Raw genomic sequence first — 144,179 nt, forward strand, 5'->3', positions numbered from 1 at the left:
GGTGGTGAATCAACTTCAACAACAGAAATATCAAAATGAGGTAAAAGACTTACAACGTTGATGTGCACATTGTTTCCCTTCTTGGAGCTTGAGCAGTAATGGGTCGGGTTGACTGTAGTATCGCTCGGGAGTTGACATGCGCTCTTTTGCAACTTTGCCATATCTGCTGCGAGCTGACCAATCTGCTTTGACATTGCCTCTGCTGACTTATCATGTAACTCAAACTGTTTCTTTGTCTCAGCCTTATGATTTGTCATAAACTTCATCAATGCATCCAACTTTGAGTGCACCGACTCATCCGCATTTCCCGAGGACCCCCTCTGCTGGTCCTGATTACCCGATGAATTTCCACCCCGGTTACCGTCTCTGTTATACCCCCGATTCTGATCATACGAACCTTGCTGCTGCTGATAACCGCCCTGGCGGTAATTACCCTGCGACCTGTTCTGGCTCGATCCCTGAAAGTTCGGGTTCAACTGTGTAGACGCGTTCCCGTAACGAAAATTCGGGTGATTCCTCAAGGCCGGGTGATAGGTGTTTGAATTCAACCCTTGAGCCTTGGAATCCCCGTAAGCATAATTAACTTCTTCGGGCTCATCTTCCACGTCATCATCAAACTCGGGGCAATTTTCTGTCTTATGCCCGAGTTCTCTACAATCTTCACAAACCGGGAATTTCACTCCAACTTTCCCAACTTCTTTCTTCTTTCCCTTTTTGTACCCAGCCAGCTCACGTTCTAACACAGCAATTCTTTCAGACTCACTCGTGACTGACTTTACTGACCTGGAAGAAGTACCATGTCTTCGTCTTTCAGCTGCTGTTTCTGCCTTTGAATCGTCACACATAAACTCCAAAAAATCCCAATCATCCTCTTCGGGTTGATTCAGCAGCTGACCATTACACGAGGCTTTCAGATATTTTAGGTCCTCGTAAGTCAACCAATCCACAAAACACTTCACCAATTCCCACAATTCAATCTGGTGGTGTGGGCATTTTCTGATCATCTCCTTAAACCTGGTGAATGCTTCGTAAAATAATTCGCCTGATAACTGTGAAAAATGGCGAATTTCCATTCGAGCCTCACTCGTCTTTGACTGCGAATAGTACTCGTTTAGAAACACTTGCTGCATCTCGGCCCAGTTCCCAATACTGTGCATCGGTAGCGAGTTAAACCAGTGCTTAGCTTTATCTTTTAACGAAAACTGGAATAAACGCAACCGAACCTCATCTTGATCATAAGTACTATCACCAATCAACCCGCAAATAGCCGAAAAATCGGACAAATGAGAATACGGGTCCTCGGAAGCCATCCTGTGAAAATGTGGTACGATGCTAATGTAAGATGGCCGGGACTTAAAAGTCTGTTGTCCCGGGACTCGTACCTGTGGGACCAACAGGGATGCTCCATCTGAGATAGCCGGTCTTAACCGATTGTTAACACCCTGAACGGGGGCCTCAAAGTTCCTTCTTAGCCCCCCGGGGTTCACCAAACCGCCCCGGTTAACCTGAATACGACAAACTCTTTCAGGCCTTTCCACCCGATTCACTCTGTTTTGACCCAAACCATTTCTGTTAACCGCTTCAACCCGTCTTCGATTCAATGGCTCTTCCACCTCTTCATCCCAATTCTGATTTCCCTCATTTTCCATCTCAAAACCCTCATTCTCGGGCTCAACTGACCGATTCCTTCTAACCCACCGGTTTACCTCGTTTTTAACCTCAAAACCCTCGTTTCCATTGTTATCTTCCCCCTCTTCTTCATCATCTGTCGGAATACTAGGAATAACATCATCCAGGTTCAGCCGAACTCTGCGGTTAGGGGTGTTGTGTGGAACTGCTAGTTCAGTCTGATCAAGGTTTCGGTTTTGGTTTTGGTTTCGGTTTCGGTTTCGGTTTCGGTTTCGGGTTCTGGAAGCTTGAGCTGAGTTGTTTTGGTTATTGAAGTTCGGTGGTGGAGGTATGTTATCTGGGTGAAACTCGTTATTTTGTGGAAGTGGGTCTTGGTTTTGGTTTTCGTTTTGGTTCTGGTTTTCATTCTGGTTCAGGTTTTGGTTCTAGTTCTGATCTTCCATCTCTAAATTTCTGTTATGCATTCGGTTCTGCCGAGCTACTCTCTTGATTTCGGGCTCGAAAATTAACGGTAACTATCTGCCCGAGTGGCGTGTACGCATAAACCTGTTATTTGCACAAACAACACACCTCGCGTAAAATAGAAAAATTAAATTTTAACTAAAAACTAAAAACGAAAATTAAGAATAAAATTAAAATTAAACACAAAAATCAAATAACACGAAAAACACTAAGCGCACTAACTCCCCGGCAACGGCGCCATTTTTGATGACCGTCGTTTGAGTCAATCTAAAACCTAATTATTCTAAATAGTTAGAGCAAGTAGGGTATCGTATCACAAGGAGTATGTGGTCAATGCAATTCGTGTACAGATTTAATATTATGAAGTAACTAGTGTTTAGTGCTGATCACACAAGCAATTTAAGTGAATTTAGAGAACTAAGCAAACAAACAAGTAAACGATTTTTAATCAATTAACAAAGAAAATCACACCCGGGACTTCAAGTAGGTAACTTACAGTAATCTCATGCAACCTAGCAGATTAATCATTAACGGTTAACTACAGACAGCTCAACTAGACAAAACCTTAGGCAACAATAATTGCTTTACACACGGCACTGGTTATCAAACAGTCCCTGCCAGTGTGACTCAGTTAAGGGCAATTATATGCTTTGTCGTATTCAACCTAATCAAACAACACTATGATCAATTATTATAGCAACTGGTAACTAATTGTTCAGATCAACGTAAACCTAAACCGATTGAACACACATAAATACTAAACATCAATTAGATTAACCATAAACAGTTATACATAAATGTTCTTAGTCACATGAGGAAACTGAAATTGTTACAAACTTTACATCCCAGGTATGATTCGGAGAAGACTAGCCGAGCATCGTCATCAATAGATCTTCAATTATGATGTGGAAGGCCATTAGGATTGATCAAGAGATGATTGATAGCCCTGGAATTCACCCAAAATCGCCTAATAGCTGCTGCTGGTCGTCCCTCTTGATTAGGGTTCAGAAATTAGAAGATATAGGTCAAAATCCGTTTTTTTACGTTTTTTAAGACCATCGCGTATCGCGATGGCCATAGACCCTACCCGTCGAGAAAACCTCATATTTGGATTCCTCTCGTCGAGAAACCCAAATTCATATATTATGGCTCCCGCAACTCATTTTCTAGCTCAGGATATGCTCATTTTACTTCAAGGTCGCATTTTGTCAACCCATCTTGTTCAGTTTTAGCATCGGCTTATGATTTCTCATCCATACTCTTCCCGAATCCTTGTAACTCTTCCCAAGACATCAAATCATGCTTCGGTCTTCCCGAGATATCATTCCATGCTCGTACAGGTCTCCCATTTAGCATCTTTAACGATCAATTACCTGAAATAAAAAGCACGTATGAAGTTCCAAAGTTCTGACAATATATTCAATAAAACTACATAATTAATACACTAATATATATATAAAATACCCGACCATCATCCATAGTGATTTCAATTTTCTTGGGAAAAGACGTAAACGTGTGTTGTATAACAGTACACGATCGCCGACTTGGAATTTCTTGTTTCCTTTTAAATGGGCGTCGTGCAAGCGTTTAGTCTTTTCTTTGTAAGACCAGGAATTTTCATAGGCTAATGTTCTCAGTTCTTCGAGTTCGTGAATTTGATCTTCCTGGTTTATGCCGGCGGACGTTAGATCGAAGTTCACTACTCTGAGATCCCAGTAGGCTTTGTGTTTTAATTCTACTGGTCAATGACATGCTTTCCCATAAACGAGTTTGAAGGGTGTCGTTCCTATGGGGGTTGTGTAGGCTGTCCTAAGGGCCCACAAAGCGTCATCTAACTTTTTTGCCCAATTTTTGCGATTCATCCCTATGGTTCTTTCTAAGATCCTTTTAATTCCTCGATTTGAGACCTCTACCTGCCCACTAGTCTGAGGGTGATATGGTGTTGCCAGTCGGTGGTGAACTCCATATCATGCTAAGACTTTGTCCATTAAAGAATTACAGAAGTGAGTACCTCTGTCACTAATTAGGGCTTTTGGAGAGCCGAATCGTGAAAATAAATTTTTCAGAAATCGTACAACTACTCGAGCATCATTAGTGGGAAGAGCTTGTGCCACTACCCATTTAGATACGTAGTCGACTGCTACAAGGATGTATTTATTTCCGAATGAGTTAGGAAATTGGCCAATGAAATCTATTCCCCATACATCAAAGACTTCACAAATTTGAATGCCTTTCTGAGCCATCTCATTTTTGGCTGAGATGTTTCCGGCTCTCTAACAAGCATCACGTACTTGGATCAAAGCATGCGTATCTTTGTATATGGTGGGCCAGAAGAATCCTGCATCAAATACGTTTCTGACCGTCGCGGTGGTACCGTGGTGTCCACCAGTTGGTCCTTCATGGCAGTGTTTGAGAATATCTAAGGCTTCCTTTCCTACTACACACCTACGAACAACCTGATCGGAACCTATCCTAAACAAGTACGGATCTTCCCAGAAGTAGAACTTAAGGTCGGAGAAGAATTTCTTCCGTTGTTGATAAGTAAGTCCTTTTCTTTGGATTCTACAACCTAGGTAGGTTGCAATGTCGGCATACCAAGGACTTTCGTCTTTCTCCTCTATGACCGCTTGGATGCGCATGAGAATTTCATGTGGGAAATTATCATTGATAATTTTCTTGTGAAGTTCTTCTGAAGCTGGGCATTCTAAGCGTGAAAGGTGGTCTGCGGCTACATTCTATGCTCCTTTCTCGTCTTTTACTTCGATGCCAAATTCCTGGGGTAGTAAGATCCATAGGATAAGTCTGGGTTTGACATCTTGCTTATTGAAGAGGTAATGTATTGCGGCGTGGTCGGTGTAAATTATGGTTTTGGAAAGAATGAGGTATGATCTAAATTTTTCAAAGGCAAAAACTACTGCTAGTAACTCTTTTTCTGTTGTGGTGTAATTCTCTTGTGCATCATTAAGAGTTTTACTGGCATAGTAAATTGGGTGAAAGTGTTTTTCCTTGCGTTGTCCGAGTACGGCTCCAACTACAAAGTCACTTGCATCGCACATGATTTCGAATGGAAGGGTCTAGTTGGGTGTAGTCATGATTGGTGCGTTGACAAGTTTATCTTTTAATATGTTGAATGATTCAACACATTCTTTAGAGAAGACGAATGGTACGTCTTTCTCCAGAAGTTTGGTCATAGGCCTAGCAATTTTGGAAAAATCTTTTATGAAACGTCGGTAGAATCCTGCGTGACCTAGAAAACTTCTGATAGCTTTTACTGAGGTTGGGTGTGGAAGTTTAGAGATAGTTTCTATTTTTTCTTTATCGACCTCTAATCCCTTTTGAGAAATCTTGTGGCCGAGAACGATGCCTTCTTTAACCATAAAGTGACATTTCTCCCAGTTGAGCACTAGATTTACTTCCTTACACCTGGTTAACATTTGTCTAGGTTTTTTAAACAGTGATCAAAAAAGTCTACAAAGACTGAGAAGTCGTCCATGAATACTTTTATAGAGTGTTCGCTCATTTCGTGAAAGATGGCCACCATGCATCGCTGGAAGGTGGCTGGAGCATTACATAGTCCAAATGACATTCTTCGGTAGGAGAAGGTTCCGTATGGACATGAAAAAGTGGTTTTATCCTGATCTTTAGGAGCAATGAGAAATTGGAAATATCCGGAAAATCCGTAAAGAAAACAGTAGAACATTTTTCCAGATAATCGTTCAAGCATTTGATCGATGAAAGGAAGTGAAAAATGATCTTTTCTTGTGCCGTCATTAAGTTTCCAGTGTAACAACTCGAAGTTTTATATTATTATTTTATTAACCGTTACCCGACATGCCTTTGTGTTCAGAAAATTTTATTAATACATACCGCCTTTATCGAGTAATCATTTTATTTCATTAATTGTTTATTATACATATATCTAATATTAATATATATATATATAAACAAACTTTCATTTATATGCATTTTGAATCCCAAACCAAACTTTAACACGATATTGTATCCATTTCCAAACTACAGGGGCTAAATAGCAAATATGTAAAATTCTTATTATAATATTTTATCCAAACCCGTTTATCTTACCCATATCGCAACCCGGATACCCAAACCTTTTGCTTGAAACAAAATTCTAATTCTAATATAGGAATCAAGTTGTGATTTATGATCTTCTTACCTTAATAAACGATGCCGACACTCGTAATTATGCTAAACGATCTGATTGTACGAATTTCTATTTTAAATGCACCGTCTTATACCCCACTTGTGTATAGTTATGTAAACATAATCAAAATACAATTAAACATACGTACACCTGCATTTCAATCTCGTGAATCAAACCCTCCAGTTCAATTGAAGTGTAACAGCGTTCTGATATCGTGTTCTGCTCGTCGTTTTGGCCGTCACTTTAATCTGCCGTTCACCATCAATCCATCATAATATGAGGTAATTAAATCATGTAATCAGTTCGCGCTAACATGCTTATCAAAAGCCCTAACATTAAATAAACTATAACATCACAAATTTAACGATTTAGATAATTAGGGTTAATATTAGTTTGAGGGTTAATAAACTGTGGTTTATAAATTATTGTTTTCAGATATTAAACAAGTGTCATGTTAGCTCAACTGATAGTTTTGGTGTCTGTTTAATAGGGTGTCGGCCAGGGAAGCTAGTTCGAGTCCCGGCCAGCCCCTTTTGCCTTTTATTTTCTTTTTGTTTATTTGTTTATTGTTTTAAATATATTAAAGATGTTTATAGAGTATTATAATTAATATTTAATATAAAATAAACATTATCTAGTTAAATCGACATCATAAAGTTAATGTTTCGTGTCAACTAATTTTGTTACAAGATTTTAGTATATATATATTATAATTAAATACTAATAATAGGATGAACGTTACTTTACTAAAATCCGAACATCTTATCGAATTTTCTCGTCATTTATCGTTTTTACAAATTTCCTATATATATATATATATTATGTATTTGTAATATTCTTTTATAAACGAAGATATATTATAAAACGTATTAAATGTGTTAAACGAATTAACTATATTTTTCCTTTGGGTTTCGTTAAAGATTCTAAAATACAAATCTTTTTATAATTAATTATTTAAACGTTTATTACTATAATATATTGCAACTCGTAATTATGTAAACTAATTATTCGTAAATTAGAATATATAGTAAGGAAACGATTCTTGTAATTAAATGATAACTAATAATATTGTCTTCGCAATAACAAATAATCCGTAGAGGTCAATCTTTCAATCAATAACGTTTAATCAAAACCATAATTCAAATAACTTCGGCACTTTAATTCATTATACGTGTTGTCTCATTATTAATTAATTCATATTACTTATATTTAACTAGGAATCCTTGTCGGTGTATCCCGAAGGGTCCATCATTTTCACATCATCATTTTCGTTTCGTTCATCCGATCATGTGAGTAATCACTCCCCCTTTTTACTTATTTTAAATCTTTTGGGGACATATGCGTATCGTATCATATTTACGTATTTTCTAGTATTCAATCCGCAACTGTTTAAACCTTGTGTGTATACCAGTTTATGCCTAACTTGCTATTTGCTTACTTGCTTTATTTGAACCGCATTCAGAGAGGTCCAACATATTCACAGTCTAGTATGATCAAACGATCGTCGTAGTAGCCGGCGTCCAACGCATTGACAATGGTTTCACTGACACCTCATTTTTGGTAACCAATGCCCATTCATATGGCAACGGTTTAGCCCTTTCTTTATGGTTGATTTTTTGTGTATGTGCTATGGTTTAACTGTTTATTCTCACGGGAACAGTTTGCATCTTTCTTTATATATTATATATATTATTACTGTTGTGTCTTAAACTGGTGTTTTACTCACTCAACATGTGTTGTTGACAAAGATATATTTTATACGCATTTGCAGGAAATTAGCTTGGTTGTTTAGCAAGATGAAGATCACGTAGAAATGCTTTTAGGATACAAACTTAATTAATCATTGTTGTAATTTCGTTATACTTGATGTACTTAACTGTAATTGTTTTATTTACATAAAATAAATATATATTATCATTTATCAATTTGCATGATAGTAACCTTGTGAGCTGTGACAATCAATTAACGCCCCGACATTTCCGCCGTAGGTTAGGGTGTGACAGATTGGTATCGGAGCCGAAGGTTTAAGATAGGTCGTTAGTGGTGCCTTAGTAACATGCTTAGGAGCCCCACACGTGCTTATTTGTTTACCTGATGTGTTATATTTGATTGTTTATAGCTTGCGTAAGTACCTGCTAGACAAAGTACTTATTTAATTTCTTAGTTTAATGCTTATTTTATTGTCATGCACACACAACTCCGAGCAAATGTGTCACTATCAAAATATTTTTATAATTTCGAGACTATGTCTTACTCTCAAAATAATTTTATAACTCTAAGGCAACGCCTCATTCCCAAGATATATATTTACATTCAAATTTTTGTTGTTTGTTTTCATTGACGGGAAATTCTTTTTAGGATTTCCTAAGTTTTGTTTTTACCTTTTAAGCGTTTAACATCTTAACGGTTACATCTTTCAATTTCGTTTTATTGTTATTATTTTATTACTCTTTAAATGTCTAGTCGGGTGAAAAATCTATGGGACGCCATGGGCATGCCAACTATTCATTTCACAATTATTATATTTTACGATATTTGGTTGGAGAATTATCACGCGTGGTGATACACGAGATACTTCAACTACTCATACATACATTTGCCTTTCGTTATTTAGTTTGGTCGGTTAAAATGGCACGCAACACTCATGGGCCAACAAAATACCATGGACAAGCTCATGGGAAACCCAATACATCGAGAAACTTACGTTAGTTATTATTTGTTTATGTATTTTATTTTATTTGAAACAAGTTACGATGTGACTCAATTGCTTAATTATTCATTTACATGGAACCAAGACTTATTGATTCAATTCATTCACATACTCACAAATATTTTCATTCTCATGATGTAGCACAAATCATTCACTCACTGGGAATCTGTTATCACAAGTCCATCTAAATAATTTACTATTTAATTATCTAATCGGTTATCTCGTACTCATATTATCACATTCACAAATTATCAAGAGCAATTGATAACTATTTTCTCATACACATATTATAACATCATCAAACTACCAAATATGATAAAAGTATTATTAAATACCTTAATATTTAAACAATATCCCTCATGTTCACGATTATCATGTTACCAATTAACGAACTTATCACAAGTAACTCAATACCCCCAATAACTATTAATTACATCTCAGTTATCACCCTCAAATTTAAAGTATTAACATTTTAATTTGTTATGCTTCGATAAAATCTCATATCAAATCACTTCATTGATTATATCATCTACTTAACAAATTATCGTATAGATTATCTCATTTAAATTCTGACTTATCCTTAAGTCAAGATTAACGCTAGCACAACTTATGTCGAATTTCATTTTATTTTTCTTAATAACTAATAAGATATTTACACAACTTATTATTTATACTCATTTGAACTCAATTTACATAATTATAAAATGATTTCTACATCAAACAATATAGATCATATATTCTCTACACCCGCTTTATAACCATAAGTACTGTCAAAGAGATAGCTCCTACAATCTCTAGGGCATAAATTCTAACTCAAAACACTAATACAATCCATTTAATCCTGTTCAGTAATTTCTTTCAGAGAAATTTCGATTCATTTACCCTTACTCACCCTCAAAACAACGATAATAGCAAGCGCAAGCTTAATAATCGAGTTTAGGTTACTAAGTAAACCAATTATCAATCTCAACGAAATCATAGTGTCCCAAACAAGAAACCTTACACCAAAATACGCTCGTTACGTCTTATTCGCGACTTTCGTCATCCGACTCAATCCTTGTGTCATTCTTACACTTACTATAATCGTTATGGTTATCCCGTTAACACTTGCCGTACACTGCCTACGACACAAGACATCCCACAACGTTCTATGTCCTCGACATAGCTTTATACACCTGCTACACGTGCTTTCTACCATTATGGAGACCCTAATCACCTACGCAACGCATTGCTCTGTACTCATTCACACCGATATTAAATTATTCCGGCACCGTACCATACTACCCATGCTCATTTAGCTTAAACCTACAACCCCTATGCCTCTCAGGCTTTCTTCATGTAGCAAGGTCGTTCTCGCTTATTAGATTCTAAAACCGCAATACTTAATTTCATCAAGCCTACCTTAGTCAAACCTCGTTTTAACAAACCTATTCGAGGGGCCTCAAATCATTCAATCCCAATTATTTAAGCTTTTCATATACTCAATTAACAAAGGTGTTTTGAATCAAACCAATCGTAGTTAAGTTTTCACTCAGAAGATTTTTATCGTCATCATCATTTTCGTCTAAACGTATTTTGTATTCAATTATACCTTAAATGATTATTTGTCTAAGTTAGTTATTTTGGAACAAACCCAACTTGGAAAATCCATCATTTTAAGTATCTTTTTTTGCATACAATGAAAATTTTCTTATCTTCCCAAAGATCAATATCGTTGGTTGTCGTACTTATCTAGTTTTTATTTAATCAAAAAACCTTAGGAGTTGATTCGTTAACATTACGTCATTTAATCAAAATATTTAGATTCTCATAAACTGAAATAATTCTTCAATACTAAAAGACAAAATTTCGACAGTCAGTTATTAGTCGATCATATTATTTAAATTGTCTCTTCTCCTTTATTTTGTTATTTCAAATTATTGAAAGCGTGTCAATTTCTACCGTCAACCTCGATTATTAATATTTTTGGTACATCATATATTTATTGATCTCATGTTACACAATTTATCTTTCAACTTATAAATTTTCGTCGTTGAAATATAACTGTTGTAGTTTTGTTATTAATTGAATTCTTCATCATTTAACTAAAATTATCTCCCCCCATGGAAATTTTCTCTCTCAATATTTAATTTAATTTTCATTATTAAAAGGAATTTTTCATTAAATTTCCATGACCACTCATTTTAGTTATTGACATTTTCATGATTTTTGTTGAAAACATGCGGTGGTTCGTGGGGATCACAACAACCCATTTTCACTTTTGTTAGATTTCGTTATTTAGTTGAAGTCGCACGGTGGTTCGTGGATATTTCAACTCTTTACTTAAATTTTAATACATTATGAGAATTTAAAATATTTTGATGATTTCTTTAGTTGTTATTGGAATAGTCATTGTGGTTCATGCATATCCAGCTCCGCGTTTTCTTCTATTTAATTTTATTATTTATCAACTCATCTCTATTTTCCATTATTATATTAATATTCGTTATTTATTTAATCTTTCATAATAAACTATGAGTATTGAAACTTCTTTATTTTAATTTAAACGATTCTATGGAGATAGGAAAATCCCTTGTAATCTGGGGATATTATAATGACCCACTTTATACAATATCTATTTTTAAAGATTTAATTGGAATAGGACTATCTCGGTGATTTGTGAATAGCTGCTTCCCAATTTCATCTATTTACAGTTTGTTTGTATACATAAATTTTTGCATTAATATCTTTGCATACTCAATTACTACTATCAGTACTTTAATATTTGAATTTACCTTATCTGAAATACACAATTGCGATATTTCAATGTTGTATTGAGTTCTCTTAAATTTCATGAGTTTCTCATTTTAAGTAAACTAAATCCCTCAAAATCTTTGTTTAATCTTGTTAAATTTGTACTCTCGATCTTATGAATTCCACCTCGAATGTTGCAATATCTATAAATTTCATAGGTTATTATTCGTTTACAAGTATCAATTAATTCCTTCATCAACTTTTGTTGATGTTATCCTTGCAATCATAGAGTTTTGGTTTGTTGTCTTATTTGGTAACTTCACGTAAATTTATTAGTTGGCCCGTATCCCCACCCTCTTTCTTCACAATCGATCTTGTCGACGCATCATCTATCCCAACTTCAATGTTTCCGTTTCTCTTAACTTTTAAGTTATTTTCGAATATTCACTAATTAATCAAACTTGAAAGCTCACCTAAATTGCGTTATTAGAATATTTTATATAATCTGCTGATTTTACACTTATAATAAATCAACTTCGAATAGTCTTATAATATGTTAACACTTTCCTCATATTTATAATAAATTAATAACTTTTCTCACAAAAAACTCATGTCTTTCAAATATTTTGTAAATCACACGATGAGACGAGTTAAGTGGACCATCCGACGACCTAAGTAATTATGGAGGTCTACATAATTATCGAAGTCCTCGCATGGAAATCATAATGCGTGCAGTTGTGTGTCATAATTTAGAACCGAAAGTAGTTGAGATAATGGTACAAATATGAAGATGATAAGTACATGGTGGATACGCCTCCGGTACATCCTATATATGAGTACCCTTATCGGATTTTCATTTGGTGCGTTGTTTTGACTTCCGTGTTATGATAATTTTTTTTGTTTTATTCTTATTTTAAAATTTTTAGTTTCCTCAACATTTAATAATTTGTCATAGTATCCTTTAATTTCGGGACGAAATTTCCTAAAGTAGGGGAGACTGTAACAACTCGAAGTTTTATATTATTATTTTATTAACCGTTACCCGACATGCCTTTGTATTCGGAAAATTTTATTAATCATACCGCGTTTATCGAGTAATCATTTTATATCATTAATTGTTTCTTATATATATCTAATATTAAAATATATATATATATAAACAAATTTTCATTTATATGCATTTTGAACCTCAAACCAAACTTTAACACGATAATGTATCCATTTCCAAACTACAGGGGCTAAATAGCAAATATGTAAAATTCTTATTATAATATTTTATCCAAACCCGTTTATCCGACCCATATCGCAACCCGGATACCCAAACCTTTTGCTTGAACCAAAATTCTCGTTCTAATATAGGAATCAAGTTGTGATTTATGATCTTCTTACCTTAATAAACGATGCCGACACTCGTAATTATGCTAAACGATCTGATTGATACGAATTTCTGTTTTAAATGCACCATCTTATACCCAACTTGTGTATAGTTATGTAAACATAATCAAAATACAATTAAACATACGCACACCTGCATTTCAATCTCGCGAATCAAACCCTCCAGTTCAATTGAAGTGTAACAGCGTTCTGGTATCGTAATCTGCTCGTCGTTTTGGTCGTCGCTTTAATCTGCCGTTCACCATCAATCCATCATAATATGAAGTAATTGAATCATGCAATCAGTTCGCGCTAACATGCTTATCAAAAGCCCTAACATTAATTAACCTATAACATCATAGATTTAACAATTTAGTTAATTAGGGTTAATATTAGTTTGGGGGTTAATAATCAGTGGTTTATAAATTATTGTTTTCAGATATTAAACAAGTGTCCGGTTAGCTCAACTGGTAGTTTTGGTGTCTGTTTAATAGGGTGCTGGCCAGGGACGCAAGTTCGAGTCCCGGCCAGCCCCTTTTGCCTTTTATTTTATTTTTGTTTATTTGTTTATTGTTTTAAATATATTAAAGATGTTTATAGAGTATTATAATTAATATTTAATATAAAATAAACATTATCTAGTTAAATAGACATCATAAAGTTAACGTTTCGTATCTACTAATTTTGTTACAAGATTTTAGTATATATATGTATGTGTATATATATATATATATATATATATATATATATATATATATATATATATAGAGCAAGGTTAAAATAAGAAGTAAAACTATCCTAAGAAGTGTAAGAAGTGTTTTTGACCCTTAAAAAAATAAAACACACCGAACAATAAACACACCAAACAAAAAACACACTAACAATATCCACCATCAATGATCACATCCAACGCCCGATATTACTTCTCACACTTCTTACAAATAACTCACTTCTTATTCTAACCCCTCCCTATATATATATATATATATATATATATATTATAATTATATACTAATAATAGGATGAACGTTACTTTACTAAAATCTGAACATCTTATCTACTTTTCTCGTCATTTATCGTTTTTACAAATTTCCTATATATATTAAGTATTTGTAATATTCTTTTATAAACGAAGATATAATAAAACGTATTAAACGTGTTAGACGAATTAACTATATTTTTCCTTTTGGTTTCGTTTAAGATTCTAAAAGTAGGTATACAAGGCCGAGTACTTTTTACAAGGTCTGTCGTCGAGGGGAGTTTCTTTAACTCCGTCTAGTTACTAAGAATCGATCAAAGGTGGTCAACATCGGCCATAATCACATCTAGTTAGTCAACTTAGCCCGATTTTGACTTAAAAAATAAAACACAATTCATATTTCTGTAACCTTTAATAAAGAATATCACTTACTTAACTAATGATTAGCCAATTTTAGAATAATTTTGTGTTAAAAAACAAAATAATATTGATATTCATTTATTTTGTTATAAATTTAGTAAACTTATGATATTTGACATATATATGATATCCAAAAGTTAATTTTCTTTATATTTACCATTTCAGAGTACTCTCCGAGTACTCCCCGAGTACTCCGAGTACTCCCAACTCCCGAGTTGGTCGCCTAGGGTTCGCCTAGAGACTTTTGCAACCTTGGTCTCGGTTCAACTTTTCTTCTTAAAAGTGTAAAGGGTCCGGTAGAATATTTGGTAAAAAGGTCGGGTCTTGCCCTTTGAACAATCCTAATCCGTTCTATTTGACTTAAGCCAAATTACTTGGATTGACGTATGCTCAAAGTAAATAAGGATGAGGCCACACAATAATAACATAACATTTAGTCGTATAACCCAGACAATAAAGAGCATTTAATCATAAAACACATGATAATCGAATTGTGGTTGAGGAATTTGTTTAATAAACATGAGGTTGATATAATATACGCATATTACTCTCAAAATTAAAATACGAAAACGGGGTGTGTAAACTCTTTTAGGATTAAACGCACATATATACCGAACATAAACACGAAAGCAATAAACAAACACGAGGATTTAACGTGGTTCAATATAAACTTACATACGCCCATGGGTGGCAACTAGATATTCCTTATTAAGTGAAAAATAGTTACAAGTACGTACCGTGGTATAAACAGACTAATCTAGGGTTTGTGAATTATCAACCAAGAAATCTCAATTGGGTTGGGCTTGGCCCCAACCGGCCATGCTCGTCTACTCTTTAACTTCATTTAATAAACCAGACCACACAAGGCCTATGAACCCAACAATCTCCCACTCGGAGGCCTTGAGCACTCTTGTCTGCACTCCTGATTGTACTTATGTAATCCGAACGTTAAACATATTCTAGTTGCTACCACCTTCTCATCAATTAACCCGAAGGCCCGTTGAAGCTCCCCAGAGCTCCAGCACGTCAGTTAGGGCTAAACCTGCTTTTGATGCATTCAATGTCCCTGTCGACTCCCACTGTAACGAACTACCGGATCCCGAGATAACCTGGGAACAAACACTCTCTTTATTCAGCAAGCAATCCACTAGAGATACCTTTACAGCTGGAATACTAGATTTATTAATCCACTATCGACCTAGAACAGTAACTGAAACACGACCTGTGCTCCCATTATCACGATGCCCTCTGACTGATTTAACCTTCTTAGCTCGTTCATCCTGAATATTAACTTTGGATTTAGGTTTGTTACTTGCAAAACAAACCTTCTTCTGCCTACGACATTCTGTGAACATGATTTTGTTTTTCATCGGTACTAGATTAACTCCTTCCGGTGATACATCGACCACTTATAACAATCCCCTTTTCTTTCCACAAGCCGACATGAGATATCCTTTAACTACATTCCACTACCCATTCCCGAACATAGCATCGTGCCCCTGGTCAGCCAACTGCCAACTGAAATAAAATGTTTCTTCAAACTTGGAATATCCCTCACGTCTTTAAAAGTCTAAAAAGTACCTGCTGAAGTTATCAAATCAACATCTTACATGCATGTACCCTCAAGAATACCATCGTTCGCAAGTCGAACCTTTACAAAATCCCCAAACTTAAGATTCATCATCATTTCACTATAGTAAGTGGCATGAAACGATGCACCGGAATCCATCACCCAAGAATCAATGTTACTCTCAACACTACAAACTAAAGCCTCATAACGACGGACCCCGTTTTTTGGGTCATTTTCTGTAACGCTCACCTCTTTCTTACCATTCAAACTCTAATTCCTGATTTGTCCCTTCTCTTTACATTTCTAGCATTCAATATTTTTATGAGTCTTAGATTGATGCCTCTTCTTCCTCACACTGCCTCGCTAGTATCCCCTACCTTTACCTTCTGTGACCAAGATATTTCCTAATGATTAGCCTAAACCTCTGTGTCCTGAAACTTCTCCCAGAATCAGGTCCCGAATCCCATCATAAGTAAATTTTGTAGACGAACTACAAACCGCAGTCACTGTTTGTGACCAACTGTCTAGCAAAGAGGATAATAACAATAGGCGTTGAACTTCATAATCAAAATTAATTCCAACTGACACTAAACGGGAGAATTTCGAATTAGATTATTAATATGCGTTGTAAGTGACCCACCCTTTTTCATTCTAGTTGTCACTAGGTCTCTGATAAGATAGACCTTATTCGGTGTCGAAGGTTTCTCATACATGTTAGATAGTGCCTCCATCATACCACGCGCTGTGGTTTCCTTCATGATGTTAAACACCACAACTTCTAACAATGACAAAGTAATACAAGCCATAACATTCTTGTCTAACTTCTTCTAGTCTACTCAAGACAACTTATCTGGTTTTTAATCCTTAAGCAATACATCCAAGTCTTTCTGACAAAGTAACGCTTCAATTTGTGTATCATCCTAAATATTTTAATGTTGAATAAAGAAGTCATGTTCAATTATCGTGTGTTAATATTTAATTATTATTAAATAAAGAAAGAAATATGGACTTAGATTAATTAAGATGGAGTAATTGGTGAGATGGGCCTTAGGTCCATGGGCTTTAAGGGATATAAATACCCCCCTTAAACCATCCTACAATCCTAATCCTCATTCTATCTTTCCATATTTGCCTACACACTCAAAAACACACACACACCGCCACACACTACGACCGAGAGAGAGACGAGCGAGATCCAAGACCAAGTGAACGTTAGTTGTGTTAGATCTTTATTATTCGAGTTTTACACAAGATTTAGAGTTCCTAATCAAGCTAACCAAGACCAAACGAACACGTAAAGGTATGTTCTTGATCTTAAAGTTTACATTTTTATAAACGGTTAATCTCGAAACTTAAACCTAGAGTAGATCTGGTATAAACGAGTATTAAAGTAGCAAACTTGATGTTAAAATGAACTCAACGAACCTGCGGATATGAACGACTTGTTAAAGAAAACCCTAGATCTAGTGTTAAGCGTTTTAAGCCTAAAGTGTCACACCCCAACCTACGGCGGAAATGTCGGGGCGTGGACTGATTGTCACAGCTCGTAAGGTTACTATCATGCAAATATTTAAAATTCAAATATCTATTTATTTAATTCAAATAACACCATTATTCATTACAAAAAGAAATCCAAGTAAACAAAACATCAAATAATTCAAATGAACATTTAAAGTCTCAAAATAAACTCTTCTAGCATAAGTCCTTAAACAAATATACTAAGTCCACACTTCACATCAAACGGTAACCTGCATATGCGTGAAAATAATATAGTTTGTCAACACGAGGTTGAGTGAGCAACACACCAGTTCAGTAATACATATATAATAAAATACGTAGCTGCAACGAGTCAAATGAGATTAACAAATCACCCAATGAGCAAATAAAGTGAGATGTCGAAAAGCACAAGGATATAACGACTAGCGTATGATCATACTATTTCTGAGATTATGCTAGATCTCTCCGAATGCGGTTCACATTGAGCACATAAACATATAATAAGTATGGCATGAGATTAGTTAACACATAGACAACGATTGCAGTTTTGTGTATAGATAAAGTGTGAAAATATACTAAGTTACGCATAGGTGCCCAAAACAGTATGAAAACGAGTAAAAAGGGGGAATGTGGTACTCACCTCAAAGATGAATGAGGATGACTAAGATGATGAGAAATAGGAACAAGGATCACGTGCGAACGTTAACGCCTAAGGGAGTTAAGGATGTGATTAAAATAAGGATCTTAATTACGACGCTAGTTAATACGATAACCAATATTATAATTATTTAGGGATTTAATATTTAAACTATTACTTTGATTTAAGAAAATATAAAATACAATTTTTAGTTTTTATAAATAAAGTGACTTGATTTATATATATATATATATATATATATATATATTATTAAAATGTTAGTTTTTGAGTATCTTTATATATACATATATATTAAATGAAAACGTGTCCTAGAGAAATATATGAACGAAAACGAATATTAAAAGGTTGGTTTTCAGTTAAACACTTTGTTTAATCATTATTATTATTAAAATGAATATATTGATTAAAAATATTTAAAAGACCATTTTCCAAAAATAATGTGGTGTGGGAGGGTCGAACTCGTGACCTCCACCCCTAAACCTTCACATATTACCCAACAGACCATATGGTGACGTGCACCATGAAACCCGTTTGATTAAGTATAACCAGAAACTGGTTTGGCCCCCTTTTAGCCAAGAACCCTAGATTTTCAATTACCCCAAAACATCAACAATTGATTATAACAGATTTAGGGTTAATGATCCCCATGTAAACGCGATCTAAACCATACCTATAATTATTATAAACGAAGAACAGAAGAGGATGAACGAGGGAGAACAGAGCCGGCCCAGAAGATGCGATGAACGAGACATTAACGAGTCAAATGAATTCAATTAAATAGAGGGTTAGTGTCGGCGAGTAAACAAGGAATGATTGTATAAAATTAATTGAAATAATATTAACGATTTCGTGTTCATCAATGATTTAGGGTTGACGGTTTGGTTAAACAAGGAAAAATGAATCTGTTTGATGTTATTTTCTTAAATTGATTGTCAGTCAATGCCGTGTTTGTTATGGAATAATGATTCTCGGATCACATTGGTGTTTACAACTTGATTTACTATCCAAAATTGATGATTATTAGAGTAGGGTTCAAGAAACATGAATGTGGACCGGGTTTGGTAATGGATATCCATTTCATAATATGGATTATAACAGAATTTACAAACAGAACCTTCAAGTTTGGAGATGGACACATAATGGTTGGAAGTTTATGTTTCGGGTTAAAAGCGTCAAAATTAAATAGTTTAAATATAATAATAATTTATAACTCGATAAATGCGGATATTATTAATGATAAAGCCCGGACCCAAAAGTGGGTTGGGTAACGGCTACAAATGAGAAAGTGGGAAAAAAACCGAAATGTTACAGTATCCCCTACTTTAGGGAATTTCGTCCTGAAATTAGAGAATCCGCAACAACGAAAAGATGAGGATACTTGAGTTTCATCTGGTCATCACGCTCCCATGTAAACTCGGCGCCTTGCTTAGAATTCCAACGAACTTTAACCAATGGAATGCGGCTTCGCTTAGTAACTTTATCCATATGATCCATAATTTCAACGGGTTGCTCAACGAAATGCATTGTCTCATCGATACTAACTTCATCGAGAGGGATGTGGAGATTACCCTCGGCAAGACACTTTTTGAGATTAGAATCATGAAACACCGGGTGAATATTAGAGAGTTCAACAGGAAGTTTGAGATGATACGCAACAAGACCAACTCTATCAGTAATCTCAAAAGGACCAACAAAACGAGGAGCTAGTTTTCCCTTCTTTCCAAAACGAACAACTCCCTTCCAAGTGGAAGCTTTGAGTAAAACAAAATCACCAACACTAAACTCAAGGGGTTTAAGTCTCTTATCAGCATAACTCTTCTGATGACTACGAGCAGCAAGGAGATTTTGACGGATTTGAGCAATACGATCAGTCGTTTCTTGGACTAGTTCAGGACCAGTGATTTGAGATTCACCAACTTAGTTCCAACAGATCGGATATCGACATTTACGACCATAGAGCGCTTTAAAAGGTGCCATACCAATACTAGAGTGAAAACTATTATTATAAGAGAACTCGATAAGTGGTAGATGAATATCCCAATTTCTTCCAAAATCGAGGACACAATAACGGAGCATATCCTCTAAAGTTTGAATCATTCGCTTGGATTGACCGTCAGATTGCGAGTGATAAGCAGTACTAAGATCCAATCGAGCACCCAAATCAGATTGAAGCGACTTCCAAAAACGAGAAGTGAAACGACCATCACGATAAGATATAATGGATAACGGGGTTCCATGATGACAAACAATCTTCTAAACGTAGATACGCGCCAATTGATCAACAAAATATGTGTCTTTGATGGGAATGAAATGAGCAGACTTGGTCAGGCGATCAACAATTACCCAAATACTATCATGTTGCTTGCGGGTAGAAGGAAGCTTAGTGATAAAATCCGTAGTAATACCTTCCCATTTCCACTCGGGGACGGGAGGTTGCTTGAGTAAACCAAAAGGTCGATGATGCTCGGCTTTCACTTTGGAACAAGTGAGGCATTTAGAAACATACAAAGCGATATCTTTCTTCATACCAGGCCACCAATAGACATAACGAAGGTCGGCATACATCTTATCCGCACCGGGATGTATGGAATATCGTGACTTGTGAGCTTCGTTCATAATAAATGTGCGAAGATCATCACGATTGGGGATGCATAGGCGGTTCAGAAAGTAAAGAAGACCATTGGGTTTAGTTTCAAGTTGGGTTTCGGCACCACACGACATCTCGTCATACATATTGCCTTCGGTGAAGGATTCGTGTTGAGCATCAAGAACACGCTTTTCGAGATCATTTTGAACAAGAACACAAGTAAGAAGTATCGATTTGAATGGATTCTTACGACTGAGAGCATCGGCCACGACATTCGCCTTTCCAGGATGATAGCGAATTTCGCATTCGTAGTCGCTAAGCAACTCGGCCCATTGACGTTGTCTCATATTGAGTTCTTTTTGGTCAAAAATGTGTTGGAGACTCTTGTGATCGGTAAACACCACACACTTCGTACCATTGAGGTAATGTCTCCAAATCTTCAAGGCAAATACGACATCACCAAGTTCGAGATCATGGGTCGTATAATTTTTCTCGTGAGCCTTGAGTTGTGTCGATGCGTAAGCGATAACCTTGCCTCGTTATATGAGAACGCAACCAAGACCTTGGTTAGAAGCGTCACAAAAAATGATAAAATATTCATTTCCTTTCAGAAGAGCAAGGATAGGAGCATTGCATGCATGTCCTTAAGAGTTTCAAAGGCTTCTTCTTTCTTTGACCCCCACACAAAGTTTTACCGTTGTGTGTTAAAGGGGTGAGGGACAATGCGATCTTGAAAACTTTATGAATGAAATGACGGTAATAACCCGCCAAACCGAGAAAAGAACGAACTTCGGTGGGAGTCGTAGGCGGCTTCCAATTCTTAACAGCTTCGATCTTTGCAGGATCAACATGAATACCCTTTTCGTTAACAATGTGGCCTAAAAACTGAACTTCTTTCAACCAAAACTCGCACTTAGAAAACTTGGCATACAATTTCTCCTTTCGAAGCCGATCAAGAATGGTATGGAGATGATTCTTGTGGTCGCTCTTGGATTTCGAATAGATCAAAATATCATCGATGAAAACAATAACGAACTTGTCCAAGTAAGGTTTACAAACACGGTTCACGAGGTCCATAAACACCGCGGGTGCGTTTGTCATCCCAAAAGGCATAATACAAAACTCGTAATGACCGTAACAAGTTCGAAAGGCGGTCTTGTGAATGTCATCATCACTAACTCGGAGTTGATGATAACCCGAACGGAGATCGATCTTCGATAAGCATGTGGCTCCTTGAAGTTGTTCGAAAAGATCGTCGATTCGAGGGAGCGGATAACGATTCTTGACGGTAAGCTTGTTAAGTTCACGATAGTCAATGCACATGCGGAATGAAACATCTTTCTTCTTGACAAATAGCACAGGTGCGCCCCATGAAGAAGAGCTCGGGCAGATGAAACCCTTGTCCGAAAGTTCTTGGAGTTGGCTCGAGAGTTCTTGCATTTCGGAAGGTGCAAGACGATAAGGGGCTTTTGCTACGGGGTTAGCTCCGGGTATAAGATCAATTCGAAATTCGACTTGACGAACCGGAGGAAGACCAGTGACATCATCGGAAAAACATCGGGAAAATCACGAACGACCGGGATATCGGATAACTTCTTCTCTTTCCGCTCTTTCTCTACCACGAGTGCTAGGAAGGCGACACATTTCTTGAGCAAATAACGTTGAGCTTGAGAGCACGACATGAGATTAATCTTAGACGTTGGAGTATCACCGAAGACCTTAAGAGTACGACCGTTTTTGAGAGGTATACGAACGAACTTTTTGAAACAAACAACTTCCGCATGATTAATAGTTAACCAATCCATCCCTACAATTACATCGAAACTACCCATTTGCATCGGAATGAGGTCAATTAGAAACTCAACTTTGTTAAGGACTATGACGCAATCCCTGACTACCGAGTCGATCATAATAGAATTCCCGTCGGCTACTTCTACGGTAAAAGGTCTAGACAACTTATCCCGAGGCTTATCAATAATATATGCAAAATCCATTGATATAAAACTCTTATCGGCACCCGTATGAAACAAAACCGAAGCATGATGATTATCAATGAGAAACGTACCATTCACCACATCGCTAGAACTCTGAGCTTGATTCACATTCATCATAAATGCATGACCATTAGACCCTTGAGGGATTTAAACAACTTGGTTCAAAGGAGGAGCTTGAATAACAGGAGCTTGAGTTGATGCCGATTGAGGAGCCATGAGCTGAGGCACAGAAGGTGCATGGGTTTGAGGTGCAGAGGCTTGAGGTTGGTAGGTTTGCATTTGGTAGGCTTGAGCAGTGTAGTACGGTGCATGGTATACTTGGGCTTGCGGTGGATGGGTAACATAAGGAGGTGCCGTCATAACATGGGCTTGGTTAGCATGGGTGAGTAATGGGCAGGCATTACGAAAATGATTACGGTCCCCGTAGTGGTAGCAAGCTCGGGTATTAAGAACACCGGGCTGAGTAGGGTTAGCAGCAGGTCTAGCAGTAGGGGGTGCATACCGGGTTTGGACAACTTGGGAACCAGGCGGTGCACGACAAGTATTGGCAAGGTGGCCGTAACGGTTACATTGAGTGCACAACCGGCAACGGGATTGGACCGGGTGATGGCGATTACACCTGGCACAAAGGGATGTGGGTCAAAGTAAGCTTTCTTGTTTGGGGCATTAGGGTCATTTGGGTCTTGGTTGTTGGATTGGTTGACGGAGTAGTTTTGATGGTTAGGCTTACGTTTTCGGTAGTTCTTGTTGAAGCGGTTATTGTTGTTGGAGGGTTTGGCCTTAGCTTTGGCATCGGTATAGGAGTCGGTCTTTGTCTTGTCGGGTGTGGGCTTGGAATCCTTGCGAGACAAGGCTCCATCCCGAACGTGACTATCAGTGAGGGAGGAAGCTAGGTCCATTGCCTCACCGATGGTTAATTGGTTACGAATCATTACGGCATCACGGAAAGCAAGCGGGAGACTACGAATGTATTTCTAAATTCCGCGAGTTTCGGGAGTTACCAGATAAGGCACAATACGGCTTAGTTTGCGAAATAGGCAAGACTAAGTGGAGTTATCGCCACCGATTTGCTTAAGATCCCAAAACTCCGCTTCCAACCTCTGTAGTTCATGTTCTGGGCAAAATTCCTTTTTCATTGCCTCCTTCAGTTCCTCCCAAGGCATAGCCAAGACCAAATCCGACCCTTGGTCGTTTCTTAGGGCATTCCACCATACAACAGCTCGATCCATAAAGCAGCTTGAAGCAAATTTGGTCCGTTTGACATCGGGGCATTCACAGTGGATATATATGTTCTCCATTTCTTCAAACCATTGGAGCAAGGTGGTGGCATTTTACTCACCACAGAAGGATGGAGGTTTGGTGCTCAAGAAGTTACGGAAATCATAGTTGTTGGGTGTGGCCGAAGTGGCTGAACCATTAGAATTGAGGCTTTGGATCTAGGTGACAATTGCAGGCATAGCAGCAGCAAACTCTTTCGTGATTCTAGCAGCCAGGCGGCGGTCGCGTGAGCCAGATGAACGTTGATGACGATGGTGATTTTTGAGTGACGACTTTCTACGGGAAAATAAAAGTAGAGGTTTATGAGTTGGGGGATCATATGTGTAAATATTTACGGGGAAACGAAGTTAGTTGAAAACATTAAGTTTTTGTTAGGTTAGTTTCACAAATGTGACACCCCGCATTTTTAGGTTAACTCTGTTAACTAAACCCAGTTAAATCCTGCTGACTGTGTCAGTAAACTCCGTTAGTTCTGTTAACTAAGTTAATGAGCTCTTATACATGTAGTGTCATGTATGCACACATTGAGTTAGTCGTGTCGTTGGTGACCTAAGTGAGAGTAACTAGTTATTGATAACTAGAATAATAAACTTGTCACACACGCTATATGATATAATAAATTTGTCACGCATGATATGTTACATGTATTATATGTGATAGATGTAATTGTGTTACATGCTTAGGATGGTACATGATTAGTTATTGCATACCCATATGTTGTAAGAGATTGAACAATTAAATAACATAACATATAATATATTACATGGTAAGTAATAAAAGAGAAGTGCACAACATATGGTGACTAGGAAATGATTATAATAAAATGTAACATGTCACAAATTAAATTAAATAAAGTTATATAATTTTTAATCAAATTGATGATGACTTAATGAGGGTGTAAATGAATGTGTAAAGAGGATTAAATAACAATGAATATTAAACTTTTCTTTTTCTCTCCTTGGGCGTCCAATTCACACACATATACACACATTTTATTTTCTCAAAATCTCTCTAAAAAATCATAAACAATTTGGTGAATTTGGAAGAAAGAATATTGGATTTTTGAATCAAGCAATAGGTGAATATATTTTAGTATACATTATTGTGTATATTTTGATTTTTGATTCATGAAACCTAGCATCCAAATAATCGGATTTGTGAAAAAATGAATCAAGGATGATCAAGGTTGATTGTTAAAAGAAATTTTGTGTCTTATTATAAAAGAAAGGATGGAAACCTTTTTGTAACTAAATATTATTTTATAAATCAGTAAAATAATGAAAGACATGAGATTTGATTGTATAAAAATGTTCCTTTATGATTAAAGATCATAAGGATATAAGAATCATGATTTTTGTGACTTTTCGTTTGAATCTGCTTGTTGACAGATTCTGTGTTTTAGATTATAGATTGAATAACTTGATTATACGTTGTTGTTTCTGATTAATTTTTCATTCAATGAATAAGTACTCTGAATCTAGTTTTCAAAAAGTCAAGAATCGTAATTTTTGGACATGGTTTGACGAGTTTTTATTAATTTACAAAATCGGGGTGCAATCCTGATTGAATGATAGATTTTCTAAGCTGTGTTATAAATTGCATAACTTGATATTAAAAATTGATATGGGTTTGATTCCACTTCTGGAATGTTATAAATTGAAGTAGGAATCTAATCCAATTGGTCTTGCATCAATTGGACAAAGATAGAATTTTGGCAAATATTTGTGTACTGTTGTGTTAAAATAGAGACTGATATTAGGATGTTGTAGAATGTGAATATTCTGTATGTTTTGATGAATTGGAAAATTATAATAAAAATATATGTTATACCTAATACTTGTAAGAATATGTGTGAATTATTTGGTAATTTAATAACATGGTTTGGTTGGTTGGAAAAATCGGTTTTGATGATTGAAAACTTGTTAAGGATGATCAACATATTGGTTAGTAAACATAATTGTAGTTTGTAATATAGTGATTATGATAAATTGGATTTTAACTTTATGGGTCAACTTAGAACTATTTGACTAAGTGGTTAGTCTTACTTGTGAAATGTTGAAAATGATAGAAGTTAAACTTAGTCACAGGATTTGATGAAAAGTGGCTAAGTGCACATTACTTGATTATTGTTATATTGTGACTAGGAACATCATGTAATCATTCAAAGTCTATAATATTGGTCAAAAGTCATCAACGGGCCGTCGGTCAACATTTTGGTCAAAGGTCAACATTTTGGTCAGCGGTCAACAAAACTCAACTTTTAGTCTTCGGTCATCGAGACTTGGACTTTCTAGTCAACAGTCAACAACTTGGACCTTCTGGTCAAAAGTCAAACGAAAAGTCAAACTTTGGTCAAAGTCAACAAAAAGTCAAACTTTGGTCAAACTTCAAATAAACAAGGGAATTGTTTGGATACCAAGGGTTCTATGAATCGCTTAGCAAATACTTATAGTGCTTGTATGATTTAGGCACTAGAACAACCTTGACTGAAGCAGTTGACTTTCAATTTGAACCGCATTCGAGATGAGTTTCACTACCCCACTTTTTACTTACTCCTTTTGGGGGAAAAGCATGCAACATACACACTTTTTGGATAATTGTAGACTTTAATACCTCATGTGTACATAGTGCACTTAAACTGAAGTCCATCATGCACATTGGACCGTTAACAATTTTACAATGGCTCGGTAATGAAAGGTAGTACTACTAGGTTTGACGAACCCCCTCGGGGCTCTCGGTTGAGAGAGTCGTCGAGCGTTTCGTTTACTAGGAACACAATATGCACTAGTCTTATATTAGACTCCGTGGGTGGCAAACAAACGAACAAGTCAGCCTCGGTCACAATGGAACTCACACTAATGTAACATGATTGCTAGCGTAATTAACTAGCAGTATTACTAATGCATACATTATCCATGCTTTATTGCTTACAACGCTTACTTACTAAATGGTTTGTTTAACAAACTTGTTTTCAAACTCAAACCTGTGAACTCACCAACCGTTGTGTTGACCCGTTTTAGCATGTCTTTCTCAGGTGTTTAAGGTGCACGTGCGAAGTTGAAATGAGTCTAGGATGCATGGATCCCACTAAGCATCAAATTATGTAGGGAGTCTTTAATGAAATGTTATGTCTGGGCGTCTTGACATGCACTCTGGTTTTTAAGTGTTTTTTCATAAATTGTACGCTTCCGCAAATGTAACAACTTTATTGTTAATGTACTTACCTCATTTATGATGAGCTATAAAATTAAAATATTTTCTATTATAAATTGGTTGTTCGTTATGACACATGGCTTGATCCTGGTATGTCACGCGTCTCACGGTAAAACCCCGTTAGTCGAAAATTGAGGGTGTGACAGATTGGTATCAGAGCCATTGGTTATAGTGAACTAGGCTTGTTTTCAAAACCCAGTCTATAATCGTTTTCAAAGCTTTGTGTTAGTTTTAATACTTACAAACCCAGACACACATTTCATTCATGCATGCACTGCATATTTGTACGCGGCGCATTCGCACCGCATTGATTTTACACTTAGCTTCTACACTCATTTATGACAAGCATATTAATCATGCCTTTGCATACATATTTATTCTGTATTTGGGGTACGTAGTATGTTAGTACATAACCACTTAACTCTACAATGCCATGCGGGTATGTCGATATCATCCACAACATTATCCTCGGATAAGGAGCACGCCACTCTTGTTGCCACATCGGAACCTTCACCCATTCTCACATCATTGGAGCTGAGAAAATACCGTCTTGAATATAGCAACGCCCTCGTCTAGAATGATGAGTCATCTCAGGCCCTTGCACGGGCAATGCCAAACGAGTATAACCTCTTCAAGAGTTGGGTATGTCAGAAGTGAGTCTCTTATCTATCTACCATCTTGAGTATTCTAAACTTGCTAGCCATACTCCACTCCAAACTCCAAACTTTAGTCTCGGGTGAGACACACCTTTTTGAGGTAAACCCTTGAAGGCATTTTTATAGAAATTCATCGGCATTGAGATGCTGTAATTTTCATTCCTGAGCCGCGCGCTCATTTCATTAGTCGATACTGCTGGAAGAGTAGATTGACTGCGCAACTAAAAACATCTTCCTTATGGTACACTTAAAGCCTATTATGACTTAGAGAGAAAAAAAATGCTTACTTCACTTTATTTCTAGCTTATGTCTAAGTCATACTTCGATTGCATGTTTGCTTCACGAACATGTATTCTTCTGCCATTTGTAAAGCTGAACTCTTAGTGTGTTCGACTTGAGTGAATACTTGGATAATCTATTCCCAACTAAAGTTTTGGGTGAAACTCTGTACTAATCTATGTACGATCAATAAAAAGTCTTTTTGCTCACCTTTTCATGATTAGTATCATTCTGTACTCGGAAATCCAAACTAAGGGACAACTTGACGCATGGTGGGAGGAATTGGGCTGATCATGTAAACCAAATTATTATTTTGGGTGCACACTTAATAATAATTTATGGTGCATGTGAATCCTGACGAATCATATAGTGTGGTCATAGTCCATGAATCTCAAACCTAAGTTTCCACCATTGCTGGAAGCTCTCATAACTCGTCCAACACTAGTAGAAATTGTATAATATGTTCTATAACTGGTAGAATCGACTAGCCGATTGAAGATGGATCCTCATAAAATTTGATGTTTTAGTTACCAATATGCAAGTTATTTTGGCAAGCTTAAGATATCTTTTCCAAACTTTGTTATGAAAATAATCTGAATTGAAAACCTCTCTAGTGTTTCGTGGAAAGACCTCTAACCCTAGTGTATATGCGAAGTTTTAAGAACCTCTTGTAAACCAACACCATGTTTGTGCGACCTAGCTAAAAGTTCATGTTGATATACTTACCCTGACCAATTGTTAACTTCCATTTTAGCTTGAATTTTTTTTCCGACCATGACAAACTCTATAATAAGACCATCCCATAAGATAATCCCATCAAACCTCCACTAGAATGCGATGAATTGGAATACCTTATGCACAGATGGAACCGTAACCCTATAACAAAACTCTTTGAGAAATATCTTCTTTAGCACCCCTCTTTGGCTAACATTCTCAAAAACAATTTTAATCACTCGCCTCATCTTGACCCCGTGAACTAACTACTAGTATAGTCCTACCTCAACTCTCATGGAAATCGGTAATTTAGTTATGTAACCTTTCATAAAGCGTTGAATCTTTCTCTCGACCCATAGCTCTGAAGACACTTCCCTTGGGGAATTCCATATGCAACTTTTCCTCGAAAGTTTTGGCCCCAGAACAACGATTCTTAATCATCAAAAGTAAAGCCTTGATCGTATGTGAAGGCTGATGGTGTAACTCATCTTATGTGCCTATAGTAACAACGAATAGGTTTTTGATACAAACCTCCAGCACTGACTCGCCCTAGTTTGAGTCAAACCCCGAATAGCCTAAGTATTATTGAATTCCCTCGTGAAGGAAACTAAATTGATTTCTTCCCATTTGACTTCAATACAAGCTCGAACCCGCTAATGCCATCAATTTGCACGAACATAACGAAGTGATAAATACCAAACCTAAACTTCAATAGAACAACGAGTATGACATTGACAAGGCATATGGTTAAACTTTTCTTCTAGTAAACAAACAACAACGTGATGGACATACTATCCAATAGACAATCAACCTTTGATAATGACTTAGTCTGTGACAAACCTTAATTTGAATGAAACCCGAATAACCGTGTCCTCATTATGACTTCAATTTTCTAAGCAAAAGCGGATTTTTTTATTCTCGGAGTACCTTATACCGCCCGACTAAGGACTAGATAGTTAACGTGAATAAGTCATGTCAGTTGGCGTAAGACCGTTCATCATCAAAACCCTGCTCAGATTTGTAACTCACGAGGAACGACGAGTAACCATCAATCAAAGTATTCATATAGATTCATATTGGTATATCTCATATGGAAAGCATATACTCATCTTTTCTTGTCTAAAGTGGAGAAGAGAAATTTACCTGTTACACTTGACATCAGGAAGAAACAGTTTGGTTAGGATTGGTAATGAGAACCACCGAAGATGTGCTATTAGTGTGGTGAGTTAGCTGCGGTACACCCTATATATAAACGCTAATGGTATGTGGATGTTGGGGACATCACTAACCGACTTTCCTACCTTGAGCATAGTTATAATCGCCTTAACCAGAATCGGTGTTCTCACCAAAGTGGTGGAGACAAGAGCTACCTTACGACCTAGAAACGATCCGCTCACATTAGGAGAGATATTTTCTAAATATGCCTTGTTCGATGTTGGACTTGAACCACAATGCCCGCTAGAGCGGAAGGCAGGGGAAATCGTGTCATTGTGACTGATGATTAGTATTCCTACATAAGATACATTAGATGCCCAACCTACCTAATGACTAAACCTGCTGACTGAGCTAGTTGATGGCGTCTTTTCTTTCGATACATGGAACTAATTAAGGCCGGTCTCAATTAAAGAACCCATTGGATATGCATTCTGCATTTGGTTAAACGTAGTAACGTTGAACCACGTCTCTCATTCTCAGTGATAACGACAAACTCTTAGGCTAAAACCATATCATGCCCTTGAGGCCAGACAAATACAAACATAAGAAGACGTCTGACTTGTTTCAAACAATCAGAAAACCTCATTGAAGATGGGAGATAATTTCCATGATATCCATTATTAATTTATCCTGAACTCCTATCGGATGCAACCCCATTTAGGGTAATCATAATTCATTTGATTGAAAACACACAATCCTCTGTAATCATGGGTATTAACAATAAAGTGGAATGAAACAAACCTTTGACAATTCCTTTCAATTTCAAATATGGCAAGTCTTTGATATTTACCGAATATTCAAAACGATAACTAATTTGGGACTTCATTCAGTTAAAATGATTTTAACACCGACTTGTTTGGTTTAAATGACATTTTATTCCTTCCGGAAGGTTAACTCCACTGTTTAGGAGTGGAAGAGCTCGTCCAGTTTTTGAACCTTGATAAAGCATCAATTATCAACGAATGCATTTGACACTTACCTTGGATGTTTTTCCACTTCGATCACTTAAAGTAACTCCTTTGGTATCTCCAAATCACGTGATCTTAGAAGTGGAGAAATTTTGACTTTAACTAAATTACTTTGATAGGAATTATGGTTCAAGCAGTTTCATCAACACTTTGTTTCTAGACACCTGTCCTTCGTGTCCACGCCATCAACCTCAAAATTTATGTTGAACACAATCTTCTCATGAAACTTTACTACCTTAACTATGTTGAGTAACGATCCAATCCGATAAACCATACCTCCCTGATTAAAAGAGCGCTAGCTTCCATAGTTTAAGCATAAGCCATAGGACTTCTAAATCATAGTTCAATTGGGCAAGTAGTATATTTTTCTAATGGTTCCTCGTGTGGAATAGAGGAAACTCAACCTTGGCTAATCAGCGTAATAGTGATCCGAATCTTATGAAAATCTTTGGGATGTTGTAACCTGTTACAAGCGTCCTCATTATTGAGTTCCATGAATTCAGAATACCATATTAACCAAAATAAGAAACAAGACGTATTAGTATTCTTCGCTCGATAGTCTGACTTGATCGGTAAATGAAACTCTTATATATAAATTCATCTTTATGAACCACCATCTCTTTGAGCTATAGAAGCGTTATTCGCTAAATCCTTAACATTTGTATCACTTTCGCAATGGTAGCTGTACCTATTACTAAACTTATCTAGAAATGAGATTGAACTATTGAGACTCAACTCCTTTACTACTTTTGAAATTTTGCCATTTCTTTACAAATGGATGTTTATATCAAAATGGTTTCCCTAAACTCTGAAAAAAATTCGTAGTTAAACGCATCAACTTTTACAAACATCGATCGGATATTCGTATGACAAACCTATCAGTTTATTGTATCTTAATATCTCTAATCAAGCGAATACTTGAATATCATTTGGTTCCCAATAACATTAAAAATCGTTAATCTTAGCACTTCCTATTTACTTATACTATCAAGCGTTCAGGCGCTTCCCCTATCAAGAAACTATGGTTATAGAATCCGTAAAACATAATTAAAATTTCGAGTACGAAATTTCTTTCAACAAGGGGATGATGTGACAAATGGAAAATTTTGCTTAAATACGAGTAACACTGCCCAAATATTAGTGGCACAAACATATAGACTGAAAGTCTACTGACGTACTGAATGTATAGTGAACAAACATATAGACTGAAAGTCTACTGACGTACTGAATGTATAGTGAACAAACATATAGACTGAAAGTCTACTGACGTACTGAATGTATAGTGAACAAACATATAGACTGAAAGTCTACTGACGTATTGAATGTAGAGTGAATAAACATATAGACAAGAAGTCTACTGAATTTACTAAGACCAAACACATAGACGAAAATCGACTAGTGTACTTAGTAGCATATCAATTTTCGGGGCGAAAATTCTTTCAACAAGGGGATGATGTGACACCCGGCATTTTTAGGTTAACTCTGTTAACTTAACCCAGTTAAATCTTGCTGACTGTGTCAGTATACTCCGTTAGTTCAGTAAACTAAGTTAATGAGCTCTTATACATGTAGTGTCATGTATGCACACATTGAGTTAGTCGTGTCGTTGGTGACCTAAGTGAGAGTAACTAGTTATTGATAACTAGAATAATAAACTTGTCACACATGCTATATGATATAATAAATTTGTCACGCATGATATGTTACATGTATTATATGTGATAGATGTAATTGTGTTACATGCTTAGGATGGTACATGATTAGTTATTGCATACCCATATGTTGTAAGAGATTGAACAATTAAATAACATAACATATAATATATTACATGGTAAGTAACAAAAGAGAAGTGCACAACATATGGTGACTAGGAAATGGTTATAATAAAATGTAACATGTCACAAATTAAATTATATAAAGTTATATAATGTTTAATCAAATTGATGATGACTTAATGAGGGTGTAAATGAATGTGTAATGAGGATTAAATAACAATGAAGATTAAACTTTTCTTTTTCTCTCCTTGGCCGTCCAATTCACACACATATACACACATTTTATTTTCACAAAATCTCTCAAAAATCATAAACAATTTGGTGAATTTGGAAGAAAGAATATTGGATTTTTGAATCAAGAAATAGGTAAGTATATTTTAGTATACATTCTTGTGTATATTTTGATTTTTGATTCATGAAACCTAGTATCCAAATAATCAGATTTGTGAAAAAATGAATCAAGGATGATGAAGGTTGATTGTTAAAAGAAATTTAATGTCTTATTAGGTATTATAAAAGAAAGGATGGAAACCTTTTTGTAACTAAATATTATTTTATAAATCAGTAAAATAATGAAAGACATGAGATCTGATTGTATAAAAATGTTCCTTGATAATTAAAGATCATAAGGATATAAGAATCACGATTTTTGTGACTTTTCGTTTGAATCTGCTTGTTGACAGATTCTGTGTTTTAGATTGTAGATTGAATAACTTGATTATAAGTTGGTGTTTCTGATTAATTTTTTATTCTATGATTAAGTACTCTGAATCTAGTTTTCAAAAAGTTAAGAATCGTAATTTTTGGACTTGGTTTGACGAGTTTTTATTAATTTACAAAATCGGGGAGCAATCCTGATTGAATGATAGATTTTCTGAGCTGTGTTATAAATTGCATAACTTGATATTAAAAATAGATATGGGTGTAATTCCACTTCTGAAATGTTATAAATTGAAGTAGAAATCTAACCCAATTGGTCTTGCATCAATTGGACAAAGATAGAATTTTGGCAAATATTTGTGTACTGTTGTGTTAAAATAGAGACTGAAATTAGGATGTTGTAGAATGTGAATATTCTGTAGGTTTTGGTGAATTGAAAATTATAATAAAATTATATGTTATATCTAATACTTGTAAGAATATGTGTGAATTATTTGGTAATTTAATAACATGGTTTGGTTGGTTGGAAAAATCAGTTTTGATGAATGAAAACTTGTTAAGGATGATCAAAATATTGGTTAGTAAAAATAATTGTAGTTTGTAATACAATGATTGTGATAAATTGGATTTTGACTTCATGGGTCAACTTAGAACTATTTGACTAAGTGGTTAGTCTTACTTGTGAAGTGTTGAAAATGGTAGAAGTTAGACTTAGTCATAGGATTGGATGAAAAGTGGCTAAGTGCACATTACTTGATTATTGTTATATTGTGACTAGGAACATCATGTAATCATTCAAAGTCTATAATATTGGTCAAAAGTCATCAACGGGCCGTCGGTCAACATTTTGGTCAAAGGTCAACATTTTGGTCAGCGGTCAACAAAACTCAACTTTTAGTCTTCGGTCATCGAGACTTGGACTTTCTAGTCAACGGTCAACAACTTGGACCTTCTGGTCAAAAGTCAAACTTTGGTCAAAGTCAACAAAAGTCAAACTTTGGTCAAACTTCAAATAAACAAGGGAATTGTTTGGATACTAAGGGTTCTATGAATCGCTTAGCAAATACTTATAGTGCTTGTATGATTTAGGCACTAGAACAACCTTGACTTAAGCAGTTGACTTTCAATTTGAACCGCATTCGAGGTGAGTTTCACTACCCCACTTTTTACTTACTCCTTTTAGGGGGAAAGCATGCAACATACAAACTTTTTGGATAATTGTAGACTTTTAATACCTCATGTGTACATAGTGCACTTAAACTGAAGTCCCCCATGCACATTGGACCGTTAACAATTTTACATTGGCTCGGTAATGAAAGGTAGTACTACTGGGTTTGACGAACCCCCTCGGGGCTCTCGGTTGAGGGAGTCTCCGGGCGTTTCATTTACTAGGAACGCAATATGCACTAGTCTTATATTAGACTCCGTGGGTGGCAAACAAACGAACAAGTCAGCCTCGGTCACAATGGAACTCACACTAATGTAACATAATTGCTAGCGTAATTAACTAGCGGTATTACTAATGCATACATTATCTATGCTTTATTGCTTACAACGCTTACTTACTAAATGGTTTGTTTAACAAACTTGTTTTCAAACTCAAACCTGTGAACTCACCAACCGTTGTGTTGACCCGTTTTAGCATGTCTTTCTCAGGTGTTTAAGGTGCACGTGCGAAGTTGAAATGAGTCTAGGATGCATGGATCCCACTAAGCATCAAATTATGTAGGGAGTCTTTAATGAAATGTTATGTCTGGGCGTCTTGACATGCACTCTGGTTTTTAAGTGTTTTTCATAAATTGTACGCTTCCGCAAATGTAACAACTTTATTGTTAATGTACTTACCTCATTTATGATGAGCAATAAAGTTTAAATATTTTCTATTATAAATTTAATGTTCGTTATGACACACGGCTAGATCCTGGTATGTCACGCGCCTCACGGTAAAACCCCGTTAGTCAAAAATTGAGGGTGTGACAACAAAAATATAACAAAATGCATCTAGGGACGTTGGCCTCCCATGAGCTTTCCATGGCAATTTGAATGGCCCAACAATAATTAACGAACAAACATTTGAGTTGGACAGCCCATGAGCGTTACGTGGCAATTTGGTTGTCCCAACTAATTAACGAATTATAAATGCAATATAGTTTTTCGGCTCGATAAGCGTCTTTAACCGACGAAACTAAATAACGAACTATCGAAACAAAATATGGGTAGTCGGAGTATCCGACAAAAATACGAAACAAGTAAACAGATGGATAGTCGGGATTCCCGATTAATTACTTGAAATAACATAAAACTATAATCGGAAGGTTACCGAATTTAAGCCACGAATCACCATGAAATCGGTTTAAAAAATGTATATAGGAATGCAAGCAAAAGTGTGGTTACGGTTGACAACTTAGGGTGTCGGTCATATGGCATTCATGGGTCTCGCTCGGGCCCATAGGGTTGAGTACTATGGTCAGGTTATCACCCAGGTAAGGATTTGCGTCTTACCTTTGGTTATTGGAACCGTTTTGCCAGTGCCCAACTCACAATTTCTCTCCCCTTTTCTTGTGATAGGGACATGCCATATAACCTAGCCCTAAGGAGAACGAGTGAAAACAACAGGTGGGAATTCTTGAGGAATTTCCGCAAATAAAAAGCAATCTAATATTGATTTTAAATAAAATTTTAAGTTTTGAGGCATAGCCTCAGAGCAGTGCGTGTGTGCATGGTAATAATATAATAAGGAAAATTATTAACTAAGGGAAAGCAGTAACAATCAACTAGAACACGTAAGGCAAGCAAATAAGCACGTATAGGGCTCCTAAACAAGTGTCTAAGGCAATCTCTAACGACCTATCTTAAACCTGGTTCTGATACCAATCTGTCACACCCCAACCTACAGCGGAAATGCCGGGGCGTGGACTGATTGTCACAGCTCGTAAGGTTACTATCATGCAAATAATTAAAATTCAAATATCTGTTTATTTAATTCAAATAACACCATTATTCATTACAAAAAGAAATCCAAGTAAACAAAACATCAAATAATTCAAATGAACATTTAAAGTTTCAAAATAAACTCTTCTAGCATAAGTCCTTAAACAAATCTTCTAAGTCCACACTTCACATCAAACGGTAACCTGCATATGCGTGAATATATATATATCTATTAAAATGTTAGCTTTTGAGTATCTTTAAATATACATATATATATTAAATGAAAACGTGTCCTAGAGAAATATTTGAACAAAAACGAATATTAAAAGGTCGGTTTTTAGTTAAACACTTTGTTTAATCATTATAACTATTATTAAAATGAATTTATTGATTAAAAAGATTTAAAAGACCATTTTCCAAAAATAATGGGGTGTGGGAGGGTCGAACCCATGACCTCCACCCCCATACCTTCACGTATTACCTAGCAGACCAGATGGTGACGTGCACCATGAAACCCGTTTGATTAAGTATAACTAGAAACTGGTTCGGGCCCCTTTTAGCCAAGAACCCTAGATTTTCAATTACCCCAAAACGTCAACAATTGATTATAACAGATTTAGGGTTAATGATCCCCATGTAAAAGCGATCTAAACCATACCTTTAATTACTATAAATGTAGAACAGAAGAGGATGAATGAGGGAGAACAGAGCCGGCCAAGAAGATGCGATGAACGAACCATACCTTTACCGTTGACGAGCGGAATGCGGATGAATTTATCGAAAAAACGACTTCGGCACGGTGTAAGGATAACCAATCCATTCCTACTATGACATCGAAACCTCCCATTTGCATCGAGATGAGATCGATGGAGAATTTATGATTGGAAAGAATGAGAGAACAATTGCGGACGACGGAATTGATGGTAATAGAATTGCCATTGGCGACATCAACGGAGAACGGTCGGGAAAGCTTAGTCCGAGGCATAGCAAGTTTCGACTCAAATTTCAAAGTGATAAAACTTCTATCGGTACCAGTATCAAATAAAATAGAAGCCAAATGATAGTTCACCAAAAACATACCGTTCACGACATCGTTTGCCACTTGAGCTTGATTTCACTCATCATGAAAGCTTGCCCTTGATTGCCATGGTTGACTTGAGGTGCTTTTTGTGGAGGTGGAGGTGGTGCTTGGTTGGGTTGGATGAGTGGTACATTGATTTGGGGAAGTTGGGGTTGGTAGTTTTGGACTTGGTAGGCTTGGGTTCGGTAGTAAGGTATGGTCATGGTTTGGTTAGCAAAAGTGAACGTGTTTATCCTTACTCACGTTCAAGTAATAAACTTGAAAAGTTGGTAATTTGAAAATTTGCCGGAACGACGGGTTTAACGTATGAAGCCTAAACAAAAGAAAGTCTTGGATTTAGAAAGGTTGTCTTGAAGATCTTTAAATAAAATAATTGTTGCAAAAAGTAAACAAATAAATTTCAAGGTTTAAAATGTAACTATTTAAGAATTTATAATAATAACCCTTTAAAAATGTAAGTTTGCTCGAAACCGGGTTAAAGTATCTAACCTTAATATTTACTTAACCTATGTTAAGTAATAAGGTGAGAAAAATGCTAAATGCAAGTTCTTTTGGGACAAAGATACTAAAACGGGTCTTTAGCGAGTGTTCGGGTTGTTGGTTCGGGTCTTGATAATTGGTCAAACCCAAAGTCAACTTTTCAAAATAATGAATGTTATGAGATAACTCAATTAAACTTTATATGACTTAACCAAGTATGTATATCTATTGTTTTAGAACTAACAACGTACGTTAAGAGAGTGTTCGGTTTTGTCGGTCCAAACTATGTTATGAGATCAAGTTGGATCCAACAATTCCAAGTACTTAAGAAAATAATAAAAATCAGTTTATAAACTATATTTAAAGAAATATACAAGTCTTGATAGTTAATCACACACTTGTGTGTCTTAAGCGAGTAAAAATCGGATTGGTTCGTTTTCCATCTCACAATATGTTCCTTGATGGTTTCCACATGCCCAAATATCATAGATCTTCTATAATAATTTATAAATGAAAAATATTTAAGTTTTACAACTAAAAAGTTTACAACAAGTCTTTTAAGCAAAAGTTTCGGTTTGGTCAGATTTCCATCTCCCAACGAGTTCATAGATGCATTCCACATGCTTAATATCAAAGAACTTGTAAAAATGATTTTTGAAACTCAAATCTAACATTAAACATGTTTAAACAATTGTTTCAACAAAACTAGTAAGCAAAAGTTCGGTTCACGGTTTGGACAATTTGGTTAAACCGAAATTAGTCTCTACAAACCTCCACCATGGAACTTCATAAACATGACAAACAAACTAAAATAGCATAAGTTAAAAAATATTAATATGTGCAACAAGTTATATATGTGTATATATATCAAGGACCACAAAAGTCCTACATGAAGCCTTGCCTTACGAAGTCCGAAGCTTAACCAACCGGAGTCGGTGAAGCAACTACCAAAGGTAACAAGGGGTGTGTATTATATATATATATATATGTTGTACCACCATATTGAAGTATTAGTAAGACTAAATAAGTAAATTAGAATGAAAGATGAAGCTTGGTTTGACATTTGGAAGTCAAACCTTCAAGAACTCATAAATAAAACAACCTTGGATCTATGGAGAAATAAGAGAGTTTTTGGAGATGTAGCAAGTGTGAAAATGAAGGAGATGGGTGTGCATATATAGGGTAAGGGTCAAAGACTTTTTTACAAGGTTTCTTTTATGTTTACATGAAATTAGGTCGGTTAAACAAACAAGCAAAGCACAAAACAACAAACAAAACATAAAAAAATATGCACAGACTTTGCTAGGCGCCGCGCAAGCTCCCCTTGGCTCTCTGGTCGCGCGGAGCGGCGTGCCTTGGGGGGGGGGGGCTGGCCCAACCCGTCTAGCGCGGTTCGTTTCGCGTCCGAAAGTTCGTTTTTGATGTAATTTGCTCGTTTTAAGTCCGTTTTTGAATCCGTAAAAGAGGTTTTTCAAATTGAACAAATGGGAATGTTTTGGTAACATAAAAATCCAATATTTTATATATCATAAGTTTCGGTTTACAAAACGGTTTGGTTTACAACATAAAACAAATACAAAACGAATACAATTGAACCCGATTTTGGCGAATGTCACAACCCCAGTCATAATAATATTGAAATACAAAAGTGTGATGGAATGTTGAATTTTTCAATATGATTCCCTGCTCAAACACACAAAATTTTGTGTGTAAATAGTTCGATTTTTCTTAATTGTTGTTAATCCAATAATATTTTACAGTTCTGAGTTATTTTCGACTCTGGATGAATGGTTTGCTATATTTTGGGATGAAATTTTGAGAATTTCAAACTGAGTTATTATTTCGAAAAATATTTACAAATGGCTAACTTGTAAATCAAGGTCATTAAGTTGTACTTGATCTTTTCAAAAATATTTAAAGAAGAGAGTTTTTGTGTCAATAATTTGGACTTGATCGAACTCGAAAGTATGAATTTTATGTTTTATATGTTTAACTAGGAAAATTCCCGGCGCATTGCGCCGGGTTGATGTTATTGACAGTCGTACTCGTATAACTTATCAAAATATAACAAAATACATGTTGTGGTTACGAACCGATGACACTTCGAGTGGTATCTGGTTACGACCCATAAAATAAAGCAAACCATAAATTCTTCCACTCTTAAATATACTACAATTGCACATGAAGGGTATGTTTGGTATGACGTAATGGAATGAATGAGGGAATGGAATGGACAAAGGAATGAAATGGATCATTACCATTTCATTATCATGTTTGGCATCATGTAGGAATGCAATGATCATCCCTTTATTATTATTATTATTATTATTATTATTATTATTATTATTATTATTATTATTATTATTATTAATACTATTATTAGTAATAATATAAATATTAATATTAACTCATATTTTAGGATCTGTGCATTTCAGCGAGATCATCAAACCGAATAAAAACAATCGTAAAATGTTGAATCGCACATGCATGTTGTGAAGCGTTGACTCGTCAAATAATAATAGATATTGATAATACAATAATAACTGTAAGATAATAATAGGTTATATTTTATTATACAAACCAATAAGATAATATAATCTTAATCATAATATAATAATAATAATATGTTAATTATATTATCAATATTAATAATAATAGTTATAATAATAATAATACAAATATTATATAATAATAATAATATATTATTATTATTATTATTATTATTATTATTATTATTATTATTATTATGGATTCCATTTCATGAACGAATGAAAAAAAAATACCTATTACTAAAAGAATGAAAATTTTATATTTGGAAGGAATTTCATTCACTATGGAATGGTTCTTTCCATTACCACAAGACAACCAAACATGATTTTTATCATTCCATTGTAATGACTCATTTCATTCCCTCTTTCATTCTCTTATACCAAACGCTACCAAATTCTTCGATTGGTATCTGGTGAACAAAAAAAACATGCCGTTGCAGTTGCGAACTGATACCAAATCGTTGATTATGGAATCGAGGGATAAAACAAAGTTATAAAAAAACACCACACATTGCATTTGCAAACTAACGCGAACTCAGTCGGAATCGACGTTGTCGAGACCAAATCATACATAAAAAACCATGTGTTGTGTTGGTGAACCGACACGGGTTTGGTTGGTATCAGGTTTCGACTACAAAAGTAAAGTAGTAAGTTAATTCATCCACACTCAAAATACAACAAATTAGCATATTCACATAAAAAGACCATGACGAAACCAATTAATATAGGCGGGTTGTGGCCTTGACCTGACGCGGATTCGTCTAGAATCAATGGACTAAAATAACTCACGGGAAAAAAAAGTTGGGTTGCGACCGCGAGCTGACGCGAATTTGACCGGAATCATTTGACGATATCAACGATAAAAAGCCCGCATTTTCCAGTAGCGAACCGACACGAAATTGTAAATGTAAAACAAACTAAAAGCAAATAAGAAGTTTGACGACCAATCACCTAATTACGTCACCAAACTTCTTATTTATTATATATAATAATACTACATATCCGACGTATATGTATTATACATATCGGTGTATATGTGATTTGTTACATATAGGACGTATATGTATAATACATATACTGCCCATATATCTTATTAAGACATATACGGCAGATAAGTCTATGGTATAAATATCAATGACTTATACGTTTGACTCATTATATCCGTTTGTTTTATCATATCCGATCATATTCATATACGTGTATACTCTGAACATATTATATTGTCTAGTAGAGTGACTATAAACATAAGTATTGAGGGTTGCCGATAGGTGAGTAGTTGTTGCACTAAAGGCCTGTAATATTATACTATGCAGTTCTTATTATATACTCTACACATTGAACTCCTACACAAAAACAAAGTTTTGATCGGAAAATTTGATTGAAACAATTAATCAATTAAAATTGGTTATAATGCAATTCCAGGTATGTTATTGTGTATTATAGGATATCAGATGCATTATAAAGTATATTTTTCCTCGTCTTTGATGTTAAATGTGTTTCGAAAAGTCTTTAAATGGTTTAAAATTGAACTGTTTGTTTGATCATTTTGAAAGTATTGAGTGACGAGAAAAGATGAAATTTGATTTTGACTGTCAATATTCATTTTGATTAGTCAAAAGATTTTTAAAAAAGTCAAAATTAAGGTTTGGGAAAAGTCAAAATTAATGATTTTGTGAAAAAGTTTTGCTTATTATTTCATTGTCATATCATATATTCATTGTTTATTTTGGTTTTTGTAGATGATGATTGATTCTAAGGATGAAGATGTGTCGAATGGCGATGAAGATGTTAAAGAGGTTTCAAGGATTTACAACGAAAGGACGAAAATGATTGTCACAAGATTCTATTTCATATCTAATATCCTAATGATGGTGGATTAGTTCTCATAATATAATGTGTCCGAGTTTATGATATATAATCAGAATCTAAGATGGTGTTCTTTTGAAAATTTTGTTCACATCAATATAATAGATTCGACCAAGGTCAACAGAATGAATCTTCGGATGCCAGGGGTGATGTGAAGCAGCCATGGGTAATTTGATAGAGCCAAATTTTTTGCCAAGAGTTTTTATAAATGTGGCAAGAGTATTTGAGATGACAGAATGAAGATTATCAAGATCTAGCATCATCCAGGGAGAGTTTGTTAGTGCATAATGTGTAATGCTAGGATCATGTATTTTGTAATTTGTAATAGGCTTAAATGTAATATGAGCGTATATGTTGATATCCAACGTATAAGTACTTATACGGCGGATATGTCATCTCCGTCGGATAAGTTTTATCCGCTAGATAGGCATGTCTATAAATATGAGACATATCCGTTCATTCTTAAAGTGAATAAATAATTGAACAAATTAAATAAACAAATTTAATATCTAAATACACTTATAATAATAATATCTACATAAATAATTAAATATACAAATAAATCTAATGCATTTTAAATGCAATTGTTATATTTTCGTTTAAATAATAATACATACACACACACATAACGAGTTTGTAAAGGCACGAGGAAAACATGAATTAAAAGTGTCGAGTTTTAATAAAAAAAGATAAGGTTTATTATTAGTATATACTTATAGGGAGGAGTTATTCTAAAAAGATGAGAGTGTCTAAAAAGTGTAGGAAGAAATTTGGAGCGTTGGATCTTAGCAATCAACGGTTAAGATGGAAAGATTACATAATTGAGGGTGTGTGTTTTATTTTAAAGGCATATAAAAATGTGTTAAATGGTATAATCGTCTCATGTGTTATATTATATATGGAAATATTAATTAAAGCTTTAATTATGATATTTTCATCCAAATTTAAAACATAATACCAAGAACATCAATGAGTTATATCATGAACACAAATAATTAACACAGTAACATGAAATACACACTATACATGAACCTTGCTGAATTACCAGAAAAACACACTAGAACATCAATAACACATAACGTAAAACCTTGATGAATTACAGTGTGTTATAAAACATAACACCAAATTTTAGTCCAAATTTACAAAAAAACACCAAGAACATCAAGAATAAAAACACACTATATTATATCAATGATTATCAAATTTTAATCTAAAATTTTAAAAAAACACCAAGAACATCATAATATATTTATAATGTGTTTTAAACACACCACCAAATTTTTATCGAAATTTAAAACACAACACCAGAAACATCAAAAACAAAAACACACTATGCTGAGCATGATGAACAAAAACACAATAAACATTATACTAAAACATCAACTATAAACACTAAAAACACCATCACAATAAGGTAGAACACATCAATCCATTAAATTAATATTACAAAAAGCCTTTCACAAAAATAATCCGTCAAAAAGAAAATCGAGATCTATACACAATTTATCTTCATGCTAACCCTACTATAAATCCTAAAGTCAAAATCCCAGGTGGGGGTTTTACTCAATATCGATTCATCACCGTCACTAAAAAACCTATCACGGCATCGCCATCATCATCGTCGCCGGACGCCGCCTTCTCGCCACCGCGATTCTCGACGATCCGGTCAACCAATTGTTTACCATTATAAACATGGACACCAGAATCCTTGGCGGAAGAACCTGTCGAAAAGTAAAACAATTCTAATATGGAATTAAGTTTTGGAGCCTTGGAATACCCTTAACCCTTAATTGGACAAAATAATATAGAATTTGAGATATGGAGATTAACATATAGTTGTTGATTTGATTAAGTCGTAAGGTTTTTTTTTTTTAGAGAAATTGGGACACAGAAGTATTATAATAAATATTAATTCTAATTTCCAAAAATAATAAAAACCTATGGACAATCCTACCCTTATGTGTTATGTTTGATCCAAGGGACTATATCATTTCCTACACTTCTTAGGAAATATTGTCTTCTTATTATAACCTTCCTCTATACTTATAATACATACATACACACACACACACATACGAAAACTTGTAACAGGATTAATTGACAGGAAACGTAAACTCTAAGATGTCGGTTTAATAAAATAATATTTAATTTATATTTAATACTAATTAAAATATTTATAAACCATTATCACAAAAAGAATAACAAACCCGCGTCCAGGGGGATCGAACCCGCGCCCCTGCCGGTCCATGGATTTGAACACACAAACCCACTGAGCTAGGGGGTCAGTTGGTAAATCAATGAGAATAATAACTTAAATCCATCAATTGATAAAGCCTTCAACTTATGAACCCTAAAATCCTAAACCGATTAATCACGTTTACGTTTTTAAATTAACCTTAGGGCTATTTTAATTGAATCAAAAATGAACCTGCTACACAGTTTAATTACCAGAATTATTGAGAAATTGATGAAGAACGACGAACAATCCATCTGTGGCCAAACGCGACATAGAACATAAATTGCAGGTTTGAAATAATGGAATTCACTAAGGGCTATTGATCGCAGGGTCACGTAGGAGGCGCAGACCCAGTAATTGAATTATAATGGGCTCTAGATCGTATCTCCATAAATTGTTTGTAAGGCCCCGTTACCGGTGCATCACTTTTGGCGTTGGATTTACTCATAAACATAGTTCTAAATATCATATTTAATTAAAACTTTAGCGGAATAATAATAAGAGTCAACCATTCATTACAAACATCCATAACTTGTCCTTTAAAACATAACAAAAATTTATAACATTTAAAACATCATGACAAATCTTCAGATGCTAGCCTCTTCAATCCTGCCATGTGTCCATCTCAAACCAGCTGTCTCAATCTGTTAACCTACGTGCATACTAAAAGTCAGCTACGTTGAGTGAGTTCTACTTAATCACATAACTTACTTTACATACACATATATGTGCCCGAAGGTACGCATTACATACATAACCTATTCATCATTCGTCCATACACATTCATAGCTAGCCTTACACTATAAAGGGCATTTCACCATACATACCTCGGATATTATTAGGGTCCGGTACCCTCCATCCTCGGATATTATTAAGGTCCGGTCTCCCTTCATCCTCAGATATTATTAAGGTCCGGTACCCTCCATTCTCGGATATATATTAGGGTCCGGTCACCCTTTCTTCCATGCCTCCATACCATACTTTTCTATATACATAATTGTAAGTTTCATACGTACATACATCATTCATTCTTCGTCTACAACATATATATTACCGGACAATACATGCAATATCCGAAGACCGTTCACGTACCGACAAGAGATCATTCATGAAATTCAAATAATACATATATGGCATACACTTATCACTTAGGATAAGTGTATTAACTAATCACATCGAGTATGCACACAGCCCCGAAAACATAACAAGGAATGGGGCTAAAAACTCACCTGAACACGGTTACGTTCACCGTTAATTGTTATTCCTTTCCTTAGTTGTGCGCGACTAACTGTATAACAATTACACGTATCAATTTAACTATCACTACCCATATCGCGTTTCTAGTTTAATTATACCCTCAATGAACGGGGGTCCAGGGGCAGCGCCCCTGGCAGCGGGGTTCTAGGGGCGGCAGCCCCTAGCAGGGTCCAAGGGGCAGAGCCCTTGGCTGGGGTCGAGCTTTAAATCATTATTTAATTTCCATTAATGGTCTTAACACATTTTTCATTAGAATTTTAAATCATTATTTAATTTGCTAACTTAAAAGATAAAGGGATTTTTTGTAATTAAATCAACCTTTTTCTAAGTCCAGGGACTGTTCTGTCATTTATCAAACTTCTAGTTCGTTACTTGGTTCTTAACAAACTGGGTATCATAATGAACTAGTTCTTGCAATGAGTTGGGCCTTATGACGAATTGGTCCTTCTAACGAATTGGACCTTATAACGAAATGGTCCTTTGACGAATTGAACCTTATAGCGAATGACCCCTCTGTAATGAACTGGACCTTCTAGTTCGTTATCTCCTTTTAAAGAATGACCATAACGAATTGGGGTTAATTCGTTATCTTTTCCTTGACGAATTAGGATACGAACTAAGGCTAGTTCGTTAAGCTTCCGTTAACAAATCAGCTGACGAATTGCCTCTAGTTCGTTAACTCTCCGTTAACGAATTAGGGTTAGGTCAGAGAATGCCGGAAACATTCTCTAACATACTAACCTCGTACCCGCCGCCTTTCCGGCGCCGTCACCGCCGGAAAACCGGGCAGTGGCCGGAAAAACGGGTTTCAGCACCATTTTCACCGTTTTTCATCCCGTTTGATCCAGATCTGAGCTTGGGTGATCTCTAGGCTCATCTTTTGCTCGTTTAATACCCGATTCCACCCGGATCTCGTGACTTTAACAGTTTAAAGGTTTCGGCTCGTCGTTTCGTGACTAAATCTAACGAGTTTGAGCTCATAAAATATCATACTATCATTACCTTGGATCGGGATCGGTTTTCTTCCTTGGTTCAGCTAGAGAAAAGAGAGAAACTACAGAGAAAGCTTAAGTGTGTGTTTTGGGTGGTGTATGGAATATGTGTAAATGAATGGATTGTTTGGTAATTTAGGTTTATATAATTATGGATCATGGGATTAAGCCCATGGTCTTTCCTTCTTTCCTTCCTAGACCAAGTCCATAACCCATACCCATTTAACCCAACGCTAGCCCGACTCATAATAACTCATGTTCTCATTTTATTAACCGAAACTAGAAAACGGGATGTTACATTGTTAAAGACGGTTTTCATATAATCTAAACTCATATACTTTTGATTATGATTTCCAAAATAATAGTGTCTCTATAGTTCGTTTTTCATTTGCAAACTCATATCCTACTAGAGACACCACCGCAAATTAAAAACACCCACCCAATCCGCCACGGATCAACAGTTTTTGTCTTATTATGTCAAAAGTTTTTTTCTTATTATGTATGTACCCTATCCTCTACTGATAGGGCTATCTTCCACAGATCTCATACACGTCAACCTCGGACTATCAAATCAGTCAACCCTCGTACCCGATCCGCCACGGATTTGGCAATCCGCCCCGGATTAAGTCAATAATTGAATTTGAAAGCTTCCGTCTCCCTTTCTCTATATATTATGCATGTCTCATGTATCCACTTTAAAAACAAGTATCTAACTAAATATTTGTTAAAATATACACAGAAAATGTCGGTGTATGATATTTTGTTTGGTGACGGGAACAACGAACAGTCGGGCTACCCATATAACGATCAGCCGTAGCAGTCGGGCTTGCTAGATTTGAATGAACTTTCAGACTCGAACCATGAGCCGGGCTATGCAAATATCGAGTAGTACGACTTACCAAATCCTAACAGGGTTATTTAGTATATTTAAATAGTACAATAGCGCGCTAGTTATTTTTCAAATATTATACGTTGCCATTATATTTTATCAGGGGTATATCATATACGGTAGTCACCCTTCCTGGCCGGAGGATAATAGGACATCTCCGTATACATACGATGCCAGACCCGAACAGCCTTATGGTCAATCTTCACAACAGTTACATGTAGACAGTCCATATTACGGAACCCAAAATTTGTACAAGTTACCTTTAGAAGAGAAACCATACATGTCACGACCAGTCACGAGCAATGTCATTGATGGCATTCAAGAGGCTCACAGCAAAGGAGACGATGACGATGACGATGTTGATGATGATGATGGTGATCGTTACATACGCGAGACGACGTTTTAATATGTATCTAATAATGTATGACCTATGTTTTTTTAAACTTATTATTATTGTTTCTAAACACGTTACTAAATATTACTTTATTTACATTGCTTGATATCAGTATTTTAATTCTCTTGATGAGTTGGTGGATTGAGTTAAGAAGACAAGACGGGAGCATGGTTGTGTTATCTATGTACAACGTTCAAGGAACAAAAGTGTTGAACTTGTATGCAATCGAGGAGGGGAACCAAAAGTCAAGGCCAGGGTGAGGCATACCAGGAGTATTAAAAGGGGTTGTCCATCTAAACTTGTCGGGTGGTACAACGCGACAGGTGATTGTTGGAAGCTAGAGGTTGTCAACAAGACGCACAACCACAGTCCCGTTGTGTTTGAGGAGTGTCAGGTCCCCGATTTCAGCTGGATCTTACTAAAATCATGTCATAACTCACACAGATAAATGTGTCGACAAGGGAGTTAATGACGGGTTGCTATATTTAGAAAGATTACTGTTTATTAAAAGGGGAATCAATAATAAATACGGTAGTTGTTATCAACAATCAAAGGTGACTAACAGACACATGATTCACTCAAAAGATTTCCATTCATACAAAGTTAATCATACAAAAGGATAATCGATTTAGGGTTTCTTGAAGGAAAGTTATGTCCGTACTATTCTAAGACAGCCGTCAGACTCAAAATAATCTCTCTTAATTAATGAGTCTGTCTGCCTTAAGAGGCGTTCCCTAAATTATTCCTTTTATAGGCCTGACACCTCCTTTACAGCTGTCATTCCTTCTAGAACCCCTAAATGCTAAAACATATGCAAATTACATATTTAGAATTATTCTAAGTGTAAAACAAGTCTTCCGGGTAGGCTTTGCAACAATATTCATTTTCCGAGTAGGTTGTGTGCTCTGCCATCCTTCAGATCTTGGTAACATAGAAGTGTGCTCAGAATCAGTTTCTGGGTAGACTTTACTTGAAGAGTATATTACCAAGTAAAATACTTACCGGGTAGACTTCAATCTTCTTGACTTTGCCAGAGTTTTCCCGACAAACCCTTACGAACAACCTTGCTCTTCAATGGTCCCTTCAACTCTTTGCTAGAGTTTGAAGGGGTAATGAAGTCCAAATACAGCATGAGCTCTATGGGAGAAATGAACTTCTTTCTTGGACTGCAAGTTCAACAGAAAGCTGAAGGGATTTTCATTTACCAAATACAGCATGAGCTCTATGTACAGGACATCTTGAATAAGTTCAATTGTCATGAGTACAAAACTGCTTCAACTCTAATCAACACTAAAGAAAAGATGATTGCTGATGAAAAGGGGGAGCCTGTAGATGAACATGAATATAGAGCCAAAATTGGGTCCCTGATGTACCTTACTGCAACAAGACCAGACATTATGTTTGATGTATGTGTTTGTGCAAGATTCCAATCAAATCCAAAAGTCTCCCATATGAATGTTGTGAAGAGAATTTTTAGATCTTCAAAGGGAAGACCAGACTTGGGAATTTGGTATCCAAAGAATAAATCTTTTGATATGATTGCCTACACAGACAGTGATTATGATGGCTGTAACATGAGTAGAAACTCAACCTCAGGAGGATGTCAATTTATGGGTGAAAGGCTAGTGCCATGGCAATGCAAAAAGAAGACTACTGTCTCAATATCCACTGCAGAAGCTGAATACATTGCTGCATCTGCATGCTATGCACAAGTTCTATGGATTCAAAATCAGATGCTGGACTATGGTTTGAATTTTCTGAACACCCCTATTCTTATTGACAATATTGCTGCATATTTTACTATTAAGAATCCAGTTCAACATTCTAAGACTAAGCACATTGAAATCAGACATCACTTTATAAGAGATTGTAGTGAAAAATGTTTGATTGAAATGCAAAGAGTTGATACAAGTGATAATTTGGCAGACCTGTTCACCAAACCACTTGATAGAACCAACTTTCTTCTGAAAGCCCTGGGAATGATCAACTCTGATGAGATCTGATTAAGGATGTGTGCCTAGTTGTGTACCTCTCTGTGCTAACTGATTATATTTTGTTAGAGGTTACACATAATGAATGCTTAGTGAATATGCTTGATTATGTTACTTGATATGTTAACTGCTATGTGCTTTAACTTATTATGATTTGAGTAAGACATGATTGATTTGATTGATATGTGTGCATGTCTATCAGTTGATGTGCATTTGTGATGTTAAGATTAAGTAAATCAATCAAGAACACTTAATCTTAACATCAGAAATGCACATCAACTGATAGATATGCACACATATCAATCAAATCAATCATGTCTTACTCAAATCATAATCAGTTAAAGCACATAGCAGTTAACATATCAAGTAACATAATCAAGCATATTCACTAAGCATTCATTATGCGTAACCTCTAACATTATGTGTAGCTTCTTAATTGCTTGAATATGTGCTTTATCTGATCTTCTGATGTTATTAAGATAGGATAGACCTTGAATGCTAGTAATGTCTACTCATCTTGATGATATTATGATTGATTAAGATTTGATTATGTTTCAACTGTTTATGTCAAAATGAGTCTCATGTCAAAATTAAATGATAAAATGAATTTTCCAAGTAATTTTGCATAAACACTTTATTTTGGTCAAAACATGAGCAAGTTGATTAATGGTGCAGAGATATGATAAGATTATTCAGTTCAAGCTTTAAAGAAGCTTAAAAAGAAGGATTTTTAAAGAAAAGTCTCGAGTAGTTGTTTTTGCTGAAAATCATGTCATTTGCCCAGTTGGAAGGACATACAATTGTGCATGTTTGGTCCTAAAAAATATCTACAGATTCAAAGGATAGACATTAACCTGAAAACGGAATGCATTTGGGGCAATTATGACTTGTTTCTTATTCCTTCACTTAAAACTATGTCAATAGCTCTGACTTTGAAAGGACATATATTCACATGTATGTTTGGTCCTGTTGACCACTTGTGGTCAACCAGGATAGCCATTTACCTGTCAACAAAGAGAAATTGGGGTGATTGAATATTAAACTGAATTTAATATGGAAAATGATAGTACATTGACTACTTAGCCAATAATATGGATTTAATAGGCTAAAAGGGCACTTAGTACAGTCTTTAACATGTATGGTTGCTTTCTAATGTTGTGTAAACTCTAAGGTGATATAAACAAAATGAATATGCTAATCTATATGTGGAGATACATAGTGTCTTTGCATGTCTCAAGATAAATATCTCAAAATGATAGGCAGAAAAGTGATTACGCAGCCATACACAAGCCTGTTGTTATTTGGTCAACCAAAAATGAAACATCTTCAAATATGATAAAGAACATGCTTAAAAAAATTTGAGAAAATATCAAAAACAAGGGGAAGAATGAATAAATCAACCAAAAGTTGATAAGTGTTTTAAATATTTTATCAAACAAGAGGGTTACAACAAGAACTACAAAGATGTTGACAAAATTTGTCTCATCTTGAATGAAAGGCATGTTATTTAATAGTGAGTCCAACGTTCAACCTCTATATATGTTTGAATATATACAAAAAGTTCTGTCATAGAAAAACAATTTTTGACCAAATACAGGAGGTTGGAGTCAAATTGGGGTGATCTGGGGAAAGCCAAATAAGCTTTGAGAAGAGATATGAGGCATCATAGAACAGGGTTAACCATTATTGAATTATGCTCTAATTGAACCTTAATCATATCACCAACGAAATGATAATCATATTAAGTTTATACCTACTGTTAACCTGTCTATACTGTCATAATAAAGCTGACCATGAAGTATTGAGAAAGCTTAGTCAATATGATCCCATTCTTGAGATCTTTTCAGAAAATGGAAGAAACTTATTTGAAGAGAAATACAACTGAAATTTGATCTCTAAATGCACCATTTGCTCTTAAACTGTGATCTTTAAAGAAAAATTTGTTTTGGCAAGTGGTTTAAGTCAAAAAGTGTTGCATTTTGCCTTAAACAGGTTGAATATGTAAGTTCGGGTAAGGTTTGATACTTTCTAACCTTTCCGGGCACAAAACAGTTGAATATGGTTGAATATGTATTTTCGGTTAAGGTTTGATGTTTTATAACCTTTCCGGGCTAGTCATTCTGGGCTAAGTTTATGATTTTCGGGCATGCTTTGAAGTGTTTACACTTTTCGGGTAAGGTACACTATTGTACTAGTTTCCCGAGCAAGCTTGAAGTCTTGAGATGAGTATGTGTTATAGCTAGCTTCTAACAAGAAGTTCTTGTTCCGGGCAAGCTTTGCATTTTATATGCTGATTATTATTCCAAGCAAACTCTGTGAACTTAGTTTAGTACACCAAGTAAGCTTTGTGATTTGTGTGAATATGTTTTCTTTGAAATTACAAGTGTTTCCGGGCAAACCTTGTTTTACGGGCACACTTTATATTTCTGGTACACTTTTGTTCCCTCAATATACTTTGTAATTTCAAAACTTAATTTTCCAAGTACACTGTCTGCTAGAAGTCCTTTTCCGGGCACACTTTGTACTCAAGGAAGATTATTCAGGTTTACTTTGCATAAGAAGGTTGTTCAGGCACATTAAACATTGTGAAGGTTGCTCAGGCACAATATGCTTCCAAGTATGCTTGAATTGAATGTGTTTTATTCAGATAAGTTTGATGCTAGATTAAACTTTTTAATTTAAATTTAAGAAATTTATACGGGTATCTTAATTGATTCCTAGCAAGGATGTTTATTTGATATTTAATACTTGATTATTTTTCTTGTGATTAAGTTCTCAATAAATCTGGTATTTCGGGTAGGCTTTCTTCATAATGTCTTGACTTTAAAATACTTAGTTTGACCTAGCAAGGCTTGTAAGTAGAAGGTACTGGGCAAACCTTGTAAATTTAAATAAAAATGTTACCAAGCAAGGTTTGATATTTTTATCGGGTAAGCTTTGTGTAAGTGGAAGTATACCGAGTAGACTTTGAAAAGATTTACTTTTTCGAGTAAGGTTTGCTAAACCTAAATGATAAAGAGTTGAATGTTTTACAAATATTTTTAAAATATCAAGTGAATAATGTTACTGTTTGACAGCTAATAACTCACAAAATAATAAAAAAGCATTGAAAACCCACTTTCAAAAGGTATATAAGAGGGAGTTAGAAATATTATTCAACATTACATTTCCCTCTCTCTCCTTCCACTGCAACTGCTTACTCACAAAGAAACCCAAACCGACTTATCGCATTCGATTATTCCTAACCCTAACTTTTATCAGCCCTCTAATTCTGACTCGGTAAGCAATACTAATGTGTTTTCCGATCACGATTAGACTATAATGGGCTATGATTCTGTATTTGATTACTAATACTCTGTTTTTGTGTTTAGGTTATAAACTTGTCGAAGAACAGGTTCTTGATGATTTTTCTTTTTTTCTTCTTCATTTTTGTAACCTGAAATTACTTAAAGTAGTGAACTTTATGACTAATTTCACTTTGAATATGTTTGATTGTGTTGTTCAGATATGGCAGAAGAAGAAGAAGTTCAACCTAAATATGCCTTTGAAAAGAAACACAACATGTGTGCACTGCTAGATCCAATGTGAGCTTTGCTTTCACAGAATGCCCAATCATCTACAGAAATCATTCACTAGATTTCTGGCGATCTGCAAGACTTGTTGATAACATAAATGGGAGAAGAATTGAAGCAACTGTTGCAAGCCATGAAATACATGTGACAGAGAGAATGATAAGAAGATGCTTTCATTTAAATGATGATGATCATAACCCAATAAACTTCAATACAGCTCACCTGATGAGGATATTTGAACAGACGATGGGTTATTAGAGAACTTTACATGATGGGCAATTCCAAAAGGGAATGTTCCCTATGCTATATAGATTCTTAATTCACCATGTGATACAGGGGTTTGCTCCAAGAAAAGGATCATGGACTCTGATGAGTCGTGATTTAGCAAATGCCACTATTGGAATTATATATGATCTGCCTTTCAATTTTTCAAAGATGATCTTTGAAGGATTGGTAGCAAACTTGAAGAAGGCAGAGGTGGAAAGATTCCTGCATTACCCTAGATTCCTACAGATAATCTTTAACAGGGAATTACAAGATCTGCCCACAATTGGCATTATCTACTGCAGAATCCAGACACTTATAGAAGAATTAGAAATCCGGGTGTTGCCAATAGATTTAATTCAAACATTCCGTTTGAGATTTTACCATGGTTGTTGAACCATGATTTGGAGATTATGTCTGTTCCTGAGCTGAGCTCAGGGGAGGAAGAGGAGGTTGATGAGTTGGAGGATGAAGATGATGATAATGATGATGGAGATGAAGGAGGGGCTGGAGGAGCCATGATTGTTGATGCACTGAATCAGGGGGAGAACCAACATATTCCAACACCACCACAATCACCATTACCCATTGATCAACCCATTATACCATCACCACCACAAACTCCACCACATCAAACCACTCAATCCCCACCCCAAACCTTAACCATGAGCCAGCCTGAAACATCAACTCATATATCTCCAACACCACAAACAGCACCAACCTCTAGCCCAATTCACTCAGATCCATTTATTCCAAGCCCACCTCATACACAATCACCACCACAATCCATATTTCAAACACAAACCACAACTCAATAACAACCTGATTATGAACCTTTCTCTACATCACCACCTACAACACCACCCACTAACACAGACTTATTCCAACGAAATTTGAAATTGTTAAAAGAGAATGCTGAATTGAAAAAGAGGAATGAGGAGGTCACCATGGAGAATGTTATGTTGATAGATAAGTTGGCTCATGCTGAATTGAAAATTCAAGCCCTGGAGTAGGAGGTTGAGAAGACCTCAGCTGCCCCAAAACAGGGGGAGAATGAAAATGTGCCAACTGAATCTAGGGTGAATGATGAACCTGAGAAGGTAAAAGGTGTAGAGACTGTAGATGGTTTGAAATTGATTCTGAATGCATATGATTATGGAGAGGAGGATAGTGAGGAAAGGAGATTTGAGGATGTTGATTATGAAGCAGATTCTTCTGATAAAGGAGAACAAAATTATGATGTGAATGATGAAGTTATGAATGTGGTATGGAGTGAGGATGATGAAGAAATGAGAAATGAAGAAGAGACTGGAAATGATATTGAAAAGTTAAATGATGAAGATACTGGTGTATTGACTGATGTTGTAGATGAAGAAGTGAATGATGAAATGAATGAGGAAGATGCTGCTACTGAGGAGCTAATACTTACTGAATCTGAACAACATGAAAGCTCCAAGACTGTAGAGTATGATGAGGAGATGGATGAGTTAGAGAGAGATATTGATAATTTCCCTCCAAAAAATGAAGAAGAGTTGAAGAAACGACTGGACAAGGGAAAGGCAAAGATCACTGAAGAAGAGCCTATTAAGGCTTATCCTGAGAAAGACATTCTATTCAAAGATGATGATGAAGCTGCTACTGCTTCTAGGAGAGAACATGAAAAAATTATGAGGGAAACAAGGGACAGAGAAATACTAGCCGAAACCATGGATCCCTTAGAGGTGGCAGAGCAGGAAGCCTTGATCAATCAGACCAATATTGCTAAAGTGATTAATGAAGAAGTGGCTGATCAAGATGTGATTGAAACCCTGATTATGATGAACAGAGTTGAGGTTGTAGACAACTCATTAGCTATGGTGGTGAGCATGTTTCAACCTCAACATCAACCTGAAAAAGAATCCCAACAGGAACCTGAAAAGAATCCTGAAAAGGAAAATGAAGAATCAATTGAAGATATGTTGGCTAAAGCCTCAAGAATATATGAAAATGTAGGAAGATTTGAAAAGACATATTCCAGAAAGAGGAAAGCTTCTGATTAAGGCATGAGGGAGGATCAGAAAACAAAGAAAGGGAAATGGGATGAAATGAATAAATGCTATGTAGAGACTCCTGATGATGAAGATAGTCCCATAAGGGCAGTTACGTTACACACCTTGAAATCAGGTGAAAAGCTGGCTGGTGTTCCTGATGTTCCTATTGTCAATGATCCAAACCCAGAACATCCAACCTCTGATGAGCCCAAAATAGACGCAGTAAATGACTTAACTGAGGAGGAGGATGAGTCTGATGAATCTGATAAAAATGATGACAGCAATGGAAAGGTGTTGAAGCTGCCAGTGTTGTGTCCCCTCAAGTCACAATGACTGAGGAACAAACAGCAAACATTGAGTTGAGTATGAGGGAAGCCAAAAGGAAACATCCATTGGTTGTGAAGCTGAGAAGTTATGGAATAAGTTTTGAAGTTTTGGCTGATCTGGATAATGATCAGTTGCAAAAGAGACTTGACAAAGAGAGAGATGAAATGAAGAAAAAGTTGGAACAAAAGAATAGAGATAGCCAAAAATATAGAGAATATCTAAGAAAGCATGGCTATTCAGAGAAGGACATGACACACTTAAAGTTTGACAAGCTTCAAGATCTCTAAAATAGTGAAAGAGAGAAAGTTAAAGAAAAATATGTCAAAGAAAATGAAGAGATTGAAAAGATTGAAACCTTGAAAAAGAAGTATGGAGATATATGTGGATACCTATTGGAAAGAGGGATGAAGCCTGATGTAGTAGAAAGGTTGTCAAGAGAATCTGTGCAGGATCAATACAACAGGTTGAAAAGAAAAGAAAAACTTAAAAGGACACAATCTGAACCATCTGATGAACCTCAAGCAAAGAAAAGAAGAATTCAAACTTTAAGAGAGAAATTGAAAGAACAAGTCAGATCACTTGAAACCCCAACCCCACAAGAAATCAATCCTGAACCTGAAGATGAACCTATTATTCCTTGGGAGAATGAAGAGATGATCAATATTTTGAGAGGCATAATGATAAATCAGAGGGGAATGGATGAAGCCTCTTTTGATTCCTTGGAAAAGCTAAACTTGAAAGAACTCTTCTATATTCAAAAGGCTGATTGGGAAAAAGCTCTAAGGGAGGGAGAGAACCCTAGAAGCTTTGTGGATGGAAGGTTCGTACCTGCTGGATTATCAAACAATCTTGGATTAGAAAAAATGATGCACATTCTTAATGAACAAGCAGGACAAGACCTTGTTGAACTTGCTAACCTTCCACCTGAAATGGTAGAGGCAATCTACATCAACACCTTCAACTTAAGGCCTGGAAAACCCAAGAAGTCTATTCCATTCAGGCCACCAACTTCAAGAGGACATCCACAAGGTGGAAGAGGTGAATCAAGTAGGTCTGTACCACAAAGAACAACAAGACCACAATCAGATGTGGATCTTCCAAGAGAACTTTACTATGATTCTGTATCTGAATGTCTGAGAGTAATTATGGAAAGCAGACAACTGAGAGACATAGTTGTGAGAGGTGACTTTTATGAATACACTCAAGAAAAACTGGAAAGAATGGCCACACTCAATCTATATGACTATAGAAATAGAAACAAGATGGCTGGAAGACAAATGAATGATTTGTCAAAATTTCTGAAAGATGAAGCTGACAAGGGATTCCCATTCCTAAAGGAAAAGAGAAGCTGCAGAACAATCCAACTTCAAAGATCAAGGAGGACAGAAAAGTTGAAAAAATGGACTGTGCTGAAAGGAACTACAAGATGAATGTCAGAGACAGGAATCCATTGTCAAACATGAACACATGCATAAGTTTTAAAAGAAGAATGACACGCCCCAACTACACAATCCAAAGAAATGGTATCATAACTGAAGTTGAATACAAAGAAGAAGTGGACCATTATGTGCTAAGAAACTCAGAGGGAAGAGCACTAGGATAATCAAGAAGGATGAAGACTTGACTTACCTGCATGATGAAGATCTGATGGATATAAAGGATTTGGTCATACCCGAAAGTCATACTCACTACCAAATCCTTGATATCTTTAGGCTGAGAGCTGCGTCAGTGATAGTCAACAGAAGACAAGCCGCACACAATGCAAGGAAGAGACAAGATTCCTAGATTAAGCTTTGTTATGTAATGTCTTCGGACAGAATTCTGATTATGTAACTTGATTACGTTTTGTTGAATATGTAATTTGACTTTAATTTGATGTGTATTTTGACTAAGTGTAAGTAACTATAGGAATGATTTGGGTCAGCTGAGGTGTTCCAATCTAGGGGGAGAGTGTTGAGTCAAAGATTTGACCTAAGAGAGATATATGGAAGATTGGAATCTTCTCAACCACCTAAGAATTCGCTAAGTATGGATCCGAGCACACCTTAGACCTCCGAGCAAGCTTTTACTTAGCCGGGTACGATATTTTGTCTATCGGGCAAGGTTATCTTCTAGAAGTCTTCTTTAGTGGAAATCCGAGCAAGGTTTGCAAATTAGTATACTATCGGGGCAAGGTTAACTAGTTTATGCAATTCCGAGCAAGGATCACTTTATCAAGCAAGTCTGTTCTTCATAGCCAAGTATAGTTCACTCCCGAGCAAGCGCTTGGCTAACCAAACTCATGAAGCCAAGTGACTGGAAGACCGGGCAAGGTATTCATTAATAATATTGGTCCAAGTAGGCTTGATGTTTTAATGGAATATCTCTAAGTAACATCGGGCAAGGTTCAACTTAAGCAAGGAACAGTGCTACCGAGCACACTTTGCTAATAAGCTTTTCTCTAGCAAAGAGTTGAAGGGACCATTGAAGAACAAGGTTGCTCGTAAGGGTTTGTCGGGCAAATTATGGAAAAGTCAAGAAGATTGAAGTCTACCCGGTAAGTATTTTACTTGGTAAAATACTCTTCAAGTAAAGTCTACTCAGAAACTGATTCCGAGCACACTTCTATGTTACCAAGATCTGAAGGATGGCAGAGCACACAACCTACTCGGAAAATGAATATTGTTGCAAAGCCTACCCGGGAGACTTGTGTTACACTTAGAATAATTCTGAATATGTAATTTGAATATGTTTTAGCATTTAGGGTTTCTAGAAGGAATGACAGCTGTAAAGGAGGTGTCAGGCCTATAAAAGGAATAATTTATGGCACGCCTCCTAAGGCAGACAGACTCATTAATTTAGAGAGAATATTTGAGTGTGATGGTTGTCTTAGAATAGTACGGATATAACTTTCCTATCAAGAAACCCTAAATCGATTATCCTTTTGTATGATTAACTTTGTATGAATGGAAATCTTTTGAGTGAATCTTGTGTGTGTTAGTTACCTTTGATTATTGATAGCAACTACCCTGTTTATTATTGATTCCGCCGTTAATAAACAGTAATATTTTTAAATTTAGCAACCCGTCATTAACTCCCTTGTCGACACATTTATCTGTGTGAGTTATGACATGATTTGAGTAACATCCAGCTGAAATCGGGGAACTGACAAGTGGTATCAGAGCTTGTTGCTTCTAAATCAACCAAAAGTGTATAAGTGTTCTATATAAGATATTATTAGGGTCTGGTCCCTCTTTCTTCATCTTCGTACACACCGCCTTTACATACCCATAACATACATACTTTCTTTAATCATTCATACATACTCATATATTGTACATATATCTATCATACACATTCAACTATCATAAACATACCTCCCTTGTTAGCATGTGCAATATCCGAAGATCGTTCACATACCGACAAGCTTTCATTCACATTTAAGATATACAAATATAACATATAAACCATATAAGGCATACACTTACCAGTTAAGGTAAGTTTATTAACTATCACATCGAGTATGCACACAGCCCCGAAAACATAACAAGGAAATGGGGCTAGAAACTCACCTGGATCCTGTTGCGCTCGCCGTTTATCGTAATTGCTTTCTTTAACTGAGCTCGGCTAACTGTTAAATATATATTTGTTAATTAACCATCTTACTATTTAAGTTGGTATTTTAGTTTACTAAAAGGTCTTCCGAAGTTGGGCCTGTTTACTTTAGTTCATGACAGTGGGTTAACTTATCCTATATTAGATATGGGCTTAACGTTTATGGGTTTAGTTAATTCAGGCCCAACTGTCCACTTATTGGGCCCAACAGATAACTAGGACGATCGAGAACTCTGGTTCTTGACCGAGAACCCTCTTGGCCGAGAACTTGGTCACCGAAAACTCTTGGTGACTGTATGTTGGACCGAGAACCATACTGTTGACCAAGAATTCTCCCATTCGACCGAAATCTCAGGTCTGATGATCCCAGTTGATAGTTTTCTTACCCACAAATCATTTTTAGGCTCAATTTCGATTAACGACTCACAACTGCACCTTTAATCACCTAAAACTCAACCTCTTAAACCGTTTTACACTCATTATCACTCCATTGACAGATCCTAACCCATTTTAGCATAAAGCTTGAACCTTTAACCATAAAAATGCCCATTAAGCTAGATATAGGGTTCTCTTGACGAACCGTATATAACCTTGAATTCTTTTCATCCATTTTGATCATCAAGTTATCAACTTTATGTTCTATCTAGACCCGATCTAGTTTATGTTCAATTTTCAAGGCTAATCGTTCATAAAAATGTAATCTTTAAGCATAAAGTACATACCTTTATATGGTTATTAGGTCACGGCTAACTTGTTATGAGTTATTGATCTTGTATCTAGCTTGAATCCCAAAGATCTATCAATAAAAGGTTTGATTTTTGATCTCGGTTCCTTGCTCTAGCTTGCGGCCGAAAATGGAAGGTTGTGTGTGTGTTATGGAGGTGTTGGGAGAATAAGATGGATAAGATGGATGGAAATGGAATTATTTAGGGTTTAAGGGGTATTTATACTCCCTTAAGCCCATGGACCTAAGGCCCAACTTTCCTTTTTAGTCCATGATTAATCCATCTAATTAGCCTACTTCTATTTCCCTCTTTTATTATTTTATTTATTAATTCAAGTAAACTTTTCCGTTAAGAATAATATAAATTGTTATTATTTGAAAATTCGGGATGTTACAAGTCTTCCCTCCTTAAAGAGGTTTCGTCCCCGAAACCTAACTATTACATAAACAGGTTAGGGTAAAACTTGCGCATCTCATCCTCAGCTTCCCAAGTAGCAATCGATCCCTTACGATGCTTCCAAATTACTTTTACCAAGGGTATAACCTTGTGACGAAGTTGCTTCTCCTTACGATCGACTATCTTTATCGGTTTCTCAATGTAGTTCAACTGTTCATCGACCTCAATGTCCATCAATGGCACGTGCGACGTGTCATCGGCTAGACATTTCCTCAAGTGAGAAACATGGAAGGTGAATGAATTCCTTCCAAATCATTAGGTAAATCCAGCTTGTAGGCCACCTCACCAACGTGATCTATAATCCTAAACGGTCCAATATACCTCGGACTCAACTTTCCTCTCTTTCTAAAATGAATAATTCCCTTCCAAGGCGAGACCTTGAGCATCACATTGTCACCAACGTTAAACTCAATCGGTCGTCGCCGCTTGTCAGCATACGACTTCTGTCTGTCTTGAGCGGCTTTCATTATTGCTTTGATCTGATCAAACTTTGATGAGGTTTCTTGCACAACTTCTAAACTCCCCATTTCTTTCTGGCCAATCTCTCCCCAACATACGGGAGTTCTGCATCGTCTACCATAAAGCATTTCAAATGGTGGCATACCAATACTTGAATGGTAACTGTAGTTATAGGAGAACTCTGCTAGATACAGATGATCGTCCCAACTTCCACCAAAGTCTAAAACACAAGCATGTAGCATATCCTCAAGGGTCTAGATCGTCCTTTCAGACTGCCCATCGGTTTGAGGATGATATGCCATACTGATGTTCAATCTTGTTCCCATAGCTTCATGGAATTTCTTCCAGAACCTCGAAGTGAATCTAGTATCTCTATCGGACACCATCGACAGTGGCACTCCATGCTTAGATACAACCTCTTTGATGAACAAACTTGCTAACGTTTCTGACGAGATGGCCTCTCGTATAGGCAGAAAGTGAGACTTTTGGTCAAACGGTCCACTATCACCCAAATGGTATCATGATGCTTAGCTGTACGAGGTAGCTTAGTTATGAAATCCATGGTGATGCGTTCCCATTTCCATTCAGGTATCTCTAGCGGTTGCATCTTCCCATAAGGCTTCTGATGTTCGGCTTTAACTTGTAAACAAGTTCAGCACTTACTGACATAATCTACTGCATCATTCTTCATTCCTGGCCACCAGTAGTCGCTCTTCAAATCTTGGTACATCTTCGTAGCTCCTGCATGAATAGAATACCTTGACTTATGAGCTTCATCTAAGATTCGACCTCTGAGATCTCCATGGCGTGGGATCCACATACGGTCAAACCTAGTCTTAACACCATGAGTGTTTTCCATTAGCTCATATTGTTGGTCGTAAACTCTTTCTTTCTTTACTAACTTCTCGTCTACTAACACCTCTGAATGCACTTTGATGATTTCTTCAAACAGGCTTGAATTCATAATAAGCTGGTACGACTTCACTGTTGCAAGGACTTCCTCATTCTTACGACTTAGCGTGTCGGCGACCACATTAGCTTTACCGGGATAGTACTTAATGTCGCAGTCGTAATCCTTAATCAACTCCAACCACCTCCTCTGTCTCATGTTCAATTCCTTCTTTTTGAAGAAGTACTTTAGACTCTTATGATCGGTATAAATGGTACACTTAGTACCATACAGATAATGTATCCATATCTTAAGATCAAGTACTACAGCTGCTAGCTCCAAATCATGCGTCGGGTAGGTACTCTCATGAACTTTCAACTGTCTAGACGCATAGGCTATCACTATCCCTCGTTGCATCAACATGCAACCTAACCCACGATGCGAAGCATCAGTACAAACAACCAAATCCTCGTTACCATCGGGTAAGGCAAGGATTGGAGCTTGCGTGAGTCTCCTCTTTAGCTCCTGAAAAGCTTCTTCTTGAAACTTACCCCAACTGAATACTATCGACTTTCGGGTCATACCGATTAACGGTGCGGCTATCTTGGAGAAACCTTCGATGAATCTCCTATAGTAGCCAGCTAACCCTAAAAAGCTTTGTATATCAGTCGGATTCTGCGGAGTCTTCCAATTCATTATCGCTTCAATCTTAGCTGGGTCCACGGTAATCCCTTCAGGATTAATATCCATATCTTAAGATCAAGCACTACAGCTGCTAGCTCCAAATCATGCGTCGGGTAGGTACTCTCATGAACTTTCAACTGTCTAGACGCATAGGCTATCACTATCCCTCGTTGCATCAACATGCAACCTAACCCACGATGCGAAGCATCAGTACAAACAACCAAATCCTCGTTACCATCGGGTAAGGCAAGGATTGGAGCTTGCGTGAGTCTCCTCTTTAGCTCCTGAAAAGCTTCTTCTTGAAACTTACCCCAACTGAATACTATCGACTTTCGGGTCATACCGATTAACGGTGCGGCTATCTTGGAGAAACCTTCGATGAATCTCCTATAGTAGCCAGCTAACCCTAAAAAGCTTTGTATATCAGTCGGATTCTGCGGAGTCTTCCAATTCATTATCGCTTCAATCTTAGCTGGGTCCACGGTAATCCCTTCAGGATTAATCACGTGACCTAGAAATTGCACTTCTCGCAACCAGAACGCGCATTTCGAAAACATAGCATACAACTTCTCTTTCTTCAGAGTCTCCAATACCTCTCTCAAATGCTCAGCATGATCAGACTCGCTCCTTGAATAAATCAATATATCGTCGATGAAGACAATGACTGACTTATCCAATATTGGTCGACACACCCTATTCATCATGTTCATAAATGCTGCAGGAGCATTTGTTAGACCGAATGACATTACGAGGAACTCGTAGTGTCCATACCCGCGTCTATAATGTTGTCTTAGGGATGTCTGCCTCTTTCACTTTCAGCTGATGATAGCCTGATCTGAGATCTATCCGGGAGAACCAACTTGAACCTTGCAATTGGTCGAACAGATCATCGATCCTTGGTAATGGATACCTATTCTTCACCGTAAGCTTATTCAACTCGTGGTAGTCTATGCACATTCTCATACTTCCATCCTTCTTCTTCACAAATAAAACCGGTGCACCCCACGGGGAAACACTTGGTCTAATAAATCCCTTATCGAGGAGTTCTTGCAGTTGGGACATCAATTCTTTCATCTCCGATGGTGCTAGACGGTAAGGCACTTTCGCGACGGGCTGGGCTCCTGGTACTAAATCTATCTGGAATTCTATCTCTCGCTCCGGTGGCAACCCCGGAAGATCCTCTGGGAATACTTCTGGGTAGTTGTGCACAATAGGAACATATTTCATTTCTTTCGTCTCGACCGTAGCGTTGACTACATACGCCAAGAAGGCGCCGCACCCTCGCCTTAGCAAACCCTCGGCTTTTATCATCGAAATGACATTAAGCCCAGAACTTTCCTTATCACCATAAACCGTCACCGCACTACCATCCAAAGATTTTAACCTTATTACCCGACTCTTAAATTCTATCTGAGCTTCGTACTCAGACAACCAATCCATTCCCAAAACTACATCAAACCCTACTAAGGTCATAATATACAAGGTAACAGGGAACTCGTGTCCCTCTAACTCTATCTTACAGTTTTTAACCATTCTCATTATTTTAACCGAAGCGTCACTAGCGGTCTCCACTATAAAAGTTTCAGAAACTCGGCAACATTTCATTTTAGCTAATTTACTAAACGGTGTAGCTACGAAACTTTTATTCACACCCGAATCAAATAATACTGAAGCAGAAATACCATTTACTAAAAACGTACCAGTCACAACATCCGGAATCTGTTTGGCATGTTCCTGGGTCAGCATGTAGGCTCTAGTCCTTGGCCTAGTTTGGTCGGCATCTTTCTTTCCACTACCTCCAGCTCCACTATCAGTGCACTCCCTTGCCATATGACCCGTCTTACCACACTTGTAGCATGAGGGTCTTATCACACTCGGACGGCGCTAGATGGTAAGGTGCTTTCGCGACGGGTTGGGCTCCTGGTACTAAATCTGAGAATACTTCTGGGTAGTCGCACACGATAGGAACATCTTTCATTTCTTTTGTCTCAGCCGTAGCGTTGACAACATACGTCAGGTAGACATCGCACCCTCGTCTTAACAAACCCTCGTCTTTTATCATCGAAATGACATTAAGCCCAGAACTTTCCTTATCACCATAAACCGTCACCACACTACCATCCAGGGACTTTAACCTTATTATCCTACTCTTACACACTATCTGAGCTTCGTACTCAGACAGCCAATCCATTCCCAAAACTACATCGAACCCTCCTAAGGTCATAACATGCAAAGTCACAGGGAACTCGTGTCCCTCTAACTCCACCTTAGCGTTCTTAACCATTTTCATTATTTTAAACGAAGTGTCACTAGCGGTTTCTACTATAAAATTTTCAGACACTCGACAAATTTTCATTTTAGCTAATTTAGTAAATGTCGTGGCTACGAAACTTTTGTTCGCACCTGAATCAATCAATACTGAAGCGGATATACCGTTTACTAGAAACGTACCTGTGACAACATCTAGAATCTGTTTAGCTTGTTCCTGAGTCAGCATGTAGGCTCTAGTCCTTGGCCTTGCTTGATCGGAATCCTTCTTCCCACTACCTCCAGCTTCACCCTCGGTGCATTCTCTAGCAAAGTGGCCCGTCTTACCGCACTTATAACATGCGGACTTGGTGGTACAATCTGGGGCATAATGTCCCACTTTTCCACACTTATAACGGGCATTCGACCCTAGCCTGCACTCTCCTCCATGAGTCTTACCACACTTATGACACACGTCAGATCCTTTACCACACTTGCACTCACCACCGTGCATTTTACCACATGTCTTGCACGGTCTCGTCTCCCACTCTTTCTGCTTCTTTTCCTTGGAGTTCCACAACTGAGTACCGGGTCGTTTAACGGGAGCGACCCATTTCTTTTCTTTCTTTTTATCCACCACAACTCGTCCGTAGCCAGGTCCTCATAAACCATCTCTGCGAGTTCGACAACAGAGTCAAAGGTAACAGGTTTATTTGCCCTGACTAGTAGGCGGACTGTGGCGATCCCCTTACGTAGAATTTGATTCTCTTAGCCTCAGTGTTGCCCATCTCGGGCACCAACCTAGACATTCGGTTGAACTCAGTGGTGTACTCACGATGTGTCATCGTCCCAGCTTTCAAGTTTAGGAACTTCATCTCCACCCTTTCAACCTTCGCGTCAGCATAGAATTTCTTCATAACCAGTTCCTTCCGATCCTCCCACCTCATAGCCTTGATTTCCTCTCGACTCCTTCTCTGCTCAATCGATTCCCACCAATACTTCACCTCATCTTCAAACGATTGGGTGGCATAACCGACAGATTGGTCAGGACGACACTCGCTGATTCGGATAATTTTATCCATGGCGGTTATCAATTGAAGAGTAGCGATTGCATCACCCAAACCAGTCAGCTTTGGCGGGTCACATCCTTTAAAGGACTTATAATTGCACCCGCCTCGGCCTCTTTTCCTTTTATCAACCTTCACAGATCAAACTTCGCTTGAGTCACCATTCACTTCTTCATCATCCTTCTTACTCTTTTCCCCAGACTTCTCAGTAGACTTATCAGGATTTATGTTCTTCACAGCAGCTGCTACAGCTTGAACAATAGCTGCTTGAATTGCAGGATCCAGTTGAAACCCTTCGTTGTTGTTCGGGTCTCTTCTAGCTACGCTCCCTTCATCTCCGGTGTTGGAAGCGGTCTCAACCGAAGGTTGTTGGGTAATGCGAGGCCTGCCACGACGTCTAGTGGGGCCTTCAGTCCTCGCAATTACTCCATCCCCTACATTGCCTCCCATTCCAGCCATCGTATTCTAAAAGGAGAAACACAAACGTCATCACTCAAGGAACTATTTAGTACAAGGATAGTAAGGCTAACAGGTAATAACAGTGGCCAGCTATGATTAGCTGATCATGTTACTTTTCGTGTCCTATATACTTCCATTTATGAGTCTATTTGTGTTGTTCTACTTTAAACAGTTAGTCAATCAAATCAATCAATTAATCCTATCCCTATCATTCACATATCCTTTATTTAGCAATTAAGCTAACATTAACATGCATATTTAACCATACACTTTACCTTTACTGAGCTTGCTTGAGTGACACATGGCTATCTTGAACTGGCATCTTCCTTCTTTTCTTACTTAAATCCCATTCTCTGTTCGAGTCTAAGCATATAGGATGCTTAAATCTCTCGAACTTTGCTCTGATACCAACTTGTAAGGCCCCGTTACCGGTAACCCTACTTTGGTGTTGGATTTACTCATAAACGCAGTTCTAAATATCAGAGTTAATTAAAACTTCACGAGGAATATAAACTCCAACCATAAAACATTACATAACTTTTAATTCTTGTCTTAGCAAACATTCGTAGTCATTTAAAAACAAAACATAGTCTTTAAAACATCATAACATTTCCTTGAGACGCCAGTGTCTTCAATTCGATGCCATAATACAACACATACACTTACCTGCAATTATGCATCCGAAGATACATAATAATTACTTTACTAATTTACTTTCATTACGTAAGTCATACATACGTTCGTACTTTATTACTTTCATACTATATAAATTACTGTCCTTATCTATCTCAGATATTATTAGGGTCTGGTCCCTCTTTCCTTTGTCTATCTCAGATATTATTAGGGTCTGATCCCTTTCTTGTCTATCTCAGATATTATTAGTGTCTGGTCCCTTTTTACTTCTCTATCTCAGATATTATTAGGTTCTGGTCCCTTCTATCTCAGATATTATTAGGGTCTGGTCCCTCTTTCTTCATCTTCGTACATACCGTCTTTACATACCCATAACATACATTCTTTAATCATTCATACATACTCATATATTGTACATATATCTATCATACAAATTCATCTATCATAAATATACATCCCTTGTTAGCATGTGAAATATCCGAAGATCGTTCACATACCGACAAGCTTTCATTCAAATATAAGATATGCATACAAAACATATAAACCATATAAGGCATACACTTACCAGTTAAGGTAAGTGTATTAACTATCACATCGAGTATACACACAGCCCCGAAAACATAACAAGGAAATGGGGCTAGAAACTCAGCTGGATCCTGTTGCGCTCGCCGTTTATCGTAATTCCTTTCTTTAACTGAGCTCGGCTAACTGTTAAATATATATTGTTCATTAACCGTCTCTACTAATTAAGTTAGTATTTTAGTTTACTAAAGGGCTTCTGAAGTTGGGCCTGTTTACTTTAGTTCATGACAGTGGGTTAACTTATCCTATATTAGATATGGGCTTAACGTTTATGGGTTTAGTTAATCAGGCTCAACAGTCCACTTCTTGGGCCCAACAGAGAACTAGGACGAACGAGAACTCTGGTTCTTGACCGAGAACCCTCTTGGCTGAGAACCCTCTTGGCCGAGAACTTGGTCACCGAAAACTCTTGGTGACTGTATGTTGGACCGAGAACCATACTGTTGACCAAGAATTCTCCCATTCGACCGAAATCTCAGGTCTGATGATCCCAGTTCATAGTTTTCTTACCCACAAATCATTTTTAGGCTCAATCTCGATTAACGACTCACAACTGCACCTTTAATCACCTAAAACTCAACCTCCTAAACCGTTTTACGCTCATTATCACTCCATTGACATATCCTAACCCATTTTAGCATATAGCTTGAACCTTTAACCATAAAAATGCCCATTAAGCTAGATCTAGGGTTCTCTTGACGAACCGTATATAACCTTGAAATCTTTTCATCTGTATTAATCATCAAGTTATCAACTTTATGTTCTATCTAGACCCGATCTAGTTTATGTTCAATTTTCATGGCTAATCGTTCATAAATATGTAATCATTAAGCGTAAAGTACATACCTTTATATGGTTAATAGGTCGCGGCTAGCTTGTTATGAGTTATTGATCTTGTATCTAGCTTGAATCCCAAAGATCTATCAATAAAAGGTTTGATTTTTTATCTCGGTTCCTTGCTCTAGCTTGCGGCCGAAAATGGAAGGTTGTGTGTGTGTTATGGAGGTGTAGGGAGAAAAATGTGGATAAGATGGATGCAAATCGAAAGATTTACGGTTTAAGGGGTATTTATACTCCCTTAAGCCCATAGACCTAAGGCCCAACTTTCCTTTTTAGTCCATGATTAATCAATCTAATTAGCCTACTTCTATTTCCCTCTTTTATTATTTTATTTATTAATCCAAGTAAACTTTTCCATTAAAAATAATATAAAATGTTATTATTTGAAAATTCGGGATGTTACAGTTGATGACCAAGAGAAAATTGGTGACACCCCCATGCAGGTACTTTTTGTAAGAATATTATTATTTTGTAAAACTCATTTTAATATATATTATTTTGTAAGACTATTTTTAATATATATTATTTGGTTTCATCATAAATAAAATATGCTAGAAGAGTGCCTGCGCGATGCAGTGGGGAATTGGAAACACTTACTTTGATAATCATGTAACAAATTTTTAGGTGTTCATTATTTCGTTTGAAACTGTGAGACCGTTCACCGGTTTGGTTTCACGGTTGAAACTGGAGATGGCCGTACATATTGAAATATTAATTATATACTTATTTAGTATTAGATATAATATATATTAGACTTAGTTAAAATATAGTTAACAAAAGTTTTATTTAATAGGGGCAAACTTGTCTATTACAACTTTAATTTAGCCAAATTTACAGTGATTTTTTTATGATCTTTGTTCTTGTTATGATTCCGCATTCTATTTATTCTAATAAGGTTTATTATTTATGTGACCAAAGTTATCTTTGTTCATAGTATGATTCTCTTAATAACGTATTAGTTGATGCTTAGTTTGAAGTGAAGATATATGCAGATTAATAATTCTTATTTTAAATTTTAAACTCAATATTTTTTATCGAAGTACAAACTATATCGGAACCTAATCATTGGCAATGGTTCGGTTTAGTTTGGTTTTAATTAGAAACAGTTTAGTTTCAGTTTTTGACGACAAAAAAACGTGTAAAGTTGGCTCATGATTTAATTTAAAACCATCAAAAGCAAACCGCAAATACTTTTGCATAAATTTTTTTACTTCAAAAACTCTAGCAATATGATACTCAAATCAAAGATAATAAAATTCTTGTTTTGATGATGTTATTTATTTTAAAAATATTAACGTACAAAAAAGTTATGACTGTTTAAAAATCGTGGGGGTTGTTGGGTTAAAAGTGAAAATAAAATAATATATAAGTAAAAGACTAAGGACCAATGTTGTAATTTAAAGGGATGAAACTTATAACTATTTTGAAGAAATTGCAAATGCACGTGAGATTAAATGTCACAATGACATTTTTGACCCTAGTTGATGTTGTACCTTATGCATTAAGTGTTGTAAATTACTTTAAAAAAAACGTCATAATTTGCCCATCATTGGTATATTATATATAGTATAGATTATTCTGTAATATTTTTTGAATTAATTATTTTTTATTATATTATTTTATTTTTAATTATGATATTTAAAAAGAATATTTGTAATATTTAGTAATTTTTTGTTAAACCCAACGTAGGTACTTGAAAACTTTCTTCAAACACATGGGTTTACCTTTAACACATGGGAGAATCCTTCCACCAACAAGACGGAGAATGTTTTCTTCTGTCATGAGAAGTCGCATACCATGTGGCGTGCGTTCCCAAATTTTTTGTGGATTGACCCGACGTACAACACCAACATGTACAAGTGTCCATTTGTTCAGTTTGTTGGTGTGACGCCGACATCAAAGTCTTTCTTTATTGCGCACGCGGTTATCTTTAGGGAACAAGAATGTAACATCACATGGGCCCTGGAACGACTTAAAGACATGCTCAGCGATTGTAGGGAGCCGCGTGTGATCCTGAATGACAAGGACGAAGCCTTGATGAAATCCTGTTAAATAGTCTTCCCAGAAGTTACCAAAAACCTTTGTAGGTGGCACATCACACAGAACATAAAGAAAAAACATAAGAGTCTTTTTCAGGCAGATATCTTTGAATCCTTCTCTTACTGGTGGAAAGTACTGTACGAGTTGCCAACAAAAAGTATGTACGACTACAACTGCGGTCAAATGGAAGCAACGTTAGCTGGACACGGCAGACACGGTAAGTCTTTGTCCCATATATACACATGATTTTAGATTCTAGTTGTACATTGCCTAAATTGTTTTTTTATTTGTTTCTAGAGGCTTGGTATTATATTCACGTCAATGGGAAGGATACGCCAATGAAGCGGCACACGAATGGAAGTCTGTATACGAAGATCGTATAAAATAGTATATGCGAATAAGGGAAACTTGGCGAGTGCAAACTGAAGAGTCAATTTATTTAGGATGACGTGTATGTTGTAGTTTGAGAAATTATTAATAAAATGTTTGTATTATTATGAATAAAATAATAAAATATATATTAAAAATAATCTAAAACAAATCAACAAATTTTTAATGAAAAGATAAAATATATATTAAAAATAATATAAAGAATCAACAATTTTTTTTATATATTCTTAAGAATGAAAAGATAAAATATATATTAAAATAATCTAAACCAATCAACATTTTTTTAGATAAGAAAACATATATATTAAAAATAATCTAAAAAATCAACAATTTTTTTATATGCAGAATGTAAAAAAAATAATAAAACAATAGAATATTTATTAAAAATATTATAAAGTATTATAATATATGCATGTTGATTTGAATTATGGATCACATCCGTGGCGGATCGAGCGATCCATGGCGGATTCTGCTGCAGATCGGGTCCGTGGCGGATCGCCCTATCCGCCACATATGTGATCCATAATTCATTATGTTAAATACAGACGGGTTGCGTTGTTACATCTCATCCCTCAAAAAACGCTCAACCTTTCACTCAAAACATCACTAATAATTCATATGTGATCCATAATTCATTATGTTAAACACCACCGCCGGAAAATAATGACGACGAGGTCCAAAAATAGCATCTACACAACCATAATAATTTCGTTCAAAAATAGTGGTGGCTGTGTAAATGCTATTTTGGAGTCCGTTATTATTACAAAATAAAACCATATGTTGGCTGTGTAGATACTATTTTGAACTTATGTGCTACCAGTGCAGCTGCCGTGAGCTGGCGAAACACTTTAGTAGTCCGCCTTCATAAATCCCAACAGTCTCGTTCAAGTGATTACGGGTAGGGGTGTCCAAAATACCCGAACCCGATTAACCCGACCCGACCCGAACCCGAATAAGCTAATTCGGGTCGGGTTAATAGGGTCAAAAAGTATTAATCGGGTTATTCGGGTTAACCCGAATAACCCGAATTGTTAATAGGGTCGGGTTTCGGGTTCATTTTTGGAAAAAAGTCGGGTTTCGGGTTAACCCGAATAACCCAATTAGTGGTGACACTTAACTTAAATACAATGATGAAAAGATGAAATAAGCACTATTAAGGCAATATTGAAAGCTTTATAAAGAAGTTAATTATTCTGGTTGTTCATGAATGTTCGATGGAAAGTTTATTTATGTTGTGCTCATTGAACACATGTTTCACTCGTTCAACTATGTTCGTGAACGTTCATTTATGATCGTTCATTTAAGTTTGTTTACGTTCATTCGTTTTCGTTTACATATTAATAGAAAATTATTAAACGTTATTTGCATTTAGAAATTATATCACCCTAATATGTTTTATATTTGTTTGTTTTTTTTTATTTAAATGCGTTCATTTATGTTCGTTTATGTATGTTTGTGTTTGTTAATGTATGTACATATGTGTCATTCATGTTCGTTTATCTTTGTTTAAATATTTTTGTTTATGTTCGTGAATTGTTCGTTTAGATTTTAAATAAACGAACATGTTTAGTTTTTAACTAACGAACATGAACACAAATATTTTTTCGATTAAGTGTTCATGTTCGTTAAAAGTTAAATGAGCGAACACGGACATGCATTTGTTCATGTCCATTTGGTTCGTCTATAGTCCAATGTATGTAATTATAATATAATTACTTGTAAAAGTAATTAAAAAGTGAGTGGAATAAGAAATTTTGCAAATTACAAGTTACAAACACAAAAAATAGCTTAAAATTATAAAGTAACATGGTTAACCCGACTAACTCGACCCGACTAACTCGAAACCCGAATAACCCGAACCCGACTAACCCAAACCTTAATATGTCGGGTTGCGGGGATCAACACTGATCAGCCACATGTTTAGATATTTTTTAAGGAAAACCCAACTAATCCGACCCGATTAACCCGAAACCCGATCGGGTTGACCCGATTAACACCCCTAATTTTGGGGATCAACACTGGTCAGCCACATATATAAAATAATAAAGTCACGTATCAACCTACATGGGGTTGTCCAGTATCAACAAAGATAGCACCGATGCACCCATATGGGGTTCATCGAGCAATCTATGGTTTTTGATGAATTCGGTGTCACCCCAAGTTGTCGCCTTATTGTTGTTAACAGATCAATGACTCCATGATATCAGCAAGGGCTGACACAGCTAACGGAGAAGATATGCGGGCATAATGGTACCTGTATAGGGTACATTATTTAAAGTTATCTGGTGTATCCTATCGGATTTACATTCAGGTGACTGGAGTGCTTCGACCAAAATTGGTATGCTCACTTCCCGGTGGCTGGAGCGTTGCGGCAAAGATTTGCTGTGTAGATGCTATTTTTGGAGTGGTTATCCAGAAGAACTGCTAAAAGCCCGAAGATGATTAGGAAATAGTCGCTGTACAGATGCTTTTTTATGTAATTATTCAAATTTGTAATTTATTATTGGTTTAATATAAAATTTGTGTACTCACAATATATATAAATTATTATTAGGGTACTCACAATATATAAAAACTATATAATATTATTATAAATATTACGAATTAATGGTTATATTTTGTATAAATATTACTACAATATATAAAAATTATTATTGTGGTACTCACGATATATAAAAACTATATAATATTATTATAAATATTACGAATTAATGGTTACATTTTGTATAAATATTACTCACATTATATTAAAGTTATTATTAGGGTACTCACAATATATAAAAGTAATATAATATTATTATAAATATTACGAATTAATGGTTATATTTTGTATAAATATTACTCACAATATTTAAAAATTATATAATATTATTATAAACGGTAATCCGTGGCGGATCGGTCGATCCCTGGCGGATCGATCGTCACATAAATACTATCTTCGTGTCTTCGATGCTTCCAAGTGCTAATCTTGTTCACCTGCAAAATGTAAGAAAATACGTCAGCAACGAATGCTGGTGAACACGCTGACGCAAAATGATTTCTTTTACTTTATTACCCCTCGAGACTACGCCTGCCTCGGCCCAACGTGGCTTAGGAATAATAAAGTCAAATAACACATTATAAACTCGAGCCTCTACTCTAGGTCACCTCAGCAAACACCGCAACGTTCGATTTAGTTAAGTACCCGTAAATATACACAACGGTCGTACTCCCTGCAGGAGAGCGTCCTACGACCAAGGGTGGTGCGGTGTGCCCACCGCGTAGTACCACCTATGTAAGGATCCAAACATACGTATACCACAGCCTGAGGGCTAGGTTCATACTCTTATCTATAACGGTTTTAGGAACACATAGTTCCTTGTAAACAATTTCATATAACACGTTTGATTTATTTGAAAACAAGTTTATAAAAGTTTGGGGGCGTATTCACCTTATCACTTTAGGATCGCCTTCACTCACCGTCCAAGGGTCTTTCCCTTCTTTATCCTGCACCTATAGTACGAGTATAGATATTTGTTAGTCGGATTTTACAATCCGGCTTAAGACCTTTAGTTTTGTTTTATACCTCGATGAACCTTTAGTTCATATCTTTCATTTACTTGAAAACCTTTAGTTTAAAAGTAATTATAAACCTTTAGTTTATATAAAAACCCGACGTTTCTTCTTCTCCATGAAACGTAATCTTTTTCGTTTATTATTTAAGAATACTCATTATTACTTAAATAGTAATTTCATAACAAAGAATATATATATATACTTGCACACAAATATATATTTATCTATCACAACTTTTCTTTATTATTTTCTTTGTTGTGTTTGTATTTCTTTTCTTTTTATCGAGTATAACCTCGATGTAAGGCTTAAGCCTTTAATATAATATTATATTATATTCTTTTGTCATTACGCCTAACCTTATTGGCGTTTCGGAAACCCTAAGAATTTGAGCAGCACTCCAACGCCGCTTGGTCTCTTTTGTCGTCAAATGATAACGCCAATCTTCAACACTCGTTGGCACGCTTATAGAGACTCATCACCATGATAACAAACTCCTTGGTATGTGGGTGGAGGGTGGCATGTACTTCGAGGAAACGTCGGTACACAATTGAGGGTTTGGGCACGCTTATCGAGGATTTATGGCACGTTTATCGAGGTGGATCGAGTATACGATTATGGTATTGTAGAGAGATGTTAGAGAGCGAGTTATATGTGTGAAATGTGGTGTGATTTGTGAAGACCCGGACCTTGCTATTTATAGACAATTTTTGGGGTCCCATCGCGGCACGCTACCGCCTTCAAGGCACCCGTCGCGTACCACGACGTAGCCTTGGTGAGTCTGATAGTAGGTCTGCCATGTGGCGACACGTGGCAGCAAGCAGTGCCACCGTGTGCCACGTGGCACACGTGTCACAACGTGTCAGACATCCCATCGGGTACCGCGATGTGTGTCCCTTCTGATCCATCACGTACCGCGATGGGTCAAGAAAACAAATTTTACAGTTTAAATCCTGGAGTTTGGAATTTGGCATTTTCAGTCCCTTAACTTTGAAAAGTTGACATTTTGAACTTGAAATTTTCACGATGTTACATCCTCCCCACCTTGAAACGAATCTCGTCCTCGAGATTGCTTTACAAGAACAGGTGGGGGTATTTCTTTCTCATTTCCGATTTGAGTTCCCACGTATATTCGGGCCCTCTACACGAGTCCCATTTTACTTTCACAATTTTCAACGTTTTTCTTTTTAACTTCTTTATTTTTGAATCTTCAATTTGAATTTGACGTTCTACGAATTTTGGATTTTCATTTATTTCTACGTCTTTTAATGGCATAGCCAAAGATTCATCGGTTAAACACTTACGCAGATTCGAAACATGGAATACATCATGTATCCCTTGCATTTCCTCGGGACAGTCGCAAACGATATGCAACAGTGTCGATTCGATCGAGTACTTCAAAAGGTCCAACGAATCGAGGACTCAATTTTCTTTTCTTACCGAAGCGAAGTACGCCTTTCCAAGGCGAGACTTTCAATAGAACTTTGTCACCAACATTAAATTCTAACGGCTTACGACGGACATCGGTGTAAATCTTTTGGCGATCACGTGCCATCTTAAGTCGTTCTCGAATTTGGAGAATCTTGTCGGTGGTTTCTTGGACTATCTCGGGTCCAGATAATTGATTGTCTCCAGTTTCGGACCAGCATTACGGGCGTTCTACACTTTCGACCATATAACGCCTCGAATGGTGCGGTTTGAATGCTCGTGTGATAACTATTTTTATACGAGAATTCCATTAGGGGTAAGTGGTCATCCCAACTTCCACCTAAGTCTATCACACATGCGCGGAGCATATCTTCCAACGTTTGGATTGTCCTTTCACTTTGCCCATCAATTTGTGGATGATAGGCGGTGCTAAGGTTAAGCTTCGTACCAAGAGCTTGTTGGAAGCCTTTCCAGAAATGAGACGTAAAACGACTATCTCGATCAGAAATTATAGACAGCGGTACTCCATGCAAAGCAACAATATTGTTTACATAAATACGCGCTAGTCTATCCATTGAATACGACTCATTGATGGGTATGAAGTGTGCGGACTTTGTTAGACGATCCACAATTACCCATATTGCATTGTGTTGTCGAGTCGTCTTCGGGAGTTTGGTAATGAAATCCATAGTAATCAACTCCCACTTCCATATGGGAAGTTCGGGTTGCTGGAGCAATCCCGAAGGCTTTTGGTGTTCAGCCTTGACTTTCAAAAAAGTTAGACATTTCGCAACATGCGAAGCGACATCCCTTTTCATTCCATTCCACCAATAATTTGCTTTGAGATTGTGGTACATTTTATCACTTCCGGGATGCATTATGTATTTCGATTTATGAGCTTTGTTCAAGATTTTCTCACGCAAGCCTCCAATGATTGGTACCCAAATCCTATTACCGAGTCTAAAGATACCATCGTCACCCTTGACTAACGAGTCAATGGTGCCATTACGTATTTCGTTGGAGATTTGGTTTTCATTGATCGATTGAGTTTGCGCGGATTTGATTTGTTCGAAAAGATCAATTTGAAGTTCTAAATGTAACGCTCGAACTCTTTTGGGTTTCTCATGTTCCTTGCGACTTAAGGTATCGGCCACAACGTTAGCCTTACCTTCATGGTAAACAATCTTACAATCATAGTCATTGAGCATTCCATCCATCGTCGTTGGCGCATGTTGAGCTCTTTTTGATCGAAAATGTGTTTCAAGCTTTTATGATCAGTGTACACGGTAAATCTTACTCCATAGAGATAGTGCCTCCATATCTTAAGTGCGAAGATTATGGTGCCTAACTCTAGATCTGAGTCGTATAGTTCTTTTCGTGTACTTTGAGTTGACGAGAGACGTAGGCGATTAATTTCTTTTGTTGCATTAGTACGCATCCCAAGCCGGAATGAGACGTGTCACTAAATACTACAAAATCCTCAGTACTTTCTGGCAAAGCCAAGATAGGTGCTTGGGTGAGCTTTTGTTTAAGTATATCGAACGCCTCTTGTTGCTTCGTTCCCCATTCATACTTGATATTCTTTCGAGTTAAGGAAGTTAAGGGAACGGCGATACGAGAAAAGTTTTCAATGAATCTACGGTAATAGCCGGCCAAACCTAAGAAACTTCGAATCTCGGTTGGCGACTTCGGGACCTCCCACTTAGAGATAGCTTCAATCTTAGCAGGGTCCACTTGAATACCGTTTACATTGATAACGTGACCAAGAAATTGCACTTCGTGCAACCAAAACTCACATTTCGAGAACTTGGCGTACAACTTCTTGGTTCTAGGAATTTCAAGCAAAGTTCGAAGATGGACTTCATGATCAGCCTTTGAATTAGAATAAATAAGTATGTCGTCGATGAATATGATAACAAATTTATCCAAATAAGGCTTGCAAATACGATTCATCATGTCCATGAATGCAGCTAGCGCATTAGTAAGTCCAAATGGCATAACAGTGAACTCATAATGGACGTACCTTGTTTGAAAAGCGGTCTTTGGAATATCCTCGGATTGGACTTTGAGTTGGTGATAGCCAGAACGAAGATCGATTTTAGAAAAGAAGCTAGCACCTTGAAGTTGGTCATAAAGATCATCAATACGAGGGAGTGGATATAGGTTTTTGATTGTGACTTTGTTCAATGCTTGATAATCGATACACATTCGCATGGAACCATCTTTCTTCTTAACAAACAGAATTAGCGCTCCCCAAGGTGACGAACTCGGTCGAATGAAACCCTTCTCCAGTAGCTCATCGAGTTGTTTCTTTAACTCCTTCATCTCGGTTGGTGCTAAACGATATGGAGCTTTGGCGATCGGAGCAGTACCCGAACGAGATCGATCCTAAACTCTACTTCACGATCGGGAGGGATTCCGGGAAGTTTACCAGGAAACACATTAGAAAAGTCGGAGACTATAGGTACGTCCTTTATCTCTTTTGGCTTTGATTCTTCAGTGACGTAGGCCATGAATGCGAGGCATCCTTGCTTCAAACATTTGTTAGCCCTAATCATGGAAATTATGCTAACTTGGCCAGCGTTTTTGTCCCCTTCAATTCGAATCATTCGTTTATCGGGGGCTTGAAGTTCAACAGTTTTGCTATTGCAGATGATACGAGCATGGTTATCGTATAACCAATCCATACAAAGTACAATATCAAAACCGGCCAGACTCATGGGTAATAAACAAATAGGCAGAATATAACCAGCTAGAAGAATTTTTCCGTTTTCAAGGGCTTCGGAGATCTTTACGATTTCGCCACTAGCAGTCTCGACGCTTAGAGTTTTATCTAATTTTGTTAAAGGTTCGTTTAATAGACTAGAAAAGCTATAATCTATAAAACTTAAGTTGGCACCCGAATCAAACAAAACTCTAGCATAGGTGTCGTTGACTAAAAACGTACCGGTAAAGGTTTCTAGCATGTCAACGGCCTTCTTTGTGTCGAGTACGAAGACTCAAGCGTTTCCTTTCTTATCCTTGCTACTTTCACCCGCACCACCAGCAGCGGGTTTGTTCTTTGGGCATTCGAAACTCAAATGGCCCATTTCTTTGCAATTGTAGCAAGTCATCTTCTTTTTCCAAAAATCAGCAGCCGCATGCCCCGTACGGTTACATGATTCACACACTTTGGGAGGCGGAGAAAAGTTGCATCGGCCTTTGTAGTACCTTCTACAAGTCTTGCATGGCGTAGCACTTGAATTGAATCGACTTTGGTTTACGCCTTTGCCTTTGTAGTTGGCGCATCCTCCAGTTCTTGTCCTCCTCTTTTTTGTGAACCATGCAGCCCATTAGATAACCGGCTAACTCCATTGCGGAGTCAGCGGTATGAGGTAGGTGTGACCTCACCATGTCGCGGATTTCCCACGGCAGTCCCCAAATATATCGTGTGACTTTGCTGGACTCAGGGTTAACCAGCTAGGGAACAAGGCGACAATACTCATGGAAGTTGGTATTGTATTCTCGGAGGTTTGTCCCTATGACCTTAAGATTAAGAAATTTTGTTTGGATTTGGTTAGTTTCGTGCATAGGACAAAACTTTCCCATCAACAGAGCCTTAAACTCATTCCACATCAAACCATACATCACATCTCTCCCTTTACTCATCAACAAAGCATTCCACCACTCGAGCGCTTCTCCCTTGAACATAAGGGCAGAATATTGGATCTTTTCTTCATTGGAGCACTTACTCGTTATCACGATTGTTTCCATCTCCTCAAGCCACCTCACGGTTGAAATGGCTCCTTTGTCACCATGGAGTTCTTTTGGTCCATAGTACTTGAAGTCCTTAAACGAACACCCACTAATCTTGAGTTTCTTAAACTATTGCCTAACTTCACCATCGGTGTTAGACTCATGAACACTTTCCTCAACACGAGATTGTTTCGGACGGGATTTAACGAATTTGGAAGGATTAATATATTGAGAATTTCTAGATTGTCTAGAATGATTTCTATTCATAGACTCTTCCCTAACCGCTACTTTAATCATCTTTTGAATTTTATTCATGTATTTTTTGGGAATTTCTTCCTCTTTTTCTTTCTCAGGGCCTTTCCCCTTTTCTTTTCTCTCTTTTTCTTTTCAAGCATTCTCGTTATTATTTTGCTCAAACATTTTCTTTTTAATTATTTCTTTTAACTGAAATATAACAAATTTCTTATATTAAACATAAGTCTTATTTCACATTTATATATATATCACAAACGGATATATATATTTATTTTACATATACACATACAAATATATATATATATATATATATCATTAGATATATATATATATAGATCATCTTATCTTTATTTCAAGAACGTTTCAACGTTCTTGTTACATACATATTTCACATATCATACAAAGCTATTTTACACATATAACATTTTTCTCCACCACCTTTAGTCTTTCAAGAACTTCTTCACAACTTTCGTTAATTTGTTGCATTTGCAAAGAAGTGTTTCTCCCATGTTCTTCTTCTTCTTTCCTTCCTCAGCTACCTTCTTTCTCCAGTCGTCGGTCTTGTGCAGAGCGCGATCCAAATGCTCTTCATACGACTGCGGGACTACGTTGGGGTATCCATATTGTGGAAGTGGGTCACGGTAACCCAATGTCACCATTTCGTAGTGATTCCTCGATTTAGGATACGAAACGTAAGTCATGTCGGATGCAAGGTAGAGGTATGTCTTGGCGACTTGGTTTTGCTCTCGGATCTCATCGGCTTGCTCTTGAATTGAAGGAATTTCTCCTTGGAATGGTGGGAAGTTTGACGAAGCTTGGTTCTTGAGTTTCTCAAGGTATTGGACATACGGATCAACAGAACCATAGCTTGGGTTTTGGGAAGTGAGTGATCCATTCATTGAGCTTGACAACTCGTTAGGATTCTCAGGATGCTCTTCTTTCGGTTCTTCCCGAGACTCTTCCTCAAGTCCCTCCTCTTCTTCGGGGTCTTCCTCTTCATCGGGATCCTCCTCTTCTTCGGGTTCTTCTTCTTCCGGTTCATCTTCCTCCATGGGTTGTGTATTCTCAATGTTTATTGGGGACATCTGGAAACTCTCAACAGGCATCATAATCCTCATCTTGGGCTTTCGGGATGGTCCTTCATTATTGTTTGGTTGTGAACTGACTTCATTAAAAGTGGAGCTTCCGGTATACCATCGACATTGATCGGAGTGGCATTTCATCCAGTCGGAAGATGGTGATTTTGGTTATTCCTTGATAGGCAAATTAGAAAGAAAGGCATATGACGGATGTGGATTCGGTGGTAGGTATCCAGTTGGGTAGTATTGCGGTACCTCCTAGGGTTGGTAAGTGGGGATCTCCGATGGGTGGTACGTCGGTACTTCAGAAGGTTGATACATTGGTATTGTCGGTGGATGGTAGCTTGAGTGTCTTGGTGGTTCAATACTTGGTTTCGGTGGACTCTCGGGAACATCTATTGGGTAAAGTCTACTTCCGGGGTTATACACATGTTTGAACCAGTCTTGTTCCACATCTTGGTCAAAGTAAGCTTCATAGTATCCATCACTCATGTTGTCTTCGGGGTAAGTTTCGGCGATTCCGGCTTCCTTTGCCTTGCGCACAAAGTCTTCTATATGAGCTTTAAATGACATCTAATATTATGGGTTGTTTAGAATGTGGAGTGGGAAAGAAAGGTTACCAGCCTATCTTATCCCTAAAACAAATAATCAATTAATTCCTATACTTGGATCGAAGCTTGGGTATTGTTTTATGATACTCAATTCGCTAAGATCGATGGCTCTGATACCAACCTGTCACACCCCCAACTTAGGCCTAGGAGTGTGATCAACAGTTGGTACCACAATTGTAAATAAATTAGAGTTACGTTAATTTAGCGGAAGTCTTATAAAACTTGTGGATTTAAGATGTAAATATTTACATAAACAAAAGTTGGGATTTTAAAAGATTCCCGAACATAAGTACAAAAAGATTACTTGTTTTACATTACTAAAAACCACCACAATTTACATAATAAAGTTTTAACAAAAGATCCGAAACATCGGATTTAATATAGCACTTCGATGCTTCCAAGTGCTAATCTTGTTCACCTGCAAAATGTAAGAAAATACGTCAGCAACGAATGTTGGTGAACACGCTGACGCAAAATGATTTCTTTTACTTTATTACCCCTCGAGACTACGCCTGCCTCGGCCCAACGTAGCTTAGGAATAACAAAGTCAATTAACACATTATAAACTCGAGCCTCTACTCTAGGTCACCTCAGCAAACACTGCAGCGTTCGACCTAGTTAAGTACCCGTAAGTATACACAACGGTCGTACTCCCTGCAGGAGAGCGTCCTACGACCAAGGGTGGTGTGGTGTGCCCACCGCGTAGTACCACCTATGTAAGGATCCAGACATATGTATACCACAGTCTGAGGGCTAGGTTCATACTCTTATCTATAACGGTTTTAGGAACACATAGTTCCCTGTAAACAATTTCATATAACACTTTTGATTTATTTGAAAACAAGTTTATAAACGTTTGGGGGCGTATTCACCTTATCACTTTAGGATCGGCTTCACTCACCGTCCAAGGGTCTTTCCCTTCTTTATCCTGCACCTATAGTACGAGTATAAATATTTGTTTGTCGGATACACAATCCGGCGTAAGACCTTTAGTCTTGTTTTATACCTCGATGAACCTTTAGTTCATATCTTTCGTTTACTTAAAACCTTTAGTTTAAAAGTAATTATAAACCTTTAGTTTATATAAAAACCCGACGTTTCTTCTTCTCCAAGAAACGTAATCTTTTTCTTTTATTATTTAAGAATACTCATTATTACTTAAATAGTAATTTCATAACAAAGAATATATATATATACTTGCACACAATTATATATTTATCTATCACAACATTTCTTTATTCTTTTATTTGTTATGTTTGTATTTCTTTTCTTTTTATCGAGGTATCGAGTATAACCTCGACTTAAGGCTTAAGCCTTTAATATAATATTATATTATATTCTTTTATCATTACGACCTTATTGGCGTTTTGGAAACCCTAAGAATTTGAGCAGCACTCCAACGCCGCTTGGTCTCTTTTGTCGTCAAATGATAACGCCAATCTTCAACACTTGTTGGCATGCTTATCGAGACTCATCGCCATGATAACAAACTCCTTGGTATGTGGGTGGAGGGTGGCACGTACTTCGAGGAAACGTCGGTACACAATTGAGGGTTCGGGGCACGCTTATCGAGGAATTATGGCACGTTTATCGAGGTGGATCGAGTATACGATTATGGTATTGTAGAGAGATGTTAGAGAGAGAGTTATATGTGTGAAATGTGGTGTGATTTGTGAAGACCCGGACCTTGCTATTTATAGACAATGTTTGGGGTCCCATCGCGGTACGCGACCGCCTTCAAGGCACCCGTCGCGTACCGCGACGTAGCCTTGGGGAGTCAGACAGTAGGTCTACCACGTGGCGACACGTGGCGGCAGTGTTGCCACGTGGTGACACGTGGCAGCAAGCAGTGCTACCGTGTGCCACGTGTCACAACGTGTCAGACATCCCATCGCGTACCGCGATGGGTGTCCCTTCTGATCCATCGCGTACCGCGATGGGTCAGGAAAAAAAATTTTACTATTTAAACCCTGTAATTTGGCATTTTCAGTCCCTTAACTTTGAAAAGTTGACATTTTGAACTTGAAATTTTCACGATATTACACACAGCGATCCGACCCGTTCCCATTTAACATAAGCTATTCCAGATCCGACCCGGCATCATCAAGGTAAGTAAAATACTTGTATTATACTCTAGTTTGATATAGGTTTTGAGTTAGATTAAGTGTTAGGGTTTGACATTTGAAAACGTGTTTGAAATCGGATTTGAAAACGGGTTGGATTAAAGGTTTGATGTTATATTTGGGTTGTAGGTTATGAAACTTTTTCAAAACGGGTTGGATTAAGGGTTTGAGGTTAGATTTGGGTTACGAGTTTGAAAACGGGTTTGATAATGAAACAGGTTAGATTTGGGTTTGAGGTTAACAAACGAGTTTGAAAACAAATAGGAAAACGGCTAGGAAAACAGGTTGGAAAACGGGTTTGAAAACGAGTTAGAAAACTGGTCTGTTAACAAATCCGTTATCTGTATTATATAATTATAATAAAATAAAAATAAGCATTATATTTATGTCTCAAATATAGATGGCGAATACCTACGTTGAAGGGGATGAGCTTCTACTTGGCTACGTGCCTTTGACGTTTGACCCAGAGTCCGTTTACCATGTCCGGTTTACGCAGCTTCGGTGTATGGTGCCGCAAACCTTGTCTGAGAAGTTTATAAAAAGTGTTCGGGCGAAAACCAGGATACAAAATATTGTTGGGACTAATACACCATGGGAAAGATTGTTTACCGCCGACCAGCCAGCGTACCGGGCGCTCACGCTAGAGTTTTACTCTACGTTCATTTTCATACATTTTTTTTCTTTTCAAATAACTTATAAAGTAGATTTAACGAACGTGTAAATATTGTTTCAGGCCACGCCCGGATGGAGAGCCTCAGGTCCAGATGTTGCTTGATGGTGCGGATATCTCTCAAGCGGAGGTTCGGTTCCGTATGTTCAGGGAGGACCGTTATCTATCGACGGAGGAGTTTGCTTTGGCGCTCCGCTTGTACACACCGGAGGATTTAATCGAGCCTGTTTACACGAAGAGCATACACGATAGACAAGATGACATGTTGAAGTGTTTTTGGACGGCGATTAGCGATGATCCTTGGCCTACCGACGGCCGTAGGGCTGTAAGCGTCGGACGTCCGGTCGTCCGTTCGACAAGAAGTTTGTTTGTGTTTATTCGTTAATAAATGAACCGGACATGAACACAAAAATTTCATTCGGTAAGCTTAATGGATGAACATGGACAAAGGCCATGTTTGTTCGATTACGTCCAGTAACATCCGTACGGATAGGTTTGTGTATGCTTGTTTTTCGTTAATGAAAATATTAGTGTCCGTTGTCTATTAGTGTCCATTAATGTTCATTAGTGTCCATTAATGTTCATGTGTTTGTTTGTCCATTAGAGTCAATTAATGTCTATTTTGACCATTAATGTCCTTTAATGTTCGTTAACGTCCATTTACAATATTAACGGACGGAAACGGACGAACACGGACAAACTCAATTTCTTAATGGACGGACACGGACATGAATTTTCGTTCGGTAGAGCGTTCGTGAACCGTTCGTATGTTCGCTAAAAGCTTAACGGACGGACACAGACAAGGTATCGTCCGTGTCCGTCCGGTCTGTGTACACCCCTAGACGGCCCAAACTCCCGAGTCTCATCCATCAGGACCCGTTGCACATGTATGTATATAATATAATATAATATAATATAATATAATATAATATAATATAATATAATATAATATAATATAATATAATATAATATAATATAATATAATATAATAATATTGTATTGTATTTTTGTACAAGTACCTACACAGGCTTATCGCTCAGACCATACAGGGTCGTCACCAGGGGGCATATCACTGCAACCTCCATGACCTTTTTTTTTGTGATGCCTGCATACGGGGAGACACTGCAACCTAGCTTGCGTGTTCGGCGACTACTTCGCCATTTACTGGTACAGGCAGAGCCACGGGTCGTTGGTCGGTGGCACGTACGTTACGCGGATTGTGATTGCTTTGAGCTACGAGGACTGACTGGATACCCTACCCATTCAGCCACGGGTCGGTGGCACGGCCGTTCACGGGTACAGGGCATGCGCATCATCCGGAAGATTACAGCCGATATCACCTGGTCAGTGATCTTCATGCTCGCCCGTACGTCGAGGTCCCACTTGTTGAGCCTCCGCCAATCGAGGAGCCGGATGTGCATATTCAGGACGTGGGGGGTGACAAAGCGGACGGTGAGGGCGAGGACGGTGATCAGGTACGTTCTATTTTATCGTTTAAATTTTATTTTTTTTTTGTATCTTCGTGTTACTAAAGTAAATTTATCGTGTTCATAACAGCCACCACATCAGCACCCGCAGCACGTTCCACGTACATATCGCGCCGTGCGTTTGGATGCGACCACCGACTCCCGGCTACGGAGAGTAGAACGTGACGTGTCACAGCTCCGTAGTCAGATGACCTGGATGGTTGGGTATATGTCTACCCAGTAGCATGGAGCCCAGTACGCAGCACTAGCGCCACGTTTTGACGAGAAAGCGAGCGATGACGACGCGGGTGGTGCTGCATTTTAAATTTGTTTTTGTATGCTCTTTCTTTTTCCGAACTCGCTTGGTTTTTTTTCGAACTCGTAATGTATTAATTATTATTATTATTATTATTATTATTATTATTATTATTATTATTATTATTATATAAATATCGTTATGCTTATTTTGTTCGTTTTCAATTTTAAAATTGTTGTTTCGTTGTTACTTTAAAACCGATCAAAAATTGGTTACACTCGACTAACAAAAAAAGAAAACAAACAGAACCCGTTATGTAGTTATTATTATTATATAAATATTGTTCTTTTTATTTTATTCGTTTTCAATTTTAAGATTGTTGTTTGGTTGTCACCTTAAAAACCGATCAAAAAATGGTTACACCCGACTAACAAAACAAACAAAAGAAAAGAAATAAAAGAAAAGACAAAAAAACACAATATAATAACAAAAAAAGATAGCAAAATGACCAAAAAAAACACAGTTTTCCAAAACACCCCAGCAGTCCGAGGCGGATCGCCCAATTCATGGCGGATTGGGTGGGTATTTTGGAAATAGCATATGGTCTATGTAACAAACCCGTTTAGGAAAATCTATTTCAATTATGTTACGAGGATTAAGGTGCAAGCAAGGAAAAGGGTTACGGGTTGGAGCTAGATCTGGATATGGGTATGGACAAAACGGGTTTGGGTTAGGATTTAAATAAAATATTATAATTATTATATAATATTTTACAATAAGACCCATGAATTTCTTATGTGGAAACAAAATGAGATAAAACCTAGTTTAGGGATAAATATATATTTAGTTGAAAGTTATTTTGATAAATAAACATATATAATAAAAAATAATAGTAAAATAACAATAACTCCATAATTGGGATATTTGACTAATTAAATTACCTGAAAACGAAAATGGGTCGGGTATTGGTATTTGATGTATTATATGAAAACCCGAGTTGTTAAGATTTCAAGATATTATGCCCAATCCTAAAAATTCCAGCAAAAGTTTGCAAATTGCGGACAAACTTGTTTAAAACACAAAACTTGAATTTAACGTTGTGTAAAACATCTGAATATCTCTAAAGAAAACGATAGATTAATTAAATATATGTTTTAGCTAATTAAATAAATTTTGAAATGCATATATTAGCTACTTACGTAATTATCAAAATATACAAAATATGACCCAATAATAATGATTTTATGATAATATAATGAATAAAATTTTGAAATGTAATTGAAAAAAAATTGAAAATGTATCCGTTACAAAGTCAAATAAATTTTGAAATATATCCGTTAACACCCTTAATCATTAAAATTAAATTTTGAATGTACACATTAGGTAATTGAATAATTTTGAGATGTATCTGTTAACACCCTTAAGCATTTAAATCGATTATAACTACCAAGGCTTACTTTTTGAAAACCTGCAACCACTGCAATCACCACACTGTGGTGTATTCATTCACCATAGTATGCATTCTCATCATCCGTTTGATTTTAATCTTTACTCTAAATTTGATGCATACATATCTTCATAGGATTTGTTGACGAATATTCATAAATATATTGTTTAATCTTCACCTTTCCCTTTATTCACGTACCGATTTAACTGATAATTTGACATCTTTGGCATGATTGTGTTTGGGCATTGAAATCGATTATTAACAATGGTGTGTGGTTCAAGATTACTCCCATTGTCGTACAATCCATTATGTTTCTCTTGATTGTGGCTTTAAAGAGAATTTATAATGTTTTTATTGCGTAAATATGTTCTTAATTCAAAATAGTTAGTCCTCATTATACCTTGAATCGAAATCGCACACCACAAACATGAATTGCAATCAGGCTTGTCTGCAAATTTGTTATTTATTGCTTGATTGTAATTTCTAAGGTCCGCGTCAATAAGTTCTTAAATCAAAGTAATTAATTAGTTCCTCATTAGACTTTGCTATTTGTGACGGCTAGAAGCCGACGATCAATGAAAATTAGCGTTTATTGATTTGATTTGCTCCTGCAATCGATGTGTACGACGTTTGTATGTGTTGTTTCAGAATTCAAACCTCTAATTGGAAATTCTGGTCTACGTTTTCGTGAATCTTTTAAAATTCAGATTTCTTACCAAAGTAACACTTCTAATTTTGAAAATTCAGTTAATGAAGAACTCATGTGAGCCTATAATTTCTAGAAAGCGATTGCTGGATTATTCTAACAATAGTGATCTCGAGAAACTCAGAAACAGAAACCAATGGTGCAAGCAGGTCATGATTTCCCTACTCGTTTTCGAATCAAAGGAGGCAATAAGCCTTTGAAGAACTCAAGAAACGTTTTCCCTCCTCGTTGTTGAATCTTAATGAGTTCGGAAGAACCAATGGTTCTTCCGCCTCAATACCATCAACCGGTAAAGTAAACATCAGGGATCGCACATGTTCAAACAATGATAATGTATACACCAGCATTTGGATGATGAATTCTCAATTTTAAAGCGTTGAATATGCAGAATTTTGGAGGAACAAGCCTTCATTTGGGTATAAGCCTATTTGAAAGGTCAAACTTTGTGACGCAACAAAGGAGGATCATGACCAACAATTAGTGGTCAACACCACCAACGTGTCAAGGAGATAACCTTTGAAAAATTCAGAAATGTTGACTCAAATGTTAGAAAGTTGACTTTAAATGGAAAAAATAAAAGGTTCCAACCCACATAATTGGGCAGAAGCAAACATTCTTTTTTTTTTCTCAACTGGATATGAGGCCAAAACGTCATAAGTCAAAACGAATATTGTATTGCGTATGGAACACGTGAAACATGGAAAGGTCAAAGAAGCAATAAGTCTTTCTGTTCAATTCACCCACAACTTTCATGAAAAAACATGCAGATTGAAGATAAAGGGAGAAAAAGATTGCTCATTGGAGGGTTCCCGTGGAGTCTGTCAACTTAGTCAAACAAATGTTGAAGTGGATGGAGCCTATAAAGATCTTTTGACCAATTTTTGGTGTAGAAAACGGGGCAAAAGTTCAAGTACATGTCGCAACTTAAAGTGATCGGTCTTCACTGGCAACTTCAGTCACGTATTGATTATACCAATATTAAGGAAACTATCTAGCTATAGGCATTGTGGACTCTCATTGTTACTCGAATGCGACCGGATCTAGTGATACACTAATATATTGTGGTCAGGGTAGTCTTGGATTACTGAGGTGTAAATTGCCACTAGAAGATCGATAACTTATACATGGTAATCTGGCTTTGAAGAACAGTATGGATGAGAGAAGCATGATTCAGTGGTAAAGAAACTTGAAGGGTTTGGTAAGAATGAGGTGTTTGTGCATTATGGTTTGTATGTTGTGAATTGAATTGCTAAGGGGTAACATTGGAAATTTGGATTTTAGTTTAAAACTAATATGCAACTGGATAATGGTAGCATATGTTGGGTTCGTAGGCCTTGTTGGCCCGGTTTATCTTTTGAAGTCCAAAGGGCAGACGGGTGTAGGGTGGCCAGACCGAAGCCCGACCCGGTTTGGATTTCTTGTTGGATAAGATGCAACCCCTAGTTCAATCTATATTTAAACAACTCTATGTACTTGTAATTATTTGTCACTCAATAAGGATATACCTAGTTGCCACCCGTGGACGTTTGTCAGTTTAGACCGAACCACGTTAAATCCTCGTGTTCGTTATTGCTTTCGTGTGTGTGTTCGGTTCGTGTTTTGTGTGTTTAATCCTCACAATTGGTATCTAGAGCTTAGGTTCGTTACACACGAAGAACTCGTTGAACCAGTTGCGTTCGTTGTCGTCGCACCAGAACCGGAGCTAGGGTTCCGCTGCGTTACTGCTAACTGCTACTAAGGGTTTCGCCGCCGCCACTAGTTGCTACCGTTGGGTTTTATTGCGTCGTGCAGGAGAAGAAAGGTGATCATCGGCTAGATTTCATTCAGCCGCCGATGTTTTGAGCTGCTAGTTCTGTTCTGAAAGTTGTTCACGCGTCACCACCGTGTACCTCCATTACTCTTCAAATCAGTATCAGTTGACAGATTGTAAAGAAGGCCGGTTGAGAGTATTCGTCAAAGAAGAACATAAGGAATATTTCCTTCTCTTGTTGGTGTTTGTTTTTATGACCAGATAGATAAGAAAGAAGATATACATCTTTTTGTCTTGGAGTTCAGACAAGGAAAAAAAGTTTGTTGCATCAAAAATAAAATAAGTATATTTTATTATTTGTTTGGTGTTTTGATTAAGGAGTTCTTTCACCAAATTTTCATCGGTTGTTTCGTTTAAGCAAACGAGCCAAGAACATTTATATCAAGATCCTATTTTCGTTGAAGAACAGTTGTTAAGTCAGAAGAAGTGTTAAATAAACGGGTAGCCAGTTGCCAACCACGTTTGTCAGGTTTTATCGTTTCAGTTAAAATTTCAGTTTTCTGATTTACAGTTCATTATTCCGCTGCGTTTAAATATGTTGATTATTTAACAGAGTTCAGTAGAACAGTCGTTAAGTTCGGCCCGTGCCATTGCTGTGTCTATCTCTGTTTTTTATCCAGGTTTTCGTTTTAGTCATTGTCATGGCCGAAGACGGAAAGGTTTCGATACAGAAGTTTGATGGACAGAATTTGGTTGGTGGAAGATTCAAATTGAGGCGCTACTTTGTCAGAAAGACTTGGATGTAGTGTTTGAGGATGAAAAACCAGAAAAGTTGTCAAAAGCAGATTGGATGAAGTTAGACAAGAAAGCTAGGGCTTGTATTACTTTGTCGTTATCGGAAGATGTGGCATTTAACGTCATGAAAAAAACCACAGCCCGTGGTATGATGGATGCACTATCCAACATGTATGAGAAGCCTTCGGCAGCAAATAAGGTCTATCTTATCAGATAGCTAGTGACAACTCGAATGAAAGAGGGTGGGACAGTTACAATGCATATTAATAATCTTAACTCGAATCTCTCCTGCTTAGTGTCAGTCGGCATTAAGTTTGATGATGAAGTTCAAGGTCTTGTATTGTTATCCTCTTTGCCCGACAGTTGGTCGCAAACAGTAACTGCCGTTTGTAGTTCGTCACTTTTGATGGGATTCGGGATTTGATTCTTGGAGAAGATTCAAGATGTAGAAAATCAGGTGAATCATCAAATGATATATTAGTCACATAATGTAGAGGTAGGGGGAAACAACGACGCAGTAGGAGCCGGAAGAGGAGTCAATCTAAGACTCGTAAAGATATTGAATGCTGGGGTTGTAAAGAGAAGGGACACTTCAGGAATCAGTGTCCGAATGGTAAGAAAGGTGAGCGTTACAGAAGACGACACAGATGACGGAGTCAGTAGTGATGAGTTTTTAGTTCTTAGTGTTGAAAGTAACGTTGATTCTTGGGTGATGGATTCCGGTGTATCGTTTCATGTCACTCACTCTAGTGAAACGATGAAGATTCTAAGGTTTGAAAATTTTGGAAAGGTTCGACTAGCAAACGATGATATTCTAGAGGTTACGGGTATGGGAGATCTTGATTTGATAACTTCAGTCGGTACTTGTTGGACTTTGAAAGATGTTAGGGTTATTCCAAGTTTGAAGAAAATGGGTTCGTTGTATATGGTCGATATGTCATCGAAAGGAGTGGATCCAAAGGGCAGACGGGTGTAGGGTGGCCAGACCGAAGCACGGCCCGGTTTGGATTTCTTGTTGGATAAGATGCAAACCCTAGTTCAATCTATATTTAAACAACTCTATGTACTTGTAATTATTTGTCACTCAATAAAGATATACCAAATTGCCACCCGTGGATGTAGGTCAGTTTGGACCGAACCACGTTAAATCCTCATGTTCGTTATTGCTTTCGTGTGTGTGTTCGGTTTGTGTGTGTATTTAATCCTAACAGCATACGGTTTGTGTAATTAAAACTCACAAGGTTAATTTAATTACCAACCCATGATCCAACCCTTAATATGTTTACGATTCTACTTCATGGGTTTGGCGGGTCCTATCCTTGAGTTGCTAACACCACTCATAAATGTAGACTAAGTTTGCAATTATTAAAAACTGGATATCAAACTTGCAATATGGTCAAACCATGTGATCCACGTGGACCATTTGTGTAATTTTTTCTCGGTTTTACTAAGAAACTAGGTTCTGTTATATTACCAAACTAGCTTTTGAACCCGCATAATACACGAAATTTGTCAATTTTTAAATTAATAAAATGAATTACTGAAATAAACAAAAAAATCAAGGTAAAATAAATATGGGTTCGAGTCAATTTTTGGTAAGAAACCCTAATGTACGTTTAAATACAGGTTACGTGGTATATGTACGTTTAAAGATATATTAACTTATAGCAGCCAAGTTTACATATCCTTTACTCGCTCACTTAAACCATATTTTGTTTATTGCTTTTATAGAATCCATAAGAAGACAAAAACTGTAACCTTGGATGAAACCTCGTATTCTGCTACTTGCACACAATAAAATATGTAAATCAAATATAAGAAAAGAGAACTCTAAATCTTTTATAGAAATACTTTAGGATCAACAAACTTTTTATTTGTTATACAGTGACAGCCAATTAAAGGCCCGCGTAGATAACCTGAATACCGATTACAACTAACCCATTTACACTCCAAAACTGATTACTCGTAGCATATTATTTTCCGTATTCAGATGATATTCAACACAAATAAAAAGTATCTAACTTGACCGGAAACCCGTTCACACAACCCGAATGACACCCCTAGAAATACATACCATTGGTTGATCAAGTCCAAACAAATTCTCTTCAATCTCCTACCCGTCCATGATTTACATTAACCAACAGTTGGTTATTGAAGTTCAAATCACTTGATTTCATTAGTTTTCAAGAAGTATAACTATGTTAGTAGCTTATTAGATCTTGATATAAAAATGATATGGGTCACAACGGGTTGAAATCATATACTCTGCCATATAACTAAGTTTTTGGAATAAGTAAATGGAAAATTGGTTTTTATTGGTTTCAACTATCCCGTCTTTTGGTTACTGCAGGTACCAACTAACGAGTTGGCTGCTGGCGGTCCCAACTTTTAATGTATTTGTTCCTAACGGTCCGCGACTAAATTCTAACGTCGTTAGTTTCAGGTCGCCGGAAAAACGCTTTTGGCGAAAAAAACACCCATTTTTTCTCGAAAACTCGACAATTTTGTCCCAAACATCATGGTAATTTTGTATCGTACCTTTAGGAACATTTTTCTAGTAAAAGCCCCAATTATCGAGGTCGCCGGAACCCTAGAACCATTGTCGGAATTAGTTGATGGTGCTTAAGTGATGGTGGTTGGTTGGCGTTGAGTCAACTGGTGGTGGTGACGGTGTTCAGGTGGTGTTTTCCGGCAGAAAAATTGAATTTCCCGGCCGAAAACGTTTTTTTGGCGACCTGAAACTTACGGCGTTAAGATTCTGTTAGCCGCGGACCGTTAGAAACAAATACATTAAAATTTGAGACCATCGGTAACCAATTTGTTAGTCGGGACCGGCAATGACCAAAAGGCAATAGTTGGGACCAATAAAACCAAAATTTTTAAATAAATAGATAGAAACTCCATATTTTTTTCAACAATTCCAACTTTACTATGATTTTCCAACTTCCTCGCTTTAAAAAACTATCATTGTAACTAAAAATAGTTACGAATACTACTTAACCATTAAATATGTCTATAGGTTAACAAATATGTATGATTGAGAAATGGAACTTACAATGAGACCAAAGATAAAAAAAAATTTGTAATCATAGACAAAAGCTCAAGCCCTCGGTTAGATATTGCCTGCAAAATTCATATGTTTATATATTTACTAGTTTTATCCCCTGTATTACGGGGGTTATTTTATATTGTTTGTTCTAATATTTATTTATTTTTTGAGTTTATATTTTTTTATTGTATGAAAGTTAATAATATACTTTAGGTTTGATGATAAATTGTTCACAAATAAATGAGATGTTATAACCCGGTTTAAAAGCTATATGTTTTTTATGAGATCCAAGACCTGTTTATTTTTTTAACTATAAAATTGATTTTTTAATTATAAATAATATGTGTGAAAGTTAATAATATAATTGTGGTTTGATGAGACCCAACACCCGTTCATTTTTTTATTATCAAATTGGTTTTTTAATTTAAATAATATATATATATATATATATATATATATATCTTTTTAAAATAAATAAGATATTAAATTTTATTATATCCTATTTTATAGGATTTTTACATCAATAATTTGGTGAGAATAAATTTTAATTTAATGCGATGTTAAAACTCGTTTAAGGAATATTTGGGTTTAGTAAGACCCATACCTATGAATTCGGGTCAAATGCATGAGAAGTCTCCAATTAAAAATCAAGCAAATCTGGTGACTCCAAAAAAGAGGAAGCGACCACATCGCGACACATATGATTTTTATGTCTTCGTTTATATATATTATAGATAGATAGGTATATAATAAAATTTTAGTGCAACTAAAATGAGAAACATGACTACTCTTTAATAAATCTAGTTCGTTTTTTGTTTTTAAACCCTGAAGCATTTCAAAGCAAAAATATATATAAAAAAAAAGAGAACAATGTTTAAAAAATAAGATATGCAACTACTTGTCTACATACAAACACTTTGTTATACAATTCCAAGAGCACTATATTGAGTGACACTATGTAGAAGTAAGAAAAGAACTGGATTCATTAGTTTTATACTTATGCATTCTCACAAAATTGAATAGGTTTATTGGATTTTAATAATTCCTACTAACTGGTATTGACCGATGATAATCCATATTTACTTTATCATCACTGTCGGTCCTAAATTTAAAAAAAGTTGCCCCCCCCAATGGCCCCCCGTTAAAAATGACTTAACGACGTTATACTTTTTTCCGAACTTCAAACTAATTTTTTAGGGGTTTTGATAGGAAGGAGAATATGAATCAATTGATGTAAAACTTAATTCGAAACGGTAATCCAAACGACTTGATTTTTGTTAATTGAAGTTCAAACACACGAGTTGAAGCAAAGTGCTGACCCTAATCATTTGTTGTCATTCCAACTATTATGGATCGATTTTTTATTGTTAATTTATATTTTCCGTTTATTACTAATATCAACCTTAATCGAACAACCAATTCACGTCCTATTGAAGAAGATTAAGGTTCAAATTAGTTACTTAGTTTTATTCTTCTTTTGAATTGTTTTATCAAATTATGTCGGTTTATTATTTGATTATTTGCATTACGAGCAAATAATAATATGTTATTTTAATTTTAGAATTGAAGTTTTCTAATTTTTTTTGTTTTTTGTATTGTTTTCTAAGATACTCAAAACCTGATTAACCCAACTCGAAAAAACCCGAACCCAATTACTCGAACCCGAAAAACCCATGAGAGATTTAGGTCGGGTTTCGTGTTAAGATTCAAAACTTTGAAACACGAAGAACCCGACCCAAAAAACCTGAAACCCAAAAAATTAACATGAAGAACACCCGGCCCTAAAGATGGTAGTAACAAAAAGGCAAGCAATGATGGCAACAGTTAATAAATGGCATAAAATATTAGGTCATGCCTCTATTTCTAAACGTTCTCATACTGGTTTTATCAATAATGTTTTTTTGGACTCAAAGAGTATTTTTGATTCTTGTGTTAAAGCAAAATTTGCTAGATTGCTCTATTCCATTAGTACCATAATGACCAGTGCTTGTTTTGATCTAACAGATTGTGATGTTTGGAAAAGTATCGGACACCTTACATTACACGTGCAAATTATTTTCTTACTATTGATGACGATTTTAGTCGAGCGGTTTGGGTTTTTTCTTCAAACATAAATATGAAGCAAGTACACGTTTAGTTGTAGTTCTCGGTAATAGGAGATTCCCAACTTGTTTCTTGCTCAATGAAATTTGACAACATTCACTTTCTTTACATGGTTGATCCAGCAATCAAGTTTGTCAACATCAAACTGATTACATATCATATTGAAGCTTATTTAGGTAAGTGCCGGTCTATTGTAGGGTTTGTTGGAATATAGAGCTAGTAGGATCTTTTGATCAGGGATTTTGTTTGTTAAGTATTGACCTAGCCTCCAGGGATTGGGCCTTCGCATATGGTAACCTAGTCCTTAGGAAAAAAGCGTTGTGATATGAACGTTTGAAGCTGGTAGCAGTGAACGAGAAATAATGGAAGCTCCTGTTGAAACAATTTCATTAGTCGATAAAATATATAAAACACTACAACAAATAGTGGCTTTAGTGAATACAAAAGTCGTCGAGATAGGCCATGTTTGACCTCGATATATCCATTCTCGATGACTTGTCATTGATATATCTATTGTCGCTGCATAATTGTCGTAATAGCTTATTAAAAAAATGATTAGTTGTCTCTTTTAATTACCCTATCTCATGGAAAAGTCTTTGATATAAGGTTTAATTATCTTTTTAGTTAATCATATATATATATATATATATATATATATATATATATATATATATATATATATATATATATATATATATATCGAGGATTTGTCGTCGAGATAGCCTTACAAGAATAATATTAAATAATTAAGACTATCTCAACGATATGTCCTCGAGATAAGGGAACAAATCTAAAAAACAATAAAACAATTTTCTTGTTTATTGGGTTTTTTCAACCAAATTATCAAAATTGGCAAAACTAATAAAATTACTAAACATAATGCTGCCGGTTTTGTCAAGACATATATAATTATCATAACTATTTATATAATTATATATAAATTTTGAAAATTTTTGTACAAATAAATTAAAATCTGTAGAAGTCAATAAAAATATTTTTAGGATTTTTATACTTAGCCATTTATTTATAAAAAATCATTTTATGAGTTATAATTAACCGATAAATCACCCTTTTATACCGAACGATTCCCGAAAAATTCGATAATTTTTCTGAGTGATCAGAATACCATAAAATACCCCCTGTAAAATTATCAGAACCTAAATCCTTGGCCAAAATCCGTTATTGTGCATTTTTCGCCTGTTAAAACCCAATTAAACGCAAATGCACAAACTATATTTATACATCTTCAAATGATTTCAAACGTTACTTGTGACCTTAAGATAACATTTCTGATTTCTAAACCACATTTCATAATTGTTCAAGAAGTTAATTTATTTTTCATAATAAAACACCAATAAACTGTAATAAATTCGCCAAATATTCTCCGTTTATCAAAAAATTACCAAATATGAACAAGGACTCACTTATATGATTCCTAATGTTACTGAAAAGTTCATATACCAACAATAAGCACATCACAATCGAAGCACAAACAACCCCTAAACGAGTAAGCTGGTAATACCTTGTTGTTGTTGTTATTATTACTATTATTATTATAAACGAGTTGTTATAGTATTTGTTTCATATAAAGTACGGTTTATAAAGGATTTTGAGTAAAAAATGACCATAAGAATTGGTTAAAAATGGTTATATATAAGAAAATACTGATAAAGAAATAAACTTTTTATTTGTTAAATAAAAATCTTTATTTTTGAAATAACTCGGTTTTTCCATTTTAGTTTACCCGACCCGCTTTAAGTTCGGAAATTTTAATCATCAAAGCATCGCGTTATTCTAGATAATATTATTAATAATAATTGTTATTATATTCAATATATATATATATATATATAACAACCTTGATTTATATTCAATTTTGACCCTAAATAATACTTTACCCTCTTTTTGATTCCAACTTCATACAAGAGAGACTAAATAGCAAACTCGTTATATTATTTTACTCATTGAACCCGTTGACCCGTATTCCTGCACCAAAACCGCAACCGAAGATCCATCTGATTTCTTGAGCCACAATTTTCGTTCTATAGTTGGAATTAGATCAATAATATCATTCCCCTTACCCTAATCGGCTCACCGACAACGTGAATTAGGAAACAAAATCATTTTGATTATGTATTGATTATATTTACGAATCGTCTTGACCAGTTTTCTTATATGCAAGCTACTGATCACCATAATGGAATTAAAGCAGCAGATAGTACCCTCTTCCCCTCGCCAAAAAAACCCCTATATCATATTTCATTATAGGAATCGATAAGACCTGTTCTTGATGCATCTTTAGTCACGGCTGGGTTTCCTCTGTTCTTAATCAATACCGCAATGTATCTGGTAATTACACTATGTATAATGATCGCTTTAATCCGACTATCATTAACCCGAACCTAAATCTAACAAACGATGATCTAATTCGCGGATTGTAAATATTAAGGTTTATATTTGTTTTGGGATTCTATCTTCTGTATCTAATTAGCAGGTTTTGCATGTTAACCAACAAACACACCAGCGCATGTGGCTGGTGTGTAGGCTTGCTAATTGATATAATGCTAAATATTTATGTTTCCCGTGTATATTTTAATTAATATTTTAATAGTTTTTGTTCGTTTTTAGTCGAGATTTGTATACTACTAACGTTTTTATGTTTCGTAGGTTCCGGGGTTTGATCGTGATGAAAAAGGGCGAAAACGAGCCGAAACGGAGATCCGGAACGCATCAGGAAGGAACCGGACAGAGAACCGGTCAGACCGGGCCGGTCTGACCGGCCCCCATAGAAGAGCAAGCCACGTTGCGCCTAGGGGAAGGCTAAAACTGGGCTAGAGTTATTTCGTTTTTGCTTCTTGTCGGGCCTAGTTTTCGCTATTTAAACGCATTTAACTTAAACCTAACATAACCTGGAAGCCCCCAGACGAATTTGGAGTTTTTGAGAGCTATCATTCGAGTTTCTTGGAGGTTTGGAAGGCACGAGAACATCCAGTGAAGAGCTAGACGTTTAAGATCGAAGAATACGGGTTTTATCGCCTTTAATCTTTCGTTCTATATTATTTCACCATGTTTTCAGTTTTGATTGTTTCGTTTGATTTAAACTTTAAGATGCTAGGATAAATTTCATAGACTACCTAGGTCGTGATGAACCTTAGTTCTGTTTGATTTTTATTTGGATTTTCGTTTCGTTATGGATTTTATGTTTTAAGTAAACGGTTGAGTTTGATTCAATTAATGCGTATGATTGCTTGGTTTTGTTTACTTGAATTTATTGTTTCACATTGCCCTTGTTGATTGTTTCATAGGATAGGATTTTGTTAGGTCATTTACTGTGTGTTCTTGACTAGTTTGTGATTAATATCGATTAAAATCATAGAAACAATAAAATCAAGTAAATAGATAAAAGTGAGCTGCTAGTCTAAAAAGTTGTAAAGTGATAGGCTATTAATAGATCTTTACTTGTCAGGATTGCTAGATTTAGTTCTTCGTAAGGAGTCCGTCTATGTTTGATTGTCAGCTTAGTCTATTAAATTAATTGAGTCTGCTTTGCTATCTTTTGAATTCTGCGCTGTAAGGTAGGTTTTCGTCATAAAAGATACTTAGACATAAGCGATTAAATAACCATAAGGTAGTTTAACATAAAGCTGGTGAGTCTTAAAACTTGTTAGAAATCCATAGGCGTCTTCTTGAAGTTCAAGGGTCCTGTTCGGGTTTTCTGTCAAGGGTCTATTTTATGATCTCAGTTTCATAACTTGCGTTTTTCCATTTAAATTAATAACCGTAACTTTGGGGATTCCGGCCTGGGTAGTTATTTTAATCATCTGAATTAGTCCAAGTTTTCTTAATTGTTTTCTTTAGTTTAAAATAATTGAGTTTAAGTTTAATTAAATAATTAATTAGTTTAAAGTAATGATTATGTTTTATTATTATTTTATTAATTAGGGTTTGTTTTAATTAGTTTTAAAACCTCCCTCAAATATTATTAATAAATAGTCGTGTCTTGTAATTGAGTCTAATTTTCTAGTTTCGTAATTTAAAGAGTCTCGTGGGTTCGATATCCGGACTTACTTAGCTGTACTAGAGTCGACCGGTTCACTTGTCGGTTAGTAGTTTAAGGGTCTAGAGTATTACTTAGTGTCTAGATTAGTATAATTTTAGTTATTTATTTTATAACTACTTTTAGCACATCAAGTTTTTGGCGCCGTTGCCGGGAAACTCTTGGCGATTGTGATATTAGCTTTGATTGGACTTACTTGCTATATACGTGCTATTGTGTTTTTGATTTTGAGTTTTTAGGGTTTTAGTTAATTATATTTTTACGTGTTTATTTTTTTTATTTTATTTTTATTTTTTTTGCTTTGAGTCGTAGGTGTCTAATTGTCCGTGTCTTTTGCTTGTTTAGATTCTTATAATTATGTGTGAAATTTGTAATGGACCTCACTTTACCATTAACTGTCCAAACTATAGTAACCTTAACTGTGATGCTTGTGGTGATCCTCATTTACACAATGATTGTCCATACAAGGGTTCTCGCTTTATTTGTTATAGATGCGCTGGTTGTTATATGACTCGTGCATGTCCATATAATCGTACTAACCCTTATGTGCAGCCGATGCAAAATTTTTCACAGGAACCTTTTCCGTATTATTTTGATAATTCGTATCAGCAACCTCAGCAAAACCAGGAGCAGTGTTATGATCAATTTTCTAAAAGCCTTTCTGATGAGGATGTAGCTGCTATGGGGAGGATAGAAAAGATGCTGATCCAATACATGGCTACAGATACCCAAAAGATTCTCGTTGAGCATGATACCATCTTCAAAAATCACCAGGATATTATTACAGATCTCCAACGTCAAGTAGAAGAAATTTCTAGGTGACTGGATGAAGAAGATGAAATGGAGAGGTTGAGATCATTGGAATATGTTGAGCAGTCAGATGAGGAGATCACTCAAGTAACGGAGACAAAAATGGATGTTGAAGTCCCACCTCCGGTTTCACATGCTATTATTGATTTTTGGAGTGACTCTGATGATGAGATAAACGAAGAAGAGTGGGCTGCTTATCAGAGGTCGTTAGTGAAGGAAGAAGAGATAGAGGATGACGTGGATTTGGGGGATTCACTTGAGTTGATGTTTGGCGTTGAGGTTAAGGTTGATAATGAGCTTAATGAGGAAGATGAATTCTTGAATCTGGAGTTGGATGGATTGTCGGATTATGACGGGGGAGACACATTGGACGTTAATGAGGATGTTACGTTTTTCGAGTCCCTACTTGTAGAGGACAGTGTAGATGAGGATGTGGTGTTAGAGGAAGAACACTATTGCCGGACCATGGACTGTGTTTTGAATGCTTATTGGAAATTAAAACCACGGGAGAAGGTCAAGGATGATAGGTTACCTGAAAACCGAAGTTGCGTTTACTTTAGAAGATGGTCTACGAAAGTGAAAAAGCCATTAAAAGTCAAACACGACCAGTCTTCTTGATACTTACAACGCATTCGGCTCTTGCCAGGTAAGTTTTAATATAGGTGGTCTGACCCGTTATTGATTTTGAATTCTAATTTAATATTTTGCGGTTCCATCATTGATATATTACTGTTTGATAAATTCCGGGTGAAACTAAACGGGTTAGATAGGGTCCAGATTAAGGAGAAACCTCCTGATTAAGTTCAAGTATGGGGAGGTTTCACGGAGTTTGTATATTTTATCGAGTCACTAACGTAGTTTTTTGTAGTTCTTCTTTGTTTTTGTATTTTTGAGTTTCGCTAGGTAAAAGAAAGATTGAGTGAGTTAGAGAGACGATCCCCAAGGAAGAGTATATTGAAAAAGACAAGTGTGGGGATGGAGCAGCCGAGCCGTATACTTTTTATTTATTTATTTGCTGCTAATTATTCATGTTTTATTTGTGGGTTGGTAAAGCACTTTAATTGCATAATATCTATCATTATGATAAGATACATTTTTAGATATGTTTGTTTGTTTTTGTTTACCGCTTGCGTTCTTGTGAGAGAGAAGGAGTTACTATTTGCTGAGCACGTTCGTTTTTGGAGGGCATTCATGGAATGAAGACTTTGGCATCATGTTTTATGAGCATATTACCAGCTAAGTCTTTTCCATTATCTAGTTTGTTAACTTTTTATTTTGCTTTTGTTTTTTTTTTATTTTTAGGTTTTTAGTTTTTTGTAGTCCGACTTTATTTTTAATTTTATTTTTATTTTGAGTCGTCCTTATCCTTGCATTGAGGACAATGCAATATTTAAGTGTGGGGATAGGATATTTGAGTCGTAGTTTAAATTGAGTTTTTGTTTGAAAAAAAAAATAAAAAATAAAAAATAAAAAAATTATAAAAAAAATTGAAAAATGTTTAAAAATGTCCATTGAATATAGTTTTTTGCATGAAAGTGGGAGATGATGATATTTGTCGGAAATTGGTTTTTCAAACTACTAATAATATGAGATAAATAAAAGAAAGCGCACTTAACTTGGGATGTGTCGGTAGGCTCAGCCTTGAAAATGAAAGGGCAATTTGATAAAATGGGTCGGAAATCTCTTGTGGGTAAAGCGTTTTGTCCGTAGAAAATAAGTAATGAAAGGTCAGCCATACTCAAGCCTCAATTATTGGTATAAAAAAGTGGAAATATCATAAAGTTTGAAAAGTTAAAAAAAAAATGAATACGTTATCATATGATGTTTGGGTAGGTTTAACGTTAGAGTATGCCGTGTAGCCTGTGATATAAACTTAAACTGTTAGCTTTAGTGTTTTACACATCATTGGCGTATGGTTTTATAACCTTAAATCTTGTATTGATGGGATGCCCCGGGTCCGGAGACCATGGGTCTGTATGCAGTCTATTCATCTGGGTATTCACAATTCCAATTGGGGTTGTGAATATTTAAAATTAAGCAAAAAAGAGCAAACCCTTATAAGTCTATAAACATGATCACGAAAGTACAAAAGTACAAAATTCACTACAGACTTGATCATCCACGCTGTTAGTCATGTGAGGTCCCCTTGCTCGCGTCTCATTACCATTAAGAAACGGACCACAATGGACACGCCACATGTAAGCCCTACAGATGAAATTTTGCATACTCACCTATGGTAATGGTTCGGTGTATTGCTTGATAACGGGGTATGTCATGTTGTGGGGAACACTAGCTATAAAATAATTGTACCTTAATAATATCTAATGGCTGCTTGGTAGACTTTGAGGCTTAAGCTTAGGTGGATAAACAATACCCTTGATCGTCTTAGCTATTCATGAAAAAATAGAGCAACAAAAGTTTTAAATATGCTAATTTTGAGGTTTAAGTCAAGTTGGGGTGGTCTGGTCCGGTAAAAGCTGAAAATAAGCGGGTCTTAACTGTGTAAACCACTGAGTAAAAAATTGTCGGATCATATTCGTCCCGGTAAAGATTAAGGCATGGGTTTAAGTGGACAACAATATCGGTGATCGCGGTTTATGCGTTTTTCTGAGCTTTAAAAATTAACCTATATGTTTTTTAGACTTTTATTTTCCGATTCTAATCCAACTGCATCAAACTTTTTCAGGGACGAAAAAAGAATAAGTGTGGGGATATTTGATATAATGCTAAATATTTATGTTTCCCGTGTATATTTTAATTAATATTTTAATAGTTTTTGTTCGTTTTTAGTCGAGATTTGTATACTACTAACGTTTTTATGTTTCGTAGGTTCCGGGGTTTGATCGTGATGAAAAAGGGCGAAAAACGAGCTGAAACGGAGATCTGGAATGCATCAGGAAGGAACCGGACAGAAGACCGGTCAGACCGGGCCGGTCTGACCGGCCCCCATAGAAGAGCAAGCCGCGCTGCGCCTAGGGGAAAGGCTAAAATGCCTAGGCGCAGCGCCTAGGCACATCTGGGCTAGAGTTATTTCGTTTTTGCTTCTTGTCGGGCCTAGTTTTAGCTATTTAAACGCATTTAACATAAACCTAACATAACCTGGAAGCCCCCAGACGAATTTGGAGTTTTTGAGAGCTATCATTCGAGTTTCGTGGAGGTTTGGAAGGCACGAGAACATTCGGTGAAGAGCTAGACGTTTAAGATCGAAGAATACGGGTTTTATCGCCTTTAATCTTTCTTCTATATTATTTCACCATGTTTTCAGTTTTGATTGTTTCGTTTGATTTAAACTTTAAGATGCTAGGCTAAATTTTATAGACAACCTAGGTCGTGATGAACCTTAGTTCGGTTTAATTTTTATTTGGATTTTCGTTTCGTTATGGATTTTATGTTTTAAGTAAACGGTTGAGTTTGATTCAATTAATGCGTATGATTGCTTGGTTTTGTTTACTTGAATTTATTGTTTCACATTGCCCTTGTTGATTGTTTCATAGGATAGGGTTTTGTTAGTTCATTTACTATGTGTTCTTAACTAGTTTGTGATTAATATCGATTAAAATCATAGAAACAATAAAATCAAGTAAATAGATAAAAGTGAGCTGCTAGTCTAAAAGCTGTAAAGTGATAGGCTATTAATAGATCTTTGCTTGTCGGGATTGCTAGATTTAGTTCTTCGTAAGGTGTCCGTCTATGTTTGATTGTCTGCTTAGTCTATTAAATTAATTGAGTCTGCTTTGCTATCTTTTGAATTCCGCGCTGTAAGGTAGGTTTTCGTCATAAAAAATACTTAGAAATAAGCGATTAAATAACCGTAAGGAAGTTTAATATAAAGCTGGTGAGTCTTAAAACTTGTTAGAAATCCATAGGCGTCTTCTTGAAGTTCAAGGGTCCTGTTTGGGTTTTCTGTTAAGGGTCTATTTTATGATCCCAGTTCCATAACTTGCGTTTTTCCATTTAAATTAATAACCGTAACTTTGGGGATTCCGGCCTGGGTAGTTATTTTAATCATCTAAATTAATCTAAGTTTTCTTAATTGTTTTCTTTAGTTTAAAGTAATTTAGTTTAAGTTTAATTAAATAATTAATTAGTTTAAAGTAATGATTATGTTTTATTATTATTTTATTAATTAGGGTTTGTTTTAATTAGTTTTAATTAATTAGTTTTAAAATCCCCCTCAAATATTATTAATAGATAGTCGTGTTTTGTAATTGAGTCTAATTTGCTAGTTTCGTAATTTAAAGAGTCTCGTGGGTTCGATATCCGGACTTACTTAGCTGTACTAGAGTCGACCGATTCACTTGCCGGTTAGTAATTTAAGTTAAGTTTAAGGGCCTAGAGTATTACTTAGTGTCTAGATTAGTATAATTTTAGTTATTTATTTTATAACTAATTTTAGCACATCACTAATACCGTTGAGCCAGCTACCGGCGTGGGTTTGAGACCCGACAGCCGAGATTTTAGGTTTTATTTTTTGTTTAAAATTGCTTAAATTTTTAAGGATTTTAAAAAAATCAATAAATTATATTTAAATATTAAATAAACGTTATTATATTAAAATCTACATATAAACCAATCCTTTTTTTCGAACTTTGGTTAAACGCCATATATATGTATATATTTATATATATGTACATATATGTAATGGTTTATTAAAGATTATAATATTTGAAAAGAATTTTACAGTAAAATATATATTTAAAATTTTCTCGTTTATTCATGTAATAAAAATATAGTTAAGTATTTATTAAAAGATCATATTTTGTATAAATATTAATTTAATATTTGTTATCTATTATTTGCAATACTAATGTAAAAGATATATTTATTTATCAATAAATATATACCTATATATAACTATATTAATGCATTTTTAATTTAATAGTAAGCAAATCTCTTTATATAAACTATAAAGTTTTATAAATACTCATTTATTTATTTTAAGTTTTTTATATAATTAAATCTTATTATAAAATATGATAATAAAATTAATAATAAATTTAAAGAGATAAGTAACTTTCACGAGAATCCATTAGATCATCAAATCCCGAACCTCTATCTATTTTTAGTTTCGTTGTTGTATTCTTATTTAATTTCTGTAATTATTATTACTTAGGAAATTCGTTTGTTGATATACCTCGTCGAGCGTGGTTTATCGCTTTCTTGTCGTATTCATTCCCGCCTTGCTTATTCGCTAAGGTGAGTATCACATTACCCCTTTTACACTTATTTTACCGTTTTGGGGACATATGCGTAAATCGTATTTCTCATATATACTTATACACAAAACTGCAACTATTTTCATATGTGTTAACAATTTATACCTTACCTGTTTATGTGCTTACATGCTTCACGTGAACCGCATTTGGAGAGGTTCAACATAATCTCATAATATTATGATCATACGCCAGTCGTTAAAACTTTGTGCTTCTCGACATCTCAGTTATACTTGCTCATTGGTTGATTTGTTATCCTCATATGACTTGTTGCAATTACTTATTTTTATATATACTATATGTACATTTAAACTGGTGTGTTGCTCACTCAACATTGTGTTGACAAAACTACTTTATTTTCAACGCATATGCAGGTCATCATTTGATGTGAAGTAACTGAAGTACAAGATCACTTAAGGATTTATGCTAGAAGAAAATTAACGAGAAAATATTATTTGTGAATTTTGATTGTTGACACACTTTTGTTTTGTTTGGATATTGTATGAATATTTGTTTCATTTGAAATTTATTTAACAGGTGTTGAAACTTATTATATTGCATAATAGTACCTTGAAAGCTGTGGGCAATCAGTTCATGCCCCGACATTTCCGCCGTAGGTTGAGGTATGACAATTTTGTTGATAAGTAAATAAATAAATAGGGTGTAATATACATACATACATACATGTATATATATATATATATATGGGTGGGATCTAGAGAGAACTCCTCTTAAAGAGAGAACTAGAGAACTACTAAAGAATTATTTTTAACTAATTTTAAAAAATTATTTTGTGATTTTTTTTTCTTTCCTCCTTTTAATAAGATGATATTGTTCCTAAACAAAAAAAAACCGTCGATATAATGCGTATGTGCATTAATGTGTATTGTATATATAAAATAGTGTTTTATTGCATATAATTCAACACGAATACATTATCTAATACACACTATTGAATATATGTAAATACAACCCTAATAATTGTATGCAAAACACATTATTGCATATATTTAATACAACACTAATGCACATATGCACTATATCGATTTTTTTTAATTTTTGAATATAATATAACACTATTGCAAATATACAATACAAACAACTATATATATGCTATACAACACTATTTCAAATATCAAAATGCACACTATTGCACATATGCATTATAAAAACAGTCGATGTATTGCATATATTCATTACAACGTTAACTTTTTTTTATTTTTTTTTCACTCTTATATTTTTTTGTGGTGAAGAATAACAAAATATAAGAAGGGTGAAAGAAAAAAATTTAAAAATATTTTTTGTAATTAAATTAAAAATACTTCAATATCAGTTCTATAGTTCTCTCCATAAAATGGAGTTCTCTCATGATCCTCTCCCTATATATATATATATATAACGGAAAGTTAAAATAACTTTGGTTGGTTAAGCGACTTGGAAAAATAATATGTTTATCGTGTGTTATTATATGTATTTGTATGTAAACTTGTATATATAAACGAAAAGTTTAAACGATAACTTATATTGGGGTTTGAAGGTTTGGTATTGTTGTATATGTTATTTGTTCTTAATATTCAATAGTATTAATATACAAGAAAAAAACAGTTTAAAAAAATAAAATCAAAACCATGTCCAGGGCGGCTCGAACCCGCGCCTGGCCGATTCTAAGGTTTTAAATGGCTGGTGCTATAACCTGTGAAAGGAAGCAGACCCAGAAACATATATACAGGCATGCCAAAGAACACCCAAAATCAATATAAACCCTAAATCTGGGTTCGTTTAATTTGTTTATAGTTGATTCAAATTGAGTTAGGGTTTTTGTTTGTTGACTTAAAACGAGTATCAAGCATAATTTATTTACCACAGTGGATGACGAATTGAATGATAACGGCCATTTAGGGTTACGGCTCAAAGATTGAATGCGAATCAATCTTAACAACAACGTATGGGTTAATTGACTTAGGGGTTTAGGTCACAATGTAGTAAGGATGGTGTGGTGTGATTTAATTGAATTATGGTTGCGCTTATATAGTGTTTTAGGGACGTATAGGACGTGGCTCGTTATAATCGCGATTATGAATCAATTAGTTGTCCTAGTTATTCAATTACCATGAATAGATTGTCGGTAGGATGCAGCTAAGGTATGTTAATGGTTTGATTACGTCAATTTGTCCGAAAATTGAGGAACAAGCAATGGGGGCTATGTCGGCCATCGGTGATGGTGGTGAGGGGAAAGAGGGAAAAATATTTTTTTATATTGCAAGTTGGTCCCTTGTCTTTGGTTGTGGGTTCGAAAGTGAAGTAAAGTTGGTTGGGAGTTGATTTTGTACAAGTCTCATAGTTATAATCAATTATATAAAAGAAATAAATAAACATATTAAACAAATACGGAACATTATTGATAAAATACCTATACCCTAACCCGAGTCGGGTAATGATTACAAATACAAAAGAAACGAAAACCCGAAATGTTACAACTTCAGCTATGCCTTTAAGAGATGTCAAAATCAACAAAAATCTAAGAGTTGTAGAACAACCTCTACACGTTGAAGATTTCAAAGTTACGAAACTTAAAAGGCGGAAACTAAAGTTAGTCAAAATAAGATAAAATTCCCGAAGAGGACCGGAATTTACTTAGGAATTAGAATTTGAGTTGAGAATGAAATATCCGCACCTATTTTAACGAATATCGAGGATGAGATTCATTCCAATGTGGGGAGGATGTAACATCCCCGGAAATCGCATATTTATTTTGGCTAAAAATGTCAACTTTGAAAGTCAAAGGACCCAAAAATATTTTGATGATAGGGTAAAGATGCTAACTAATGATATATATATATATATATATATATATATATATATATATATATATATATTATAACATCAAGAAAATATCATATCAAAAATGTCAAATTTCAAAGTTAAAGGACATAAAAATAAAAATATGATTTCTTGACCAATCGCGATACGCGATGGATCAAAATACAACCCATCGCGTATCGCGATGGGTATGTTTCAAAACCCAAGAATGGGCGGTGCAACAATAGGTGATGCCCCAAAGCCCACTCGTCATCTCGTATCGCACGTGCCTCGCCACGTGTCTCCACGTGGCACTGCGTGATGACCTATGATTGGTCCCTATGCATTAAAATAATAATTAAAAGATCCATGATTGGTTCATCACACAACTCAAGTTTAACACTTTCTCTCACTTGAAAACTCACTCTCTCACTACCTTGATAAATGTGCCACAACCCTCCTCGGTTTTCGTGCCAAAAACCCGACGTTATACCTCATAAACCATGCTGATCCCGATGAAGCCTTAAAGTACGTGCCAACCCAAGACAACCTGACATCCTGCCTCGAAGTGTGTGCCGACAAGTTTCGAAAAACGGCGTGCCTTGATTCGTGTGCCAAGAATGTGTTGATAAAAAGAAGTTCGAAAAACGTGAGAGCGTCGAAGTGCTGCCTAAGAGTCTAGGGAATAATAAGCCAACCAAGGTAGGGGTAATGCCCGAATAAAATATTAATATAATATTAAGGAGCTTAACCCTAGTCGAGGGTATACTCAATACCTCGAGATTTAAATAAAGAAAATATAACAAAGAAAAATATAAATAAGAAATATGTAAAGTAAAGTATATCTTTGATAAATGATATTAAGTGAGTAACTTAAATAACAAGTAAACAAATTAAAGTATATGTTTATTCAAAAAGAAGAAACGTAGTGTTAGAAAAGTAAACAAGTAAAACTAAAGGTTTTACTTGTAAAATAAAAGAAAAGTGTTTTAAACTAAAGGTTCATAAAGAAAATATAATCGAGGTAAAGATTATACAAAAGAGACTAAAGGTATTAAGCTAGATTAAAGATCTAGTATTAACAAATGGTAATACTCGTACTATTGGTCCAAGATAGCTAAAGAAAGACCGATCAGTGAAGTGAAGCCGATCCTTTAAAAGGTGTATACGCCCAACTTTTATAACTTGTTTAATCGAGTCTAAATAAATTGATTACATGAGATTACGTGTCTCTGAAACATTATGAACAAAAGTAATCGTTGGCCCTCAGGCTGTCGTGTACATTTGTTTGGATCCTTACATATGTGGAAAAAGGTGGGCACACCGCGCCACACCTGGTTATATGCCTCCGCCACGATGGGACAGACTTAAGTTACGTCCGAGATAGGGTAATCATGTGTATACTAATGGTAGCTAAGTAATCTTGAACGCCGCGGTGTTTGCTAAGCGGTTTCAAGTAGAGCTTAAGTTTGTAATTGTGTTTTGTTTTTAACTTGATTATTCCTAAGCCCCGATGGGCCGAGACCTAAGTTATGTCTCGAGGGGTGATTAAGTAAATAAATATTTTATGCGTCAGCTTATTCACCAGCATGTGTTGCTGACGTATTTTCAAACTGTTTTACAGGTAATGAAGGATAGACGCTTGAAGAATCGAAGTTGTCATCTAGTCGATCTGATGGCTCAAATCATTTTTGTTAACTGTTAAACTTAAATGGTGGTTTGATAAAACAAGTAATCTTTTGTAAACATTAACGGGTATTTTATAATCCCGTCTTTTGACAAGTAAAAATTAATATTATAATCCACGCAAATATTTCAGCATTAAACCCGTAACTCTGATTTAATTACAAAATGGGTACCAACTGTTGGTCGCACACCCTGCCCTAAGATGGTAGTGTGACAGGTTGGTATCAGAGCCATCGATCTTAACGAATTAGATATTGATTAATAATACCTAAGCTTCGATCCAAGTGAATAAGAATTTTTATTATTATTACGTGTTTAAATAGTTAGGGATAAGATGGGCTGGTAAACCTTTTCTATCCCTCCTCAATCTAAACAACCCATATATGTCATTCAAGAAAATGATGGAAGGTTTTGTGCGCAATGCAAGGATAGCTGGATGCCCCGAACTCATTCCAAAGAATAATATGAGTGAAGATTATTATGAAGCCTTCTTCAAGCAAGATCATCCGATTGAACGACCCACACCGGTGTATTTTCCCAACACTAAACAGCTACCGGTCAACCTATCAAATGATCCATCGAGGCAAGAGTACGAAGCCCAAAGAACATCAAGTTACCATCCATCAAACATACCAGAGTATCCTCCGTCCAACATTCCAATGTACCACTCATCCGACATACCAATGTATCATCCATCCAACATCCTGACGTATCACCCGTCCGACGAATTTCTAGTCAACAAAAAATCAAAGTGGAACCCGAGTCCGACTCTTCCGACTGGATGCAATGCCACTCCGATCAAAGGCGATGACACACTGGAATTTCTGCTAACAACTCTATCGATTCTCACCCCAATGAACCTTCTCAAAGGCCAAAGATGAGAGTCATTCAACCATATGAAAGGTATCATCTGGACCCTTTAGTAACTGAAACTGCAAGGTTAATAAATGAAGAAGATCCAGAAGAGGAAGATCGGAAGAAGAGGAAGTCCCTGAAGAAGATCTAGATGAGGAGATCTCTGAAGCAATAACAACTCCAAAAGAGGAACCATCAAAATGTGACTGCCCACCATATAAAGAATGTATGCAACAATTCTTCCACATGAGTCTATGCTATGATTCAAAAGACCCTTATGTGCAATACATTCAAGGAACCAAGAACAAGTGTCAGCCAGATTTCCCACCATTTCAAGGCAAAATTCCTTCAATTGAGGAACGAGCAGATGAGATTCGTCAACAAGAGGCAGAAGGAGAAGCCTTTTTCATTTACCCGTGTGTTGTTACCTCGTCACCATATCCCAAAAACCACTATGACATTGTTTTGATGGGATACCGTGACCCACCGCCTCAGTACAGTTATCCGAATGTGATCCCGCAATCTCAAGAAAAATATCTCGACCGAGCACTACATGATAACGATGAATTGAGGAAGAAGGTTGCCAATGAATGGAGTAAGCAGAAGAAGCTGGGAGACAAGCTTCTCCACAAGTACAACAAAATAAAGAGGATGGTCAAGAAGTTTATGAAATATTAGAAACGCCTATGGTGTTAAGAGATGTATATGTACTTTGTAAAATAAATAAAGTGTGAACGATGAACGTTCGAATAAGGATAAGGAAATATATATGTCTTTATGATATATATATATGTGTGTGTGTGTGCGTGCGCGCGTGTGTGTGTAATATGATGTAACATATATATATATATATATATGTGTGTGTGTGTGTCTTTATGATATATATATATATATATATAAATAAATAAATAAATAAAAATGTGTTATTAAGAAAAGAATGTAATTATTTCAGAATGTCGAATCAAGAACCAAACAATGCGGAAGCTCCTCGAAAAGGAGAAGATAACCGCGCCCAAAACGAACAAGATCAACAAATAACCGAAATATACATGAAACAAATCAAGAAATGATAACAAAAGCTATGAGAGCTGAGTCACATCTTAGAACTGAGTCTAGACAAACTCATAATACCGACCACTCTCGAAAAATCCAAATCTCGTCCTAACCCGTCTCATCTCGAAGAAAGTGTACACGAATCTAACACTGTAGGAGAATTTAATAGAAAGTTTAAGAAGCTCAAAATCGAAAGTTGTTCTTTTAAAGATTTTAAGAAAGTTGTTGTTTTAAAGACAAATGCGCCATTGCGACACTAAGATGACTGGAGGAGATGGAGTCGATAGTGATCAATAGCAAGTGCGCCGAACAAGAAAATATCCAATACATGGTGCAAATTTTCAAAGATGAGGCTCTAGAGTGGTGGAACACGTTGATCATGAGCAAGGGAAGACAAACGTTGTATAATCTGATGTGGGAAGAATTCAAAGAGATCGTGCTGGCAAAATTCTGTCCGATGCATGAGACCGACCAAATCCAGTCTAAATTTCTTAATCATAAAGCCATTGGAACCAATCTCCGTGAATACAACACCAAATTTCATGAGTACTGTCGACTTGTGCCCCATCTGGTAACTCCTGAATCCAGCAAAGTCACTCGATATGCTTGGGGACCCCCGAGAAAAATTCGCGACATGGTGAGGTCTCACTTGCCTCAAACCGCTGATTCCGCCATGGAATTGGCTGGTTACTTGATGAATGGTCTAATCCGCAACAAAGAGGAAGACAAGAAAGTGGTGTCGTCAAGCGACCACAAGAAAGTTGGAGGTGCCCGATTAAAGGGCAAGGGTGTGGAAAAACGTAAAACCGGATTCAACACCAACTACACCCAATGTAAGATTTGCAAAAAGTACCACAAGGGCCGATGTCATTTCGCTACGTCTGCGACAACCGTGTGTGATTCATGTCACAAACCCGGTCATGCAACGACCGACTGTTGGAAGAAAACAAATGACTTGCTACAATTGCAAGGAAATGGGACACCTCAGCTTCGAGTGCCCCAAGAACAAACCCGCTACTGGAAGTGCGGGTGGAAGCGGTCAAAAGAACGAAACGAAGAAGGGGAATGCCAGAGTCTTTGTTCTTGATACTAAGAAGGCGACCGACATGCCGGACACCATCACCGCTACGTTCTTAGTTAATGAATCGTATGCTAGAGTTTTATTAGATTCAGGTGCCAATTTAAGTTTTATAGATTATAGCTTTTGTAATCTATTAAACGAACCTCTAAAAAAATTAAATAAAACTTTAAGCGTCGTGATTGCTAGTGTTGAAGTCGTTAAAATCTCCAAAGCCTTAGAAAACGGAAAAATCTTGTTAACTAGTTATGTTCTGCCCATTCAATTTCTACCTATGACTCTTACTGGTTTTGATATAGTACTTGGTATGGACTGGTTATCTGATAAACATGCCCGTATCATTAGTAATAGCAAAACCATCGAACTTCGAGCCCTTGATAAACGAACCATTCGAATTTTAGGGGACAAAGACGCTGGCCAAGTTAGCATAATCTCCATGATTAGGGCTAATAAATGTTTAAATCAAGGATGCTTAGCATTCATGGCCTGTGTCACTGAAGAATCTAAACCAAAGGAGATAAAGGGCGCGCCTATTGTCTCCGAATTCTCTGATGTCTTTCCCGACGAACTGCCAGGAGTTCCTCCCGATCGAGAAGTCGAATTTAGAATTGTCCTTAAGCTTGGAACCACTCCAATCTCCAAATCCCTGTATCGTTCGGTTCCAACCGAAACGAAGGAACTGAAGAAACAACTTGATGAGCTACCAGAGAAAGGTTTCATCCGTCCAAGTTCATCACCGTGGGGAGCGCCAATCCTATTTGTCAAAAAGAAGGATGGAAATGCGTATGTGTATCGACTACCAAGACCTGAAGAAAGTAACCATCAAGAATCGATACCCTCTACCCCAAACCGACGACATGTTCGACCAGCTGCAAGGAGCCAACTACTTCTAGAAGATAGATCTTCGTTCTGGTTATCATCAACTCAAAGTTCAATACGAGATATTCCGAAAACCGCATTCCCAACATGGTGTGGACATTATGAGTTCATGGTAATGCCGTTTAGTCTCACTAATTCCCCACCCGTGTTTATGGACATGATGAATCGAATCTGTAAACCTTACTTCGATAAATTTGTTATCTTATTCATCGACAAAACAATTATTTATTCTAAGTCAAAGAAGATCATGTTTCGCATCTCAGATTCTTACTTGAATTACTTAGAAACGAGATGTTGTACGCCAAGTTCTCAAAATGCGAATTTTGGCTTCACGAAGTGCAATTTCTTGGTCACATCATAAACGTGAATGGAATATAAGTGGACCATGCAAAGATTGAAGCTATCTCAAAGTGGGAGATTCCAAAGTCGCCAACTGAGATCCGAAGTTTCTTAGGTTTGTCCAAATATTATCGTAGGTTCATTGAAAATTTCTCCCGCATTGACGTTCCTCTAACTTCTTTAACTTGTAATAATATCAAGTACGAATGGGGAACCAAACAACAAGAGGAGTTCGATATACTCAAACAAAAAGTCACCAATGCACCTATACTGGCCTTTCCATAAGGTACCGAGGACTTTATTGTCTTTAGTGACGCGTCTCATTCTGGATCAGGATGCGTACTTATGCAACGAAAAAAAGTAATCGCGGACGCCTCTCGTCAACTCAAGGTACACGAGAAAAACTATACAGCTCACGATCTAGAGTTAGGTGCCATAATCTTTGCATTAAAGTTATGGAGGCACTATCTCTATGGAGTTAACTTCATTGTGTACACCGACCATAAAAGTTTAAAACACATCTTCAAACAAAAAGAACTCAACATGCATCAAAGACACTAGATAGAAACATTAAATGACTACGACAGTGAAATCATTTATCATGAAGGCAAAGCCAACGTTGTGGCCGACGCTTTGAGTCGAAAGGAACATGAGAAATCAAAAAGAGTTCGAGCTCTGTGACTAGAAATCCAAGTAGATCTAGTTGAGCAAATCAAATCCGCCCAACTTCAAGTGATTAATGAAAACAAGATATCCGATGAAGAACGTAACGGCACCATTGACTCGTTAGTCAAAGGTGACGATGGTATACTTAGACTGGGAAACAGCATTTGGGTACCAATCGTTGGGGAACTACAAGAAAAGATGTAGAGCGAAGCTCACAAGTCCAAGTACATGATGCACCCCGGTATTGATAAAATGTACCAAAACCTTAAGTGTAAGGCCCCGTTACCGGTGCCTCACTTTAACGTCGGATTTACTCATAAAAACAGTTCTTACAATCAGAGTTAATTGAAACTTTCGCGGAATAAATAAAACTTCGATCATTCTTTACAAAACATTACAAATTTATATTTAGATCATAACATAAAACATCGTGTTATAACATCGTTTCTTTTATCATTAGATGACAGCCATTCAATCCATGCCATGTGCCGTCCTCGTGCTAGCTCTTTAGACCTGTTACCTGCGTGCATACTAAAAACCAGCTACGCTGAGTGAGTTCTAGTTAATCAAGCAACTTACCATACAACCATTACATGCAATCACATATGTGTCCGAAGACACATAGTCCACTGTCTGACATGTTCGCCTTACCACTTAACCACTTAACTGCCCCCTACGTCTTAGCCACTTGTTTTACGGAGCATATAGAGGCTTTCCCTCCCACGCACTTACGTTATGCCACTTCATAACTGAGGCACGTATAGGCTTACCCTACCACGCACTCACGTCATGCCACTTTAATAACGAAGGCACGTATAGGCTTACCCTACCACGCACTATCGTCATGCCACTAACACCCTTACTAGACCCTTGCCACTTCTATCACACTCTACCTCTGCTTGTCTACAACACACATTCTATTATTTCATCATTTACATAATAACCAAGTTACATAATAACATTTACACACACTAATAACCAGTTAGAGATCATTCCCATTGGCGGTACGTGCAATATCCGAAGATCGTTCATGCACCGACAAACATTCATTAATAATGTAATACTTACTATCACATCAATCAATATAGCATTCACTTACCACTTAAGGTAAGTGTATTCACACTTCACATCGAGTATGCACACAGCCCCGAATACATAACAAGGAAATGGGGCTAGAAACTCACCTGAAATCGGTTACGTTCACTGTTAATGGTTATCCTTCTCATTAGCCGTGCGCGACTAACTCGGGTCTGAAATCGATTCTTCTTGGTTTCGGCTAGAGAGAGAAGGTAGAATGAGAGAGAGCTAAGTGTGTGTTTTGGGTGGTGTATGGAATGGAATGGAAATGAGTGGATTAAGGCATAATTATGGTTTATATATTATGGGTCATGGGCTTGAGCCCATGGTCCATCTTCCTCCCTTTCTAATCCAAGTCCATTACCCATATTACTTAACCCAACACAAGCCCGACTAATAAATACTCCTACTTTATTTTATTATTTCACCACTAACCCGAGTAAACTTTCCCACCAATATTAAATAATATAATTAATATTATTTTAGAAATTTCAGGATGTTACTAGTCTTCCCCCCTTCAAGTGGTGTCGTCCCCGAAACCTACTTAGTTAACCCAGCGGGATTACCTCTTGCTATTGCCCGTTCATAAAACGCCCTAACTATCTTTCTTACTGCTTTACCTCATGTCATGACAATCATCGAGTTAATCATGGGTATCAACTTTATTTGGTAGCTCCTCATGAAGTTCTCGACAATAGGTTTCCAAAACACAAGAAATGCCATTTTATTCTAATCATTACTGTCACTTTTGGCCCGATAGGTCGGGACTATTGATCAAGCACAAGTCATTCATATGAAATTACAAGAAAACACAAATCATTCATAAAATCAAACATAAGAAGGAAATCATTCAAGCTTTCCAGACAAACATAGGTTCATACTGTAACATAAAACAACCCTTACAACACTAACATAAAAACAACTGTGAGAACAAGGTTATAATAAGAAGTAGATTTTTCCTAGGAAGTGTAGAAAGTGTGTTTTCACCATTAAATCTTATTAAACACACCACAACTGAAATAAAACACATCATACAATAAACACACTTTACATATCCACCGTCAGATCAACATATCTAACGTACCAGATTACTTTTTACACTTTTTAGACACACTCGACTTCTTATTGTAACCTCACCATATATATATATATAAAATAAAATTAAGTTGGAAGCATCCCATATTTAGGAAATGGAAAAAATAATTTCATCCCACATGGAAAGAAGGAAGAAAATGAAAGTCTTTCACATGAGTATAAATAGGAGAGATAAATTCATCCCACGAGGAAAGTAAGAACAACTTGGAAGCTCTTTTTATAAGGAGATGAGTTTGCATAGTAATTTTCTTATATATCAACATGCACCCAGTGGTCCAAGCGGAGGGTGCGAAGCACCCGACGCACACGCGCACGGGGTCGGGCTAGGGCGATGGGCACAATGTGGCGCTTTGATGGCACACTTCGCACGCGCGTATCACCGCAAGCTGCTTGAGAAAATGGAAGTAAGACCCTGACGTAACAAGTTATCAAAGTCAAGGAACTAAAATAAAAATTCTGAAATATGAGACAATTCGTGCTACTCGAAGGAACCAAAAAGAAGTGCTTCGCAATACTTGAAGTGATCACAAAGTAACCGTGCCAGGTAACGACACGTCATGGGACATGTCTCACCACGTGGTGACACGTGACAAGCCTAGTAGCTCACACATCAGACCTATATGTCTACTTCGCACGACGTTAACGAGTGCTTCGCGATACTCGAAGCACAAAAGATAACAATGGCGCGATACCTTGATTAGCTAATAAGTGAAATATAGTTTTCATAAGACGAGGGTATAGTTAAAATATTATTTTTTATGATTATAAAGATTTTATAATATTTCTTAAGAAAGAAGAAACTTAGTATGTACGTTTCTTCATAAAGAAGAAACGTAGTATCTAAATGATGAAACTCCTTGGACTAAATGTCCAAGTATTTTGTAAAAATAAATTATTATCAAGGTAATGATTATGCAAATATACTAAAGGTCTAAAGCTAGATCGTTGATCCAGTATTTATAAAAGGTTATTCTCGTACTATAGGTCCGAGGTAACAAAAAATATACATCAGTGAGACACACATATTATAACAAAGGTGAATACGTCTAAACTATTTAAAATTTTTAATTGAGTCTTGTAAATGATTACATGGAATAATGTTCCCCCAAAACGTTATAAACAAAGGTAATTGATGGCCCTCAGCAAATCGTATACATTTGTCTGGATCCTTACATATGTTGGTTGACGGTGGGCACACTGCACCACGCTTGATAATGCATTTGCACGTTCGGTCGGACCTAAGTAATGTCCGACTGGGGATTATGTTGTGTATATTCGTAGTAGCTAAGAAATCTCGAACGCTACGGTGTTTGCTGAGCGGTGTTGAGTAGAGCTGGAGTTTGTAATTTTTAAATAGTTTTTAGAACTTGATTATTTCCTAAGCCACGTTGGGCCGAGACCTAAGTTATGTGTTGAGGGGATAATTAAGTAACAAAATACTTTGAGTCAACGTGTTCACCAGCACGTATTACTAACGTATTTTATAACTGTTTTACATGTAATCAAGAATAGGTGTTTGGAGATTATGGATAGCCGTTAGATCATCTGATGGCTCAGATGAAGCTTTATGATACTAAAATAATGTAAATTATGGCTTTTAATCATAACTTCCGCTTTATAACCTTAATGTCACACCCCGACCAAATGCAGCGGAACATGCCGGGGTGCAACGGATTGCCCAAAAAACAAGACACTATTTAAAGTGACAATATTTAATCAAATCATTTATTTCATAAATCAATAAACAACACATTTTATTCAAACAAAACAAATTGAATACAAGTAAACAAATATATTGTTCATTTTGCTAATATCCTAATAGTCTTGGTAACGTTTTTCGTCAAGTCCTCGAGTCAACAAAGGTCAAACCTGTAACATTACATAAAATAAAGTTTATCAACACAAAGGTTGGTGAGCAATTTCATAGTTTTTGAACAAATATGTATATAATAAGAAATTCCACAACCTGTATACAAAACAATAAATAAAAGCAACAATTTGGATAAATGAGATCGCTAAATAGCATACATTAGTGACACCGTCTATAAGAGAATACCAAATAGATTCGGATTCCCAATGAGATCCTTAATAAGAATATATTAACGACATCGTGCTATAAGAGAATACCATATAGTTCACGGATTTATGAATGAGATCGTTAATAAGAATACATTAACGACACCGTGCTATAAGAGAATACCAGATAGTTCACGAATTTATGAATCAACCACCCAAAAGCGGAAAACACATAAGAGAATAAGCGTGTAAGCATAGAACAACAAACCGAGCATTTATTTAAGTAAAGTATACAATGATGTTTGTGGTTTAAGACTCAAGTATAAAGCATTTAGTTTGAAATAAGTATGCAATATCACCCCCAAAATGAAAGATGGAAAACGGGGTATGAAAGTACTCACATTTCAAGAAATAATCTTGATCGGTAAAAAGACGAGTAACCGGAAAGAAAAAGTTTAACGAGCAAGGCCTAAACGAAAGAAAAGTCGTGTATTAGGAAGTTGGTCTAGGGAGTCTTTAAAATAATATAAATAATAAATAATATGAAACGCAAACAATTTAAAGTTTAAGGTTTAAAAATGTAAATATTTAAGAAATTATAATAATAGTCTTTTAAAATATAAGTTTGCTAAAGTATCTAGCCCTTAATATTTACTCAACATTTGTTAATTAATAAGGTGGGTAAAAATGCGAGAATGCAAGTCCCTTCATAATATAGATACTAAAACGGGTTTTAACGAGTGTTTCGGGTTGTTGGTTTGGATTTTAATAATTGGTCAAACCCAAAGTCAACTTTCAAAATAAGGAATGTTATGAGATAAGTTAATAAAATTTAATAAGAATTAACCAAGTATGTAGTTTTATTGTTTTAGGACTAACAACGTCCGTTAAGCGAGTGTCGGTCCAAACTTTGTTATGAGATCAAGTTGGATCCAACCTTTCCAAGTACTTAAGAAAATAATTAAAATCAGTTTATAAAGTATTTTTAAAGATTTATACAAGTCCTGATAGCTAACTACACACTTGTGTGTCTTCAGCGATTGAAAATCGGTTTAGTCCAGTTTGGTTCGGTTTCCATCTCACAATAAGTTCATAGATGGTTTCCACATTCCAAATATTTAAGAACTTGTATAATAATGTACAAATGATAATACATTAAGTTTTACATGTAAAAAGTTAACAATAAGTCTTTAAACGAATTTTCGGTTTTCGGTTCGGATCTTGGTTCGGGTTAAGACCGAGGTAAGATTCTACAAACCCATAACCATAGAACTTGTAAAAATGATTTTAGAAACTTAAATCTAACAATAAGCATGTTTAAACAATTATTTAACAAAACTAGTAAACAAAGTTTGGTTTACGTTTTAGAGCTATTTACGGTTAAACCGAGGCTAGTCTCTACAAACCCATAACCATAGAACTTATAAAAATGATACACAAACTAAAATCTGCAGACGTTAAGCATGATTAATATGTATAAACAAGTTATATAAGTGTGTGTGTGTGTGTGTGTGTATATATATATATATATATATATATATATATATATATATATATATATATATATCAAGGACTACGAAAGTCCTCCATGTAGCCCTGCCTTACGAAGCCCGAAACTTAACCGACCGATGCCGGATAAGTAACCACCAAAGATAAAAAGGGGTGTATATTATATATATGTTTTGCCACATGCTTCAAGTATTGATAAGATCAAACAAAACTAATTAAAATGGAAGATTATGGTCAGTTTGACTTTTGAAAGTCAAACTACCAAGAACAATGAATATAATCTTAAAACTCTTGAGAATTTGAGTGTAAATATGAAGTGAGAGCAGGGATGAATGAAGGAAAGGGTCTTGTATTTATAGGACAAGGTTTGGAGGGTTAAACAAGAGGTTTGGAGGGAAAAACCGGATTTTGGATAATAAAACCAACAAGAAAACACAAAAGTGCAGATCTGGTCTGCTTGTCATCACCAATACGCGACCCGGAGAGGGTTCCCCCATCGCGTGGCGCGATGGGGTAGTGACCAAGAAGTTTTCAAAGTTTGATAAATGACAGTTTGCCCCCCCCCCCCCCCCCCCGGAGTTCGTTTTAAGTGTTTTTAACGTGTTTTAAGAACCGAAAAAGGATGTTTTTGAGACACAACAAGTGTAAAACAATATTGTAACATAAAATCCATCATTTTGATTATGTCGAGGGTTTCTGTTTACAAAAATGGGTCGGTTTACCTGATTAACAATTACAAAACGAAAACGAATCGAATCCCAAAATTGACGAATGTCACTTAAACTCTGATATATTTACAAAACGGGTGCCAACTATTGGTCACATTTCTATGTCCTAAGTTGGGGTGTGAGGGCAGTTACAGAATTCTATTTTTGAAAGGTTAAGGGTGGCTTGAACAGATTGTGAGACTGAAGTATGGCTTTGCGAAAAGAAGATACACATCTTTTTTTTGGTGATTTTCTTACCAAGGTTGTGTTTGAAATAATTGAATGCAAAAATACATATTGTTCTGGAAAACTAGATTTTAATGAAGTTGAAAAATACAATACCATAAATCACCAACCCGCCGTGTTGCGATGGATCTAAATACTAGTTTTAGGTAAATCTCAACCCTTTAAGGTGTTGAAGATCACACATGAATCATTTAAAGTCCTTGAAAACCTTCTAGATGTAGAAGTTAGTGGCAGTTCCTTACCCTCTCTCATACATTCAGGAGGTTAAGGATAGTTCGTTTGGTTTCTTTCCTTTTCATTAAGCATCTTCGCTTTCTCTTTGCAATCTTAAAAATTCTCTGGAGCTATGGGGGTACGGAAATGATTTGTAGTTGCTAAACTTGATATCAGATTTCAATACATATGAAGCTTGATTTCGTATTACATTTGTCGTTGATTTGTTCCGGGAAGTTTGACTTTATTCATGATTCTTAATTTTGAGCCAAACCAATAATCATAACCGATATGTCCGTTAATAGATTACCATAACCATAACCATAGCCACAAGATATACCGTTTTGGCGGTTTTTCATTAATCAATTTTAAAGGTTATAGCAAGCCGGTTATGAGTCGGTTGAAAGAGACCATAACCGTGTAATTACGCCTAAATGTTTGGTACCAAATATTACAAAATAGAAAAAAATGAGGTGACATAATCTAACAAAGTATATAATCCATAAAGTTACTACCAAATATTCAAACAAAACGGTATGATATAATCCATCAATAAAGTTCAAGTTAATTCGATAACATAAGTCGAACAAAAACATCAAAATGGTATAATCTAACGATATATTTTGGGTGGAAGGTAATCTCAATATTCATCATCAATGAAAGAATGCATACATCAATAAAAAAAAAAATAAATGAAGTCAAAACAATTAAAATAAGATATAATTTACTCATAGTAATTTGCATCATCACAAATTCATAATCCTCTCTATTATCACATAGTCATCATCTTCATCGCCTTCAACACTAAACCTTTGACATAAGTTCATAGATGTTCTACAAAATTCTATTGAAGCTTACCATGTCTATACAATTTCATAAATATAGCTCGTTTCTCTTCAACGGTTGGCATAGGTACCACCGGTGGGATCACTTCTTCATAATATTGACAAATAATCGAAACTATCAACTCGTCTTTTAGATCTGAATCAGAAAATTTTCTTGTAAACTGTTATGTTTTTTTATATATATATTTGTGAGGAGGCTGAGAGATTGAAAAGAAGAATTATAGTAGTTTATATAAAATGTAAAATAAAAACTGTGTTTATAAATAGTAAAAAAAAAAGAAATTAATTTTATTATCATTTTTTGATGTAGCTCCTTTATGGTTTCCTCAATCACAACGGCTCTTTTTTATGGGAATAGATGAGATAATCGGGCGTCAAAGTAATGTCGTGGAGCATGGGCGGTGCCCCATTTTTTAGGGAAGACATGGTGTTTGGCGTTGAGGGTATGCTATCGTGGCATGAATGACACCTCCGGTTACAACCACAATGGCTTGTCTAAACATGCAGATGAAGTAGAAATTGTTCTTTTTGTTTTACGTATATATGTATAAGGGCAAATTAAAATATAAAGGAAGACAAAACTGAAAAGTGTAAGACGGCCTTGTGGCAACATAAAAAACAACTCAACAAAAATTTCAAAAAAAAAATAATAATAAAAAACTCATAACTCAAAATATAAAAAAATAAAAATAAATAAAAGCTCAAATGTTTCGTGACTAAAAAACAAAAACAAAGAAAAGACACAATGCTGAGATTAAAAAACAAAATAACGAAAATGAACAAAAGACCCAATTATATAAAAAAAACACATAATATATCGTAAAATATAACACAATGCCAAACAAAACAACAACAAACATACCTCGTAAGAAATCCCGCCAATAACGAAGCTATTTGCAAGGTCTAGAAGGGTGTGATGTAAGCAAACAGTACCCCTATCCAAAGAATAAAGATGTTGTTTCCGAAGAGACCTCCAACTCTAAAACCATATGTATGAAACCGAAAAACGAAATACAAGTTTAACAATAGATCTTTAGGTAGCGGCAAAAGGTTTGATAAATACAATAAATCCCATGTAATATTAAAAATAATAATAACAATATTCATAAATAATAAGTAGATAGATAATTAGGATAGTGATAACGGTAATTAATAAGAAAATATATAATAATAATAATAATTTAGAATTTAAGTATTACAATAATATATTATTTAACACCTAAAATAATGTAAGGAAAAGCCCAAGATGCATTTCTAACCAAGAACTCTATATTCTTACTAAAAATCCTTAAACCTTAATTTTACGTCTCTAAGAATTCTTATCCTCAATCATGTCCTCAGAGAGGTGCAGGTATACTAGATCATGTCTAATCCTCCCATCCCAAGTCAATATGGGTCGACCTCTAACAATGTCAAACAAAATATAACATAATGCTGATTAATATAACACAATGTTAAGAAAAAAAGACACAATGTCAAGGAAAAATATGTAATTAATAACGAAATAAACACAAAATACAATGATAAACAAAAGACACAATAATCATTTTCTCTCAACATTATGTCTTTTTCTTTTTCACAAGGCAGACGTCTGGTGGAAACATTTTTGTGTTTTTACTTTTTTTATTAAATTTTGTGTTATGATTTTTTTTATTATTTTATTTATTTATTTATTTATGTTTGGTTTTTTGTGTGACTATAAATCCTTATTATCCTTCTCATTATTGTTCACTTTTATAAAATAACTTGACCCATAAACTTTTTACGTTTTTTTGAAACGAATATATCCAAATTCATCATATTGTGAGATTCTTTTAAACTTTTCGATCTCTTAATCTCATAAGTCATACCTTTGTATAACAATTTTATTTGTTGATCGAGCCCATTTAAGAATTGTTTTTACTTATACTGAATTTATATTATGATAACTTTTTAGCCATTTACATAACTCTTGATATTCTCATAATTTTTGTTTTTAAATGAATTCAATATTGATAATATTGACGTTTAACATTTCCACGAGTTTACTGAAAGCAAAACTAAAAGCATTCATAATAAATATTATCTATATACTATTACTCTTTTTTAAATTTATTTTCATATAGTACTGAACTACTGGCTAATTACATTCGGTAAAAAAAGCTAGGTTTTAATAAAAACTAGTAGAGCTTTTGCTAAGCATGTATATTACATCAGAAAATGAACCATATTCTACTTCAAACATTCTTTCGCTAAAATTAACCTTTATGCAGACAAAGTATCAAAATGAAACTGGTTATGGACGTAGTTTAATTTGTCTCATAATAGTTTATAAACACAAAGTATCAAAATTATTAAAATCTTCATACATGATTCACTAAATTAGTTGATTACAAATTGTTGGCCAACATGTACATTAATCAAGCATCACCAAAGTATCAATAGTGTGTGTTCAAAGCTTGTGAATGGAATATATACTTTTTTACAAGGCTTTAGAAAAGTGAACATATAATGGATATGGTTGGTATCTAACCACAGTAACCCGCACGCAAATATATGTCAAAACAGAGGATCGATATACTAAATATCAAAATCTTATAGATTAGTGACGATTATAATAATTTAGCGTTACTTTAATGACAAGAAATATGATTCAAGTACACGAAAATAACGGGATTTTTCTTAACAGTTTAACTAATAAGTCGTATTTAGATTAACCGTTTATATTAACAAGATAAAATTTGATTTTTATTATTTTTCCTCAAAATAACCCTTTATCTTCTTAGTTTAACTTAACAATTGAAGTTTTAGACCAAGTGTTGCGGATGTGGTAGGGGCGCCACACACCTGCCACCTTTGCACAATATTGTATCTAAAACCATAACACCCAAGGGGCAACATTCTTGGTCCTCTCTATCGCCAACCGGGTCATGCCAAATAGGGCTCAAAAAGGAGGATCTATCCCCATTTCAACCAGCCAGCTTTCTGTTAGTGTTTTTTTTTTAATATCTTTATTCACTAACCCTCTTTCACAATACTTGGTTTTTGGATTTGTTAGTTAACATCACACTGTCCATTACTTTTTATTAACTAACCTCATTCAAAACAGTTAGTGATCAGTCTTATTAAAAGATCCTTTATCCTTAGCGGTACAATAACATGGGAATTGATAAATCTATTGTTTCGTACTGATCCTGAATACAGTAATAAAGTTACGCTAGAGGCAGTTAAGCATTATCAACATGAATACAATTAGTAGATTAAGAAATTCTCATAAGTCATAACTTATACATATTAATTACTTGGAAGTCCCATAATAATATTATTATTTCTTTTCTTAGACCTCAAATGTTACCTGTGATATATGGCATTATAACTCAGGTGGAGCCCACAAATGATTTGGTGATGGAGATTCTACACAAGTAACATGCTGTTGTTTTAGTTGTTTGTAGAACTTCTTAATGAATGCTTCTGCATCTTTGTCTACCTGGCTTTCCTCCTCATCGCGCAACGAGGATTCATTCTCTTGACAAACTGCGGCCGACAACTCAAGTGGTGATGGGTCTGTGGCGTCAATGCTTTGTAACTTGTGTTTTTGAGGTGAAATAAACAGCGTGCCGATGTTGTTGGAGGTGTAACCACAGGTGGTGGCCGCATAGTGTTGGTGGAGGACGGCGGTTGTGAAGGCTTTGCGCGCAAGTTTGCCATCTTTGAGGTTGATGTGGAGATCAACAAATAGTTTGGTTTTTGCTAGGGTTTTCCTTAACATGTACACTACTATTTTGACCTTGTTCCATAACTTCTTGTTCGTTATGGGTGCACTTGTACATGATTCAGCCTCCATTAAAGTGAGAGATTGGTTGGGAGGCATAGGTGGTTAAAGTATACATATATAACCCAACTATAAATGCATGAGTTATATATTTCTTTGCGATTGTTTTTTTTTTCTTTTTGTTTTTTCATAAAACAAATTTGTTAAAGAACAGTAAGCCGCTTTGTTTAAGGGTATAAATAGTAATAAATTAAATAGAATAAAACCGATAGTTTCAAAATTAGCATTGCGTTGGAAAACAAGAGAATTGTTTAATGAAAATAATAAAACAAAAAATAAGGTCTCTCTATACGTACAAATGTACAATTTCTTTTAATTTTAGTATATCTTTTGAATTTAGGAAAGAAGTACATAGTTAATATATATAGTTGATTACCGGGAACCCTTCCTAGCCCTTTATCATTTTCCTTTATTTTATTGTGCGCACTCCATCATCTTTTTTTTTAAACTGCAAATTTCATTAGAAACAAGACCAAAAACTCCTACTATCGAGAAGCTAGCAAAAGGCCGGCTACAACAAAATAACGAGAACAAGCTATAAAGCCAAACACTTCCATCTATTCCAATCTACATTCAATTTCTTTGATCTATTTTTAATCCACAAAAAAACTTAAAATCTTAATGTCATTGAGAATCTTATCGATCCTATATCACATCATTTTTGTAAATAAAAAAATATCTTTAAAAAATAATAAAGAGATGGGTTGGGTGAGTCTTTTTTAGGGGGGGGGGGGTTGACTTTTTCGACGACTTGGGATGCTTTTTTAGCTAGGTGTGAGTGTGGAGACTGAGTGGATTTAATTTTTTTAACTGTTTTTTAGTTTGATAAAGTCATGTGAGATGGAGTGGATCAAATAACATGCCCTACTTGCGGTGCGCGCATATAATGTATATATGTGTGAACTCTCGGGTGGACAAAAGTGAAATTGCACTAACTTTGACGTTATTTTACTAATCTCGCGAAAATAACGTTTAAAGTGGCAGAAGGTTAATCAGGCATGATGTGGTGGCGTTGATAGCCGAAAGACAAGGGTACATGCACCAATCGGCGGTGTCCCGATGGTTGAGTGTTATGTGCCTAATGTTCAAGGCTTAATGCAAAACTACTATCGAGCCGGAGGTCTCAACGGAAGCAGCCTCTCTATTCCTAAAGGGTAGAGGTAAGGCTGTCTACATCTTACCCTTCTCAGAACCTACCATAACTTTGCTATTGATGGGATATACTTAGTACGATGATGATGATAATGATGATGATGATGGAGGTTAAAAGATTGAGTTCTCCACTTTTTTTAAGCTCTCCAATAAAATAATCTATACTATTTAATAAATAAAGTTTTCTAAATCCCACATGTCATAACTATATTGACTCTTACAAAATTATCTCTCATCTCTCTCATATTAAGTACATTTCGCTTTTTAATATTTCATTTTCAATTTTAATAATTCCATCGTAATTTAAAAGAATTAATACCATCATAAATATGTTAATTTGTTTAATATAAAATATATTGCATTAGTTATTAATATCAGATTTTTATAAGTAACTAATACGAAACAGGTGGGTTTCTTTAAACGATTAATATATCAAACATTGTTAATGTCAAAACATTTTAAGATTAAAATGAGTTTTGGTCCACGAGTTGGTTTTAAAAAGTAGTCATTTACAACTAAGTTTTGATATAGAAAATAACAAAGAAATAATTTACGATTTATGAATTTTCTAACAACTTTTTACTTTCAAATTGCGTAATGTGTAATTTTTTTAACGTATAATATATCTTTATATATGTGATACATTTTTTTTATTTCACATTATGTTATTATTTAATAAAAATTACTTATTCTAACCCGTATGCTACACGGGTAACTATCTAGTCATATATATATTATTGTTTTTAAGTTTTAATATAGAGTAGATGGTTAAAATTTTGTAAAATTTCAAGTTAAAAGATATTAAAAATATATTTAATTTGTTTATTTAGACTAAAAGTACTTTTATTTGGTACTCGTTATAACGTGGAAAACAGAAGGATACATTTGTAAATAAGGCTGGTTCGGGTCCCTCATTTCATGTTAAAGTGGGTCGACGTGAAAATACGTGCATAACTTACAAGTTTAAGTAATTGGGTAGGCCATGGTGGTCAATGTTGCTTCAACGTTATGTTTCCACTTTTTCACTTTAATATAGTTAGATGCTCAAATAATATGATAAAAAGTAACTTCCACATTTTTACAAGGAGTTAGGGGTTTTTATAAAACCAAATTAATCGATCCATAATCAATTCTACTAATAACACCGAACTGATATAACCAAACCTAACCCAAAATCAATAGGTCGGTTTTAGGTTTTTTTTATAAACCTAAAAACGGGTGTCAGTTACGACTATATATAATTTCATGTCAATCATAACCAAACTGACATCAACAAAATATCACAAATACCACGTTGATCTATTCATGATTACATTCAATTTTAAGGATAACTGTGTTTTTCTCAATAAAGAAATACAATGTTATCGACTTAAGAATATTCGAGTTTAAGAAAAGGGGTTACGGTCTTCAAGAGTCATCATTATAATAAATGCTAGAACCTTTACACTATTCATCAATATTTCCCCCCAATCCCTCTCTCAAAACCAAGGTTGTAAAAGTCGCTAAGCGGACCTAAGGTGACCGATTGGGGAGCTGGGTGTGCTCCGAATAACACGGGGAGTACTCGGACATGGTAAATATATGAAAAATTAATTTTGAAATATTATATTTATGTCAAATATCATAAGTTGCTAATACATATAACAAAATACGTGAATATAAATAAGGGAAATACATTTTTAAATTAAAATTATTCCAAAAATTGCTAACCATTAATTAAAAAAATAATATTTGTTCTTAATATTATAGAAATATCAATTATGTTTTATTTTTTATAAGTCAAAATCGGCCAAATTTCACCAACTAGGGTGATTTTGGCTGAGGTTGACCACATTTAATCGATTCTTTGTAACTAGACGGAGTTAAAGATATTCTCCTCGGCGACATACCTTGTAGCGAGTACTTGGGAGTACTCGGCCTTGTAAATATACTTTTACAACATTTCTCAAAACCGGTAAAACAACAAATAATTTTGTTTATATTGAATCCAAAGTTCATTTATACCACTATGTAGATCTCATCAAAAGAGCAAAGAGTCATCTAGAAATCAACTCATTCAAGGTGAAGATATTCGTATCACAACCAAATACCTCGTAAGGTATGTTTTGTCTAAAAGGAATACTTATGATAATCGAATTGGCCTAGAAAGTTGGATAATGATAGATCGGAGCCTCTAGATTGATAAAGTATAAACCTTGATAAAAAAAATAAGGGGAGGTGGGAGGCTAGATCTTTGATTTCGCAATATAAGTGATTTCACATAATATCCATTTTCACAAACTAGGTATCTCGCATAGTAGGTATCCTGCATGATTACATATCTCGCAAAATATGCATTTTGCAAGACTTGGCATTTCGCAAAATTTGTATCTTGCAAAACTGGGTATTTGCGTGATAGGTGCTTTTGTGAATTAATGAAGTTTCGCGAGATGGGCATCTTCCAAGATAAGCATAATTGCGAGGTCAGTAAGCTTTTCTTGATCAAAGATTTTGCAAGATGACCTTATAGTGCAAAATAGGGTTATTTATGTATGTTAATTATGTTACTTAGATGAAGAGGTAGGTCCCAGCAGAGCCCAGTTGGACCCGCAAGACTCACCTAAAACAGGGACGTCTGCGCAATGACCAACTGCTCCAGCAGGACCCACCATGCTCAAAGAACCTTACGCGCAGTACACCAGCTGTACCCGCAGGGAAAGCCTCCCAATGGTGAAGTACCCCGCCTGTTCCCGCAGCTGGGGATACAAGCCATCAGGGAAAGCTACCCGCACTAACAGCAAGGCTACACGCACAAGGCGTTAGCGACTTCAGTAGTCACATGAAGGAATGAGCAAGGCGGGAATACTCCCGCCCAAGTGAGCCAGTCCGTATGCTTCTGGAAGGTCTTTCGTACTATACCTACTAAGGTATGGGCGGAACAGACAAATTGACCAGAGCAGCCCATGAACCAATCACAGGGTGACAGCTCACCGACAACAATACGAGGAGGAGCACCCTCTAGTACTGTTTGTCACTATTAGCCGCTGCCTACTCACCAACCCTTACGAGGGGACGTGCGCAGCCTGCAGTTGGTGGAACAGTGCGTAGCCGGCAGTAAAGGAACAGTATACAGCCGACCTTATTACTGTTGGCCGTAACCTATCCACCAACCAGCATGGCCTGTGCATAGTCCACTGTTGGTAGAACAGGAATACTATTCAGCCGGCTGTACCTGCTTGGAAACCTACCTTCGGCTATAAATACTCCAACACCTTGGAATGGTAAGGACATCATCTGATATCTCAATCTTATCTAGCAATCTCTTAATATACACTTATATTCAGAGCAATCTAGTCTGATTCTCACGCCGGAGGGTGGTCACAAGGAGGAACCCCCCCTTCTCAGTGACGAGCTTACGGTGTCTGTTTTGCAGGTCTCTAGAAGAACAACCTTCTCAGCTGGACCTCATCCCCGTGGGAAACATTACTTAACCCCCAGATTATCCATAATCTGTCCAGGGTTCACTTAGTGTTTCTTCATTGGCGCCATCCGTGCATAAAAGCTAGAACTAATTTAGTTTTTTTTCAAAATTTCTGAAGAAATGGTTAACGTTACTCCGGTCCCAAGGCCAGTAACCGACCAAGAAACCCCGGTAACCACAACCCTACCAACTGGGGGGAACACCGGCGGTTATACAAATCTTACGAACACTACCCCGACTACCCAAGCCGGGGCAAGTGCAGTAAATATTCCACTGGGGTTCACTGATGCCCAGTTGGAAAAACGAACGAGGGTCCCTCGCGAAACACTAGATCAAGTGAAGGCGTGGGCCGAAGCACGTCAAAGAGAGTTCCAAGCTGAATTGGATGAACGCTTGCGTTCAGTTCAACAGGCTGACGAATTCGGCAGTACTCGCCAACGCCTCAATATGAACAGTGAGTGCGAGTACTCAGACGACGAGAGGGAAGAATCCGATACCGACGCAAACCCTCGCCATAAGGCGAAAGGGAAGCGTAAGGAAACGGACTTCCAACCAAAAAGGAATTTTGGGGAAGCTTTTAAACTAACAAATGCGGAGAGAAACCCGCGTGACTTCTCCAAAACCTTTAGACCAACTGCTACAAATGCAGGAAAGTCAAAATTTGCAAGGGACATTGTGGAAGCAATCGCCCCGAGAAGTGCCAAACAAATGTCCAACATTGGCACTTATGATGGTCTATCCGACCCAGACGACCATTTGAACAGGTTCATTGCGGGGGCTACCGTAAGCAACTGGACGGAACCCACGTGGTGTTACATGTTCCAGATGACTCTGGTCGGAGCGGCCAGGGCATGGTTCGATCGTTTACCGGTCCACCACATATATGACTGGGCGGACTTTCAGAACAAGTTCAGCCAGCACTTCAGCCAACAGAGGAAATACACTGAAGAACAGTGGACGATCCTCAACTGCGTTAGAGAGGAGGATGAATCTTTACTAGACTTCATCACCCGCTTCAACTCCAAAAAGCTAAGTCTCGGCAACATAAGTGAAGATCTGGTTCGCGCCGCTTTCATACAAGGCGCCGAATACCCAGAGCTTATCCGCACATTGACGGGTAAGGATGGCATGCCATCAACATGGGATGCCATCATGACGGCGGCAAAGCGCTTTGCCGAGACGGAAAAGCAACTGGGAAGGGATCTTCCCCAGAGTACGCACCTCTACACGCAGAGGACAAGAGAGAACAATGTTCGGATCGCCCGACAGAACAAAAAGAGGAAGCTAGGTATCTGGCAGTCAAGGATAAACTTTGACACCTCATCCAGCTCCCACCCTCTTGTTGGCGGAAGAAAACACACACACCCTTCAAGCCAAAAGCACCGGTGGACGCCACTCACCAAAAGCGTCACGGAAATATTTGCCACTGAAAAGCTACCATGGCCAAAAGCTCCAATGATCCGGCAAAGACCTAATGCGGATCAGAGCAAATCCTGTGACTTCCACTGGACAAAAGGTCATGGTACGGAAGAGTGTACATCCTTGATGGATATTGTTGAAGCATTCGTCAAGGATGGAAGACTGGCACACCTGGTGGCATCAATCAAGAAGGGAGGACGGAACGACAACCGGTACCGAGGCAACGGACGAAAGCCCGTTGACATCAGCATCAACATGGTTCATGGTAATATTAGAGGAAGAAAAAGGCGAACGATAGAACCATGTGCGTGGAAGGAAGCTGAGGTGCGCTTCCCACGAGTGCCAGGAGGACCCAGCAAAGAAGGCCCTATCATCATCAAAAGCCAGCTGGGGCACTACATCACCTCCCGCACTCTTGCTGACAACGGCGCCTCGTCAACGGTGATGTACAGGCAGTTCTTCGACAAGCTAGATGACGAAGACAAGGAGCGCCTGGAAACGATCTGCGCATCGATGGAAGGGTTTGATGGCAGCATAAACACCCCCCTGGGCATCCTATTTTTCCCCGTCACTCTTACGGATGGGAAACACTCCCGCACAGAAGATGTGGACTTTGTCGTGATGAGGAAGCCACACCACACATACGACATTCTCTTCGGGAGAGACGGGATGGCAAGATTCAACGCCGTGGTATCCTCAGTCCACGGCATGATGGGATGGCCAACAGCTGAGGGTGTAGCGATGATCACCGGCATTTCCCAGGTATGCATCGCATCTGTCTCATCTAAACCCAAACCAAAGATGGCTAAACCAACCATCACCGAACCAGAAAGATGGGCCTTCAACGGCAAGTACCCGGACCAGGCCGTCACCATTGGCCCAACAATTGTTGATCCCACACGCACCTTACTTAAGCGCTTATTACAGAGGAACGCCTACATCTTCGCGTGGACACCAGCTGACATGACTGGTGTACCCCGGAGTAAGGCAGAGCATAAGCTCAAATGCGATCCGGCTGTCACGCCGATCGTACAAAAGCGCAGAGTAATGGGGCCAGAACAAACTAACGCGTGTAGAACCCAAGTCAAGGAACTCCTTGACGCAGGCATCGTACGCGTTAGTAGATATCAAACTTGGGTTGCAAATCCCGTTATGGTACCGAAGAATGACAAACAATGGCGCATGTGCATAGATTTCAAGGATTTGAACAAAGCATGCCCCAAAGATTGTTATCCGTTACCCGAAATTGATCTTAAGGTGGATTCGTTGGCACCATTCCGCCTTAAATGCTTCCTGGACGCGTATAAGGGGTACCATCAAATCCACATGGCCGTTGATGATCAGGACAAAACCGCTTTTCGGACGCCCGATGGCACATTTTGTTATCAAATGATGCCATTCGGACTTAAGAATGCCGGGTCCACATACCAACGCCTGATGGACAAAGAGTTTCATTCCCAAATTGGGAGGAACTTGGAAGTCTACATGGATGACTTGGTCATCAAAAGCCCTGACCCAGAAGCGATGTTGAAAGACATCGAAGAAACTTTCAACACGCTCAGGAAGATAAACATGAAGCTCAACCCGAGCAAGTGTGCCTTTGGAATGGAAGAAGGGAAGTTCTTGGGGGTCATCGTCACTAAAGATGGCTTCAGAGCGAACCCTGAAAAGGTCGAAGCCATTATCAAAATGGAATCACCTACTACCATCAAACAAGCTCAGACACTGAATGGACGACTAGTGGCACTTAATCGCTTTTTGGCAAACCACGCGGATAAGTCGATTCCATTCGTGTCAACATTGAGAAACTGTTTAAAGAAAACGCACTTCCGCTGGACAACAGAAGCGGAAGCAGCTTTTCAGGAGATTCGGTCACGCTTGATCGAACTCCCAACGCTGACAGCACCAAAAGCGGGAGAGGAATTAATCCTATACCTTTCCGCAACTGATAGAGCAACCGGGGCAGTCCTGCTAGTAGAACGAAAAGGCATCCAGATGCCAATCTACTACGTTAGCCGTGTCCTAACAGACGTAGAAACCCGGTACTCTACCCTAGAAAAATTAGTCTTAGCACTGATACACGCTTCACGCAGGCTAAGACGATATTTCCAGGGTCACCCAATCACCATTCTCTCCAACTTCAAACCTGCAAACGTTCTAGGCAAACCCGAGTTATCGGGACGCCTAGCCAAATGGGCAATTGAGTTGGGGGAATACGCGATAAAGTATAAGCCAAGACCAGCCATAAAAGGCCAGGTCCTGGCCGACTTTATTGCAGAAGTGCCCGCATCGCGGGAAAAAGAGTGCCAGGAAGAGGCTCAACCCTCTCCAGCACAAGACATCAATGATGTCTGGCGACTCTACACTGATGGAGCAGCCAGTAACGAGGGTTCAGGCGCAGGGCTAAAGCTAACCAACCCAGCAGGCCAAGAATACACTTACGCTATTCGACTGGATTTTCCAAGTACGAATAACGAAGCCGAATATGAGGCATTCTTGGCTGGGCTGAGAATTGCGCGTAAGATGGGGGTGAAAAACTTGGAAGCCCACGTGGATTCCATGTTGGTAGCCAATCAAATCAACGGGACGTACACGGCCGTGAACGACACAATGGCCCTGTACCTCGCACAAGCAAAATCCCTTATGCGCGATTTCAATGACTGCAAAGTCATACACGTCAAGCGAAGTGAAAACAAATCTGCGGATGCGTTAAGCAAGCTTGCATCATTAGCCTTCACCCACTTGGGAAAGGATATCCGCATTGAACTCCTCGAGACACCCTCGGTCCCGCACAAGGAAATTTGTGTCATCCAAACAGGCACGGAAACGTGGATGACACCAATAATAAAATACCTTGCGGCAGGTACACTACCGGAGTCCAAAACACAGGCAAGAAAACTACGCTGTAAAGCACTGAATTATCAACTCATCGATGACATCCTTTACAGACGTAACTTTCTTGGCCCACTCTTAAGATGCGTGGACAACCAAGATGCTGACTACCTCCTAAGGGAAGTACACGAAGGCATCTGTGGAGTACACGCAGGTCCCCGCGCTGTTGTAGCCAAGCTAAACAACGCGGGATACTTTTGGCCGGGGATGCATACGGATGCACTGGCATACATCAGAAAATGCAGGTCTTGCCAGCTTTACGCACCCAACACGCACCGCCCGAAGAATGAACTTGTTCCAGTCACTTCTTCATGGCCATTTCAGAAGTGGGCCATCGATGTGACAGGCCCATTTCCTACAGCAGCAGGAAATGTTCAGTTCCTTGTGGTAGCCATCGACTACTTCACCAAGTGGATAGAAGCAAAACCTCTAGCCCAAACAACCGCAAAACATATCAAAAAATTTATTTGGGAATTTATTATTTGTCGCTTTGGACTTCCACAGAATTTGGTGAGCGATAACGGCACCAACTTTGCTGACAAGAAGCTACAACAGTGGCTGAAAGAACTTCAAATCACCCACACCTTTACCTCAGTGGCACACTCGCAAGGTAATGGTGAGGTGGAAAGAGCAAACAAGAGCATCGTCGAAGGCGTCAAGAAAAGACTCTTGGAACACAGATCCGGCTGGGTGGACGAGCTTCCGCACGTCCTTTGGGCAAACAGAACGCTGAAGAAAGCCAGTACGGGAGAAACCCCGTTCAGCCTCACTTATGGCACTGAAGCCATGGTCCCAGTCGAGATCGGTTTACCCTCACCAAGGGTCTTGATTCAGCCAGAAGACAATGATGCGGAAAGACGGTTGGATCTTATGCTGACCGAGGAACGCAGAGACTTAGCCGCAGTGCGTGAAGAGAACTACAAGCGACAAATGCAAAAATACTACAACACGCGGGTAAAACTCTGCAACTTCAATGAAGGAGACTACATACTGCGTAACAACGAGGCTTCGAACCAAGAACGCCCAGGAAAGCTGGCCCCGGTTTGGGAAGGGCCATACATTGTCAAAGAAGTCCTGGGAAAGGGCGCATACTGGCTCGAAAGGCTCGATGGCACTCCTATCCCAAGAACATGGAATGGAGCTCAATTACGCAAATGTTATATGTAGATCAATTCCAAACTTGTAAAGAAAAGGCCTAGAGCCACTTCTAATGGAAATGATTCTCCTTTCATAATGTGTTAACTTTACCTTTATACTTATGAACTTCCCACATTGGTGCCGGTATTCACCGCATAAATGGGGAAGAAGTAAGTCGTTACGTGTGGAAGGCGGCAAAACCCGCATAAACACAACGCTAAAAATAAGGAAAACCTACACGCATGTCAGATGTAAGTAAAGTTTAGCCATCCTTGTAAGTGCAAGTGACGGTCTTACCCGCACAATCACTAACAAGGATGCAAAACTTCAACATATCATCTACCACGTTCAAAGGTTATCCTAAAAAGGATGAGGAAAACCTACACGCAGGTCAGATATGGGTAAAGTTTAGCCATCCTACTAAGTGCAAGTGACGGTCCAACCCGCACAATCACGAAAGAGGAAGCAAAACTTCACACCTATTATCTACCACGTTCAAAGGTTAAATTATTCTAAAACACTTGGAAAATTGCTAATTTAAACTAAAGTATGCAAGTCATATAACGTTTATAAAGCAAGGAATCCAATAAGTGGTCTTAGCCTCACAAAGATTTATATTTCATAAATATTCGTTACAAGAATGGCCGGGTAACTACCCGCCTACAAGAAAATAAATCTATACAACCTAAATCTATCCTAGCAGCGGGAAGGGATCTTCAGGATCAGGCTTCAGGGCCACTTCCACTTGGACCAGCCCCATCGGTAGAGCGTGGCAGTTCAAGGAATGCTTTGAGGATAGCTAGCCCATCATCAGCAGCAGCAACTTCGTTTACCTTCTCCACTACCGGATGCGGGAAGGCGGCGTATTGATTTACTGCTTGGTCATATATGGCTTCAGTATCTACATCGAATAAAGGGAAGTTGGAAGGCGGGATGCCTTTCTCAACGAACCCTAGACCAAGCAGGAAGCCGGCCTTTTCCCCATCCTCGTGAGAAGCGTTGAGGGCTGCGCTCATAGCATCGTCGTAAGATGTCTTTGAGAAGACCCGATGCACAACCTACAAAGAAAAATACAAGTGTCAGAACCTTTTTTATTTATAAGGAAAAGCGTGAAGACATTAAGTTAGACTTACCTGAGACAACGCTTCTCGAAGAAGCCATTCCTTGGCAACCAGAGCTTCTTGGAGGGCGGCTTGAGCTTGGGTACAGGCGCGTTCGGCTTCACTTTTATTAAGGTTGGCAAGCAACACTTCCTTTGCAGCAGCCTCTTCGACACCCTTTAGCTTCCGCTCAGTATGGTCAAGCACGCCCCTCTGGTCCAGGATCTCTTGAAGCTTCTTCGCGTCCTGCATCGCCAAGGCATCATGAGCCTGCTGGAGAGCCTATAATTTGGCTTTAAGCTCTTCATTCTCCACGCGTAGAGGCTCGGCAACAGCTTCAGCCTTGGTGGCCCTCTCGGTTGCGTTCCTCGCAGTCTCCTTAGCCAGCCGAAGCTGTTCATTAACAGCTTGGGCAGCCTTGGAACGGGCCTCGAGTCGTGCCTGAACTTCAACCTCAAGGGCCTTGAAGGCCTTCTCCTTTTCCGCAGCTACAGCGGAAAGCCTTTGGTTCTCCTCCCGGATGGCCCGCGCCTGAGCAACTTCTTTAAGGCGAGCTGCTTTTAACTTGTCGTTTTCACGACAAAGCAGCTCGACGCGCGGCTGCATCCGAGCGAGGAGAACCCGAAGCTCATTGGTTAGCCTACCCTCCTGGTAGCTAGCCATGGCTTCCCCCAACGCACCACTAGGAGCAGCGTGACGAGCCCATTCCACGCACTCCACAGGGGTGCGAAGGGTTGTTCCTCGGCGAATGTTCCATCGTGGAAGATACACTTCATTGGAATCCGACACTGCAAAAAACACAAAGCAATTAGGAAAAGATGATAAAGAAAATATATATAAAAGGGCCAAAGGAACCCTACGCACCTGTAGGGTCAATAACAGGCCGATAGCCGCCGAACCCATCACCTGAACCCAAAGGAAATCCATCCAAGAGGTCAGGCAGATGGGAAGGTGGCAAAGATTGGCGAGAAGCCCCATGCGTACCTGATGGATCGGCAGTTGTTGCCGATGGCGGGGGCATCGTAGCAGCAGCCGCGGAGGCCGCCGCAGTCGCCGCCGCGGAATCCGCAGCAATTGTAACCGCCGGCTCAGTGAAAGATGCTGTAAAAATTGCACTCACTGCCGGCGGTGACGTCATCTCGGCTGGAACAGTCGGCTCAAAGGAGTGAGCAACTGAACCAGCGGGCGCAGGCGCAGCCGCCTGGGTCGTCGCCTCAGGTAGGCTGACCGGGCCTACCGTCATTGGCGTGGAGGTACAACTCTGCGCTCCACCCTGGAATGCGTTAACATCCACGCCTGCGTAAAGAAGATAAGTGTTAATGATATTAAGCTATGAAGATAAAAGTAAAAGAAAATTGTACTTACGGGTTTTCTTGAGCCTGAAAGTACGGAGAGGCGGGGAAGAACCCGATGGAGCCGGCCTCTTTGCGCCGGTTACCGTCGTCTTCTTGGGCTCTCCGGAGGTGACAGTCGCAGTCTCCGGAGCAGTGGTCTTATCACCACCGGGATTCCCCGCCACCTCTTCGCTCTCGGTCTCCGAATCAGACCGAGGCGCTGGATCGGCAGTGGAGGCCTTCTCCTTCCCCTTCCCGCCGGCAGCCTTCTTCTTCCGCACCAACGGAGGACCATCTGCGGATTCCTCATCAGAACATACGATTAGAGGAATTCCAGCAGAGGTTTCAACATTGAGGGGTCGAGGGGTCGAAGAGCGCCTTACCTGGCCGACGGGCGCTAAGGATCTCATGGCCTAGCGGATAGACCTCCACGAACCGATCCGCCGTTTGTTCTAGGATGGGCAACTCGTTCTCGTCTAGAGCGCGAGTACCCATCCGGGCGGGACCATCAGCCTCCCGCGGATTAAGGAGCGACTGCAGGTCGTTCCCCTCTGAAATAAACAGGAAAGAAGTTAGAAGAAAATCAAAATCAACAAAAGGGAAAAAGGCATACCGTAAGGAACAGAGTTCGAACCGTATTCGAGGACGATTGGAATCTTGAGCGCATCAGCCTCCTTCCACACCCGGCTCATCCCCAGCATCACCATCCCGGACTCCGAAAACCGGTAAACCGGAGATTGGACCCGAGATATCTTCGCAAACCATTCCGCCTCCTGGTAGCTGGAGGCGTGAAGGCTGGGAAGTGCTTGCCCGTTCTTGAATTTCATGGCAATGGGGATGGCGCGAGCGGATATGAAGAAAAACTCCCTCTTCCACGCGCGAAGACTGCGCTCGGTCGCGCAGATCTTTAAACCCTTAATCCGGGTTGTCAATGTGTACCACCCCTGGATGCACCTCCAAGTGTAGAAGGTCATCAGGCGGTCAACATAGGGCTCAACGCCCAGTATCCGGCACACCCACTCAAAGTGGCGAATCTTGGCGATCGCCATGGGGTGCAACTCGGTCAAATGAACACCGTGCCTCTCAAGGACACGGTAAACAAACTTTGTCAACGGGAACCTAAGATTCCCATAGACAAAGAATGCAGCATAAACCCCGATCTTGCCTCTGGGGGCATCGTATACCGTCTGGTGGGGTTCAGGAAACTCAGGCTCGAGAGACTCGAGCATGAACTTCCTGACGACGTACCGATATAGATCGCCAGGCAGAGCACACTGGCACTCACCAGCAGTACTCTTGTCATCAGCTGTAGAATCAATATCACGAGACATCTTGTGAAGGAAAGAAAAAAGCGATTTCGAGAGAATGCTTGCCTGAAAAGGATGAGTATTCGCCGGAAATCGCTTAAAAGATGAAGAGAAGATTGAAAGTGTGGATTACAAAGAACCCTCTCCCCCTTTATATACTAATCGCAATTAATGCGATGAAATTAATGCGGAGGAGAGAGAAAACGAAGGTGCAATGAAACTATGACACGTGGCAAAAAGCAAGCTGGCAACAGCTGTTGACAGGACGCATACCATTAATTTCGCGGCCACGCGCCCGAAAAATCGCGCCCACGCGCCTGAAAAAGCGTCTGGAATGACCATGTACTGTCACGTCACCATAACTTCCTGCACGTCCTGACACAGTCAGAAGAAACCGTCGCACGACGTTTCAGATGTTTGGACTGTTCCTCTTTCCACCAACTCTTCGAATTTCGAAATTCAAAATTCAAAAAGATTCAAAAGTAAGCGGGAAAATACCCCTTACCTTGGCAACCAAGTAACCATAAGACGGGTGCGGGTACAGTGTCAAGGCAAAACCCTTCACATACTTAGCACCCGCAGGGAATTGACGCCAGGAATACCATGGAAATAAAAGTAACCGTAAGACAAGTGCGGGTACAGTGTTAAGGCAAAACCCTTCACATACGTAGCACTGCAGGGAATTCAAACCAAGAAGGATCTTCTGGGCCATGCTTGCGTAAACGGGAATAACATCCCCGCATGATGGGAACGTCGAGAACTATATTGTTTGAAACTCTAAGATGGAATTGGTGGTTTTAGCATAATTGATCACTATGTTGAAAACTACCAAGACCCCATGGAGAATCCACACAAATGGGACTCAACGCTCCTGATGTGCGAGGAGGTTACAAACCTACCCGCTTCATACCCAAAGATCAAGCAGAAAAGTCGGGAATTTCTGCGTGACATCAGGAAAACCGCGGGAAGAATCACCACGGAAAACCTAAAAACTAAACCCTTTTCAAAACCCTTAGCTAAGTCCAAAAGTTCACCTCACTTATTAATAATTCATGAGAAGAACATTGGACTGGGGGGACTTGAAGAGGTAGGTCCCAGCAGAGCCCAGTTGGACCCGCAAGACTCACCTAAAACAGGGACGTCTGCGCAATGACCAACTGCTCCAGCAGGACCCACCATGCTCAAAGAACCTTACGCGCAGTACGCCAGCTGTACCCGCAGGGAAAGCCTCCCAATGGTGAAGTACCCCGCCTGTTCCCGCAGCTGCGGATACAAGCCATCAGGGAAAGCTACCCGCACTAACAGCAAGGCTACACGCACAAGGCGTTAGCGACTTCAGTAGTCACATGAAGGAATGAGCAAGGCGGGAATACTCCCGCCCAAGTGAGCCAGTCCGTATGCTTCTGGAAGGTCTTTCGTACTATACCTACTAAGGTATGGGCGGAACAGACAAATTGACCAGAGCAGCCCATGAACCAATCACAGGGTGACAGCTTACCGACAACAATACGAGGAGGAGCACCCTCTAGTACTGTTTGTCACTATTAGCCGCTGCCTACTCACCAACCCTTACGAGGGGACGTGCGCAGCCTACAGTTGGTGGAACAGTGCGTAGCCGGCAGTAAAGGAACAGTATACAGCCGACCTTATTACTGTTGGCCGTAACCTATCCACCAACCAGCATGGCCTGTGCATAGTCCACTGTTGGTAGAACAGGAATACTATTCAGCCGGCTGTACCTGCTTGGAAACCTACCTTCGGCTATAAATACTCCAACACCTTGGAATGGTAAGGACATCATCTGATATCTCAATCTTATCTAGCAATCTCTTAATATACACTTATATTCAGAGCAATCTAGTCTGATTCTCACGCCGGAGGGTGGTCACAAGGAGGAACCCCCCCTTCTCAGTGACGAGCTTACGGTGTCTGTTTTGCAGGTCTCTAGAAGAACAACCTTCTCAGCTGGACCTCATCCCCGTGGGAAACATTACTTAACTCCCAGATTATCCATAATCTGTCCAGGGTTCACTTAGTGTTTCTTCATTAGACGTTCCACAATTGTACAAGTGTTTAATCCTCCAAGAATTTTAGAACGTGTTAAGAAATATTGGTGAGTGTCTATGCCCCTTTTACCTTTACTTTTTGGGGCTGTATGTGTAACATTTTTGATCTTTTGTATTTATTTTTGTATTTGTTTATCCGTTCGTGAATGTAATTATGATTTTGATTTATTAATAAAAGTATGTATATATAAGTATTTAGATGTGTGCATTCATTTCATGCCCTTTATATTAATTAAACTTGTCATTTATTGCTTAAAATCTAAAAAAAAAGGTTAAAAAGGCATTCTATAGGTATCAGGGACCAAAATTGACAATATCAGAAAGTGCATACCACTTGTAACAACTCGATATTTCCATATAATATATTAAAATCAATACCCGACCCATTTTTGTTATCGGGTAATTTTAATCAATAAAGCATCACGGTTATCGAGTTATTCATATTTTCTTCTTCTTCTTCTTCTTCTTCTTCTTCTTATTATTATTATTATTATTATTATTATTATTATTATTATTATTTATTTAATCTATCAAAATAACTTTGATTTATATACATATTTCACCCTAAACTAAGTTCTAACTTTTTATGTATCCTCACATGAACTATAGGGGTCAATCTGCAAATATTATGCTTTGTATTCAAGACCCAAACCATACCCAAACCCGTATAACCATTTCTTTGTATCAAACCCGCGGACCATTTAGTTTTCTTGTAGCTTAATCCTCGTTCTAAAGTTGGAATTGATCTATGAATATCATTCATTTTGTTTAGACGTCTATACCGACATAATTAATTAGAAAACAAGATCAAATAGATTCGAATAATCAATTATTATCAAACCGTCATTACATATTAGCGAATGGACAGTAACAGTT

This window comes from Bidens hawaiensis, unplaced genomic scaffold, assembly GCF_021521415.1.
Source record: "Bidens hawaiensis isolate Kalapana, Puna unplaced genomic scaffold, B.hawaiensis_p1.1 tig00001440_1, whole genome shotgun sequence".
NCBI classification, from domain to species: domain Eukaryota; kingdom Viridiplantae; phylum Streptophyta; class Magnoliopsida; order Asterales; family Asteraceae; genus Bidens; species Bidens hawaiensis.